Genomic DNA, 142,536 nt, shown 5'->3' on the forward strand with positions numbered 1-142,536 from the left:
GCAGGGGATCACAATCTCCTCTGGTTACCAAGGCAATTAAATCTAAGCAGTTCTACCTTCTTTTGAAATGGAATCCTCCAGATTTAGTTGACAGACACCACCCTAGGGAACTCAAGGGCTCTCTGAGAAGCTCAGGTTGCAGAGGAATGAAAAGCAAATCCTGAAAGACTTCGGTATACTTTTGTTTCAGTCTCAAACCAATGAAGCAAGTCCACACATAAAAAACAAAACCAAAAAGGCACAAGAAAAATACCCTAGCAGGAAAACAACACCAAAAAACAAGCAGCCAGAGTCACTGAGCACCTCCTGAGTACAAGGCACTGTGACAAACCTGGTTCCTTCCTTCCACTTACTGCTTACCAAGTCCCTGCACCCTGCTGAGCACTGACAAACATTGATTTGTGCTATCCTCACAACTACAGCTACCTGGAGATTCTGGTCACCATTTCGTAGATGGTATTAATCTAAGACCCAGAGATTAAGTAACTTGCCCAAGGACATCCAGCTAGAATGTGAAGGAACAAGGATGCTCTTTCCAGGCAGGTGACTTGCATTACAAATGATGAGACTGAAATGATGGCAGTTAACATTTACTGAATGCTGATATGTGCTAAGCACAGTTCTAGTTCTTTCCATGGAATACCTCAATGAAAACAATCCTATGAGGTAAGGACTCTTACTCCCATTTCACAGATGAGGAAACTGAGAGTCAGACAGGTTCTCTGGATTAGCATTGACCAGTATTAAGATTAACCAGGATTTAGTATGGCTGGGTCAGGGTTCATACTCCGGCAAAGCCCAAAGCCCATGTTCAAACCAGTACAGAAATTAGTTCACCAACTATTTACTGAGCACCTATTATGTGTCAGGCACTGTGCCAGCCTCAAAGAATACATGCCCACATGGAACTTTCAGGCTTTTTATCTAGGTGGGGGGGGGGGGGACACAAGACGAGCCATCAGCCAATCACAACACCAGGTCCCAGATGCTCTCAGCAGGTTGGCTAAGAACAGTATGTTGGGGAGTACAGGAGAGCAGCAATATACCCAGTCTTGGGGCAGGGAAGGTGTGCAAATCTAAGAACTCAAGTCTACCCTGAGACCTGAAGGGTGGGGAGAGAAAAGAGAGAAGGGTTCCAGGAAGAGCAAAACACAGGCTCTCAGGCCTGGTGGCAACTATGAGCTTTTGACAGATAATGTATAGGCTGATGCTTCTTAAAGTTTAATGTGTATTTAAATCACTTGGTGACCTTGTTAAAACGCAGATTCTGATTCAGCAGGTCTGCACGGGGCCTGAGACTCTGCATTTCTAACAAGCTCCTAGGTGATGATGACACTTTTGGTTCATGGACCATCCTATGCGTAGCAATTGTTGGGCTTTGTTCTCAGTTCAGTGAGGAGACTTTGAGAAATTTTACGTTGAAAAGGAATAAATCACATTTGCAGTTTTAAAGATCACTCTGACCACTGTGTGCGTGTGTATGGGTGCTGCGTGCAGCGCGCTTCTGCTCTGGAGACGTAGTAATGTCCAGTCCTAGATCTGACACCTCATGAGGATAAATGAAATCATCTAGCCCAGTGCAGAGGCTGACTCATGCCTATAATCCCAGCACTTTGGGAGGCAGAGGTGAATGGACTGCCTGAGCCCAGGGGTTTGAGACCAGCTTTGGCAACGTGCTGAAACCCCACCTCTACCAAAAATACAAAAAGTTAGCTGGGCGTGGTGGCATGTGCTTGTAGTCCCAGCTACTAGAGAGGCTGAGGTGGGAGAATCACCTGAGTCAGTAAGCCATGATCACACTACTGCACTCCAACCTGGGTGACAGAGTAAAACTGTGTCTCAAAAAAAAAAAAAAAAGAAAAGAGAAAGGAAGGAAGGAAAGAGAAAGGAAGAGAAAGAAAAGAAATAAAGAATGACAAAGAAAGAAAAGAAAGGAAAAGAAAAGAAAAGAGAGAATTACTTATGAATTCTTGGCCATATGTGAAGAGAAGCAGCAGCCAGGTGCAGAAGCAGAACGCCATGGCATGAGTGGTGAAACTTGAGCATACATGGAAATTACCAGAAGAGCTTACTAACACACCTGAATCTGGGGCAGGGCCTGAGAATGTGCACTTCTACCAAGTTCCCAGGAGATGCTGCTGCTCTCGAAATCACACTTTCAAAACCACTGGTGTACTGGAAGAAGCACAGGCTTTGAGGGCCATACAGGTATGACTTGAAATCCCAGACGTAGCACTTCCTAGCTGTGTGACTTTGGGTAAGTTTTTAAAACTCTTTTGAGTCTTGGTTTTTTATCTGTAAAATAGGAAAATACTACGAACCTCATGGTAGGGTGATGGTGGTAAAGATTAGTTCATAGAGCACTTGGCACATAGTAGGTGCTTGCTAAGGTAGGGTGGCCTTGTTTTGGGTTGCACAAGAAAGCAGAACCAAGGAGGACTCTGCAAGGGAGATGTAGCAGGTCCGCTCTAAGGGCTCTTCCAACAGGAGAGCCATGCAGCCAGCGAAAAGCTGTCACTGTGAGCTGAGTGACCATGGGAGGAGGTGGCAGAGGAGGTCTCTGTCCTGATGAACAGGGTGAATCAGAAGTCTCATGACCTCCCTTGAAGCTCATGAAGTTCACAATTCCCTTGGAAACATTCGACATTTTATCAACCCAAGTAACTCAAAAGTAGAACAAAACAGGGCAAAGGTCCATTCCAAGTTGGGTTTGATAGGGTCAAAAAGACAATTTTTAGGCCCAGGTATGGTGGCTCATGCCTGTAATCCCAGCACTGTGGGAGGCCGAGGTGGGTGGATCACCTGAGGTCAGGAGTTCAAGACTAGTCTGGTCAACATGGTGAAAACCCGTCTCTACTAAAAATACAAAAATTAGTTGGGTGTGGTAGTGAGCAGCTGTAATCCCAGCTACTGGGGAGGCTGAGGCAGGAAAATTGCTTGAACCTGACAGGCAGAGGTTGCAGTGAGCTGAGATCACATCATTGCACTCCAGCATGGGTGACAGAGCAAGATTTTTGTCTTAAAAAAAAAAAGTTTTTAAAAGAACTTCAGGAGTCATATAATCCAGGATTCTCTCCCCTAATTCAATGCCTTTCTTTTAACAAACGATTGTAGTCAATCTGGTATTTGTCCTTTACTTTGGGATGATTTTGAAAAGGGGCATAATGAAGGCAGACTTGTTCTACTACACATTAAAACAGAGAGCTATCCAGGCCAGGCATGGTGGCTCACGCCTGCAATCCCGGCACTTTGCTAGGAGAATCGCTTGAGGACAGACAGAAGTTTGAGAACAGCCTGGACAAAATAGTGAGACCCTGTCTACGAAATATTTAAAAATTAGTCAAGGGTAGTATAGTAGTTTGTGTATAGCCTTGTCTCATTTGTCTAAAGAAATTTTTTTTTTCTATTATTTTTTTTCTCCAGGCTTCTCCCGGTCCCTGAAGAGTCTAAATAAATTTTTAAGAACCATATACCAAAGCCAGGCAAAGATATCACAAGAAAAGGAAACTATAGACAACTATTCTGTGTTCATGACGATGATGAACAGATGAAAAAATTGTTAACAAAATGTTAGAAAATTGAATCTAGGTTTATATATCATGACCAAGTGGTGTTTATCTCAGGTTGGCTTAATATTTGAAAATCAATTAATGTAATATACCAGATAAATAGAATAAAGGACAAAAACCATATGATCGTTATAATAGATGCAGAAAAAGCCCTTGACAAAATCCAACATATTCATCATTAAAACTCTCAACAAATTAGGACTAGAAAGGAACTTCCTCAATCAGATAAAGGGCAGCTATGAAAATCCACAGCCAACATCACACTCAGTAGTGAAAAGCTGAATTATTTCCCCTAAGATCAGGAACAAGGCAAGGATGCCTACTCTTGCCATTTCCATTCAACACTATATATAAGCCAGTGCACTAAAACAAATGTATTAATAATTAAGGGCCTCCCTGAAGAAGCATAGGGGAAAAAGAATTAAAAGAAATAAGCAAAAAGTGCTTTTAATTGCAGATCACATGATCTTGTATCTAGAAAATCAGAAGGACTACATAAAACAACCACTAGATCTAATAAACAGGTTGAGCAAGGTCAGACTACAAGATCAATATATAAAAATTAATTGTATTTCTACATACTAGCAACAACAATCCAAAAATAAAACTAAAAACAAAGCTCCATTTAGTATCAAAAAGAATAAAATATTTAGGAATACATATTTTAAAAGGACTTGCATATTGAAAATTCTGAAATTGCTAAGAGAAATGAAAGAGGATAATTAGGGAGATATTCCATGTTCATAGATTTCCTGGAAGACTCAGTATTGTCAGGATGTCAATTCTCACCAGATTGATCTATAGATTCAATGCAATCCTTACCAAAATTCCAGCAGGTTTTCTGTAGAAACTGACAAGCTGATCCTAAAATTTATATAAAAATACAAAGGACCCAGAACATCTAAAACAGCCTTAAAAACATAATTGGAGGACTTACACTCATAATTTCTAAACTTATTATAAAGCTACAATATCAAGACAGTGTGGTAAGAATATGCATATAGCTCAGTGGAACAGAATTAAAAGTCTGGAAATAAATCTTCACATTTATAGTAAATTGATTTTCTTTCTTTCTTTTTTCTTTTTGAGACGGAGTTTCACTCTTATTGCCCAGGCTGAAGTGCAATGGTGCGATCTAAGCTCATGGCAACCTCTGCCTCCCAGATTCAAGCAATTATCCCACCTCACCTTCCCAAGTAGCTGGGATTATAGGCATGGGCTACCACGCCTGGTTAATAATTTTGTATTTTTAGTAGAGATGGGGTTTCTCCATGTTGGTCAGGCTGGTCTTGAACTCCCAACTTCAGGTGATCCGCCCACTTTGGCCTCCCAAAGTGCTGGGATTACAGACGTGAGCCATCATGCCTAGCTGTAAATTGATTTTCAACAACGCTGCCAAAGCAAATTCAATAGAAAAACAATAAGTCTTTTCAAAAAATAATGCTTGGACAATTGGGTAGCCATATGCACATGGAACCTCAGAACATACACCCAAAAATTAAGTCAAAATGGATCACAGAACTAAACAAGCTAAAACTAAAAAACCTCTAGACGGAAAAATAATAAATCATTGTGATCTTGGGTTATGCAAAGATGTCTTAGATACAACACCAAAACCAGAATCCATTAAAAAAAATTATTTCATAAAAATTAAAAATCTTTTACACTTCCAAAGATACCACTAAGAAAATGAAAAGATGGGCCAGAGACTAGGGGAAAATTCTTTGCAAATCACATATCTGATAAGGAATTTGTATCCAGACTATACAAAGAACACTTAAAACTTAACAAGAAAATGACAATCTAATTAAAAAATGGACAAGAGATTTGTATAGACATTCACCAAAGAAGATATATGAATGGCTAATAAGCATATGAGATATTTAATATCATTTGTCAATATGGAAATGTAAACCAAAACCACACTGGGGTACCACCACATACCCATTAGAATGGCTAAACTCAAAAACACAGACAAGTGTGGACCAGAACGTGGAGAAAACGGAAACCCTCATATATTGTTGGCAGGGATATAAAATGGTAGTCACTGATATAGTTTGGATGTTTGTCCCTTCCAAATCTCATGTTGTAACATGGTCCCTAATGTTGATGGTAGGGCCCGGTGGGAGGTATCTGGGTCACAGGGGTGGATCCCTCATGAATGGCTTGGTACTGTCCTCTCAGTATTTAGTGAGTTCTCACTGAGTTCACATGAGATCTGATTGTCTAAAAGAGCCTGGCGAACATTCACATGTGCTCATATTCTCCACTGGCCCTCCACTACCGTGTGACATGCTAGCTCCCTTCTGCCACCAGAAGCAGAGGCCAGCACTATGCTTTGTGCACAGCCTGACGAGCCTGAACCAAATAAACCTCTTTTTACTTGAGACAGGGTCTTTTTTTTTTTTTTTTTTTTTCTTTGTGAGACAGGGTCTCACCCAGGTTGAAGTGCAGTGATGCTCACTGCAATCTCAACTTCCCAGGCTCAAGTGACCTTCCCACCTCAGCCTACCAAGAAGCTGTGACTGCAGGTGTATACCACCAGGCCCAGCAAATTTTTGTACTTTTAGTAGAGACCAAGTTTCACGATGTTGCTCGGGCTGGTCTTGAACCCCTGGGCTCAAGTAATCCACCCGCCTCAGCTTCCCAAAGTGCTGGGATTTCAAGCATGAGCCACCACACCCGGCCAAATCTTTTTTCTTTATAAATTACCCAGTCTCAAGTACTCCTTTATAGCAATACAGTTTCCCAAAGTGCTGGGATCACAAGTATGAGCCACTGTGCCTGGTCCATTTTATAGCTTTTTAAAGACTGACAAATAAAAACTGAATATATTTATGGCATACAACATTAATGTTTTGATGCTTTTATGACTTTTTAATACTTTTTTCTACGTACATGGATCCCCCTTATTCAAAATAAATACATTTACGGGCGCAGTATCTCACGACTATAATCCCAGCATCCTGTGAGGCTGGGGCAGGTGGATTACTTGAGCCCAAGAGTTTGAGACCAGCCTGAGCAATATGGCAAAACCTCGTGTCTACAAAAAAATACAAAAAATTAGTGAGGAACAGTGGTGCTCGCCTGTAGTCCCAGCTACTCTGGAGGCTGAGGTGGGAGGTTTATTTGAGCTGGGGAAGCAGAGGCTGCAGTGAGCAGAGATCACGCCACTTCACTCCAGCCTGGGCAACAGAGTGAGACCTTGTCTCAAAATAATGAATAAATAAATAAAATTTTAAAAAAATACATTTAGGCTGGGTGTGGTAGCTACCATCTGTAAGTGGGAGAATCACTTGAGCCCACCAGTCTGAGGCTGCAGTTAGAGTGAGCTGTGATTCTACCACTCCACTCCAGCCTGGAGGACAGGGTGAGACCCTGTCTCTAAAAAAATTAAAAAGTTAAAAATAAAGATACCTTATTCATTTGTATTTTAAGAAGCGAAGGAAATGGGTTGCCTCTGAAAATACCTGGATGAGTTCCACTGAAGATGCGCAGAGAGTAGGATATCTAAGGTAAGAATTATGAGAGGGGGTTCTGGCACCAGGTTTGTGGGTAAGCAGACAGATCAGCAATTTTTAATCTTGGAGAGGGTGTCACAAATCCCTCTGAGAAACTTAATAAAGCTACAGATATTCCTCTCAGAAAAAATATTCCAATACACAGAGAATCAAGGACTAGAGGTTCATGGGCCTTTGGTAAAACCCTTGGATACCGTTCCAACTTTTTATGATTCTGACTTCCTCACCTTCTATATTCCTGACAGCCTGATAGAAGATATTTGGTCTGCAGTTCTTTTCTGTAAAGTAGCAGCAAAGAACCTGCTTCTTAGGAAATTCCTTTAAATCTTCTTTTACTTTTTAATTGATCACCTCATTAACTCCCATGTGAGGTTCAGTCTGAAAAGTCAATTAAATATTTAGTAATCATCTTCTGCATGTTCACTGCCATGCAAGGAGTCCTAAGAGATGTGAACCAGCCCATTCAACATCATTTTGCTTTTGCTACTTGTTTCGCAAGTCACAAGACCGCAAAGGAACAAGGTGATGGCAATCTAGAAGCCTTTTGTGCTGTAATCTAACACTCCATCACTGGCAAAGATACAGGTGACCTGGAACGTTATAAAGCTCAAGAGAACCAAGAATCAAGGTCTTTCCCTCCCTGTTGTATTCTTGGAGGTGGGGAGGGTTGGGCACTCAGAAATATCTGCCCCAAACAGCTGTCTAATGAAGGGCTGCTAGGACTAAAAAGTACCCTAACCACTCCAAATTCACCCCACCCAGTTTAAAAGGTGTGAACAATTAACATCTTCCAAAGAAAATAGGAAGTTTCTCTGAGAACTAAAAATTATTTCATTGACTCACATTTCTCTGTAACCAGAAGTCAACCTTTTCTGAAGCCCTCTGCCTTGCAATCTCCTTTCCCATAAATAGCATCAACTAGCAGCAATACATCTGGCCAATCTGAACAGCCTTTTTGGTTCCTGTTCCATGCCTTTCCTACTGCAAAAGCAGCATTTTTCTTAATAGACTACATTCTTTTTCTAAAAGACAGTCACCATTTTTTTTTTTTTTTTGAGACAAAGCCTTACTCTGCTACCTAGGCTGGAGTGCAGTGGTGGGATCTCAGCTCACTGCAACCTCCACCTCCTGGGTTCAAGTGATTCTCTTGCCTCAGCCTCCTGAGTAGCTGGGATGATAGGTGCCTGCCACCACACCCAGCAATTTTTTTTTTTGTATATTTTGTAGAGATGGGGTTTCGCCATGTTGTCCAGGCTGGTCTTGAACTTCTGACCTCAAGTGACCTGCCCACCTCAGCATCCCAAAGTGTTGGAATTATAGGTGTGAGCCACTGCACCTGGCAACAGTCACCATTTTAAGACCATGTCAATAACTGTTCCCTCAGATTAAGCAAAAAAAAAAAAAAGAGAGAGAGAGAGAGAGAGAAAGAAAAAGAAAGAAAGAAGAAAGAAAGAAAGAAGGAAGGAAAGAAAGAAAAGAAAGAAAGAAAAGAAAGAAAGAAAAAGAAAGAAAGAGAAAAGAAAAGAAAAAAGAAAAAAGGGAGCCAGCCAGCCTTTGGGCAGAGTTTGCCAACAGTTAACTGAAATCAATTACCCAATCAGTTAAAGTTTAACAAGAATCCAGCCGCATGTGAATGAAGACTAATGACAGCTAGAGACTACTTAACAAGCAGGGCCATGGAACCAAGGAACTCACAGAGCAAGGAAAAAAAAGAAAAAACCCAAAACAAAACAAAAAGCGAATTAGCCACAGGAAACTGAAAATGTAGCCTTTATTTCAGAGCCCATAGACACGTAGCTGTTGAGCAGAGACATATGGAAAACTCAAAGCTGGAATTTGGGAGTGGGGAAAAAAAGCACAGCAGGTTGCGGAAGTCCAGGTGAAACTAATAACCACCCTCAAAAAGCAAAAGGCAACCGGACTTCAAGCTTGAGGCCAGAAAGTGAAGAAATGGACTGCTCTTCTGTCCCCACCTGGGGTATTTATAAAAGAACTCCGCTAGCCCCAGCAGCAGGCTTAGATAGCTCACTTCGGGAGGACTTCAAACCTTGGAGTAAAGCTACAGAGCGCCCTCTCTGTGCTAGACACTTTCATCTCATACTTCATTTAATCATCACAACAATCCCTTGAGGAAAGTATCATCCTTGTTTAAAAATTGAGACTATGAAAAAGTTCTGGAGACAAATGGCGCTAACAGCTGCACCATCCGTGGGAATGTCCTTAATGCCACTGAACCACACACATGAAAATGCTTAAAGTGGTAGATTTTGTTATGTATATTTTACCACAATAAAAAATTTTAACATAGGGTAATTGAGGCTTAAAAGGGCAAACAGTTTTTCCTAAATCATATAACCAGTCCAAAGTCACAAAAGTAATCACAGTGTCAGAGCTGGGAGTCTAGCCCAGATTCTCAGACCAAGCATAAGATCAGGATTTCAAAACCTGGGAGGTCTGTCGGTTTAATGCAACAGGCATAGGTGAGAAACCATGTTAGGAAGGGAGAGAAGGAAGCAATGAAGAGGAATGAGATGGAGCTGAGAAGTCCTGGGTATCCCTATCCGTGCCCCATTTGGAAAACTCCAGTGTCAGCAAATGGTTCAGGGATCAAAGCAGACTTGGAGGTGGTAGGTGGCTCCTATTATTCATTTGTGGCCAGATGGCCCTGCTCATCCTGGGTCCTTCCCACCTTCTTGTCAGTCCCCAGAGATCAAAACTTAACCTTCTCCAACATTCTGTGACCTGCTTCATTAATGCCAAGATCAAAGGGAGACGTTTGTCCAAGTTGTAAAATAGAAACCAAGAGGCAATATTAATGTGATCCCGACCTCCTCTGTACTTCCTGAGGGGGATGAAGGGCATTCCTTTAAAGCGACCCCCTCAGAGAAGCACATTTAACCAAGGCCTGATGTCAGTACCTCAGCTTCAAGGACACAGTAGCTCGTGCAGAACACGAGCCATGTGGGAAACCTGAGCGATGAGACAGACGATATAACCAACACAACAGCTTGGAGAGATCACAGGGACCATCAACATGGAAAAAACAAAATAAGTCTGATTTTATAGGCACATTAGCAAAACTCACCTTAAATGCAAGTATTCTAAACTACAAAAATTTCAACTTGAAATTTAGAAATCATCAAGTCCAAACCTGAATTTCATATATGACATAGGTGGAAGGCAGACTAACAAAGCCAAAGTAATTTGCCCCAAGCCACACAATGCCTGAGTGGCAGTGCTGGGACTAAGCCCAGGCTGCTGACTCCTGCTCCACTGTTCCTTCTTCAATCAGCTGATGTCTACCTGCACATGGGGTCCAGAGGAGACAGCACCTTCCTGCATACAAGACTGATGGCAGAGTTCAGGCCTCTGGCCTTCTGTTCCAGGACTCTACCATCCAACTTGATTAGCACCATATTCCACTGTTAAAAACAGCTTTGGCTGGGCATGGTGATTCATGCCTGTAATCCCAGCACTTTGGGAGGTCAAGATGGGATGACTGCTTGAGGCCAGGAGTTCAAGACCAGCCTGAGCAACATAGCGAAACCCCATCTCTAGGAAAAATAAAATAAAAAAAATTAGCTGGATGTGGTGCTTGCCTGTAGTCCCAGCTACTCAGAAGGCTAAGGCAGGATGATTACCTGAGCCCGGGAAGTAGAAGCTGCAGTGAACTATGATCACACCACTGCACTCCAGCCTGGATGGCAGAGTGAGACCCTGTCTCAAGTACTGTAATAATAACAAACAACAAAACCAGTTTCTGTGCCTTTGACTGGGGCTCAAGGTACTACTAACATTGCCTCCATTAGCACAAAGGAAACTTGATGTCATTCATTCCGTTCCTCTGTTTCTGTACTGGATCAAACCCAAGTAGCTTCAAAGCAGTGTGAACTGACACAGCAATTACACTCCTATATACTGAAGGAAACTGAAAACATATGTTCACACAAGAACTGACACCTGAATGTTCACAGCAGAATTAAATGAAAGCAATCTCACTGTCCATCAACTGATGAATGGATAAACAAGCTGTGGTACATCCACACAAGGGAATATTCAGCCATAAAAAGGGATGCGATACTACTGATACATGATACAACATGGACAACTTTGAAAACATTATGCTAAGAAGCCAGACACAAAAGATCACATATTATAGAATTCTCTTTATACGAAATGTCCAGAATAGGCAAATCCATAGGGACAGAAGGTAAATTAGTAGTTGCCTAGGGCTGCAGGGAGGGAAGAGTAGGGAGTGGCTCTCCTTTTGGGGTGATGAAATGTTCCGAATTACACAGTGGTGACAACCATCACATTTAGCGTATGCACAACCTGTGAATACACTGAAACCCACTCAATTGTATACTTGAAAAGGGCAAATTTTATGGCATATGAATTATAGCCATAAAAAAGATTATAATAAAAACCAAAACAGTAGGAATCAATGATGTAAGAGAAGTACAGAGTTTTATTCTCCAAACTGAAGTTTCCAGACTCCTGCGACATCTAGAAATGTACTCAATGGACATTTCCCAAGTTCCAATGAAATAATATTCCCAAGAACCATTTTCCATAAAGAGTGAGACATGAGCCCGCCTCTAAATTCAGACCTAGCTAGATCAACTTTGTATCCTGTAACTTCACAGAGTACTCTAAATCTAAGGATGGAAGAAGACAGGAAAATCGAAGAGAACTTCAGTTTACACCAGCTGTCTTCTAAGTCTTGCCCTGCAGGTTCAGGAAACACCCACTATACTAACATTGTTCTGGGAAATGGCAGCCCAACCCTTGGGGAAGAAGAGCCATCCACCAAGGAAAGAGAGAAAGGAAAAAGCTCACATGCCACTTGAAATTTGCACCCACAACCCTAACTTTCAAAACAAAGGACAAACCAAAAGCCCAGTTGTTCCCACGGCCCCTGAATCCACTAGTTCAGTTCCTCTTTGGCTGTATGACTCACCTCAGAAACCCATACACTATGAAGTATATCGACCGCACCCCCCCACCATGGTTATGAAATGAGGGTGTGTATGAGGGTGTGGGGACTATTCTGACTTCCGTGTAATGACGTGCTGACACAACCAAATTCAAGTCTGTGACTCCACTTTGCCCCTTACTCACATACCCGTGTAATAAATTTGCTTTCACATCTTTTCACTATTGCACCAGAGGTGAAGTTTCTCCATATGCACCCTTTAAAAACTGACCTCTGTGGGTCACTGCGTATGCTACATACTCAGTAACGGAGTTACTTTAAATCAGTTACTGTTTTCAGTACAACACTCCCAAGTGGCACAACAAACACTAAATCATTGTACTTTCAGGGTTTTGTTGTTGGTGTTTTTATTGTTTTGTTTTGGTTTTTCTCTTGAGACACGGTCTCACTCTGTCGCCCAGGCTGGAGTGCAGTGGCACGATCTTGGCTCACTGTACCCTCTGCCTCCCGGGTTCCAGTGATTCTTGTGCCTCAGCCTCCCGAATAGCTAGGATTACAGATGTGTGCCACCACACCCGGCTAATTTTATATTTTTAGTAGAGACAGGGTTTCGTCATTTTGGCCAGGCTGGTGTTGAACTCCCAGCCTTGAGTGATCCGCCTGCTTCGGCCTCCTACAGTGCTGAGATTACAGGTGTGAGCCACTGCTCCCGGCCTGTTGTTTCTCAAGACAGCGTCTCGCTCTGTTGCCAAGGCTGGAGTGCAGCACTGTGATCAGGTCTCACTATATCCTTGGTATCAATCTCCCAGGTTCAAGTGATCCTCCCACCTTGGCTTCCCAGGTAGCTAATACTACAGGTGGACACCACCAAGCCCAGCTAATTTTTTCTTTTTGTATTTTTTTGTAAAGATAGGGTTTTGTCATTTTGCCCAGGCTGGTCTCAAACTCCTGAGCTCAAGTGACCTGCCCACTTTGGTCTCCCAGAGTGCTGGGATTACATGTGTGAGTTACCGTGCTGGGCAAAATCACTGTCCTTTCCGCTGTGCTCAGACTAAAAATCCAAACTCCTTTCCACAGCCTCTGTGCCAACTGAGAACAAGCTGGCTCCCTTCAAGTACTGTCCTGAAGGGGATAGGAAGGGGAAGCAGTCTAATACAACAGTCTAATTCAAAATGCAATCCATGGACAACACAATGTAGACTGCAGACCATCCCGATTCCAGGCATGCTTCTCAAAATAGGTACTCTTGCTTCCCTCCAGTTTTATCTCTGTATCATTCTCTCTTAGCCCAACCCTCACCATGCTTCAGCCCCTCCAGCCTTCTGTGTGTTCCTCAAAAACACCAAGCTCCCTCCCACCTCGGTCCCTTACACTTGCCATTTCCGTTGCTTCGAACATTCTTTGCCTGGCTGGTTCCTTCTTGTTAATTACGTTTCAACTCAAGTCACCTCCTCTGAGAAGACTTCTTTCTGACCACTCAATCCAAAGTAGTCACCAGTCACCCCTAATCACTATCACTTCATTTTGCTGTCTTCACAGCATTTACCAGTGACATTATTTTGTTCACGTACTTACTTGTTCACTGCCTGTCTCCTCAAATCAGAAAGGCTCCACAAGTGTAGGGACCTTGACCCTCTAATTCACAACTACACCCCCAGTTCTTGGCACAAAACAGGTACTCCAATATTTGTTGACTAAATGGATGTGTGCCACATATATGTATTGCTAGCTTATAATCTCTTAAAAAATCTCTGAACAAGGCAGGGATTTACAGTGCTGCTGTAAATACCACTTTATTCAATGTTTTCCTTATAGCAAGAGAGGGTGTGATTTCCTGTTACGTTCTTATACCATCTTTGTTCTGAATGTGGTACTGGAATATACATACATATAGGTTTCAACATACTACTGTTAGGATTTGCCCCATTCGTGGTTCAGACTGGTCCGAGACCACAGAAACCAGATAAGTCCCTAAAATCTTTTTACCTGCCCTCTGAAGTTCTAAATAAGGAATCCCTCATTCAACAAAAGATAAGTTTTCAGTCAGCTAAGAGAAGGAGGGAAAACTACAAGTCGATAATATACCCGTTTGGAGAAAACCAACATCGAATTATTTAAGCCAGGATCTTCCTTTGCTAAAGTAAAATTATTTCCTTTTCTCTTTGTCTTCCTTGTCATTCACTCCCAGGATGAAATTATCTGCTGAGGAAGCAGTCAGTATACAGGAAGATCCAGGAAAACATTCTGGACTAAGTGACTCCAATTTTAGCTCTGGTATCTTGACAAGCAGAATTTGAACTAAACTTTCGGAAGAAGGGCCAGTCCTTCAAAGATTTACTTCCAGGGTTCTGCACCAGGAGCCAGCAAGCTCTGACCCAACTTCCAAGCATGGCTCTTTTACCTCCACCCTCATCCACACATAGACTTCATCCTAACATATAGCTTCATCATAATGAGCCTTCATCCCTAACGAGCTGTGTGGCCATGTTGGTGAATGAGAAGGGGAGCAGTGAGGTGAGGCTATCGGTGTTTTTCAAAACGTAGATCACAGACCACCTCCACCATAATCACTAGAGTGCTTATAAAAGGGCAGATTCTTGGGCATCACCTAGCCCTATGGAATTAGAATCTTTGGGAGTGGGGCTGCTCAGGAAACTGCATTTTTAACACGCCTCCCCCTATACACCCCGAGATTCTTATGCACAGTAAAGTTTGAGAACCAATAGGGTAAAAGGTACCTAGGAGAGAAGCAGGGAGTTGACTGAGAAGACAGGATGGGTAGGGAAGCGTCTAGGGATGAAAGATGGGTGTGGGATAGATGAAGGCATGCTCTGGGGTAGCAGCAGTCAACAGGGGTGCGCGATGGGGACAGCTATGAGTGTAAGTGAAGACAGGACTCTGAAAAGGATGTGAGGCAGGGTTTGAGCTGGGAGGGTGGTCAGAGGAGAGGTCACATCTGCGGACCGGTTAGGATGGTGGGGAGGTGGGGAGAGCAGGGTCTGGAAGTGACGGGGAAGAGCAAGAATGAGAATAAGGGGTGCTCTTCAGAGGGGTCAGGGCTGGGAGGTGAAAACTGGAAAATGGGGCTCACAGTGGGCGGAGACCAAAAGCAGAATGGGAACTGGCGAAGGCAGCAGCCGAGGTCTCCCTCCGAAACGGCGCCTTAAACTCGGGCCCTGACAAGCCTGACTGCAGGTGCAAGGCCGGGGAGATGGATTTCAGGGGAGACAAGCCCAGTCAGAGGTAACCCTCAGGCCTGAGTCAGGGGTCCCGGAGGTGGCTCAGGGCCAGGCATGGGGTGCTGGAAGACTGGGATACCCCGGACGGCCCCGCTCCAGCTCCCGCTCCCGGAGTCTCCTTCACTCACCATCGCCGTCGCCATCTTGGATCCACGTGTCGCCGTGATGACGTCAGCGGAAGTGGTGCTGCTCATTACGGAATTTAACTCTGCAAGGTGGTCGCCTGGCTTCAACCGTTCCTGTAGTGGCAGTCGGCGGAGGGGAAAAGGAGTCTTAGCTCCTGCTCGGCAGTCTGGTCTGGGAAAGTCAGGTCGCTGATTAGGTGAAAAAACAGAAAGGTGTAACTGTGGATGCCATATTAGCTCCTGGCAGAAACTGAGCCTCCCCTACCCCGGCTGCATTGTGGGTAATAGGGGTGTGTGAAAATGCGCTCGTGCTCTCGGTGCCATCTTTGCTACTGGCAGGACGACCCATTGCCAGGGTTACCTGAGACCTTGATTTGAGGGAAAGGGTGGGCACTCGGGCTCCGAGAGCAGTCCGACTCCAAGAATAATTTGTAATTATATAGTTAATTTTTTGTTTGACTAGCCCATATCCTCTCTAGTAAACTGTAATACCTATGAAGGTAGACCCTGTTTTTTTTTTTTTTTTTTTTTTTTTTGAAGCTCGTTCTGCCTCGTTCCCATCTGTAAAATGGGAGGGGGATTTTATACCTTCATCATAGGCTTGTGATGAGGATTCAGTGACACAATATTACATAGGATGTATTCGATAAATAATTGTCAGTATATACTTAAGTATACTCCTTTGGCTTATGGTAGATGCCCAATACATAATTTTTTTAATGAATGAATGAAAAGTAGCATATTCAGTGGGGGGAGAAATCTTTGAATGTGGATGTCATGCACTAGCTTAGTGTGTGACTCGAGACAAGTCACGTAATCTTCCTAAGCCTCAGTTCCCAAATCTGTAAAGAGACTCAAAGAATCATGGTATTAAGATTAGAAAATGAACTCGAAGTTCATTTGGTCCATGTATAACACTTTAAACTGAATAGAGTACCAGTGCTATCTTAGACTGTTTCAAAAAGCTATTAAAACATGATTTTAGAATAATAATGATTAATAATAATCATCAGCATTTACTGAGCATTTGGGGTGTGCTGCAGCACTTAGCATTATGCTAAAACAGTTTAAGACTCTTTTTATCTAATTCTAGGGAGCAAGAGGCAGTTGAACTGTGATTCCCCACCAATGGGCACCACTGTGGTGGATTTTCTGCAAAGATAGCTGCCATCTAGTTCTGTCTATCCTTGCATGATGAGCATATGGTTTCTCTCCTCAAGAGATAGACCCTATTTTACCTCCTGTTGAATCTGGCTGGTCATGTCAGTTCCTTTGACCAATAAGATGTGCTACAAGTGATTTTGCAAGTACTGAGTCTAGGCCTTAAGAGGATTGAAAACGTCTGATTCTACCTTCTTGGGTATAAAGAAGTATAGCTACTCCACTGGAAAGGTACCTGGAGAGAGAGAAAGGCCCAACCAACTCCTCAAGACATTCTAGAAACTCCAGCTGAGCACTATAATATGTGATTGAAGGCATCTTGGACATTCCAGTCCCCACGGAGCTACTAGCTGAATGCAGCTACGTGAATAACCTCATGAACACCATGTGGACCAAAATAACTGCCTGGCTGAGCCCAGCTGTTGTAGATTGGGGTGGTTTATTATAGGTCATTTCAGTAATAGATTATTGAAACACACACCTATTTACTCTTGTGGCCTGCACAATCATCCTGAAGATTGGCAGTTTGGCTGTTAACCCCAAGGAGAAAGAAGCTTGAGAGACTAGGATTGATTTGCTGCAGTCTCACAGATTTTAAGACTAGATTCCAGACTTGAAACCAGTTTTCCTGGAGCTTCAATCCTGGGTGTTTCCCACCATTTCTAGCCTGAAGAAGGAAAACTGGTAAGGAGCAAAGCTCCATAAATGGTCTATTATGTTAGTATTTCCATTTTTTTTCTTCTCATGCTTTGTATTTTTCCATAAAGGACTTTCATATCCCAATCTCTTTTGGTGACATAAGCCAGAATCCTAGAACTAGACTGCCTGGGTTCAGAGCCCATCTCCACCACTAGCTCCATACATGGGCAAGTTTCTTTTTTGTTTTCTTACTTTTTTTTTTTTTTAGATGGAGTCTCACTCTGTTGCCCAGGCTACAGTGCAGTGGCATGATCTCAGCTCACTGCAACCTCTGACTCCCAGCTTCAAATGAATCTCTTGCCTCAGCCTCCTGAGTAGCATGGATTACAGGTACACACCACCAATCCTGGCTAAGTTTTTGTATTTTTAGTAGAGGTGGGGTTTTGCCATGTTGCCCAGGTTGGTCTAGAATTACTGACCTCAAGTGATCTGCCCACCTCGGCTTCCCAAGGTGCTGGGATTACAGATGTGAGCCACTGAACCCGGCCTAAATTTTCTTCGTTGTTGTAAAATATGGATAACAACATATTGACTATTTTAATGGTTCTTAAGTGCACAATTTAGTGACAGCAACTACATTCACAATGTTGTCAATCATTATCATCATCCATCTCCAAAACATTTTCATTATCCCCCAAGCCAGATATCCACATGCAAAAGAATGAAATTGGACTTTTATCTCACATCATATACAAAAATCAATTCAAAATGGTTTGAAGACTTACAAGGCCAGAAGCTGTAAAGCTACTGGAAGACATACAGAAAACCTGACATTGGCCTGGGCAATGTTTTTTTTTTTGGATATGACACCAAAAGCACAAGAAACAAAAGCCAAAATACACAGGTGGGATTGCATCAAACTAAAAAGCTCTGCACAGCAAAAGAAACAACAGAGTAAAAAGGCGAACGCCAGAACTGAAGAAAATATTTACCAATCAAATACAATCTGATAGGTGGCTAATATCCAAAATATATAAGGAGCTCAAACAACTCAATAGCAAAAAAATCCCAAATAACTAGGTTTAAAAACAGGCAAGAGATCTAAATAGGCATTTCTCAGAAGATAGACAAATGGCCAACAGGTAAATGGAAAGGTGCTCAACATCCTTAATCATCAGGGAAGTGTAAATTGAAATCACAATGAGAAATCATGTCACATCTCTTAGAACTGTTACTATCAAAAAGAAACATAACAGCAAGTATCGACAAGGATGTGGAGAAAGGGGACTCTTGTGTGCTGTTGGTAGAGTGTAAATTGTTACGGTCACTACAGAAAACAGTGTGGATGTTCATCAAGATTAAAATGAAAAATAGAACTACCATGTGATGCAGCAATCCCACTTCTGAGTGTATCCAAAAGGGAATGATATCAATGTCTGCGCCCCCAAGTTTACTGCAGCATTCTTCATCATTGCCAAGATATGGAAACACTGCAGTTCCATGCAGTGCCCTATAGAACTGGACAGTCTTCCTCTAGACTTTCACCTCAGAGGATGCTGTAATATCTATAGTTTTTGTGCTAGTCACAGTGTAACACTATAGACACTGCACACTGTTACAAATTATAGCTGTAAACTATAATTTATATTTAATATAAATATATATTTATAACTATATATTATTTCTATTTATAAATATAAAAAGTGTGTATGTTCTGGAGGAAAAGTTCCACAAAGGCAAAAGTGCCCATGAAAGTCACCATGCAGCTCTGGTTGGTAGCTTGAAACTGGCTATGGTGGGAATGTTTACATGACAAAAATCAGGAAGTGCTACCAATCAGGGCTTGAATTTTTGTTTTGCTAGCAACTTTTTTTTTCTGTAAAGGGCCAGATTAGCAAATATTTGGGGCTTTGCCAACCATATGGTTGTGTTACAACTACTCAACTCTGCCATCTTAGTGCAAAAGCATCCACAAATGCTACGTAAATAATAGACATGGCTGTGTTCCAATGAAGTGTAGTTTGCCATAGTGTGCCAAACCCTGGTCTAGACTTAAAGTGATGGAGAAAAATGCTAATATTTCAGATTAAATTTAACAGTGTGCGGTGTCTATAGCTGTTACATTGTGACTAGCACAAAAATGTGACTTTATTTGAAACTCCCTGTTGAACAAAGGATTTGCTCATATCTTTGACTAGGTCAAGTTCTGATGTATGGCTTCTTTATTTCACTTTCACCTTATTCATGAATATAACCAAAACTATCAACCCACATTCATGTTGGCACTATACTGGGAAAGGGTACGTTGTCAAGCAAGTTAGCACTGTGGGCAACTGAAGCTTAATCCCTTGGAGAAGCTCTGGGAAATGATGCAAGCCACACAACTTAGAGTTACCCCACCCGGGGGCAAGGGAGCAAGGCTATTTATACACCAACTCCCAAAAGTCTTTTGTTGAGTTCTGTTCCCAGAGGGTGTTAATTCCTTGGCACTTTCAGCCTTCTGGGAACACTGGCAGCTGGGGCTTTTTTGCAGTTTTAGGGAAAAAAATCCTCAGAAACAGTGATGCAGGATAATGGCCCCTGAAAAGTCCAGCCCACTCTAAGAGATACGAGCGGGGCACTGGCAGTGCGTGCGGCACCCTTGGAGGTGAGAGTCTAGAGGAAGATTGTCCAGGTCGATATGGTGGTTGTGCTGTAAAATGTCCCCAGGGATCCAGGTTTCATCCAGCTTTGTCATCTTTAGAGTTTATCTTCTTCAGTGTCCAAGATGGCAGCTATAGCTCCAGCCTTCACATGTACATTCTAGGCAGCAAGATAGGGGAAGAGATAAAAAATAATAGACACTACATGGAACTGCAGGTAACCCCCTTAATACACACATGTATACTATATCACACACCACCACACCTGGCTAATATAACTATACATATATCTATATCTAACCTCTATCTATCTGTCTATCATCTATCTATCTATCTATCTATCTATCTATCTATCTGTCTATCTATCATCTATCTGTCTATCTGAAGGGGCAAAGATCCTATACCACTTATCTTTTAAGAAAGGTCCCTGGACCAGGTGCGGAGGTTCATGCCTGTAATCCCAGCACTTTGTGGGGCCAAGGTGGGAGGATCGCTTGAACCTGGGAGTTTGAGACGAGCTGGCCAACATGGTGAGACACTGTCTCTACAAAAAATTTAAAAACTAGTCAAGCATGCACCTGTGGTCCCAGCTACTCAGGAGGCTGAGGCAGGAGAATCCACTGGAGCCTGGGAGTTCGAGGCTACACTGAGCCACGATTGCACCACTGCACTCCAGCCTGGGCAACAGAGTGAGACCCTGTCCCAAAACAAACAAACAAAAACAAACAAAAACAAAAAACAAAAGTTCCCTGGAAGCTGCTACACCATACTTCCACTTTCCACCTACAATTGATCAGAACTTAGTCACACTTTGCTGCAAGGGGGAGGTAGAGTGTAGCCTTCATTCTGGGTGGTCATGTGTTCCTGATAAAAATTCTGTTTCTCTAGAAGAAGGAGGAGCTCTCGTGAGATTTGGGGGGCGGCGGTGGGGGAGGAAGAAGAAGGGGGAGCAAGGCTATGGGGACAACTAGCAGTCATTGCCAGCCCCTACAGTGGAAAGGATGGGCCGAGCATGGCTGTTCATGCCTGTAATCCCAGCACTGTGGGAGGCCAAGGCAGGTGGATTGCCTGAGGTCAGGAGTTTGAGACCAGCCTGGCCAACATGGCAAAAACCTGTCTCTATTAAAAATACAAAAATTATCTGGGCGTGGTGGTGGGCACCTGTAATCCCAGCTACTTGGGAGACCGAGGCAGGAGAATCGCTTGAACCTAGGAGGCGGAGGTTGCAGTGAGCTGAGATTGTGCCACTGCACTCCAGCCTTGGGGACAAGAGAGAAATTCTGTCTCAAAAAAAAGGAAGGGATACAAATAGAGTGCAAATTAATACAGTCTTACGGTCAGAATATAATGTGAGGGGGGACAGATACATGATCAAATCAAGGGTCCAATTAGGGGAATAAGGCAGTAGCTTTCTTCCATATTATAGGGGGAGAATGAAGCAAATGCTTTATATATATTTAAACTCAAGCCACAACTAGTGGCTAGACTGAAACAAGTCATTGGTGCCTTAGAAAGGAGCATGTTACCCTTGCCTTCTTTCATCACCTTCCAGGGGAAGACAGCATGCAGAATTGGTGACACAAAATTCATCCCCCTGTTTTCGTTTGTTTAATTAATAAACTTTTTTTTCCCTGGAGACAGAATCTCACTCTTGCCTAGGCTGGGGTGCAGTGGCGTGATCACAGTGCACTAATTAATAGACTTTTTTACCCCGTAGAGACAGAGTCTCACTCTTGCCTAGGCTGGAGTGCAGTAGTGTGCTCATAGCACGTTACAGTCTGGTACTCCTGGGCTCAAGTGACACTCCCACCTCAACCTCCCAAAATACAGGGATTACAGGTGTGAGGCACTGTGCCCAGCCGACAAAATTTTAAAAGCAGTTTTAGGTATACAGAAAAATGATTAGTAAGCACAGAGTTCTCATATACCCCTTCAGCTTGCCTCCAATTTCCCCTATTATTAACATCCTGTGTTAGTGTGATACAATTGTTACAATCAATGATCCGGTGTTGATACATTATTAACTAACGTCCACACCATACATATGGGATCATTTCTCATGTTGCAACTCTGTGAGTTTGGGCAGATGTATAGTGATGTGTATATGCCATCACAGTTTCATATAGAATAGTTTCAAGGCCCTAAAAACCCTGTGTTCCACCTATTCATCTCTCCCTCCCTTCCCACACCAAACCCCTGGTAACCATCCACTTTGTTGCTGCCTCCATAGTTTTGCTTTTCCAGAATGTCATATAGTTGGAATCGTACAGTATGAAGCCTTTTCAGATTGGATTTTTTCTTAGCAATCTATATTTAAGCTTCCTGCATGTCTTTTTATGGTTTGACAACACTTTTAAAAAAACATTAATTAATTAATTAATTTATTTTTGAGATGGAGTCTCACTCTGTCAACCAGGCTGCAGTGCAATGGCACAATCTTGGCTCACCGCAACCTCTGCCTCCTGGGTTCAAGTGATTCTCCTGTCTCAGCCTCCCGAGCAGCTGAAATTACAGGCACCCACCACTGCACCCAGTATTGTATTTTTAATAGAGACAGGGTTTCGCCATGTTGGCCAAGCTGGTTTCGAACTCCTGACCTCAGGTGATAGGCCCACCTTGGCCTCCCAAAGTGCTGGGATTACAGGTGTGAGCCACTGTGCCCGGCTTTTTTTGTTGTTGTTGAGACAGGGTTTCACCATGTTGGCCAGGCTGGTCTTGAACTCCTGACCTCGTGATCTGCCCACCTTGGCCTCGCAAAGTACTAGGATTACAGGTGTGAGCCACTGCGCCCGGCGTCCGGCCTATTTTTAAATGTTCCTTTTGAGACAGAGTTTCACTCTGTCGCCCAGGCTGGAATGCAGTAGAGCAATCTCGGCTGACTACAACCTCTGCCTCCCAGGTTCAAGTGATTATCATGCCTCAAGAAGTAGCTGGGACTACGGGTGTTTGCCATGAAGCCCAGCTGATTTTTTTGTATTATTAGTAGAAATAGGGTTTCGCTGTAAGGCCGGTATCAAACTCCTGCCTCAAGTGATCCACCCTTCTCAGCCTCCCAAAGTGCTGGGATTGTAAGTGTGAGCCACTGTGCTTGGCTATTTATTTATTTATTTTGAGACAGGGTGTCATTCTGTCACCCAGGCTGGAGTGCAGTGGCACAATCACGGCTCACTGCCGCCTAGACCTCCTGGGCTCGGGCGATCCTCCTACCTCGGTCTCCTGAGTAGCTAGGACTGCAGGCACCCACCACCATGCCTGGCCAATATTTGCATTTTTTGTAGAGATGGGGTTTCACCATGTTGCCTAGGCTGGTTTCAAATTCCTGGGTTCAAGTGATCCACCTGCCTTGGCCTCCCAGAGTGTTGGGATTACAGGCATGAGCCACTGTGCCCAGACAAAATTATTTATTTAATCTCACTCTCTTGCCCAGGCTGGAGTGCAGTGGCACAGTCATGGCTCATTGCAGTCTCAATCTCCTGGGCTCAAGCGATCCTCCTGCTTCAGCATTCTGTGTAGAGCTGGGACCACAGTTGCATGCCACCGCATACATTTTAAACTCTATGTAGAGATGGGGGTTCCACTTGTTGCCCAGGCTAGTCTCAAACTTCTGGGCTCAAACAGTCCTCCCACCTTAGCCTCCCGAAGTGCTGGGATTATTTTCTTAGTGCTGAATAATATCCCGTTATATGAATATACTGAAATTTGTTTATCCATTCACCTACTGAAGGACAGCTTGATTGTTTCCAAGTTTTGGCGTTTATGAATAAAGCTGCTATAAATATCCATGTGCTTGTGTGTGTGTGTGTGTGTGTGTGTGTAGACATCAGTTTTCAACTCACATGGGAGCATGATTGCTGGATTGTGTGGTAGTATATGCTCAGTTTGGTAAATACCTTCCAAATACCTTCCAAAGTGGCTGTACCATTGTGCATTCCCACCAGCAAAGAATGAGAGTTCCTGTTTCTCCACATCCTCGTCAGCATTTGGTGTCATCAGTGTTTTGAATCTTAGCCATTTTAGCAGTTGTGGAGTGGTGTCTTATTATTTTATTTGCATTTGCCTAATAACATATGACATGGAGCATCGTTTCACATGCTTATTTGCTATCCGTATGTCTTCCTTGGTAAGGTGTCTGCTTAGATCTTTCATATTTTTTAAATTAAGTTTTTCTTTTATTGTTGGGTTTTAAAAGTTCTTCATATATTGTGGATACCAGTCCTTCATCAGGTATACCTTTTGCAAATATTTTCTCCATGCTTTGGACTCATGTTTTTTCTTTTCTCTGTCCTTCTTCCTCCCTCCCTGCCTCCCTCTCTCTCTTTCTCTCTTTCCCTCTTTCCTTCTCTCTCTTTCTTTCTCTCTTTCCCTCTTTCTTTCTCTCTTTCTTTCTGGATTCCATCTTGTTGCCCAGGCTGGAGTACAATGGTGTGATCTTGCCTCACTGCAACCTCCACCTCCTGGGTTCAAGCAATTCTCCTGCGGAGGTTCAAGCGATTCTCCTGCCTCAGCCTCCTGAGTAGCTGGGATTACAGGCACCTGCCACCACACCCAGCTAATTTTTGTATTTTTAGTTAAGACAGGATTTTGCCATGTTGGCCAGGCTGGTCTCAAACTCCTGGGCTCAAGTGATCCACCTGCCCTGACCTCCCAAAGTCCTGGAATTACAGGCGTGAGCCACCATGCTCGGCCATGTTTTTATTTTCTTAATAGTGTCTTTTGCAGAGCAGAGTTTTTAATTTTAAAGAAGTACAATTTATCTTTTTTTTTCTTTTGTGGATCATGGTTTTGGTGTTGTATCTATCCCTATGTTTTTAGCTTTTTGGTGACCAGAGAGACAAATCAGTGTTGGTGTGGGCAGTATAAATTGAAAGAGCAGGAGGGCAGGAATTGATCCCTTGACCTTGTCCATAAGCAATAGATTCCAGCTCCTGATATCATGCCTTAGTCGCTGTGGCTATCATACTTCTATGAAACAAAACAACCTCGGAATGCAAAGGCTTGTCATAATAAGCATCTATTTCTCTCTCACATGTCCACAGCTCAGATGGAGTTCAGTTGATCTAGGCTGGGCTCAGGCCTGCAGGTTCATCTAGGTCTGCTCCATCTGTCACTCATCTTCCTTGGACCATGTTCTTTTCAGGGCAAAAGGCTGGAAGGCAAGCCCAGCCCCACAAGCACATCTCAAGCCTCTGCTTGCATCACATCTGCTAACATCCCATTGGCTAAAGCAAGTATCATGGTCAAGTTCAACACTGACGGAGCAGGGAAGTGTGCTCCTCCCATTGGGTTATTATCACATATCATAAGGGCAAATTTCTATCATAAGACCCTGGGCTCTGCTTTCAGGTGCCCAAGACACAAACTAGAAAGCAAGAAAGTAATTAAATGAGCAACTAGGTAAGTTGAAACACTGCTAGATTTATTTTCCACTGTTCTTATATTCAGTTCCTAAGGTCAGAACCCCACACTACTCAGGGGTACAGAATCAAGTTCATGTAGGATTCCATGGGACCCTGGAGGGTGATGTGATATAGAACCTTCAGGGGATGCAATAATATAGAAAGGCATTGTTTGCTTTTCCCTCATTGTCCACTTCCTTTTGTCCTTCTGTATAAAAAAACTAGCTGCCAGGGACTTTCAGCTGAGGCAATATTCAAGAAGCCCCTAGCACTTCGTCTTCTCTGTTTCCTACACAGGGCTCCCACCCTTCCACTGAGAGCTTCCCTCGTAGGATACTAAACACTTCTCAGCAGCCGTATCTCCGGACCAGGATTCCTGCAACAGTAAATACCATCTCAGCAAGTATGATGGCTGCTTGGCCATGGGAAATGTTAGGTCTGGGGGATGTCCCCAGCCCTGGGGAGCTGGAAACTGACCAGCTCTTGTAGCAATGTGGCCTAACAGGAAAGTCAGGATCCCAGATCATGAGAAGCCATCCTGGAAGACCCAGCTCCTTGGAGGCAAAACCCATCCAGCATCTGGAGACCAGTGGAGAAGGCAGAGCAATGCTCCCTCTACTGAAAGATGTTCACGTCCTGACCCTCAGAGCCTGTGAAAATGTCACCTTGCATGTCAAAAGGGGCTTTGCAAAGCTGATTAGGAATCCTGAGATGAAAAGATTATTCAGAATTATCCAGGTAGATCCAAGGGGTTCTTACAAATTAAAGAGGGGAAGAAGACTCAGAGTCAGAGAAGATATGAGGACGAAAGCAAAGTTTGGAGGAATGAATGAAACGGACTGATGAGTGAAGGAATGGGAGCAGCCTCTAGAAGCTGGGAAAGGCAAGGAAACAAATTCTGCCCTAGAGGCTCCAAATGAAATGCAGCCCTGCCAACCCATTCAGTCCCTCTGACTTCTGGAGCAGTAAGATTACACATTCATCCATCCATCCATCCATTCATCCATTCATTCATTCATTTATCTATTGAGACAGAGTCTTGCTCTGTCACCCAGGCTGGAGTGCAGTGGCACAATCTCGGCTCACTGCAACCTCCACCTCCTGGGTTCAAGCAATTCTCATGCCTCAGCCTCCCTAGTAGCTGAGATTACAGGCACCTACCGTCATGCCTGGCTAATTTTTGTATTTTTAGTAAAGACTGGGTTTCAATATGTTGGCCAGGCTGGTCTCGAACTCCTGACCTCAAGTGATCCACCTGCCTCAGTCTCCCAAAGTGCTGGGATTACAGGCATTAGCCATTGTGCCCAGCCCAGTAAGGTTATACGTTTGTGTTGTCTTAAGCTACCAAATGTGTGGTAATTTGTTACAGGAGCAAGAGGAAACTAATACCAGCCAGCAACTATTTTAGGGCAGTTAGAAAATTTCACACATTGAACCCCAATTTTCTCTCCTTTCTCTCTTTCTTTCTTTTGTTTTTGAAACAGGGTCTCACTCTATCACTCAGGCTGGAGTGCAGTGGCACGATCAGAACTTACTGCGGCCTCGACCTCCTGGGCTCAAGCACTCCCGAGCAGCTCGGTCTCCCAAAGCACTAGTGTTACAAGTCAGAGCCACTGCACCCAGTCTGAACCCCACTTGCCTTTGTACTTCTGGTCCCCGGGAGAGTCCTTCACACTTTCTGACTTGTCATACAGCAAGAAGGCACATAGATATTCAGGAATTGGAAGGACAGGAAAACCAACCTTTGGGTAAAGATTTTGGCATTTATATCTTTTATTTAAATATTCATTTCACTATTTTGAAAGTTTCCCATCCAAACCACAGCTGTAACTGAAATCCAACCATTTCAGGAAACAGAAATATCAAGTTGGGGGCTTCCTGAGAATGTCAGATTATGGATTGCTAGAGTCAAAAAGAGATTTTACAGTCCGACCTACCCACTGGACGGATGAGGAAACTGTGGCTGAAGCGAGGGTGGGTGTCTGGGAGTAGGAAGGCAGCCTGGGCCCTGGTGGGTGGTGTTGGAGCCACCTTGCAGCCACCACCTGGGCCCCTGGCCCTGCCCTGGTCCTGCCCATCATGGCTGCTGTTGGTACTGGCTCTCTGTGGCCGTGTAGAAGTCATCCAGCACACTCTGGATGTATTCAAAGGTCGGCCGCTCCTCCGGACGGTTCTTCCAGCAGCGTGTCATGATGCTGTAGAGCTCCTCTGGGCAGTGCTCTGGGCGGGGCATCCGGTATCCACGCTCCAGAGCTCGGATCACTTCAGGGTTTGACATCCCTGAAAAGGAGCCATGGAATTAAAATGGAAGCAGTTGGGAAATGAGATCCCACAGGTGCCAGGCCCTGCGGCCTCGCCAGCAGCCATCACTTCCCACCTCACCTTGCAAGCTGAGCCCCTCCCACTGTGAAAGCCAGAGACTTCCTCCTCCAGCTTCACTTGCAGCTAGGACATAGGCCCGGGACATGGTTTTGGCCAATGGGAGCTGACAGGGAGGTCTCCCGGGAGAGGCCAGGAAAGGTTTTCCTCCCACTTAGAGGACAGACTTTGGAGAACAGACCCTTCGTCTCTTCCTTTGGACTCTGTGAGATACTTATGATACTTGGAGTTGCAATCACCATCTTACCACATGGAGAACATCATCACAGAGACAGGAACCCAGGGTCCTGACTCAGTCATGCTGAGCCGCTGAACTTACGAGTCACCAGTGCCAGAGCGGGAGTAATAGCTTGCTCTGTTTCAGTTACTCTTAGTCTGTCATTTTGTGGCTTGCAGCAGAACACATCCTTCTGGATTTGGCGTCTATAGTGTGTTGCCTGGTTTTGCCTAGTGCACTCTCAGGACAAAACAGTCAGGTGACCAGATTCAGTGTCACCCTATGGGTGGGACCATTTTCTTGTTCAATTTAAGTTTTAATTAGTTATTCATAAGAATAGCTATTCAGTGTCCATGATCCCCAATTTTATATTATTGGTTTCAAACTCCAAACTCGGGAGGCCCAGGTGTGTGGATCACTTGAGATCAGAAGTTCAAGACCAGCCTGGCCAACATAGTTAAACCCCCTCTCTACTAAAAATACAAAAACTAGCCACGTGTGATGGTGCACACTTGTAATCCCAGCGGCTCGGGAGGCTGAGCCAGGACAATCGCTTGAACCCAGGAGGTGGAGGTTGCAATGAGCCGAGATCATGCCAGTATACTCCAGCCTGGGCGACAGAGCAAGACTCCATCTCAAAGAAGTAAATAAATAAAAAGTAAGGTATCAGAAAATAAAGGTGACTGCAATTCTGACCTCTACTGCTGTAAATAAATGAACTCAAGTGCTTCCTTTACTTGTATGTCTCTATACTTAAGTCATCTTAAATTTAAGAGGGTTAAAATGGAGCTCTCCAATTTCTTTCTTTTTTTTTCTTTTTGAGATGGAATCTTGCTCTGTAGCCCAGGCTGGAGTGCAGTGGTGTGATCTTGGCTCACTGCAACCTCCGCCTCCTGGGTTCTGGTTCAAGCAATTCTCCTACCTCAGCCTCCCAAGTAGCTGGGATTACAGGCACAAGCCACCATGCCCAGCTAATTTTGTTTTTGTTTTTGTTTTTGTTTTAGTAGAGACAGGGTTTCACCATGTTGGCCAGTCTGGTCTTGAACTCCTGACCTTGTGATCCACCAGCCTTGGGCTCCCAAAGTGCTGGGATTATAGGCATGAGCCACTGTGCCCTGCCAGAGCTCCCCAGATTCTATCTCTAGACCATCACCCATCCTGTGGTACAAAGCCAGGGTAATCATCCTTGATTCTCTCTCCCTCACCTCCTAAGTCAACAAGTCAGATCTTTCCTTCTTTTGAAACGTAGCACCAGTTCATCAATGTATGCCTGTCACAAATCCACCACCCTATGCCTGGGCCACTGCTGTGGCCTCCTCATGGGCTGCCACCCTGTTCCCCTTCCTTCCCATTCACGCTTCACACTGAGCTAAAGCATCACTTAAAAATGGAAATCAACAGCCCAGCAACATAGCAACACCTTGTCTCTCAAACAATTAAAAAAATTAGCTGGGCGTGGTGGTGTGTGTGTGTGTGTGTGTGTGTAATCCCAGCATTTTGGGAGGCCAAGGCTGGAGGATTGTTTGAGCCTGGAAGTTTGAGACCAGGCTGGGCAACATAGTGAGACCAAGTCTTTACAAAAAATACATATAAAACAAAGAGCCAGGAATGGTGGCTTGTGCCAGTGGTCCCAGATACTCGGGAGGCTGAAGAGGGAGGATCACTTGAGCCTAGGAAGTTGAGGCTGCAGTGAGCTATGACTGCACTGCTGCACTCCAGCCTGGGCGACAGAGCGAGACCTTGTCTGAAAAAGAAAGAAAGAAAAAAAAGCGTGGAGAAAGGACAAGATCTGATTTACAGTTTGTAATTATCCTTCTGGCTGCAAGTGGAGAATAGGCTGTAGGATGAGTGGGGAGAAAGCAGTGAGACTGACGAGGAGGCCGCTGCGCCATCCATGGGAGACAATGCTGGCCTGGATGCAGTGGAGACTGCGGGGTTCGAAGTGGTGAGACTTGGGATATGTTTTGGAGTCAAGTAGCCAAAACCTTGTGACTGCTCAGATGTCATAGGGGTGAGGCCGGGCATGGTGGCTCACACCTGTAATCCCAGCACTTTGGGAGGCCGAGGCAGGTGGATCACCTGAGGTCAGGAGTTAGAGACCAGCCTGGCCAACATGGTGAAACCCTGTCTCTACTAAAAATACAAAAATTGGCTGGGCATGGTGGTGGGCACCTGTAATCCCAGTTACTCAGGAGGCTGAGGCAGGAGAATCGTTTGAACCCAGGAGGCAGAGGTTGCAGTGAGCTGAGATCGTGCCATTGCACTCTAGCCTGGGCAACAAGAGCGAGACTCTGTCTCAAAAAAAAAAAAAAAAAAAAGTAATAGGGATGAGAGAGAAGGAAGGGCCAAGGAAGCCCCCAGATTTCAAGCTTAAGACACTGAATGGGCGGCGATGCCTTTAACTAAGACGGGAAAGGTGATGGAAAGTTGTGGGTGAGGATCAAGAGCTCAATTTGAATGGGCACATTGATGAGATGAACCCATTGCCAGGCTGGGCCCTGAAAGCAGCCCCGAGCTGATGCCCCTTCCCTACCTGGGTAAGGGATCCGGCCATAGGTGACGATCTCCATCAGCAGGACACCAAAGGACCAGACGTCTGACTTGATGGTGAAGGAGCCAAAGTTGATGGCCTCAGGAGCTGTCCATTTGATGGGGAACTTGGCCCCTGTAGGGTGGAACAGACCAGAGTCAGGGGAAGGCTGGGGAGCAGTGAGGGTTGGGACTCTGCTAAGGTCGGGGACAGGCAAGGGCAACAGCTGCCAACATCTGCCCCTGCAGAACTGCAATTTCCCTGTTAGGTGGCCTCCCTGTGGAAGCAAGGGACATCCATCCTGAGGACAGATGGCCAGACAAGGAGGAGTGGGCAGGGGGATCTGGGGTGTGGCGTGGAAGTTCACTCTCTAGAGGCCTCCTCGTTGATCAGTTGATACCCCAGGAAACTACAACTCCAAAGAGTAGAATCCCAGAGGTCACAGATCTTTGGGGACAGAAGGACTTCAGGGGATCTTGAGTCCAGGTTGTAGTCAATGCCTCAGTCTTCTGACCTGGGGCAATAGGGGAAGGAGGATTCTGACTCTCAGCCCATGAGGTTCCCACCAGTCACTGTGTATTCCCTTCCCTCCTCCCACATAGTCTGATATGGGTTTAGTTAGCCTTTTCAATTTTTACCCAACAGAGTAAGGGTCTTACTCTGTTGCCCAGGCTGGAGCACAGTGGCACAATCATAGGTCACTGCAGCCTTGAACTCCTGGCCTCAAGCTATCCTCCTGCCTCAGCCTTTCAAGCAGCTGGGGCTAGAGGTGTGCACCACTATGCCCAGCTAATTTAAAAACAAAAACAAACAAACAAAATCTTGGCCAGGCACAGTGGGTCATGACAAGGCTTCCTTTTTTATAGAAAAGGAATATGAAGGGCTGGGCATGCTGGCTCTTGCCTGTAATCCCAGCACCTTGGGAGACCGAGGTGGGTGTAGTTTCAGGTACTCAGGAGGCTGAGGCTGGAGAATTGCTTGAGCCCAGGAGTCAGAGGCTGCAGTGAGCTATGATCATACTCCTCCACTACAGCCTGGGTGACAGAGCAAGCACCTGTCTCTTCAAAAAATAAATAGGCCTGGTGTGGTGGCTCATGCCTGTAATCCCAGCACTTTGGGAGGCCCAAGCAGGTGGATCACTTGAGGTCAGGAGTTTGAGACCACCCTGGCCAACATGGTGAAACCCCCTCTCTACTAGAAATAAAAACTAGCCAGGCATAATGGAGTGTGATTATGATCCCACCTGCTCAGGAGACTGAGGCAGGACAATCGCTTGAACCCAGGAGGTGGAGTTTGCAGTGAGCCGAGATCAAGCCAAAGCATTCCAGCCTGGGAAACAGAGCAAGACCCTGTCTCAAAAAAATAAATAAATAAAAATTAAGCTAGCAGAAAATAAAGGTGACTGCGATTCTGACCTCTATGCTATAAATAAATTTTGCCTGTTTCTTTCTTTAACAGCTTTATTGAGCTAGAATTCACAGACCATACATTTCACCCATTTAAAGTGCATAATTCCATGGCTTTTAGAATAGTCATGAAGTTGTGGATTTCAGAATATTTTCATCACATTTCCCTGCAAAAAACCCACAGAAGTCACTCCCCATTTCTCTCGATTCCCCACCACCAGCTGTAGGCAGCACGCATCGACTTTCTCTCTCTTTAGCTTTGTCTGTTTTGGGCTGGGCGTGGTGGCTCACGCCTGTAATCCTAGCACTTTGGGAGGCTTGAGGTCAGGAGTTTGAGCCAGCCTGGCCAACATGGTGAAACCTCGTCTCTACTAAAAATACAAAAATTAGCTAGGCATGGTGGTATGTGCCTGTAATCCCAACTACTCAGGACGTTGAGGCACAAGAATTGCTTGAACCTGGGAGGCAGAGGTTGTAGTGAGCTGAGATCATGCTAATACACTCCAACCTGGGTGACAGATCAAGAGTACGTCTCAAAAAAGAAAAAGGTGGCCTGTTCTGGACATTTCACAGAAGGGGAATTAAACAGTATGTGGTCTTCGTGTTGGCTTTCCCTTAACATGATGTTTTCAAGGGTCATCTGTGTGCTACACTGACATAGCATGTCATTCTATTTTGTGGCCAAATAATATTCCATTGTATGGATATACCACATTTTGTTTATCTGTTCATCAGTCTGTGGACATTAAGAGGGTTGTTTCCATCTTTTGGCTATTAGGAAGAATGCTTCCATGAACGTCCATATATAAGTTTTGTCTCTTTGAATTTTACAAAAATGAAACCAATTGGCATCTACTCTTTTTTGGTCTAATTTCTTTCATTTTGATATACCTGTGAGAGTTACCCATTTTGGTGCATTTAGCATTGGTTTGTGCTTTTTTTTTTTTTTTTTTGAGGTGCCAGGCTAATTTTTATATTTTTAGTAGAGACAGGGTTTCACTATGTTGGTCAGGTTAGTCTGGAACTCCTGACCTCATGATCCGCCTGCCTTGACCTCCCAAAGTGTTGGGATTACAGGCGTGAGCCACCGTGCCCAGCCTTTTTTTTTTTCTTTTAAGACAAGGTCTTGCTCTGTCCACCAGGCTGGGTACGGTGGCACAATCATGGCTTACTGCAGCCTCAACTTTCTAGACTCAAGTAATTCTCTCACCCTAACCTCCTGAGTAGCTGTGACTATAGGCATGTGCCACCATGCCTGGTGAATTTTTTAAATTTTTGCAGAGACTAGGTCTCCTGTGTTGCCCAGGCTGGTCTTGAGCTCCTGGGCTCAAGCAATCCTCCTGCCTCAGCCTCCTAAAGTGCTGGTTTTACAGGCATGAGTCACTGAGCCTGGCTGGTTTGTGCTTTTGCATCACTGCGTGGTATTATATTCTGTGAATAAACCACAATGTATACATCCATCCTCCTGCTTATGGACATTTGGATATCAGCCCTATTTTTGTCTGTTATGCACAAAGCTGCTCTTACCCTTAATTTCAACATATATTGCCTAACTCCCTCCAAAATCTATCAGTACTTCTCCATCTGATCTAAAATCTCCTTCTCAAAGTCTCTGGGTGAGACTCTGAAGTTCAGGACATTATCCAGAAGTATCCACCAAGCTCAAGAATGCACAGCTAAGACTGGGGCAGACCCTTGCATTTTGTCAATCACTCTCACACATATCAACTCAACACTCACAACCATCCAAATGGGCAACGTGGGCCTGCTTGGCAGCGTTCCCTACCTTCCCGAGCCGTGTACTCATTGTCCTCTATGATCCGGGCCAGGCCAAAGTCGGCAATCTTACACACCAGGGATGCAGAGACCAAGATGTTGGCGGCTCGGAGGTCTCGGTGGATGTAGTTCCTCTGCTCAATGAAGGCCATGCCTTCTGCAATCTGCAACCCAAACAGAGACACTTTTGTCCTCAGACCTGGCCTACGCCAAGAGGGCCCCACCCGAAAGCAGCAGAGAGGTGTTCAAGTGGAATACAATGGGACATGTCTGCACCAGCCCTCACTCTTTTGTTGGGAAGGCCCCAGGGCTCAGGCTGGCATTGAGGTTGGGGGGATCCCTAAGGCCTGGGTCACTTTGGGGGATTCTCTAGAGTTCCAAGACTTCCAGAGAGCACTTTGAAGTGTTCTCAAGGAAAAAGCAATGGGACTATTTCTCCAGGACCTATTCCTCCAGGAAAACACACACACACACACACACACACACACACACACACACACACACAGACACACAAACTCTAGGACACTATGAAGAGCTTTCATCTTCAACCCTCTTTCTGGGGACAATCTAGGCTCATGTTATATTCTGCTATACCTCTTATATCTTTCTCATGCCCCAGCCCTGGGTAGGGAAAATTCACTTATTTACTCAACAGAAATCTACTGAGTGTCTTGCGGGTGCCAGACATGTTGCTTGAACAGGTGGTGAGCCAGGCAAAACCGCTGCAGGTAGAAAGTTCCATAAAGAAAAGATTAAACAGGCCGGGCGTGGTGGCTTACACCTGTAATCCCAGCACTTTGGGAGGACGAAGTAGGTAGATCACTTGAGGCCAGGAGTTCAAGACCAGCCTGGCTAATATGGCGAAACCCTGTCTCTACTAAAAATACAAAAGGAAGATGAGCGTAGTGGTGCATGTCTCTAAGCCCAGCTGCTCAGGAGGTGGAGGCCCGAGAACTGCTTGAACCTGGGAGGCAGAGGCTGCAGTGAGCCAAGATCATGCCACTGCGGCTTGGGTGACACAGCAAGACTCTGTCTCAAAAAAGAAACAAAAGATAAAACAGGGTAACAAAATATGACCCGTAGAGGGCTTTTTCAGATTGGGTGTTCAGGGAAACCTGCTTTGAGGGGGTGAGATTTTAGCAAAGATAGGAATGATGATAATAATAAGTGTGTCACATAGGAATATTCTAGGCAGAGAGAACATCAGGTGCAAAGGTGTAGAGGTAGGAAAGAGCCTGGGTATTCATGGAACAGCACAGAGGCCAGTGTGACCAGCAGAAGATGCCACAGAGAGAGTGGGGAAAGTTGAAGCTGAAAGGGAGACCGCAATCATGAACAGCCTTGGCCAGGACAGGAGGGTGAATTTTATTCTGGGCATAATGGGGAGATATTAGAGGCCTTTGAGCAGGAGTGTGACATGTTCTGATGTACATTTAAAGATCATCATGGTTGCTGAGTGAAACAGACTACATGGAGGATTCTTATTCACACCGGGGGTCCTAGAAGTCTTTGATGAAAACACAGGGATTATATCTTACAGTCATTTTTACTTACAAGGGTTTGGACAAAAGAGGTTGAAGATGAACCCTCAGATGCCCAGAAAGCAGCACTTTTGGCTTACAAACTGGGCTACGAGCAATTTGAGGCAGGAATGATCATTCATGATCTCTGTTTTACAGACATGGAAACTCTCGTTCCAGTTCACACCACCAGAAACCTTCTGAATGTCAGGTTCAAGCCAGTCTGAGGATTCCCAATCTAGTGCTTCCTGCTGCCTCTAAATAACTCAGCACTCCAGTGCTCCAGCGGACTGCAGCTGGGTGCAGTTTGATGAAATTACTCGGGAAGCGAGAGCGCCTGACTAGACAGAACAATCAAAGCACCACCAGCTGGCCTCCCAACGTCTGAGGCAAGTGAGTGACGCACTTGCAGGGAGTGGGCAGCAGGGGGCACCCGAGGCAGGTAGAACGGATATCCAGGCTTTTTTTTTTTTTTTTTTTTTTGAGACTGGCTCTTGCTCTGTCACCTAGGTTGGAGTGCAGTGGTGGGATCACAGCTCACTGCAACCTCTGCCTCCTGGGCCCCTGTGTTACCCAGGCTGGGCTCAAACGGTCCTCTCGCCTCAGCCTCCCAAAGCGCTGGGATTACAGGCCTGAGCCGCCATGCCTAGGGGAGACCCAGACTTTTCAATAAAAGCTTGGAGGAGACTCTGATTTTGTTTGGAGTAGTAGGGGGTAGGGATGAGATACGGATGAAGTTGCCGGGAGGGAGTGAGACAGCATCTTGGTCCTGGGAGTGTGGGAAATTTATGAGTCCTTAGATGAACAGTTAACAAACATCATAGCTTGTTTACAAGATGATACTTAAACACTTAAGTGACATTTACCGTGTGCTTTGGAGGAGGCACTTTTGCTGTCAGCCCCCTTTCCACAGCTAAGAAAACTGAAGCCCAGAGAAATAGGTAAGCGGCCCCAGCTTACACAGCTTGCAAGTTGTGGAGCCCAGGCTGGAGCTCCAAAAGCGCTGCCTGGGGTCCGCGCACTTGCCTGTTACTCTGCCCAGCCTTTTTGCCTGGCTTTTCTTCTGGAACAAGCACTAATGCCAGGAGTTACCGCTGTTTGATCCCCACTGGCAGATGCTCATACTACTGATTTTCACAGGAGCTCAATGGGCCGGGGCTGACACCCCACTCAGGAGACAGGAGAGGGTTTTGGCTAAATGGCTCTGGAGCTGGATCAGCTCAGCTTGCGTGCTGCAGCTCTGTGATGTCAAGCAAATTGTGTCATCTCTCTGTACCTCACTTTCTTCTCTGTAATAGCACCTGGTTCCAAGGGGTCATGTGAAGATTAATCCCCTAAGCCTACATCAAGGGCTTAGTGGAGTGTCTGGCACATAGTGAAGTATATATTTCAATAGTGGCTCCTGGTGCTCTCAGTGGGTGCAAGTGGCACTCAGAGAGGTTAAGCTACTTGCTCGAAGCTACACAGGCAGAGCTGAGATCAGAACAAAACTCTATGTGACTCCTAAGCCCAGATGCTCGTAGTGCTGCCTCTCAAGGGTTTGCTGACTGAATGAGTAACCAGTAGGTTTATTGAGCCCAGGTGTCAGCACTGGGGGTTGATAAGGTGGTGAGATTTTATGATCCCCAGACAGGATGCCATGAGGTTGGGCATTGGAACTGGGGTTTGCTTCCAAGAGTATCAGGGTGTCATAGCATCAGACCTGGAAAGATCTGCAGAGCTCTTCAAAATGAATCCTATGGATGCTTCAAGGTTATATGGGGGCGGGGGAGACAAAAGAAAGGCCACAGATAAGCCCCCACCCTGCGTTGGTCAGAGCAGCTCTGTTTTGACTTGTTTGTATATACGCAGCTACTGCATACCAGTTGAATTGACCAACAAACCAAAAAAAAAAAAAAAAAATTCAGCCAATTACAAAATAACACCAGTAATACAGTGCCTTGACTGTTATTTAACATATTGTTTGAGCCATGTTATGTGACCTCATCTTTGTCATTTAATATGAAAATGGGCCAGTGCAGTGGCTCATGCCTGTAATCCCAGCACTCTGGGAGGAGAAGGCTGGTGGATCGCCTGAGGTCAGGAGTTTGAGTCCAGCCTGGCCAACATGGTGAAACACTGTCTCTACTAAAAATACAAAAAAAAATTAGCCAGGCATGGTGGCACGTGCCTGTAGTCCCAGCTACTCGGGAGCCTGAGACAATAATTGCTTGAACCTGGGCAGCGGAGGGTGCAGTGAGCTGAGATGGCGCCACAGCACTCCAGCCTGGGCAACGGAGTGAGACTCCACCTCAAAAACAACAACCACAACGACAACAAAACAATGAGGCCGCCCCCTTCTCTAACTGTTTTGTACAGAGCTGCTTGTCTGTACTGTTTTGCTCTGAGCTGACGCTGCACTGAGTATTTCCCCAGCAGAGGTTATCCTCATCCCATTCTAGGGATTATTACCCCAAATTATAAAATGGCCTGCAGCCTCATCCATAAAATGGGTATAATGGAAACGGTTACCTGGGATAGGATTATTGTGAGGATTAGGGTGCTAGGAGCCATGAAGGCTCAGAACAGCGCCTGGTTCCTCGTCAGCTCTGTGTAAGCATAAAATGAGTTGGGAATACTGCTCCTAGAATGACTGCTTCTCTTTTTACAACTCTTGCTGTGGTTCGTGCTGCTGCTCTTGCTGCTATACTCGTGCAGTTAGGGTTGGTACTGTTACTACGACAATTGTTACTTATTTTCGCAATGCTGCTGATACTACCACTACGTCCTCACTTCAGCTGCTGTTATTACTGCTGGTTACTCACGACTCTCAGCACTGCTTTTGCCTCCGCCCGGGCCCAAGGCCTCAGATGCTCATGCACACCTGTTTGGAGGAGGCCAGGCTGATGGGCCAAGCCCAGGCTGCAGGACAAGGAGAGGTGACTTCCTTGCTCCTATGCATCCTGGCACTGCATCCGGAGAGTCTGAGCACTGTGGGTGGTCAGTCAGCTTCATTTCACCCCAAGCTCACCCTGCCCAGTCTTGGAAAGACAGGAGGCTGTTAGGGCAATGTTGGGGCAGCATCCGGCAGCCCCCAGGGAAACTGGGACCTCCGCTACTCACCGGCTTGATGGTAGATGTGGGATCCGGCACGTACACAGGGCAGTGCGGGTTGGCGCTGGGTTCAGTTTTTGAGAATGTATTGTCTCCGGCCCGGAGGAACTTGGACTTCACGCACCCCATCCTGCAACAGACAGAAGGGAGGTGAGCCCCGGTTACCCAGAGCCCCATGCAGGGAAGTTTCTGATGCTGGCGTTCTGTGTCCCCTGCCCCCACGCTGGCTCCCACTGGCTGTCCCACTCTTAACTCCCCTGCCAGCTCCATGCACCCCCATCCTCCCCACATGGAGCCCACTCATCCTTGCCACCTCTGGGCTTCCCCATGTCCATGTGCCACAGCACTGGCCCAGAGCTGACAAGCTGTCATTGTCATGGGTACCAAGGACCAGCATGATGGGACTTTATTCAGAGGATGGCATGAGGTTAATAGAAATGTAACAGGTGGAGCTATTGGGGGGCAGAGTGGGGAGCGGGTGGTGGGCACTGCCAGCTCTCAGGGCAGAAAGCCTCACCGATCCTCGGCTCCTCCACCCCACCAGCACCTCACTGACTGCTTTCCTGCACCCTAGCAACCTCTCAGGTCCTCAACGGCAAAATGGGGACAATAATAAAATCTACGGTGGAGAAATACTCCAGCGCAGTGTCAGGCTCAGAGTAAACAGTACAGAAAAACTATAGTATCGTCAGATGATAAATTGCCATTTTTATATTAAATGATAAGACGAGGTCACATAACATGGCTCAAACAATCTAGTTTAATAATAGTCAAGGCACTGTATTCCTGGTATCATTTTATAAATGGCTTATAACTCCCTCCCTCCCTCCCTCTCTTCCTGCCTTCCTTTTCTCCTTCCCCCTCCTCCCCTTCTTCCTGTTCCTCCCCTCTCCTCCTCATTCCTCCTCCTCCTCTTCTTCTTCTTCCTCCTCCTCCTCCTCCGCCTTTCTCTCTGTCTCTCTCTGATTTATGTGATCATTCAGTCACCCATTTATACAGCCAACATTTACTGGGCATTTTCTAAACTGTGAACAAGAGAAGCAAGCTCATGCCCTCAGGAACTCAACTGCAGCTGAATGGGAGACACGGACAATAAACAGGTCAACGAACAAATAGCAGGACAAACTGAGTTAGTGAAAAGTGTGAGGACAATCGGAGAGGGTGCTATGGGGAACGACAGGTCTGGCCTCTTAGGCAGGGTGTTTGGGGAAGGCCTCTCGGAGGAGGGGATATTGAACCTCGGGTCTAAATGACACAAAGGAGCCAATCAGGGGACACTCTGAGGGGAGAGTGTTCCAGGCAGAGAGAACAGCAAACGCAAAGGCACATGCTTGGAGAGAACGTGGAGGCGCTGAAACAGGAGAGTGGCCGAAGCTCATGGGCACGGGGAGGGTGGTTGTGATGAGGTCACCACGTCTTGTAGGGCCAGTGAGGCCTTTGGATTTTATTCTAAGGATGACGGAAAGTTTCTGGCAGGAGAATGATGGGATTCAATTTGCACTTTAAATAATCCCACCGGCGGCTGAGTGAGGTGTGGACAGTAGGGAACAGGGGAGGGGACCCTGTGAGGAATCTGCTGCAATTGTTCAAGGATGAGGTGAGGGTGGCCTGGCCCAGGGGGTGGCCAGAGAGGAAGTAAGCATTGGACAGGTCTGGGGGACGTTTTGGAGGTAGAGCTTGCAGACTTTCCTGCTGTATTCAATTAATTAAAAGATGCTTTTAAAAAAATACGTTTACTCTGAGTAGACTCAAAATGTAATTGTAAAAGTGGAAGAAATGTTTCTTTTCTCAAAATGTGCACACACATTTGCTGGGAAGGCAGGCTGCGACAGCCACATAAGGAAGTGCGTGCTTTTCTCGTCTCTGCACAAGTGCCGTTGTCTCCTGAAGCAGTTAGAACTGTTACACTTATCTTGTTAAAATAAACATGTGTTTGTGATTCAAGGAAAAAAAAACCCAAATTCCTAGGCTTTGGTGAGTTGCTTTTAAAAACGAAGACAGATTCCTTTTATTTACAAGGATTTGCCTGTCCTGGTGGGAACTGGGAAAGATTTACTACCTCAAGACTTGAGCAGTTTTCGTTTTGTGTTTTGGAAATAAAGGAACACAGTCAGACTCTTGGTGTGCTGGGTCGTTCATCTGAAAAATTATCCCAATTAATCACCGATTTATAATGTACTCGCACGCACTTAAAACTGAAACCAGCATCTCTCTTTAATTTGCAATCAATGTGTATTACAGTTCTGGGAAATTAAACAGGCGTCTTGTGCGGCATGTATAACACACAATTGTATCACATTTCCTATGTTTTGGTCAGCATAAAGATGTTCTGAGAAGAGCAGTGCTGTGTGAGGTAGGGCAGCTCACTCCACCTCTCTGGGCACCCACTGATCTGCAGCCGGGAGTGTTTTGATTCTCAATCCACACACTAAGCAACTCATGTGCATCACTTACATTATCAATGTACACATTCAAGATGGCCACAGGGTCCTGGGGAGGGGTCTCGGAAGACCGTGTTCATTCACAGGCCAAGGCCGTCTCTGAGAAAGGATGGCGAGGGTTCTACCTCACAGGGTGGTGGTGAGCACTGAGTGAGTGAATGAGTGTGCAAGGCCCAGCATGCAGTAAGTGCTGCAGCCACGTTAACCACAAGCAGGTGTGGCACTGCACGGGGCATGAAGCAAGCCCAGTTTGCAATTCCTTTGGCCCACAAGCCTAGAGGTACTGCAATACTGGAGAGGCTCGCTCTTTTCAAAATAGGGAATTCCCATGAGTTCCATTTTTGCACAATAAAGCGTGATTTGCTTTCTCAGAGACAGTCTCGCTCTGTCACCCAGGCTGGAGTGCAGTGGTGCGATCATGGTTGACTGCAGTCTTGACCTCCCAGGCTCAAGTGATCCTCCCACCTCAGCCTTCTGAGTAGTTGGGATTACGGGCACAGACTACTATGCCTGGCTCATCTTTTGTTTGTTTGTTTGTTATTTATTTTTGAGACAGGGAGTCTTTCTCTGTCGCCAGGCTGGAGTGCAGTGGTGCGGTCTCAGCTCATCACAACCTCTGCCTCCTGGATTCAAGCGATTCTCCTGCCTCAGCCTCCCGAGTAGCTGGGATTACAGGTGCCCACCATTATGCCCAGCTAATTTTTGTATTTTTAGTAGAGACAGGGTTTTTACCATGTTGGCCAGGCTGGTCTAGTTCTCCTGACCTTGTGATCTGCCTGCTTCACCTCCCAAAGTGCTGGGATTACAGGCTTGAGCCACTGTGCCCGGCCTAATTTTTTTTAAATTTATTTTCTGTAGAGACAGGGGTCGGAGAAGGGGGCAGGGCTCACAATGTTGCTCAGGCTGGCCTCAAACTCCTGGCCCCAAGTGATCCTACTACTTGGCCTCCTAAAGTGCTAGGATTACAGCTATGAGGCTCCATGCCCAGCTGAAAGTGTGATTTTTCTAAAAGTGATACACTGGCAGGAGTTAAATTTGTGTAAAATGTGATTATTCCCCCTAAATCAGAGAACCACGTCTACTGCCTGGTATAAACTGGGCATTTGGAATGCCCGTTTTCATGGTCACTAGGCCCAGAAATGTCATGTGGGCCACAAATATAAGTTAAAGTTTTCTACAACCAGGTTTTTTAAAATTAAAATTTTATTTTCTACTTTCTTAAAAAAATTTCATTTTTATTTTTATTTTCCTTTTAAATTTATTTTTGTTATTATTATTATTATTATTATTTTTGACATGGAGTTTTGCTCTTGTTGCCCAGGCTGGAGTGCAATGGTGCGATCTTGGCTCACCACAACCTCCATCTCCCAGGTTCAAGCGAGTGTCCTGCCTCAGCCTCCCAAGTAGCTGGGATTACAGGCATGCGCCACCACGCCCGGCTAATTTTTGTATTTTTACTAGAGATGGGGTTTCACCATGTTAGTCAGGCTGGTCTCGAACTCCTGACTTCAGATGATCTGCCCACCTTGGCTTCCCAAAGTGCTGGGATTACAGGTGTGAGCCACCACGCCTGGCTATTTTTTATTTAAAAAAAATTTTTTACAGTCAGGTTTTTAAAAGTAAAAAACAAGTGAATTAATTTTAAGATGTATTTATGTTACCCAATATATCAAAATTATTAACATATAATAAAAATAAAAATTATTGGCCGGGCACAGTGGCTCACGCCTATAATCCCAGCACTTTGGGAGGCCAAGGTCGGCAGATTGCCTGAAGTCAGGAGTTTGAGACCAGCCTGGCCAACATGGTGAAACCCCACCTCTACTAAAAATACAAAAATTAGCTGGGCATGGTGGCGTGCACTTGTAATCCCAGCTACTCTGGGGGCTGAGGCAGAAGAATCGCTTAAACCCAGGAGGCAGAGGTTGCTGCGAGTTGAGATCGCGCCACTGTACTCCAGCCTGGGTGACAAGAGCAAAACTCTGTCTCGGAAAAAACAAAACAAAAACATTATTAATGAGATACTTTACATTTTTTTTGCACTAAGCCTTCACATCTCAGCGTGCGTTTTACTTGTAGAGCACATCTCAGCTATGACTCCATCGGTGCTCAACAGCTGTCTGTGGCTCAGAGCTGCCGCATCCAAACATGCAGAGACAGAACGTTTCCATCACTGCAGTACTGGAAAGTCTGGTGCTCATGCCTGCGTTCCTTGGTGCTTAAGCCTGGTGCCTCCTGGCACACAGTAGGAGCGTCATGCACAGTGAGTGAATGACTGCATGCCTGGGGTGCCATGCTTTATGCAGCAGGAAGTAAAGCATCTGTCAGTACCATAAGACAGAGTATTAAAAAAAAAAAAAAAAACAGAAAGTAAAAGCATCAGGACATGGTTCCTGCTCTATGACCCAGTGAGAAGGGTGATTGGACACCGAATTACATTCCGAAGCCACATACGAAGACACTATTAGGAGACACAGAAAGTAGAATGGTGGCTGCCAGGGGCTGGGGGAAGGGAGATGAGGAGTGAGTGTTCAATGAGTATAGAGTTTCAGATGAAATGAGTTATGGAGGCAGACGGTGGTGATGGTCACACAGCATTATGAACATATTGAATTCCACTGAAGTGTACATTTACAAATAATGGGGATGGTAAATTTGTTATGTGTATTTTGCCACAGTTTTAAGAATGAAAGAAAAAGAAGCTACTAGGGAGTGGTAAAGATAGTAGGGACCATGCAAAGATTGCCTAAATACTTACTGGGTGAAAAACACAAACTGAAAATGTGTACAACATGGAACCACTCTTGTAAAATGAGTTTATGTGGCTATGTGTATGTTAGTATGTTTGTATAAATAACAACCTCTTTATAATAATAATTGAGCAGCAAGATAATGAGTTGGGTTTTGAAGAAGAGGGAGGATCTGAATGGATAAAGATAAGATTCGGGGAAAGTCAAGAATATTCCAAAGAAGAACTGACTTCCAAAAGGGTTTGAGGGAGCTTATAATGTTAAACCATACACAGAGCACTGCAAGACTCAAAAAGGGTTACTCTACACCATATAGAAGGGAAAGACTATTGAACCAGAAGCCCAAGGTCAGGCTGCTACTGCCATTGAGTACTAGATTTATCTCTGAGCTTCCTAGTAGCCAAGATAAGAATGGAAACTTGTACAATGTCACCATAAGATCCCAGGAAGCACAGCAATTTGTCTGTTGACAGAAACAAATACTTTTTGAGTGCTAAATTCAAAAGAGGATTTGTATTGTGGATCCTCATAAAAAGGTCACTGGGGCCGGGAGGGGTGGCTCATGCCTGTAATCCCAGCACTTTAGGAGGCCTAGGCAGGTGGATCAGTTGAGGTCAGGAGTTTGAGACCAGCCTGGCCAATATGGTAAAACCCTGACTCTACCAAAAACATAAGAAATTAGCCAGGTATGGTGGCACACGCCTGCAATCCCAGCTACTTGGCAGGCTGAGGCAGGAGAATCTTGGTTCACTGCAACCTCTGCCTCCCAGGTTGCTACTGCACTGCAGCCTGTGCGACGGAGTGAGACTGTCACAGAAAAAAGAAAAAAAAGGTCACTGGAAGGCTCAATGGACAATTCCCCCCACTGTGATTTGTCAGCAGAATCTATAGTGCGTTGGCACGTGGTTCCCAAACAGAAGGCACCGATATTATTCGGGTGGGTTTGGGAGCAGGGGATGGGGTGAAGGTGGGGAGAGAATGATGGGAGAGGTTTATTCAGCCCAGGGCCTCTCTGCAGAGGGCCTTATGACAAAGTGGCTTGAGTGAGTTTAGAAATGCAATACAGTGCTCAGAGTGTGGCTAGCGTGAGAACCAGCAGGCTTAACCTCACACGGAAGCTGTAAGAAATGCAGAATCTCAGGCCCCACGTCCCAAATCAGAATGCGCATTTTAACAAGGTTCCCAGGTGATTCTTGTGAACATTGTAGCCCAGAAGGCTAGAGAACCTCTTTTGCTCTTGCCTCCTCAGATCTGTCCCTCTTCAGATAATAGCACCTGGATTTTCCTTTGGGGAACCAGCCTTCTCCCACTTAGTGCATGAGGTTTTGTAGGGCCCATCCCACCCTTGCCTTCAGGGATTGGCAACTTGACACAGGCCTGGCCAATCAGATAATCCGTATCCCCTGGCCCCCTGGCTACAGAGACTGGTTCAGCTATAGGCATATATGTCCTCCTCACTGAGGCAGTCTGCCCTGGTATTTTGCTAGAAAAATTAGGGGAAAAGCACTCTTTTTCTATAAGGGTTGACGGGATGTAAGAACCTGGAGTTCTTGGAAGCCATCTCAACATCATCAAGGTAAAAGCTGCTTTAGAGGGAAGCCACCAGAGAGGACAACAGAGCTGAGGAATGGAGATAAAGTAATTTCTGAAGATAAATTGAGCACCTGGATCCAGCTATGCCTGAAGCCCATACACCTCAGGATTTTTCCAGTGCATGAGCAAATAAATTCTCAATTTTGCCTAAGTCAATATGAGTTGGGTTTCTGCCATTTGAACTCAAAAAGTCTTCACTGATTCTTGCATATTCTTGGGTTACACTCTGGATTGAATGAACCAGTATCTGGGAGTGAGGACGTGGAATCTGTATTTCTAACAATTCTACAGAAAATTCATATATACACTAAAATTTGAGATCCACCAATGTAGCAGAACTTGAGAGTCAGAATACTTGAGTTTGGATCACAGTTCTGCCACTGACTGGGTATGTGACCTTGAGGAAGTCATTTGCCGTTTTTGAGAATTGTTTTTGTTTTTCCTGCTAAATAGGAGGCCTTGCTTCTCAGGCTTGGCCTGAGGTCCTATGTGACTAGGGATGTGAAGGACTTTGTAAAACTTCTGCATACGCATTTCTCATCTAATGTACTTCAGAAGCAGGCTCTGAGAGCAGAAGTAGTTTGCCTGGTCACACACCCACTCAGAACCGCTGATCCCTGGTAAAGACACTTCCTCAGGCCACTGCCAATGCTGGGAACCTGAAACCTGCTCCTCAACCTCCTTACCCTCTGCCGAGGGAAACGAGAGAAGTCAGCTTGCTTGTGCCTGGCTGCTTCCCACAGTCACCATGCTGGCTGTGGAGGCCCCAGAGACTCAGCCTGTGCTCTCAGGGTCAAGCTCAAGGAGGAGAGGCCGGGGCCTGCCTGAGCATCCATGCGGTGGGCTGCAGATGGTTTTCTGGGAGCTTCTATGCTTACACATAAGCCTGCAAGGACTGGGGGTGTGAAGCCCTGGACTGTGGTCCCATCTCTGCCATAAGCTCATTATGTGGCCCCAGGCAAGTCTCAACTTGTCTCTGAGCCTCAGTTTCTCCAAATGTGAAATGAGATGTCGGGTGAGAAGTTCTCTGGAAGGGAAGGTGCAGTTCTTTCCTGCATAGAATCCACTCAGCCTTCTAACAACAGTTCTCCAATTTTCCTTTGAAATTACTCCTCCGCCGGTCTCAGTTTGTAGATTGGGATAGAATTGACTCCAACCCCTGGCTGTAGAGGTAAGTCTGTGACCAAGTCTAGCCAATGAGAGTTGCAGTAATGGAAGCAAGAGATGGGTGGCTGGGTGCAGTGGCTCATGCCTGTAATCTCAGCACTTTGGGAGGTGGACGCAGGTGGGTCACCTGAAGTCAGGAGTTTGAGACCAGCCTGGCCAACATGGGGAAACCCCGTCTCTATTAAATATACAAAAAATTAGCCAGGCATGGTGGCGGCTGTCTGAAACCTCAGCTACTTGGGAGGCTGAGGCAGGAGAATTGCTTAGACCTGGAAGGTGGAGGTTGCAGTGAGCTGAGATTGCACCATTGCATTCCAGCCTGGACAACAGAGTGAGACTGTGTCTCAAAAAAAAAAAAAAAAAAGAGAAGCAGCAGCAGAGATGGTCATGTGATTTGATTCTGGCCAATAAGAGCCAGCTCTTGCTTTCTGGCTGGAAAAAAAAGACCTGCAGCAGCAAGACAAAGCCAAGAAATAGGGAAATACAGACTCCCAGCCTTGGGTTAAGCCTTACGTGAGGCTGGTATCTCAGGGATTTTCCAGTAACCTCCTTCTTCCGCTTTAGCCGGTTTTGAGTTGGATTTCTTCTCCCTTAAACATCACAGAGTCTTGCCACGTGCAGAGGGAATTCTTATAAGGGATTGTGATTCACACTCAAGTGTAAATGGCTAACGGCAAAGACCTCCCTGATACCAGGTTTTGCTAGAAGAGAAGTTAAGATGGTACTAGATCCATTAGTGTAGGTGAGGATGGAAGGAATACGGACCTCATTAAGCTGATGGCACCGAAGCCATGCCTTAAAAGAGCCTGGTTATAGTGGCTGGGTGCAGGGGCTCATGCCTGTAATCCCAGCACTTTGGGAGGCTAATGTGGGAGGATTTCTTTGAGCCCAGGAGTTCGAGGCCAGTCCTGACAACATAGCGAGACCCTGTCTCTACCAAAAAAATATTATCCAGGCATGGTGGCAGTGCCTGTAGCCCCAGCTACTTGGGAGACTGAAGTGGGAGGGTCATTTGAGCCTGGGAGGTTGGGGCTGCAGTGAACTGTAGTCATGCCATTGCACTCCAGCCTGGGCTACAAAGCCAGACTGCCTCAAAAAAAGGAGCTCCTGGAATCTAACAGGCCCTCCATACACATGTGTGGAATAGAATTATTACATTCTACTCTCTATGGGCCTCATCATACTTGGCTAAAGTCAACAGACCAAAATTATGAAGCCCTTTTTCAGAGAGGGAAATGGAAACCCACGGAGGAGTGGGTCCCCCAGCTAGTCAGTGGCAGGTCGAACGAGCACCCAGCTCTCCTGCCTCTCATCATCCACTGAGGTCAGCCCCAGAGGCTGTGGGCGATGAAGAGGAAGGGGAGAATGAGGAACCCAAACAGAACTGTCAAGAAGGAAGACCGCTGGGGTTTAAGGTTGTTCAGTTACGGGAACTTTCCCTTCTCAGAACAGCTTAGCCATGGGGGTGGGGAAAAAGTCTTTCTCCAACAGAAACCAATTCCTAAGCAGTCTCTTGGGGGCGCAGAGCCCAGCAGCTCCCTCTCCTTGGGTTCCCTGGCTGTCTTCTGAATGAACTGTCCTTACCCTGAGTGACTCTTGTCCCTAACAGACATTTAGGGGTCACTCCTGACTTCTTACCTCTTCCCTTTTCTGAGCGTCAGCTTCTTTTGCATAGAGCTCAAAACTTTGATTTTGCAAACAGGAAGAAACTTGGGAGATCAATGTCTTCGCTGGACAGGTGGAGTAACAGCCCCAAGAGGCTGTGTGGGCCCTGGCTCACACGATGGCCAGCAACAGAGCAACACGCTGAAGGAGAACTTGGGGCCTTTGGTCATTTGCCTGGCTCAGCCATAGGGATGGCTCTCAGATGCATGTGTTCTACTACATATTGAACTCATAGCATGTTCAAGGTTACTCTTGGGTCACTTGGTCAATTTCAGAATTCCAGAGCAACTGTGAACCTCCTTGGAATGGTTTTATCTCTAAGGCAGGCAGGAGGCAGGGCAGTTTGGAAAATATAGGATGAGATTTGAAGTCAGATAGACCTGGGTTTGAATCCTCATTCTGCCTCTTACAAATAAGTGAGCCTTTTTGTTTGTTTGAGATGGAGTCTTGTACTCTGTTGCTCAGGCTGGAGTGCAGTGGTGTGATCTCAGCTCACTGCAACCTCTGCCTCCCAGGTTCAAGTGACCGTCCTGCCTCAGCCTCCCGAGTAGCTGGCACTAAAGGTGTTGCCACCATGCCCGGCTAATTTTTGTATTTTTAGTAGAGATGGGGTGTCACCGTGTTAGCCAGGATGGTCTCGATCTCCTGACCTCGTAATCTGCACACCTCGGCCTGCCAAAGTGCTGGGATTACAGGCGTGAGCCTTTTAAAATGTAAGTCAGGTTGCATTCCTCCACTGCTCAAAACCCCCCAGGGTTTCCACCTCACTTGGAGTAAAAGCCTAAATCCCCTCCATGGTGGGAAGACCTCCATGATCTGACCCCCTCCTCAGCCTCTCAGATCTGTCTCCTTCCAACCCTCCCTTAACCATTCCACTCCAGCCACACCACCCTCCTTGCTCTTCTTCAACTCACCAACTGTGCTTCCCCCTCTGGGCCATTGCGTGTTCTGTTTCGGGAATATTCTTCACCCAGAAAACCTCCATCACTTCCTTCAATCTCTCTAATGATTGGACCTTCTCAGAGCAAGACCTACTACATATTAAACTCATATCATGTCTAGCCTGGGAACAGGCTAGACAGTGATGAGAGTTGGAGACAGAGGATCCTGTCTTCACCAGGATGATGATGGGCGCCTGTAATTCCAGCTACTCAGGAGGCTGAGGCAGGAGAATTGCTTGAACCCAGGAGGCGGAGTTTGAACCACTGCACTCCCGCCTGGGCGACAGAGTGAGACCCTGTCTCAAAACAAACAAGCAAGCAAACAAACAGAAAACCCAATAGCTATAAATGTTTAAACTGAGAGGGGCGATGTGCGTTTTGCTGGCTTCTGCTGGGAGAGGAGGAGTCTTTCCTTGGCTGCCGCTGAGTGGAAGTTCCCCCTGCAGACAGAACACAGTGGCCAGTTCACCATCAGGGCAACTTTTCACTCTAACCTGCTGCGATACTGAGGGATCAGCTGCCCTCAAACCTGTCCTCCACAAATGGAATCCTCAAAGCCACAGTAAAACATGCTCTGGTCCTTTTACATTTTTTTTTTTTTTTTTTTTATAACTGACAAAGCTCCAGGTCTCAGTTTCTTTTATTTTTTGAAGAGTATGTATTTTATTTTTAAAATGATCTTTTGTCACCTAATAAAACGTTAGTACATCCTTCTTTTTAAAAATTAAACCATTACAGTCCAGGCATGGTGGCTCACATCTGCAATACCAGCACTTTGGGAGGTCAAGGCAGGAGGATCATTTGAGCCCAGGAATTTAAGACCAGCCTGGGCAACATGGCGAGATCCTATCCCCACAAGATTTTTTTTTTAATTAGCTGGGTGTGGTGGCACATGCCTGTCGTCCCAGCTGCTGGCCTCTGCCTCTGCATTTACACACATGTATGTTGAAGCAGAGGCTGTCAGTGTCCTGCCTCTACCACTCTGCCCTTTACCATTTCCAACATTCTGGCTGGACTTTCAACTGCTGGCCCCTCCATCTCTTTGCCTGAGAGATTTCTCTGTGGCTACTGGTGCCTGCTCTGCCTGTGAGCTCGGCAAGTCAAAAGTGCTAGAGAGTTATCACATCTCCAGGAGTAGTTTTCAACCAAAGACAGGAGTGGGTAGACTAATACGCCAGTTCCCTCACCCCTGCAGCATGTTCTACCCTGGCTCCCAGAGCTCCTCAGTGGGATTGAGTTCCCGGTGCCAGCAGTGGTAACTGGACTGAGAAGACACGTTTACTGTCTGCCTTCTGTTCCCTGCCTCACTTCCTTACTCCCCTAGAAGGGTCTCTGGAATCAGCTCTCAAACAAACTGTTTGCTTTTGAAGCCTTGCCTAGGTTTGCTTCTGGAGAAACTCAAGCTAAGACATATATGCCATGATGAACTATGGAATGTGTATGTGTGTGTGTTGACATAAAAGGAACTGTGTGGCAGGAATCATGAGGTAGTATCCTTCTCAGTTCCATTTTTTGGATGTGGAAACTGAGGCTCAGAGAGGGAAGGGATTTGCCCACTGCATCACAACCTGTCTTTGGCAGCACTGGCGCTCAGACTCGGTGTCGTCTACTGTGCTCTGTCTACTGTTCTTCATTTCTCTGGTAGAGATGAAGCTGGGACTGCTGTTCTCTTGGCTGCACTTATAACTCCTGGGCCAAAGGATTTCAGGGTGATGCCTGGAACTCAGGCAGGCAGCTCGAGGGGAGAGTCAGGAGTGGATGTCCCAGTGCAGTGGCATCCAGAGGATGCAGCATGCAGGACCACAGCCACAGGCTGAGACCAGGCACATTTTACACTCAGCAGGGGCTGCTTCTGCCTCATTACCCATGCCTCTGAAAGTACCTCCAAATTCCCAGTCCTGCAGGGGAGGAAACTGGAGAAATGGGATGGGGACCCACGTGTGCTGGGGGCTTGCTTAGAAAGGCAGAAGCTGATTGCTTGATGACTTGTGGTATATAAAAAGAAAACTAAACTGAAAAAATAAAGATTTAAGAAAGGAAGATAGCAGCTAGGAGACTGTGTCACTAATGTGCTGTGTGACCTTGGAAAGGTCACCCTCTCTAGGCTTCACATTGCTTTTCTTTTCTTTTTCTTTCATGCTTTCTTTTCTGTTCACTTTAAAATCATGTTAATTTTATAAAGTTATGTGAATTTCACCTCAATTAAAATATTTCTACAAATTTCAAACTATATAAAAGATTGCTATGCTAGAAAGGTTAAACAAATTATAATACATGCAAACAGTGGAATATTATACAGCCACTAAAAATTTAAGGACATTCTAATAACCTGGAAAATGCTACAATGTAATACTAAGCAAATAAGTAGGATAAAAATAATCTATGTGCAGTATTATATGAATTACGTTAATTTAAAAGTGCATAGAAAAGACTACATAAAGATATATGAAAATATTGGTTATTGTTCCCTCAAAAGATTCATGCTTCCATTTTTTTGAACACCTACTAAGTGCCAGGGACAATGAATAAGGCAAATGAAGCTCCTTACAGCAGAGAACATGAGCCTGGAAGAAGGGCCACTAGTTTAGAGATAGCTGGGAGGTCAGCAGAACAACATTCTTCTCTATTCTCTGCCCCAGAGTCCTGGGCGACCCTTTCAGGCTTCAGTACTTCTCTCACACAAAGGGGAGGGTGACAGGTGCCCACCCTGGGGAGCCAGCCAGCCTTTTGATGTTTTCCTCAAACATTTGTACATAGGCCGAAGGCTGCACATCCAGGATACTCCCGGCAACATTGCTTGCTGTAGTGCACGCCTAGAAACAACCTGAGTATTCATCCAGAGGAATGAGAATTAATGTAGAGTGGTCACCTGCTGGGATACTCCACAGCAGCTGGAAGGAATGAATTAGGCCTCTATTTTCTATTTCTCATCCTGGATAGATTTTGACAACTTAATGATAAGAAGGGAGAAATATGCTCCTCTGCTATCCTCTTAGAATTGCAGAAAGCTCTCACAGTTAGACAGCATTTTTTTTTTTTTTTTTTTTTTTTGAGATGGAGTTTTGCTCTTCTTGCTCAGGCTGGTGCTCAGGCTGGAGTGCAATGGCGCAATCTTGGCTCACTGCAACCTCTGCTTCCCAGGTCTAAGCGATTCTACTGCCTCAGCCTCCCAAGTAGCTGGGATTATAGGCATGAGCAACTGCAAAGATAGAATTTTTAAAGTACACAAAACAGTCCTATGTGTTGTTTATATGTATACATACACATACCCACACAATTCTTTTTTTTTTTTTTTTAAACAGAGTCTCACTCTGTCACCCAGCTGGAGTGCAATGGTGTGATCTCGGCTCACTGCAACCTTTGCCTCCCAGGTTCAAGCGATTCTCTTGCCTCAGCCTCCTGAGTGGCTGGGATTACAGGTGTGTGCCACCATGCCCAGCTAATTTTTGTATTTTTAGTAGAGGCAGGCTTTCATCGTGTTGCCCAGGTTGGTCTTGAACTCCTGACCTCGTGATCCACCGGCCTCAGCCTCCCAAAGTGCTGGGATTACAGGCATGAGCCACCGTGCTTGGCCTACACAATACACTTTTAAAGGCACAACCTGGAAGGACTGTAACTCATGACAGCGTTACCCCTAGGGAGGGAGAGAAACAGGACTGAGAGCCATACGAGATGGGGAGATTTCAATTTTTTCTGTTACTTTTAATAAATTAATTTTTTTTTTTTTGAGACAGGGTCTCCCTCTGTTGCCAGGCTGGAGTGCAGTGGCAGAATCTCGGCTCCCTGCAACCTCCAACTCCCTAGTTCAAGTGATAGCAATTCTCCTGCCTCAGCCTCCCGAGTAGCTGGGACTACAGGCACATGCCACCACGCCCAGCTAATTTTGGTATTTTTAGTAGAGATGGGGTTTCACCATGTTGGCCAGGATGGTCTCGATCTCCTGACCACGTGATCTGCCTGCCTCAGCCTCCCAAAGTGCTGGGATTACAGGCATGAGCCACCATGCCTGGCCAGTAAATTAATTTTTTAAAATCGGAAGCAAAGACAACACAATGCTATTATTTGTTAATTCTGGATGGTGGATTCCTGGGATATTTAATATATTATTATCTTCACTTTTCTGTATTTTAACCTGTCAAAATACCCTTTTTGACAGGACTATAAAGAGAAAACCACAAATAAGGTAACTGATATGTATGGAGGCCTTTCTCTGTGCTGGGCATAGGCTACACCAGTGGTCCCTGGATCATCAGCATCGCCGGGGGAAGCAGGTTCTCTGTGTCCTGCACAGAGCTACTGAATCAGAAGCTCTAGGATTCAGCCCAGCAATCTGTGTTTTCACAAGCAGTCGGGGTGATGCTGATGTAGGCTAAAGTCTGAAAACGCTGGGCCATGTGTCTAGCTTGGGCAATGTTAACATACATTAAGCATGTGTACTGTCAGACAGCAATCTCAGTGCTTTCCTTCAGTACCTTTTATTTTTTTAAATAATCTCTCTCTGTTGCCCAGGGTGGAGTGCAATGGTGCAATCTTGGCTCACTGCAACCTCTGCCTCCCAGGTTCAAGCAATTCTCCTGCCTCAGCTTCCCGAGTAGTTGGGATTACAGGTGCCCGCCACCATGCCTGGCTAATTTTTGTACTTTTAGTAGAGGCAGGATTTTACCATGTTGGTCAGGCTGGTCTCAAACTCCTGACCTGAAGAGCTCCATCTGCCCCAGACTCCCAAAAGGCTGGGATTGCAGACATGGGTCACCTGGCCCGGGGTCTTCAGTACCCAATTAATCCTCTAAACAACCCTGTGAAGGAGGTGCTATTACTCTTCCCATCCTGCAGTTGTGAAAACGGAGGCAAAGAAAGGCCAAATCCTCTACCCCAGTCCCGACAGGCAGTTTGCTCCTAGAATCCCCCTCCCCTAACCACCAGCCTAGCTGTCTCTCGCACGCCCCACCTCTCGCATACTCCAGTTTCTTGCAGCCTTGCAAGAAAGACTTCATAGCCCCGTTTTACAGATGAGGAAACGAATTCGGAGGGGAGAATGACTCGTCCAACAAGGAGGAAAGTGACAGCGCACGCATGCAGTGGTCTTTGGCCAGGAGGTTTGGGGGTTTGATCTGGGCCTGCTGTGGGAGGAGGGGCAGAGAGCCGACCAGCTGCAGCCGGCCTGGGTGTGGCTCGCACGTCACGCCTCCGCCCAGCTGCCCCCTTCCCCAAGCTGGCTGCCAACCCTGCGTGACCCGGCCCCCACCGAGAACCGTAAGGGCCTTCCCCTCCCAGGCCCTGTGAAACCCCATTCCTTCCTTCTTGTTTTTTTAATTTTTTAAAAAAAAAAAATATATATATATATGTATTTCCCCGCAGAAGGGGAACCTGGACGACCCAGAGAAGTGGTGGATAAAGTCACTGCACCTGCCCGAGCGTCCCCTCCCCCGGGCATCCAGCAGTCCGCAGCAGTGCCGCCCCTCACCTGGGCACCCTCCACTCGCTGTCGACCCTTCACGCCACAGGCTACCCGCGGCTCCCCCGACGCTCCCGTCTCCCCTTGCTGCCCCCAGCCGCACCCACCTCCAGCCCTGCTCGGGACCCTAGGCTCCCTCCGCCGCCTGGGACCCCTCGAGGGCCGGGTGTCCCCGGTCCTCTGTGCGAGGCACTCACCTGGGCGCCCGCTCCCCGTCTCGCGGGCAGCCCGGATCCTCGCAGCTCGAGCGCCCCCCCAGCTCGGCAGCCCCCGGGGTTCCTGGGTGTCAGTGCCCGGAAACTGACTTTCTAGAACTAGAGGTGGGGGCGGCGCTCCGAGGGGCTTTGGTGCCGCCGGCTTTTCTCGCTCTGCACCGTCTGGGTTCCCTCCCACTCGCCTCTAAGCCTCTGATGTGCTCCCGGGCTAGGACCGGGGACGCGGTGGCGCCCGCAGGCCATCTAGGCGCCTTGGCCGCGCCCTGAGCTATGCTAACCCCGCCCCGAGTGTCCTAACGCCGCCCCGAAGACTCAGACGCCAACCCGGGATCCTAACCCTCTCCTCGAGGGTCATAACCTCCGCCTCCTGCAAGCAGGAACCCAAACCTGCCACCAAGGAAAAATTAAATTAAATCAAATTAAATTAACACCAACCATCGGAGGCTTCTAACGCGTCCACCAAGGATGCTAACCCCGACCCCCCGCTCCACTCTCCCTAACACCTCCCGCAAGGCAGGTAATCCCACTGCCCAGCGTCCTACCTCGGTCTCCAATGGATCCCAAATCCCGCCCCCAGGGATTCGAATCCTCCTGTCTAAAAACCCCAACACCTGCTAGCATGCTCCCAAGATCCTAACCCCGCTCGCCAAAGGATTTTTAACTTGCCTCCAAAGATTCTAATCCGCCCAGCGGAAGGATTCGAACTCTCTCTTCAATGGATTCTAACCATGCCTTAAAGATTGAGAACACTAACTCCAGGGCTCCTGCTCCTGCGCGATCCCAACCTCCCTCCGCCTGAGATTTTGAATCCCCAGAGGTCTATCCTGCCGATCCAAAGATTCCAACCCTGCCGTCCAGATCCTACCAAAGGATTCCTGCCACAGTCTTCAAAAATTCCAACCCCACCCTGGAAAGGTCTTACCCTACCCCGGAAATAATAATGATCCCTTTCTCCCACCCCCCAACCCCTCCCTTCTGGCCCGGCCCTCCCCAACGCCGCTGCTCGAGCCTTCCAGGCCCGTCTGTGGTCAGCGGTTTCCCTTCCTCAGGCCTGCTCCATTCAGACTCCATGCAAAGTTCCTTTCTTGAAGGAACCACCCTGGCCATGCAAAGTTCCTCGACCGAAGGAACCACCCTGGCTTCTGGGCAGCTCAGAGGACTCCCAACCTGGGGGAGGTGGTCGGGGGAAGTGAGGAGTCGGGCTGGAGGGTGACTGGGACCCTAAATGGATGAAATTGTGCCCAGCTCCAAGCAATGGCAGAACGCACCCTCTCCTGGAAAAGATAGGGGCTATCACCCTAAATTCTGTGTAACGCACCTCCAAAACATACAGGAGTCCTACTGCGTCTCTCTATTCCAGTCGCTACCAGCTGACTGGGGCCACCATCATTTCTACATTCGTTCATTCATTCTTTCATTCATAATTCGTTCAGCAATGTTGTGCTGGGGGCTGGGGAATGCAGGGCTTCTTAAACTTGGCACTGTTGACATTTGGGCCACGGGGCCTGTCCTGTGAATGATAGGATGTTTAACAGCATTCCTGGACTCTACCCGCTAGTTGCCTATAGGATCCTCCTCCCTAGTTATGACAACAAAATGTCTCCAGACATTTGTAAACCGTCCCCTGGTGGGGAAGGGGGGAAGAACCATAAATGAGAAAGACAACCGCCTTACTCTTATGTTTTTGGTATACATGCCTGTATGGGTCTCTTCCCCTCCTCTTTAGCCTACAGTGCTCAGTATTTTAAAGGGGTCTCCCATCCAAGTACTAACCAGGCCTGATCCTGCTTAGCTTCTAAGATCAGACAGGATGAGATGTGTTCAGTGTGGTATGGCATAGATAACTTTAAAAAAATAGAGATGGGGTCTTGCTATATTGCCCAGGCTAGTCTTGAACTCCGAGGCTGAAGTGAACCTACCGCCTTGGCCTCCCAAAGTGTGTTGGGATTACAGGTGCAAGCCATTGCACCCAGCCTGTATGTGCTTTCTATAAAAACAGATAATGTTTTGAATGTATGTTTAATGTTATTCATTTTTGTACATTCCCTCCTGCCACCCCATCACTGTTGTTAATATCCAGCCATGTTGCCAAAGGTAGCAGCCAAACGTGTAGTCACTGTTTACATCCTTCACATTTTCTTTATCCATTCTCCTAGTCGCGGACACCTAGATCGCACACAATTTCCCACTACTGTAAATAATGCCACAGTGGACATCCTCAAACACGTCCCTGATGGTCCTACATTAGAATTTTATAAGGACTTGCTTTGCCAAGAACGACAGATGCTTGCAGAATAGCCACCATCCCACTCTCTCTCCCATCATTTCCCCTTATCTTTACCAACCCTTGGTATTATCCACTGGTCTTAATCTGAGTTCACCAGAAGCAGCCCCCGGACATGGATTCAAGTGAAATAGTTTATTTAGGAGATGCAGAAGACACTGGTAGGGGAGGAGGTGGATGAGACAGGGAAGGGAGGAAATCGAGTTAAAATGAGAATCATGAAGCCAGTTACCATTGTGGGTAACTGGAGTGCAATTCTGCAGGGGATCTCTGGAGATATACCCACTTCAGAGTTACTCCACCTGCAGGAGAGGGAGCTGGGGCACTTACACACCAACTCCTGTCGGACACCGGATGAGGGGTACTTCAGGGGTACTGATCCTCCAGCATTTTGGCCTCCACCATTCATGCTTCAGCCACCAGAGGGTCTCCAGGAAGAGAAGTGCAGCTCTTAGTAAAGGCCCAGGGGGCATTAGAGGGTCACATTAGCATCAGCTACATCTCCTTCCAAAAGTTTGCCATTCTGATAGTAAAGAACCGCAGAGAGCTGGAACATGCTCCTGTTCATGGACGGTTCCCAAATGTTTTGCCCTTACATTAATGCTGCAATTAAAATCCTCAAAGCTTCTGTCAACTTGATTGTGGCATCATTTGATGAATAAAATCTACCATCATAAATATTCAGTTTGATGAGTTTTGGCAAATATATGTACTGGTATAACCACAACCTCAATCAAGATATAGAACATTTCTATCACCCCAAAAAGTTCCCTTAAGTCCTATTGCAGTCAGCTCCTCCCACACTTAGGTAGCCTTAGGTAACTACCGACTTGGCCATTATACGTTAGCTTTGTCTTTTCTAGAATTTCTCATAAATGCAATCATACAGTATGTTTCTTTTGTGTTTGTCTTCTTTTGTTTACATGTTGCTTTTGAGATTTTCCATGTTGTTGCATGTTCTAGGAGTTTGTTCATTTTTACTGCTGAGTAGTACTCCATAGTAGATGTACCACGATTTGTTTATCCATTTATTTGTTGAGAGACATTTGGGTTGTTTTCAATTTGAAGCTATATTCACTTACAAGTTTTTGTGTAAGCATTTTTTTTTTAAATGAAGTTTCGCTCTTGTTGCCCAGGCTGGAGTACAATGGCGTGATTTCGGCTCACCACAATCTCCACCTCTGGGGTTCAAGCGATTTTTCTGCCTCGCCTCCCAAGCAGCTTGGACCACAGCCATGTGCCGCCACACCTGGCAAATTTTGCATTTTTAGTAGAGATGGCGTTTCTCCATGTTGATTAGGCTGATCTCGAACTCCCTACCTCAGGTGATCCACCCACCTCGGCCTCCCAAAGTGCTGGGATTATAGGCATGCGCCACTGTGCCCAGCCTGTGTTAGACATATTTTTATTTCTCTTGGGTAATACTTAGGATTGGAATTGCTGAGTTATATAATAAGTGTATGTCTAACTTCGTAATAAATTGCTAAATTGTTTTTTTTTCTTTTCTTTTCTTTTTTTTTTTTTTTTTTTTGAGACAGGGTCTTGCTCTGTCATCCAGGCTGGAGTGCAATGACACAATCTTGACTCATTTTAACTCCTGCCTCCTGAACTCAAGTGATCCTTCCACCTCAGCCTCCTGAGTATCTGGGATTACAGGTACACCACCATGCCCAGCTGCCTTTGTTTTTTATAGAGATACAGTCTTACCATGTTGCACAGGCTGGTCTTGAACTCCTGGGCTCAAATCATTTGTCTACCTCAGCCTCCCGAAGTGCTGGGATTACAGGTGTGAGCCATTGCACCTGGCCTTTAAATTGGTTTTTAAAGTGATGACACCGTTTTGCATTCCCACCGGTAAGTTATGATTTCCAGTTGCTCCACATACTTGCCAACATTTGGCTTTGTCATTCTTTTCAATTAAAAAAAGTTCCCATCTAACTCATATTTGCATCAAATAACATTTATAAAATTACAAATTGTGTTCTAAAACACCTCCTTCCCAGTAGTTGTGGGAGGCAAACATTTCATCTACTCAATTATTCTCTGGTTTGTTGTCATGGAGACTATAGCTGACCATAAAAGTAGCACTAAGGGCTGGCACAGTGGCTCATGCCTGTAATCCCAGCACTTTGGGAGGCCGAGGTGGGCAGAACACCTGAGGTCGGGAGTTTGAGACCAAACCGGCCAACATGGTGAAACCCCGCCTCTACTAAAATTACAAAAATTAGCTGGGCGTGGTAGCAGGTGTCTGTAATCCCAGCTACTCCGGAGGCTGAGGCAGCAGAACTGCTTGAACCTGGGAGGTGGAGGTTGCAATCAGCCAAGATTGTACCACTGCAATCTTGGCCCACTCCAGCCTGGGCAACAAAGCAAAATGCCTTCTCAAAAAAAAAAAAAAAAAGGTGCTAAATGCTCTGTCGTTGGAGTCAGACTAGAGTTCAAACCCTGATACTGCCGTTACCAACTGGGTAATATTGTGCAAAGAAGCGACTTGACTGTCAGCCCTTGGAGTCTCAGTTTCCTCATCTGTCAAGTGGGAATAACACTACCACTTACCTCAATGGGTCATTTTGAGAATAAAATGTCAGTGCTTAGGTATGCTGTATATAGATTGTTAATTTCGTCAGTACAGCCTAATCATTAAGATTTCAAACTGCTGTTTAGGCACTGATTCAAGCATAATTTGGAAATGACCTTTGTTCCACTCTGCCTTGTTCCAAAGAGAAAAGAAAGAGCATATGACTTTAAAAAGGAGATACTGCCCTGTGGGTAGTGGACCCTTTTGAATATGGAATAAAAGGAACTCTGGAATGAGGGTGGACTTTGCTGGTGACTGAAGTCCGGAGAACCCAGTGTGTCCTGGGGCAGGAAGCCAATTCTGGATCACGAGTAACTGGACCCAGATTCTAGGGCTCCTTCCACCTCTAGATGTGTAGCCTTGAGCAAGCCATTCAATGTCAATTGAATGATTCAATTGGTCAACAAACATAATAATAGGCACATACTGGGTGATGAGTCTTGAGTTGAGTGTTAGGGAACACAACAGAAAATGAGGCAGCTGAAATCCCTGGTCTCATGGAGTTTTCCACTTACTGGAGGGCATTCGACAGATGGTTGCACCAATAAGGGCAGGTTAGAATTGGAACAAGCACTATCAGGGGGTGGGGCTCTGCACTGGGGGTTAACAGGGGAAGGTAAGGAAGGCTCCCCAGAGCAGGCAATATCTTTTTTTTTTTTTTTTTTTTTTTTTGAGATAGAGTCTTGCTCTGTCACCCAGGCTGGAAAGCAGTGGCGTGATCTCGGCTCACTGCAACCTCCACCTCCCAGGTTCAAATGATTCTCCTGCCTCAGCCTCCCAAGGAGCTAAGATTACAGGCACGTGCCACCATGCCTGGCTAATTTTTGTATTTTTAGTAGAGACGGGGTTTCATTGTGTTGGCCAGGCTGATCTTGAACTCCTGACTTCAGGGGCTCCACCTGTCTCGGCCTCCCAAAGTGCTGGGATTATAGGCATGAGCCACTGTGCTCAGCCAATAAATTCTTATTGTCTTAAGCCTTTAAACTTTGGGGTAGTTTGTTATACAATGTTGATAACTAATGCAATATGCAAAGACCTCAAGGAAAGTAGGTGCTTTGTGTGTCTGAAGAACCCCATTGTGTCTAGCAGAGGAGGGAGGTCCAAGGTGAGGTCCTTAAAATTGGCCAGGCCACTGAGGACCTTGTAGGCCTCTGTGAGGAGCATAGGTTTTATTCTAACATCCATGGGAAGCCATTGGATGGTTATAAACAGGGGAGTGGCATGATCATTCATTCACTCAACAAATACTTATGGAGCACCTACTATGTGCCATGTGCTATTTTTGATGCTGAGGATAGAGTGATAAACAAAATTAATTCCTTCCTGCCTGCTTAGATTTTACATTCTGGAGGGGAAGATGGATAATAAACAGATACTGAAAATTCATTCCGTGTTTCGGAGTAATATGGGTTATAAGAAAACTAGGGAGGGCAAGTCTGGTGTGGTGGCTCATGCCTATAATCCCAACACTTTGGGAGGCCGAGGCAGGCAGATCATGTGAGTTCGAGAGTTTGAGATCAGCCTGACCAACATGCAGAAACCCTGTCTCTACTAAAAATACAAAATTAGCCGGGTTTGGTGGTGCATGCCCGTAATCCCGGCTACTCGGGAGGATGAGATGGAGAATTGCTTGAACCTGGGAGGTGGAGTTTGCAGTGAGCTGAGACTGCACCATTGCATTCCAGCCTGGGCGACAAAAGCAAAGCTCCATATAAAAAAATGAAACAAACAAAAACACAATTGTATCTCTGTACACTAGTAATAAACAATCTGAACATGAAATTAAGAAAACAATTTCATTTATAATATCACCAAAAGAATAAAATACTTAGGAATAAATTTAACAAAAGGAGTACAATATACTTTGAAAGCAAGAGAACATTCTTGAAAGAAATTTAAGACCTAAATAAAATCATCCTATGGGTTGGGAAAGACATCTCGTGTTCACGGACTGGAAAACCTAATATTGTTAAAATGATAGTACTCCCGAAATTGATCAACACAATCCCTGTCAAAACCCCAGTTGCCTTTTTTTTTTTTTTTTTGGCAGAAATAAACAAGTTGGTCCTAAAATTCATATGGAATGCAAGGAACCTAGACCAGCCAAAATAATCTTGAAAAGAACATCAAAACCGAAGAACTCACATTTCCTGATTTCCAAAACTTACTACAAAGCTACAGTAATCAAGACAGTGTGGTATCGGCATAAGAATAGAAATATAGGTCAACGGGACAGAATTGAGACTTGAGAAATGAACCCTCACATTTACGGCCAATCGATTTTCAACAAGAGTGCCAAAACAAGTCAATAGTGGAAAAAATAGTATTTTCATCAAATGGTGCTGGACCAACTCAATATTCATTCCTGTGCCAAAGAATGAAGTTGGATCCCAAAATGAATCATAAATCTAAGTGTATGAACTAAAACTGTAAACTCTTTTTTGTGTTTTTGAGATGGGGTTTCACTTTGTCACTCAGATTGGAGTGCAGTGGCACGATCTTGGCCACTACAACTTCCACCTCCCAGGCTCAAGCCTCCTGAGCAGTTGGAATCACAGGCACACACCACCACAGTGGCTAATTTTTTGTATTTTTGGTAGAGAAGGGGTTTTGCTATGTTGCCCAGGCTGTAAAACTCTTAGAAAAAAAATAGAAGTAAATCTTCATGACCTTGGGCTAGGTAAATTCTTCTTAGATGTGACACAAGTGACAAAATAAAAAATTGATAAATTGGACTTCATTGAAATTAAGAACTTGTGCTGCAAGTGATACTACCATGAAAGTGAAAAGACAGCCCACAGAGTGAGAGGAAATATTCGCAAATCACAGATCTGGAAAGGGACTGGGGTCCTGAATATATAAATAGGATGGCTCAATAATTAAAAAAAAATGTAATTTAAAAGTGGGCAAGAGATCTGAATAGATATTTATCCAAAGAAGCTATACAAATGGCCAATAAGCACAAGAAAAGGTGCTTAATATCATTAGTTATGAGAAAAATGCAAATCAACTCCACAATGAGATTCCACTTCACATCCATTAGAATGGCTGTAATTTAAAAAGATGAATAATAACAACTGTTGGTGAGAATATGGAGAGATTCCACCTCATACAATGATGGTGGAAATGTAAAAGGAGCAGCTGCTTTGGGAAGCAGCCTGGCAATTCCTCAAGAAGTTAGACATAGAATCACCATATGACCCAGCAATCCCACGCCCAGGTATATATCCAAGAAAATTGAAAACTTGTCTATACAAGGATCTGCACATAAAATCTTCATAGCAGCATTATTCACAACAGCCAAAAGGTGGAAACAACTTCAATGTCCATCAATGGATAAATGTGGCATATCCAAACAATGAAACATTTGGCAATAAGGAGGTATGAAGTACAGATACAGGCTATGATATGGTGGACCTTGAAAACCTTATGCTAAATGAAAGAAGCTGATCACAAAATACCACGTTATAAAATCCAATTTATATGAAACTTCCAGAATAGGCAAATCTATAGAAACAGAAAGGAGGGGCCAGGCGCAGTGGCTCATACCTGTAATCCCAGCACTTTGGGATGCCAAGGTGGATGGATCATGAGGTCAGCAGTTCGAGACCAGCCTGGCCAATATGGTGAAACCCCGTAATTGTTTAGTAGTAATTTTTAGTAGTAATTTTTTCTACTGAAAATACAAAAATTAGCTGGGCGTCGTGGTGCTAGCCCGTAGTCCTAGCTACTCAGGAGGCTGAAACAGAAGAATCACTTGAACCCAGGAGGCAGAGGTTGCAGTGAGCTGAGATCATGCCACTATACTCTAGCCTGGGTGACAGAGCAAGACTCCATCTCAAAAAAGAAAGAGAGAGAGAGAGAGAGAGAGAGAGAGAAAGGAAGGAAGGAAGGAAGGAAGGGAGGGAGGGAGGGAGGGAGGGAGGGAGGGAGAGAAAAGAGGTTGGGCATGGTGACACATGCCTGTAGTCCCAGCCACTCTGGAGGCTGAGATGGAGGGTCACTTGAGCCCAGGAGTTCAAGACCAACCTGGGCATCATGCTGAGACCTGCCCCCCCCTTCTCTACTTAAAAAAAAAGAAAAAGAAAAAGCAAGGAGATTACTGGTTGTGTTGGGCTGGGGGTTGAGGAGAAATAAGAGGTGACTGCTAACAGGTATGGTGTGTTTTTGGTGGGTGGGTAATGAAAATGTTCGAAAATTGATGGTGGTGATGGTTGCACAACACTGAATATACTAAAAACCATTGCATTGTAAAGCTTCAACAGGTGAATTATATAGTATGTAAATTCCTAATTCAATAAAAATGCTTTTTACAAAAGAAGGAGGAAGCCCCTTATGTATTAATAGAGAACAATGCAAAAATATAGCTGTAAATAGGGGGGAAAATGGAGGCGTCTAACAGCTTCTATTGTATTTCACTATTTGTGCAGAACAACAGAACAAACATGCTAGCATATGCCTGGACCAAGTCCAGAAGGGCACACAGCAAACAGCCCCAGTGGTTCCTTCCAGGGAAGGGAACTGGATAGTATCTTTTGTACTCTTGAATGTTGAACTACTTGAATATATTAGCTATTCAAAATAAAACAAAGTCAATTGAAAATACTATCAGAGACTTCGTGGATGAGATAGAATTGATGCTGGCTAGGATTTTTTGGGGATGAAGAGTCAAGAAAGGTGTTCTGGGTGTGCACTTGACTGTGGGGCCAGGGGCGGAAGAGTGTGGGAGCAAAGGATAGAGGCTGGACTGACTGCCTCTCACTAGCTGTGAATTTGGGGAGGTCCTCTCTGCCCGTTTCCTCCCCTGCATAATTGAATAAGAGTACCTCCTGCACCAAGTGGTTGCCCTCACTTCCATTATCTCATTTTCTGTCTTATAAGTAGGGATGACTATAAACGGGTTGCTCAGAGAGGTGAAGATGCTTGCCTGAGGTCATACAGCCAACAAGGGCCGGAGCTGGGATTTGAAGAACCCACATGGATGTGCCTCCAGTGTGCCTCTGACAGCTGTGTTTGTAACCATTACAGAAAATGCAGTAATTGTGCCCAGGAAGTTGAGGAGTATATAGAGAGATGCAGAGTGCAGGAAGGGACCCAGGGCTCCGTCCTGGAAGGAGGTCAGGAGCTAGAACACAATGTAAGCTTTGCTTTATAGGGGGTCAGAGGTTGAGTCCTTCAAAAATGTATTTTCCTATTTCCAGAGGGCATTTGCATTTCATATTTCAGATTCTTTGGGACCACTGTTGATTGTTCTATATTCAAAACATGTTGAGGGATGGGAGAGAGAGCATAATTATTATTTCCCCTTTTATTTGCAAAGTAGCCAACGTTTATTTCATAGCCACACCCTCCCAGGCAGGAGCTCACTGCTCCCCAGCCTTTTCCAAAAGGGGGCAAATGAAAATCAGAGAAACTCCCCACAGCCCCTAGGAGGCCCCTGACCCTCAGAAAGCTCCTCCATCCTCCAATCTTCTTTAACTCCCACTCAGCCTTATTTTTCTCCAGAGAATTTGTCGCCACCAAGCACTATGGTCCATATTTGTATGTTCACCTGCTATTGATTCTCTATTTCCTCCACTATGTTGCAAGTTTCATGCAGATACTATTCACATGCCCATTTTACAGAGGAAAAGTGAAGCTCAGAGTTTAGGCACAGCGAGTGAGTGACAGTGCCAGTGCTGGCATCCAAACCCTTCATTCTTTGATTAATTCCATTAATATGTATTAAGGGCCTACCATGTGCGTTTCCGCTGAGGTCTGGGAGCACAAAAATAGACAAGAGGGCTTTGGCCCTCAAGCAACTTTCAATCTAATTATGGAGACAATCATTTAACCAATAACTTAGATACAGAGTGGCAAATTCTACTAGAGAGGGAGAGAGATACACCCATGATATTGTGGGACCAGGTAGAAAGGACACTGAGTGCAGCCTGGACTGCAGCAAGGACTTCTTGAAAAAGGTGAAATGGGCTGGGCGTGGCTCATCCCTGTAATCCCAGAACTTTGGGAGGCTGAAGTGGGCAGATCACCTGAGGTCAAGAGTTTGAGACCAGCCGGGCCAACATGGTGAAATCCCATTTCTACTAAAAATACAAAAATTAGCCAGGCGTGATGGTGGGCACCTGTAGTCCCAGCTACTCAGGAGGCTGAGGCAGAATTGCTTGAACCCTGGAGGCAGAGGTTGCAATAAGCTGAGATTGCGCCACTGCACTCCAGCCTGGGCAATGGAGTGAGATCCTGTCCTGAGGTCGGGAGTTCAAGACCAGCCTGACCAACATGGTGAAACCCCGTCTTTAAAAAAGATTAAAAAAAAAAAATTTTTTTTATTTTAAAAATTAAGAAAAAAAAAGAGAAAAAAAGTCATATGAGTTGAGGTTTAAAGGGTGCCAGGGGAAGATCAGGGCAAAGGGTGTTCGAGACAGAAGGGACAACCTGACAAAGGCTTGAGCGGGAAACAGCCTGGCCTGTTTGAGGAACTGCAAACACTTCCATGTTGTCGGTGCCTGAAGCCCCAGGCAGAGAGTAGAGACTGCCTTTGGAAGAGGAGGCCAGAGGAGGCAGCAGCTGCTGGTAGGCACTGGGGCTAACTCATGTGGGACTCGGGCAAGACTGCGCAGGGCTGGCCTATGGGTGCCTTCCAAGCTTTCCTATCCCAAGTACCATCCTAGAGGCAGCCGACCTCCTGCTCAGGGGCAGGGTGAGACTGGGTGGGGACAGCTGGTGGTGCTGGGGGACTCCATGAAATTGTTTATCTGCCCCCAGCTGCATGGCCACCCCCAGCTGATGGGGTCCCCCCAGGGGGTTTGGGGGACTGTTCAGTTTCACAACACTCCTCTCCTCTTCCCCCAGTGTCTCTGGAGGCTAAGAAAAGAGGAAGTGCTTTGCGGACTTCCTCCTGGGTCTGGGTGCACCCAAGCCCAGGCTGGTCTTCTCCCAGGGTCAGGGCTGGACCTGCCTACTGCATTCTGCCGGGGGGGAAAAGCAAAGGACCTGGGTGTGGCCCTGCCCCTCATTCAGTGGTGGACATGCTCAACAGGGTGTGCCAGGCCTGGGACTAGGAGAGTGGGTTGGAGTCTCAGCTTTTTTTTTTTTTTTTTTTTTTTTTTTGAGACGGAGTTTCGCTCTTGGTACCCAGGCTGGAGTGCAATGGCGCGATCTCGGCTCACTGCAACCTTCGCCTCCTGGGTTCAGGCAATTCTCCTGCCTCAGCCTCCTGAGTAGCTGGGATTACAGGCACGCGCCACCACGCCCAGCTAATGTTTTGTATTTTTAGTAGAGACGGGGTTTCACCCTGTTGACCAGGATGGTCTCAATCTCTTGACCTCGTGATCCACCCACCTCGGCCTCCCAAAGTGCTGGGATTACAGGCTTGAGCCACCGCGCCCGACTGGAGTCTCGGCTTTCTAACTTTCCGTGTGTGCCTGCCAAAGTTTCTCTCTTCTCTGAGCCTGTTATCTCAAAGAGGAAGGCACATCCTTACTCAGCAATTTGAAACTGGGGTGATGTGCATGAATTCACATGGAGAGATCCCCAAGACATTCTTTCAGAATCACAGAGAGAGTACGTTCCTTTTTAAAATAATAACATGGTTTTGTGTTTTCCTATACATGTATGTAAATGCATAGAGAAAAGTCTGGAAACTAAACAGCAACAAGAAACAGGTCGTCACTGAAGAGGAAAGGAACACTGATGTTGCTGGTGGTGCAGGGGTCTTTTTCTATGTTTTTTTTTTTGTTTGTTTGTTTTGTTTTTTTCAGAAGGAGTCTCGCTCTGTTGCCCAGGCTGGAATCTAGTGGTGTGATCTTGGCTCACTGCAACCTCTGCCTCCTGGGTTCAAGTAATTCTCCTGCCTCAGCCTCCTGAGCAGCTGGGATCACAGGCACGTGCCACCACACCTGGCTAATGTTTGTATTTTTCAGTAGAGATGGGGTTTCACCATGTTGGCCAGGCTGGTCTCGGACTCCTGACCTCATGATCCACCTACCTCAGTCTCCCAAAGTGCTGGGATTCCAGGTGTGAGCCACTGTGCCTGACTGGTCTTTTTTTTAAATTTAAGTTCTGGGACACGTGCAGAACGTGCAGGTTTGTTACATAGGTATACATGCTCCATGCTGGTTTGCTGCACCTGTCAACCGTTGTCTAGGTTTAAGCCCTACATGTATGAGGTATTTGTCCTAATGCTCTCCCTCCCCTTGCCCCCAACCCCCAACAGGTCCCAGTGTGTGATGTTCCCCTCCCTATTTTTTTCTTTTTTAACTAGATTGCATTTGTTTTTATTTATGGAATTAAAATAATGATAATAAATGAGGGAATTGGTGTATATGGTTATCAAGGTTTCCTTCTTCTGGACACTTATTATGAAAATGTCCAAATATACAGCAAATTCGAAGGACTTTTACAACAAAATACATACTCTCATCACCTATATTCTACTACTCACGTTTTATTTGCTTTAACCATGTTTGTCCACCTATCTGTCCATCAATTCATCTTTTAAAATGCATTTAAAAAAATTACCTCAGCACACATATTACTGATGAGTTCAATTTCAATATTTGTTTATAGTAGTTTTCTTTTAATGTAAATTTACAGGCAAAGGGCAAAAGAATAAGTGTTCTTTTGCTAAGTTTTTACAAATGCATATATATCTGTGTAACTTAAACCCCATTAAGAGATACATTTTTATCACTCTAGAAAGTTCCCTCTTGACCCACTATATAATATATACACATTTTTTTTTTTTTTTTTTTGATGACCAGGTCTCACTATGTTGCCCAGGCTGGCCTTGAATTCCTGGTTTCAGGTGATCCTCCCACCTCAGCCTCCCAAGTAGCTGGGACCATAGGCCTCTATGGTATATTTTAATTGCTGACATCCTATGGGTCAACACTCAGCAGAGAGCTCAATAATGTTGGTTGAAGGAAGGACTGAGTCTAGGAATGAATGTGCAGGTGGCTTCTCACCTAAGGACAGCACCATGTCTTTTTCTTTTGCAATCCCCATGGAATTGGTACACATCAAATGCTTAATAAAGACTTGTTGATTGTGGCTGGGCAGGGTGGCTCTCACCTGTAATACTAGTACTTTGGGAGTCTGAGGTGGAAGGATTGCTTGAGCCCAGGAGTTTGAGGCGAGCCTACGCAGCAAAGTGAGAGCCCATTTGTACCAAAAAAAAAAAAAAAATTATCCAGGCATGGTGGTACATTTTTCTAGCTACATGGGAGGCTGAGGCAGGAGGATTGCTTGAGCCCAGGAGGTCAAGGTAACAGTGGGCTGTGTTCACCCCACTGCACTCCAGCCTGGATGACAGCACAAGGTGGTCTCAAAACAAAACAAAACAACAAAAACAAAACAACAGCAACAAAATAAACCTGCGCTGATTGCGTTAGTTATAGACCGCCATGTAACAGATGACTCAAAATTTAGCAACTTAAAATTGTATAAACATACAGAAGGAGCAGGACTGAGATTTCAAAAATTATAACTATTTAAAAAATAGAAACAGGGTCTTAGTATGTTGCCCAGGCTGGTCTCGAACTCCTGGCCTCAGGCAATTCTCCCACCTTAGCCTCCCAAATTGCTGGGATTACAAGTGTGAGCCGCTGCACCTGGCCAACATTTATTATCTCACAGTTTCTGTAGGTCAGAAACGTGGAAGTAGCTTAGCTTAGTGGTTTTGGCTTGGGATCTCTTATGAGGCTGAAGTCAACATGTCAGCCTGGTGAGACGTCATCGGAAGGCTGGACTGGGGCTTGGAAACTATCTGTTTCCAAGATAGTTCACTCACATGGCTGTTGGCAGGAGGCTCTCAGCTGGGTGCTGTGCTGAGCTCCAGGGAGTGTAGGAATGAGTCAGAACCAGCCTCCCCTTCCAAGATTTCTCTCTCTCTCTCTCTCTCTCTCTCTCTCTCTCTCTCTCTCTGTGTGTGTGTGTGCGTGTGTGCGTGTGTGTGTTGGGAGTAGGGGTGGGGCTGGAGAGGTCAGACAGATATGGAAACAGATGGTGTCTATAGAGTTCAGTAAATACCACAATACTGGAATAGTGGTTTTTAAAAAAATTGCTTTGCTGTAATTCATATTCATGACATAACATTTAAGACACATCATGTAGAGAAAGTCTCCTTCCCTCCTTATTTTGCAGCCACACCCCTCCAGCTCAGAAGCACAACCATAACTTGTTTTGTGTACCTTCCAGAGCTATTGTACACCATAAGACATTTCCCACCTTCTTAAACAAACAAACAAAAAAAACCCAGCACTATTCAAAATGCATTCTTCTGTATTTTGCCTTTTTTTCCCCACTTACTCTATCTCAGAAATAATTCTGTATCAGTACATAGGGCAACCTTGTTCTTATTTACGGCTGCATGGTATTCTATTGTCTGCAAGAGCCACAGTTCATTTAACCAGAGCCCTATCACTGAACATTTGGTTTATTTCCAAACTCTTGTTATTAGAGACAAAGCAGCAGTGATTTTCCCTGCACTTTCATTTCCACTCACGTGGGCATAAATGTCGGAGAAATTCTTGGCAGTGGAATTGTTGCATCAAAGGGCTCATGCATCTAAAATCCTGGTAGATATTGCTCAGTGGGGTTTATACCAACTCGCTCTCCCACCGGGAATGTGTGAGAGTGCCTGTTTCCTCACACCTACACCCACATCGTGAGTGATCACACTTTCCACACTCTGCCAATCCCTTAATTGAAAAATGGTTGCTCGGTGTCATGTTAATCTGCATTATGCTATTATGAGTGAGGCTGAACATCTTGTCATGCCTTTTAGAGTCGTTTGTACTTTCTGTGAACTGTCTGTATAAATAATTTGCCAATTTTTCTATTAGGCTGTTGGTCTTATTTGCTTGGAGGTCTTTACACATCAAATGCACTATCCCTTTGTCTCCACGATAGACTTCAAAAATATTTTTTTGAGAACAGGCTGCTGTTAGATACAAATGAAAAGTTTCTGCAGATAACATCATTTTCTGCACATTGTTGCAGGGCTGCGCAGTGGCTGAGGCATCAGGAATACTGTGCAGGGCTCTTAAAGGTGAGGTTAGAAGCCAGATGGAGAACCCTGGGAGTGGGAGGACAAGGAGGTGGATGTCAGCTCTTACGATGGATGGAAGGGGCTGCCACAAGAGACAGTGAACTCTCCAGTGCAGGAAGTGGGCAGACAGGGTGGCCTGGCTTTAAGATCCCTCTGCCCCCTACCCTGAAATACCTGAGGATAAACAAGTCAAGTGGGAGGACCCACCAAGAGGGCCATCAATTTCTGGCCATGTAGGCCTGATTGGGTGGTTACTGCATCTGGAAGCTCCTAGTAACTAATTTCTTTCTTCCTTCCTTCCCTCCTTCCCTCCTTCCTTCCTTTCCTTCTTTCTTTCCTTCTTTCTTGAGATGGAGTCTCACTCTGTCGCCCAGGCTGGAGTACAACGGCACGATCTTGGCTCACTGCAACCTCTGTCTCCCAGCTTCAAGCAATTCTCCTGCCTCAGCCTCCCGAGTAGCTGGGATTACAGGCACACGCCACCACGCTCAGCTAATTTTTGTATTTTTAGTAGAGACGGGGTTTTTACTATGTTGGTCAGCCTGGTCTTGAACTCCTGACCTTGGCCACCTCGGCCTCCCAAAGTGCTGGGATTACAGGCTTGGGAGAATGGCTTGAGCTGAAGAGTTGGAAGCTGCAGTGAGCTATGATTGTGCCACTGCACTCCAGCCCAGGTGACTCAGACAACAAACATTAGATCACCTCCCATTGCCTACGCCTCCTAGCCTGCCCTTCAAGGGCTTCTAATCCACCCACTTTTCTGGTTTCCTCTCCTGCCACTCCTGCCCACCCACCTTCTCTCCCACCTCCCACTCTCCATGTTCCTCCAGCAATCTAACCGTCACTTTTTGAGCACTTTCTACGTGTACTTTTACGTGAACTATCTTGTTTAAGACTCCTAACAATCTATGGGGTCTACGAGGGTGAGGCTATTATCAACCCCACTTGACAGATGAGGAAACCAAGACCCAGGGATATTTTAGGGGCTTTCCCAAGGTCATCCAACAAGCAGATGGCAGAGTTCAGATTCAAAACCCTCTGACTCTCTGTCCAGGAAGCCTAAGTGCTTCACTACTGCTAAGCGGTTGCCAGTCCTGGAGCGCGCCATGCTCCTTCAAGCTTGCCTGCCTTTGCTCATGCTGGGTCCCCATCTGGAGGGCTCTCCTTTCTATTGTCCACTCGCCAAAAACCTTGTCCTTCAAGCTCTCACTCATGGGTCGCCTCCCCTGTGAGGCCTTTTCCAGCTTCCCCAGAAAGAGCTGGCGTCTCACTTGTTGACTTTACAATTGAGAACTTTGTGCTCTGATTATCTGGGACCTTTCTTCCCCATCAGTGTGCCCCTCAGTGGGCAGGCTGTGCCGTATCTCTCTCTAGTGTCTTGTGTAATGCCTGGCACAGGGTGAGTGCCCTCTAAATGCTGACAATGACCCCAGGACTCCTTCTCCCTGGTACATAGTTGGGAAGGACTTCTGGCAGTTGCCAGTGGAAGTCAGGAGGGGTAGGAAGTTTCAGGGCCCCACCCTGGAAGAGGCATCCATCTAGGGGCAGCTGTAGACAATTTTACCACTTGCCTTTGGGCCAAGACCGTCCCCAGGGGATCCAGCTGGTGGGGAAGTTCCATACTTGCACTACCCCTGGAAGTCCTTGGGAACCAGCTATCCCAGCCCTGGGGTGGGGGGTTTCCCCTCTTGTGATGTCAGGAACTGAACCAAGAAGGGAAGCAATTCTTGTCAGGGTCTCTGGATGCTACAGGAGGAAGTGTGGCCAGAGTCTCCATGCTCAGTGTCTGGGCTGCCCCAGCCAGTGCCCTTTGGACCCCAGGAACAAAGGGGTTAGGCAGTTTTCGTAAGAAGGTAGTTCCGGGGTGGGTGGGGACTTCCTTGGGGTGTGAGGGAAATTGCCCCATCCCCGGAGCTGTGGGGTAAGAACTGTCTGTCCCAGTGCCTCTCAGCACCCCTGTCACTGTGCTCTGGCTAGGAATTTGGGCAGTTTTTGAGCTTTTCTTGCAAAGCCCCAAGGCCTTTAAGGGGGACTCCTATATCTTTGGCCCCTGTCCCTACCCAACCAACTTCTCTTTCTCTGTCTGCCTCGCTCAGGAACTTACTAAGGTTCCCTGAAGCCTCAGGTCCAAATGCCTCAGGCTATGGCCACTTCATCCCAAAGTCTCAGAGACAGGACAGTAGAGGGGCTAGGGTTTTGAGCTCTGGGTGAGCCAGACATGAGTCCAAAGCCCAGCTCATTGTGTGACCTTGGGGTATTCACCTCTTGAGCTCCAGTTCCTTCATCCATAAAATGAAAATAAATAAAATTGACAACCTCAAAATTAAGGAATGGCTCAATAGAATGAATTTGCTCAGTGGAAGCCATCACAGATCAGTCATTCTCAGAGTGGTCTGTAGATCATCAGCATCACCTGGGTACTTGTTAGAAATGCAAAGTATTGGCCAGGGACGATGGCTCATGCCTGTAATTCCAGCACTTTGGGTGGTCGAGGAGGATGGATCACCTGAGGTCAGGAGTTCAAGACCAGCCTGGCCAACACGGTGAAACCCCATCTCTACTGAAAATACAAAAATTAGCCAGGCATGGTGGCACATGCCTATAATCCCAGCTACTCAGGAGGCTGAGGCACAGAGGTTGCAGTAAGTCCAGATCGCGCCACTGCACTCCAGCCTGGGTGACAGAGCGAGGTTGTCTCAAAAAAAAAAAAAAAAAAAAATCAGGAAAACATTAGAGTAAAAGAAGCAATAGAATGAAACTCTTATATAATACCGTTTAGGTAAACACACACACAAAGCACTGTGTAGGTTAGGCCCAGGGACATATATCAGCACGTACGGTGAGGTGCTCATGGTAAAGAGGGAGAAGGAGTGTGGGGAACACGTGGATTGGGAGAGGGATAAAATGAAACATCGGAAGGGCCCTGCACGGACCAGCGATGATGGGATGATCATTGACCACAAACCAAGTCTGAATCACGGAACTCTTTGGACCGGGAGTCCTAAGAATATTACTTGAAAATTGCTAACAGTACCTATTTTATGGTGGGTACCATGCGTCTGGCCATGGAAGGCTTTGCAAGGTTTCACAAACACATTTTGGCTCTCCTATGTGAGTGCCTCCTCTCAGACCTCATTCCTTTCAGCTTTCCAGCCTTTACTCAGGCTGTTCTGAGTGCTGTCCTTATCCTGACTTCTCTACCTCTCCAACCTTGCCTTCACCTTTCTTTGACTACCCCAGACTCCCAGATGGCTGCCTATGGAGTCTTGGCTATTTCTTGCGTGTGATTGAGCACAGAGCTAGGCTGTAATAAGGGCCCAAGAGGAGAAATCCTGCTTCTTCATCCCAAACAGTGAGCTCCCCTGAGGGTCTTCTGAATATCTCACCCCCACCTCAATTGGGGTAAGATGCACCCAGGCATCTTTTTTTTGCTCATTACTATGCAAGAAAGGTAAACAGAGCCACAAAATGTTTGATGTGGAGAGGAACAACATTTATTGAGCACTTATGTGCTAGACCCAGCTCTAAGGTCTTAGCTCTCAGTAATCCCCATGGCCACGGGTTAGGTAGATGGGGCTGAACTCACTGGACAGATGGAGGGACACAGAGGTTCAGACACGAACCAGATAGAGGCCCCAGGTCGGCCTAGCTCCAAATCCCAGAGCTGAACAAACAACTTGTTCAGAGTCTTAAGGCCAGAAAGGGGTCCAGATCACCCCACTGAGTCAGCCTGGGTAGAGAATACCATCTACTCCACACTGACTGTACAGGTCAGGCATCAGGGGACGGGGGACCCTGACATTTACAGCCTGAAAAAGACCTTCCACGCTATTTAATACGGTCAGTTTGAGGTCATATAAGGAGAATTAGGAGTTTCCCTCAAGCCTCTTCCTCTCTTTTTGAACCGGTTTTCCAATCTGTAAAATAGGACAGAGTTCCGGAAATTCTTTTCTCAGTCTGCCAGCAGGTGGAGCCCACTCTTCAGGCCTTCCTCAGCTTCCAGAAAGTTGCGGCGTTCCGGGGAGGAGGGTGTGTTGTGGGGCCAAGCGCTCTGGGCTCCTGGGACAAAGCAGGATCGCTGCTCAGCCCCAGCCCGGCAGAGCAGCCCGGGAGCCCCGGGTGGCTGCCTGGACTTTAGGGCCCGGCTTCGTTCGCCCCCTGCAGGACACTCTCGGTACTGCAGGGCGCCAGGCCCCGAGGGCAGGGACCAAGACCCTGGAGTGAAGATGCCCCCGTCCCCGCCAGGTGTGATGAGAGGGCCCTGGGGATAGGGGCCCCCGGGATAGGGTCCCCCAGGTAAGGCTGAGACTCAGTTGGGCTGCAGGGCCGCATCATCCTCAGGGGCAGTGGCTACAGGTAGTTGTCTTCAGCAGCGGCGTCCTCGCCCCTGGGCTCATCCTCATCCTCGTCGTCGTCGGGGGCCAGCGCCTCGATGTCGTGCGTGATGTCGGCCAGCAGCCGGTGGAAGGCCTGTGCCTCCGGCCGCTGGGCCGCGCCGTCGTAGCTGCGCACCGCGGAGGCCGATGTGGAGCTCATGCTGCGCTTGATGCGGCCGAAGCTGTCAGTGAGGATGCCGCCCTCGCGGATGCCCACACCCTCCAAGAAGCCCTCGAAGTAGCCGATGTCCTGGTCCGGGATGAAGGGCCGCATCCCTGCGAGCCGAGGGGCGGGGTGAGTCCTGGGGGCACAGCCCCTTTCCCTCCTACAGGGGAAGCGTCCTCTCTGCAGATCTGGGTTCAAATCCCTGCTGTCACTCACTGGCTGTGTGGCCTTCCCAAGGTCCTTAACTCTCCAAGCCAGTGAATAACGACACAGCGCTCAGCACACAGTGAATGCTCACTACATTCTAGGTTACCGTACTTTATATTATTATAACCACCGCCTCCTAGGTTCAAGTGGTTCTCATGCCTCAGCCTCTCAAGTAGCTTGGATTATAGGTGCACACCACCACGCCCTGCTAATTTTTGTGTTTTTCGTGGAGACAAGGTTTGACCAGGCTGGGCTTGAACTCCTGACCTCAAGTGATCCCCCAGCCTCAGCCTCCCAAAGTGCTGGGATTGCAGGTGTGAGCCACCTCTCCAGGCTTATTTTTGTTTTTATTATTAGTACCATCATTGTATTCCTATTTATTTATTTTTGAGACAGAGTCTCACTGTGTTGCCCAGGCTGGAGTGCAATGGCGCGATCTCAGCTCACTGCAACCTCCATCTCCCAGGTTCAAGCCATTCTCCTGCCTCAGCTTCCCAAGTAGCTGGGACTGCAGGCACTCATCACCACGCCTGGCTAATTTTTGTATTTTTAGTAGAGACGGGGGTTTCGCTATGTTAGCCAGGCTGGTCTTGAACTCCTAACCTCGTGATCCACCTGCCTCAGACTCCCAAAGTGCTGGGATTACAGGTGTGAGCCTCTGTGCCTGGCCAGTCCCATTGATTAATTATATTGAACTTCATTTTCCTCATCTGAGACATTGAGATCGTTGCACCTGTTTTCTGGGTAGGGATGTGAGGATTAAATAGCGAGGTACTCAGCACACACTGAGCACGCTGTAAACAGTTTGTTTTACTTCCGTCTCTATTTACTAGCTATGTGACCTCAGTCCTTTGCTTCTGAGTCTCACTTTCCTCACCTGCTGCAAAATGGGGACCAATAATGGTATCTACTTCTCAGAATTGGGGGCAACCAATAAGATGATGCTTGGCACATGGTAACTGCCAAGCACCTCAGTTTATTCGTATTATTCCTCATGTTATTATTAGTCCTCCTTACTAGCTGTGTGACCTTGGACACGTTCCTTAGCCTTTCTGAGCCTCAGCTTCCATATGGGGCAAGATGGGAAGAATCAGTCCATCTCCCAGCTTTGCTGTGAAGATGAAATGACCACACCACTGCTTAGTTCTTCTTATGAACAGTGTCTCCCAGCTCTGACAAATTCTTTCCCTACTCTACACATTGAGCTCCTCATCTGCCCTTCAAATCTCATGATTTGGGCTTGATCAGAGGCTGAAGGATAAGAAAACACTCGCAGTGCAGTGCCTGACTGGGATGGCATGGGCCAAGCGGGGGCCCTAGCTGACCTCTGGGGTGCGGCGGGGGCTCACCGAGGAGGAGGAACTTGCGCCGGTCTCCGTAGAGCTTCAGCAGGCCTGCGCAATAGTCCTGGATGGACAGCCCCAGCCGGTACTCCCGCAGCAGCAGTGCAAACTGCTGGATCTCGAGCGGCCCCAGCTTACTCCGCAACTATGTGGGGGACACCATTCGAGATCAATCCCAGGGAGCAACCTCACCCAACCCCTGCCCAAAAGGCCCACAGCCTTCGCTAAGGGCATGTTTGGCTCGGCTCTCCTCTGAAAACCCTCCCATGGGCTACTCCGGGGACATCCAGACCCCATAGGCTACATCTAAGAATAGGATGTGGACTCAAGCTGCCTGAGTGCAAATCTTGACCCCTTCACTGGATCAGCTCTGTGATCTTGGGTAGGTGACAACCTCCACGATGCTTGCTTTTCTCATCTGCAAAGTGAGGATAATGATGGCACCTTCCTCTTGGGGTTGTTGAAAAGATTAAAAGAAATGATGCATGAAGGTGCTTAGAATGGTGCCTGGTATACAGAAGGCACTCAATTAATGCCAGCTGACATTGGTTAAGGTCTTTCACAAGTGGGCCTCAGTTTACTCTCCTAACCTCAGCTCCTGCCCTGAGCTCTGATTCGGTTACATCCAGGATGATGTGCAGTTCCCAAAATGTTTACTCCAGGCTCCAGGCTTTTGCTTGTGCCGTTCCCGCCGCCTGCCCCAGCTCACCGTCACCAAGTAATCCTGTAACTGCTCGAAGCCCAGGCCACTGTGGTCGCTGCCGCTGCAGTGGGAGCCATGGAAAGAAGGTGTGGACGTGCCACTGTAACATGCTTCAAAGGTGTCCTGGGAGCCATTGCTGCAGGCATGGGAAGAAAGGGGCCTTCATTCACCTCCCTCCAGTTCCTCGCTCTCAGGCAGGCTGAAGGTGGCAGGGCTCAGCTGCTGATGCTCTGAGGCCACATCCTAGACTACACGCTGGCTTCCAAGGCCTCGAGTACCCTGGCCCTGGCAGCTCTCAAGCCTCATCTCACTGTGCTTGCCTCTGCTCTTTGTGCCCCCACCCATCTTCTCTTCTTCTATCTCCTCACCTCTGGGAGTTTGCACCTGCTGTCCCCTCTGCCTGGCATGCCTCTTTTCCCCTCCCTTTTGTTCAGCTAACTCTTCCCATGATCTTAAATGTCATCTCCTTAGGAGAGTGTTCCCTAATTCCCCTAGGTTGGGTTAGAACCTCTGCCGAACGTGCCCCCTCATTCGTGACATGCATGGCCTTTCCAGGTCCCCTCAAGCATCCTCTGTGACCACTCTCTCCCTCACACCCTCTGCCACAGCTACAGTGGCCACCTGCTGCTCCTCAAACCCACTAAGCTCTATCCTGTTTTCCTGTTCAGAAGTCTTTTTTAATTTTTTTTTTTGAGACAGAGTCTTGCTTTGTCACTGAGGCTGGAGTGCAGTGCTGAGATCTCAGCTCACTGCAGCCTCCGCCTCCCAGATTCAAATGATTTTCATGCCTCAGCCTCCCGAGTGGCTGGGACTACAGGCATGTACCACCATGACTGGCTATTTTTTTTATTTTTAGTAGGGCGGGGTTTCACCATGTTGCCCAGGTCCTCTGGAACTCCTCACCTCAAGCAGTCTGCCCACCTCAGCCTCCCAAAGTGCTGGGATTACAGGGGTGAGCCACCATGCCAGGCCAATTCAGAATTCTGACATTTGCTGTTCCCTCTACCTGGAACACTCTTCCCCCTTTCATCTTCCAGGCCTCAGTTCATGTGCCGTCGCCTCCGAGAGGCCCTCCTGACTCCCCAGCTGAGTTGGGGTCCCCCTCAGCCTCTCTTATAGCGCCCTGAGCCTCCCTTTAGTGCTTATTACCGTTAGTGATTGTTACTGTTAAATGGTGATTTCATTGCCTCCCATGCTAGATCGTAAATGTGATGAGACGGGGGACCTTGGTTTTCTTCATTTGCTGAACACCTACTATGTGCCAGGCCCAGGTTTTGTCCCCTGTCTTTCGTCCCTCTGTATCCCCAGCACACAGCACAGTGTCTGGCACATAGAAGGTACTCAAGAAATATTGCTCAATAAAAACTCAACCTTGGGCTCCTGCCTCCTTGTCTCTAAATTATTCCAGAACCATCCTCCATTGTTACCTACAAAGAAGCAGTGTAGCTTTGTGGTTAAGGGACTGGACTGCGGAGCCAGCCTTCTTGTGTTCAAATCCCAGACCTACAACTTACTAGCCGTTTGACTTTGAGAAAGCTAAACTTTATTTCTCAGTTTTTCCATCTGTAAAACGGGATAATAATAATTGGTGTCATCATGAGAATGAGAGGAGTTAATATTTGTAAAACATTTAGAATCATGGACTACAAGCCATAAATAAACAGTAGCTGCTGTAATGTTGCTATGTCGATGAAAAAAATAACGTGCTTTATAGAATAGCCCTTAGAACACAGCAAGCTCAATGTTCAAACACCATTATTACTTGCTCTCTCCAGTAGATATCTGGTTGTTTAAACACTCGCCTAAGGGCACACAGTATGAGGAAGGCAAATCTATCGCCACTAAAAAGGAAAAAAACAGTAAGGCAGGTATCACTGGCAGAGACTGCCACATGCCAAACCCAAGCCCTTAGTGACATGACTAGGTGATCAACTCATACCAGGCTACCCAGGACTTTCTTGGTTTTAGCGCCGAAAATCCCATATCCTGGGAAACCTCTCATTCCTGAGCAAACTGGGATGGCTGGTCACCCTAAACAGAACCCTGGGTAATGTTCCCAACTGAATTGTTTAAAATTTTGTTTATTAATTAATTTTTTTTTTTTTTTTTGAGACAGAGTCTCACTCTATCGCCAGGCTGGAGTGCAGTGGTGCAATCCCAGCTCACTGCAACTTCCGTTTTCCAGTTTCAAGCAATTCTCTTGCCTCAGCCTCCTGAGTAGCTGGGACTACAGGCACTCATGCCATGCCCAGCTAATTTTTTGTAATTTTAGTAGAGACAGGATTTCACCATGTTGGCCAGGATGGTCTCTAACTCTTGACCTCATGATCCGCCCACCTCTGTCTCCCGAAATGTTGGGATTATAGGCGTGAGCCTATTTGTTTGTTTGTTTATTTAAATAGAGACAGGGTCTCCCTATGTTGCCCAGCTGGTCTCAAACTTGTGGGCTCAAGTGATCCTCCTGCCTTGGCCTCCCAAAGTGTTAGGATTACAGGCATGAGCCACTGCTACTGGCCTGAAAATTTTTTAAAATTAATTATTTATTTGAGACTTGGTTATGAGACTGGCTAAATTTTTGTATTTTTGGTGGAGATGGGATTGCACCATGTTGCCCAGGGTGGTCTGGAATTCCTGGGCTCAAGCAATCCACCTGCCTCAGCCTCCCAAAGTGTTGGGATTACAGGTCTGAGCCATCATATCCAGCCTGAAATACATGTATATTTTTAATCCTAAATTTTCCACCTTTGCTTGCAGCTAGTGATGGCTATGTGACCAAGTCCTGCCTATGAGATATAAGCAGAAGTCATCAGGTGGGAATCTGGCAAAACTCTTTAAAGAGGCTCCTGGCATGCTACTGTGATGGCTGGAGCTACAACCACCATCTTGGTCCATGAGGTGACCTTGAGGATTGTTGCAAGTCCTGAAGAGGGTAGGGGAGGAAAGAGAAGCCCGAACTCCTAACAACCATGAAACGTTGAATTGCTCTATTTTATGTCAGATATAAGAAAAAAAGTTCTATTTTGTTTAAGATACTCTTTTTGGGGTTTTCTATTACATGAAACCAAAATCAAAATAAACCAAAATTATTTTTTGGCCTTTAGCTATGATTTTGGTCTCTGCAGGCCACTATGCCTGGATGGCTGGGAGAGAACCACACAGGCCTGTGTAGACTGGGTCTGAGTTCTGGTGTCTCCTGGGTCTCTCAGAGGTCTGGATCCTGTGAGTTTCCAGAGTCAGAGAGCTCAGTTTACCTCCCCCTCTTAGTGCCCAGTGTCTCAGCACACATCAAGGTTGAGTCACCTTCTCCTACCCTGTCGAGACTAGTGACCCTGTGTGTGCAGGGGTAGGGGAGCAGGGTGGAGTCCCTGACACAGGCAGTACTCACAAGGAGCTGCAGCAGCTGAAGTCGGCATCATAGGCGTACGTCCCATCTGTGCGGCAGCTCTCACCTGGCACCAGCAGACAGAGGCAATGTCAGAGGCAGCAAAGCAGGGATCGGCATCCCCTCCTCCCTGAGGCCCCACCCTCAGTCTCAGTCCGGTCCTGCCTCTGACACCAACACACAGCAGACCCTGGGGAACTCCCCTCTCCTCTCCTGATCCTCCACTTCCCCGACATGGGGACAATACCACCTCCCTGCCTTCCTCATGGGGCCTTGGGAACAGCAGATAAGGAAACATGTGAGACAATATTTTGTCAACTGTGGGTTTCAGGCAAGAAAAAAAAAGTGTCAGCTGAATGCAGTGGCTCACGCCTGTAATCCCAGCACTTTGAGAGGCCGAGGCCGGAGGATTGCTTGAGCCCAGGAGTTCATGACCAGCCTGGATAACATAAAGAGACCTCATTTCTACAACAACAAAAAAATTAGCTGGATGTGGTTGTGCATGCCTGTGGTCCCAGCTACTTGGGAGGCTGACACTGGAGGATTATTTGGGCCTGGGATGTCACAGCTGCAGTGAGCTGTGATTGCACCACTGCAGTCCCAGCTGGGTGACAGAGCAAGACCCTGTCTCAGAAAAAAAAAAAAAAGAAAGCTGTGAAGAAAACTCTCAGAGCAAAGAAACACCATGTACGAAGAACATGCTCTCCTCCTGGTCCTGTTGTTTCATTTGTCTGGTTATTAGACTCACCCTTTCTAATCACTCAGTGTTGCTTCCTTACCCTCCAGATAGGGCCAGTTCCTCATTATACATTCTCCTAGCACAGTCTGTGGTTATGTATTTATCTATTTTGAGACAGAATTTTGGTTCTTGTTGCTCAGGCTGGAGAGCAGCACTTGATCTTGGCTCATTACAAACTCTGCCTCCCAGGTTTGATGGATTCCCTCCTGCCTCAGCCTCCCGAGTAGCTGGGATTACAGGCACCTGCCACCACACCCAGCTTATTGTTGTATTTTTAGTAGAGATGGGGTTTCACCATTTGGCCAGGCTGGTCTTAAACTCCTGACCTCAGGTGATCCACCTGCCTTCACCTCCCCATGTGCTGGGATTACAGGCATAAGCCACTGCACCTGGCCTGTGGTTATATATTTATTTGTGTCCTTATTTAATTACTGTCAGCCTGCCTCCACTAAGTAAACTTCATGAACACAGGGCCACCTTTGGTTTTGCTCACCAGAATAACATAGTGGTTAGCACCGGATCTGACATAGTAGGTGCTCAATAAATATTTGCTAAATGAATGAATTTGTTGGAATATTTGTTGAATTATCTCATTTATTTGCCCATCAACCTTGTGAGAGTTGAACTAACCCAGCTTCCCAACAAGCACAGCTCCGACAGATGGGAGGGTCTTTGGAAGAAAAGAGCCAGCACTCTGTTGCTGGGACCATGCTGTGGGAGAGAGTCGCTGTGGGAATTCACCCACTGGCCTGAAGGCAGCACGGGGAGTGAGGTTGTTGCTGATAGAGCTTCAGAATCAGACAGACCCAGGTTTGAATCCTGCCTCTGCCACTTACCAGCTGTGTGACCTTGAGTAATGTATTGACTACTCTGAGCCTTAATGTCCTCATCTGTAAAACTGGAATCCTAAGGCCTCAGAGAGTTCTTTCATTCATTCAAAAAATACTTCGTGTCTGATGTACCCAGTCTCATGGTAGCCACGGGGGATACAGTGACAGAGAACAGGCAAGGTTGCTATGAGGACATGGCACATTGGTACTGTGCTTGGCACACAATTGGTGCTCAACAAATGCCTCTATTAGTCTCATTCTCATTCTAGTCCTTGAGTGTATCCAAGGACCCATCTGGAAACCTTGGTTTTGCCTTAGGGTCCTAGTGGGACCACTGGCTCAGGAAATAGACAAAACATGTGCTTAGGTTTCTGCAATACAGGGGCACAAAAACAAAAGGGAGAGAGAAGAGTTCAACTCTAGGGGGCTTGTTCTGAATTTGGCAGCCCAAACATCTTTGAAGAAGCTAAGTTTGAGATCGTCATGAAAATGGACATTTCACCTACAAATGGGGGACACACTATAATTATGGCAGAGATCAGGAACCCTAAAGGCCTTCACCAGCCCCGAGTTCTGGCCATCTTCCCTCTGGCCTTTTTGGGATGTTTCACAGGAGAGGAGGTCAGGAGTTCTGGTACTCACTGCGGCTGCAAAGCCACGGCCGTTCAGGTGTGGATGTGTAGTGGTAGCCAGCCCGGTCCACGCACTCAATACTCTGGTCCCCGTAGATGATCTGGAAGACTTGACAGATGAGTGCGCAGGACTCCTCTGCAGCGTCCTGGCCCAGGGAGGAGGAGAGAGAGTTCAGGCCCTCACCAACCACCAGGATGTTACCCTGCTTCCTAAAACAGCGTGAAGATGTGCACAAAGATACACACGTGTAGAGCCCTTTAAATTGGCTCTCAAGACTTTTTCCATCAAAATTATATGGCTACTCTCTGGATCGTGAGACCCCTTTATAGAATTCAGTGACACATCTGACTCTTGTGCCATGAAAAATGTACCCCAGATTTCTAGAGGATTCATCAGCCTTCTTGATGCCCATCTAAGATAAATCCTGATTTAGTTTAATGTATAGGTATGGAAACTGAGACCCAGAGAGAAGAAGTGATTAGTCAGGATTAGAACCCAGTTATCCTAATGCCTAGTGGGAGAAGGGATGATTAAACGTATCAAAATTTTAGGCTCAATATAGTTACTAATACTGGAAGCCATATTTAGATATGAACTTCCTGGCATTCAGTGTGAAAATGGAAGCAGAGGCCGGATGCAGTGGCTCACACCTGTAATCCCAGCACTTTGGGAGGCCGAGGCAGACACATCATGAGGTCAGGAATTCGAGACCAGCTCGGCCAACATGGTGAAACCCTGTCTCTACTAAAAACACAAAAATTATCCGGGCGTGGTGGCACACGCCTGTAATCCCAGCTACTCAGGAGGCTGAGGCAAGAGAATGGCTTGAGCCTGGGAGGCAGAGGTTATGGAAAGCCAAGATCACACCATTGCACTACAGCCTGGGCAACAAGAGCAAAACTCTGTCTAAAAAAAAAAAAAAAGAAAATGAAAGCAGGATACATACAATTCAGTCTCTTATAGAAGGAATTTAAGTTCTTGGCTAAAACTTTTTTGAGACTGCAGATCTGAAGAGGAATTTAGCTCCTTAATTTACCTCTTTACACCTTAGGACACATAGAAAGGCAGTAACTGATGAAGATACTGTCTTCATGAAGCTTTTCTCTATGTTGTGTCTCTAAAAAGGCCCAAGATAATGGATGGTTGGATGCAAAAAATAAAAATAAAAAAGCCCAAAGTATAAATTAAAATGTAACTCAGGATAGGCATTTTGGGATAGTGGGTGTGTCCTAATCATTAAACCAGGACTGATCCTTACCATAAACCTACAACATGGACAGGGCAAAGAGGATTCTTATTTTACAGTCAAAGATGCTGAGACTTAGAGTGGGTAAGTGAATTGCCTAGGCTCACACAGCAGGTTCATGGCATTAGTTAGCACCAGCATCCAAGGTTCTTTGACTCTAACTCCTATACCCTCCTTGGGACCAGGATCACTCAGATAAGAAGCCAGACACTTGGACATCCCTGAAAAGCAATTTTTTTTTGAGATAGAGTCACACTCCAGTCGCCCAGTGGCATAATCATGGCTCACTACAGCCTCGACTTCCTGAGCTCAGGTGATCCTCCCACCTCAGCCTCCTGAGTAGCGACGGCACACACTGCCATGCCCAGCTAATTTTTTGTAACTTTAGTGGAGATGGGGTTTTGCCATGTTGCCAAGGCTGGTCTGGAACTCCTGGGCCCTAGTGATCTGCCTGCCTCAGCCTCCCAAAGTGTTAGGATTACATTTATTTACTCACTCCACAAATTCCCATTTAGTCCTATTGTGTGACCGGCACTGGGCCGGGTTTAGTATCCCAAAGCCCTCACAGTCCAGTGGGATGAACAGGGCACACTGTTGGCTTTGTCTGGAATCCTATTTCCAGCCACAGAGGAAGTAGGCATAGTGGCCGGAGTACAAATGGCCTTGTAAGCAACTGTAAGGATGTTAGCTTTTACCTGGAGTGAAATGGGAAGCCACTGGAAGATGTAGAGTAGTGACATGATGTGACTTACATGCTAACAGAACCACTCTGTGTGGGGGAGGAGACTGCCAGCAAGGGCTGAACCAGTTAGAGGGTGACCACACGATTCAGGTGAAAGAAAATGAGGCATGGACCTGGGTGGGTACATGGGAGGATGGGGAGAAGTAAATGGGTTTTGATTATGTTTTCATTGTTGTTGTTTTGAGACAGAGTCTCGCTCTGTCACTGAGGCTGGAGTGCAGTGGCTTCATCTCGGTTCACTGCAACCTCCACTTCCTGGGTTCAAGTGATTCTCATGCCTCAGCCTCCTGAGTAGCTGAGATTACAGGCACCTGCCACCACACCTGGATAATTTTTGTATTTTTAGCAGAGGTGGGGTTTCACCATGTTGGCCAGGCTGGTCTTGAACTCCTGACCTCAGGTGATCCACCAGCCTCAGCCTCCCAAAGTGCTGGGATTACAAGCCTGGTTATGTTTTAAAAATAAGAGCCAACAAAATTGATTGACAGAGTGGATATGGGGCATGTGTGAGAAAGACACCGTGAGAGCCATCCAAGGGCCACTGCAAGGTTTTGGCCTGAGCAATGTAAGGATGCAGCTGCTATTCATTGTGACAGGGAAACCAAGGGAGTAGCAGGCTTGGGGGAGGAGATTGGAGCTCAGCTTTGGATGTGTTGGGTTTGAAACAGTTGTCAGACCTTCAGATAGAGAGACTGCATTGAGATTTGGTGGGAAATAAAACCTGAGGAATGTTCAGTGTTCCAAAAGCCGTGAGACGAGAGATCACCTGGAAATGGGTAGATGTAGGATAGATGGAGGAGGGAAGAGGATCGAGGGCCCGAAGTCTGGGGCACTCCAACTTCTGGAGAGAAGAGGAGGAACCAGCTTGGTAGGAGAAAAGCCTGGAGAAGGTGGAGAGCTGGAAGCCAAGTGAGGAAGTGTTTCAAGGGGAGAGAGACAGCTGTGGTGTCTGAGTTTACTGGTGATTAATGCCTTGCCCTTTAGACAGGAACTATGTTTCATTCACCACTGTTTTTATACAGAGGGATTTGGTGGTCCAAGATCAGAGGAAAAGCTTAGAATGCTCAGAACTTGAAGGTGTCTGCTAGACTGTGAGCTCCCTGAGGGAGGACACCAGATGTCTTTTCACGTCTGTATCCATAGAACCTAGCCCATTGCCTAGCACAGAGCTGGCACTCAATAAACATGGTTGGATGAATAAAAGCAAGGGGGAATGTAGAGGATGGGGGAAGAAAAGGGGAAGACGGAGGGGGAAGGAAGAACGGCAAGAAGGCTTCTGCCTTGGCTGACCACCTTAGTTATCAAGAGTGCTGACTCTGCACTTCCTGGATTTGAATCTTAAAACCACCTAGCGCTTCCCGTGTGACCTCGCCTATGTTACTTCACCTATGGGTCTCGGTTTCCTTCTCTATAGAATGGTGATACAGTCGTTGTAATATTTGCCTCCAGAGGTTGCTGTGAGAATTAAATGAGTCGCTGCTGCCCTGTGTCTGCCATGAGCGGGCCCTCGATTCATGCTGGTGATTCGTGTCCTCGTGAATGTTACCGTGGTGGGGACAACACTGACAACGTTGAAGAAGGAACGCGGCTGGAGATGAGATCTACTTTGTTTTGGCCACTGTGAGAGTTCGTTCCATTGAGGGAGCCAGGAGGAGGCACCCCGGAGGTGCCCAGGTCCGGAGTTTAGGAGCCACCAGGTGGGGTGGGTGCAGGGAAAAGGCAGGGGCAGAACCCAGGAACCTGGTGGGTGGGGCGGGGGCAGGGTGGGGGGAAGCCGGGCTTTGGGCGCGGGCTGCCCTCGGGCTCACCCTGTTGGCCACAGCCAAGATGACCAGGTTGCAGTAGGCGTCGGGGCTGGGGTCCTGCGGGTCGAGCGGGTTGGGGCCGGGGTGTCGCCGCTCCCAGCTGCCGCCGCCGCCGCCGCCCGCCTGCCTCCGCTCCCAGCTGCCGCCCGGCTTGCCCGCGCCGCCGCCGCCGCCACCGCCTCCGCCTGCGTGCCGCCGCTCCCAGCTGCCGCTGAACGTCTGCCGCCGCTCCCAGCTGCCCGACGCCCGCGCCCCGGCTCGCTGGCGCTCCAGGCTGCCACCGCCGCCTCCCCCGGCCCGGGCCTCCGCGGCGCCCCCGCCCCACCCCATCCGCCAGTCCAGGCTGCAGATGGTGTGGCGCCGCTCCGCGGTGCCCACCCGCCGCTTCTCGGGCGCCGCGCCTGGCGGGCCGGGGTCGCGTCCTGCGCCGCCGGGGCTGGCGTCCACGCCGGCCGGCACCGGGTCCACACCCAGACCTAGGAGAGCCCAGGGGGCCGTCAGCCTCGGGGATCGGGGCTCAGAGACCCCCTCTGAGGCCGGCTGGAGCACCCCGCGGTTCTGGGGCCCCACCGCCGCCTGGCCCCCGGCTTTAACTTAGCGCGTTCCCCGTCCACTCCGCTTCCACACTTTCGGGCCCGCCTCGGCCTTAGTCTCCACCCCTAGGCTCCGGGTGGTGTGGCCAGGTGGCTTCCACGCTCCCCACGCCGCCCGCGCCCCTGGCCTCAGACCTGCCCTCTGAGCTGAGGGTGGTGATCAGGCTGTCCTCTCCCTAGGGAGCCTTAACTGGGGACCAGTCCCGGGTTTCAGGGACCGGCCCTTTGGATTCCGACCCTCCGCCTCCCCTCAGCCCCGCCCCCGGACTCAGGCCCCGCCCCCAGCCCCAGGGTCCACCCTAGCCTCTGAGCCAGGTGGTAACTGCGGGCCTAGTCCTGACCTTGGGTCTTGGGCTTCTTCACCCTTTCCGTGCTCCACCACCTGGCCTTGGTGTAGTGGCTCAGGTCACCCACCTTCATCCTCAAACTCAGGCCCGGTGTGCTTGCCCAGGGCCTCTTTGGCCTGCCGCGAGTCTCAGCGTAGTATGGACAGGCCTTTTCCATCGCCCCCGCCCCCGCCGCAGGTCCAGCTCCTCGCCCCGCAAACCTTCTGCCCCTGCCCCGCCCCCGCCCGCCGCACCGGTCTTGAGCACTAGCAGGTGCAGCGCGTCGTCCTGCAGGTAGGAGGCGGCGGCGATCTCGTGCGTAGGGATGCGCAGGATGAGCTCTTCATTGTCGCGCCAGGTGAGCAGCAGGCAGCGGGCAGACAGGCTCAGGATGCTGTCCTGCTCCGCCGTGGTCTTCAGCGGCAGCTCCTTCAGCTGCTGCAGGGAGGGGCAGATCTCGAGTTCCCGGGGTCCGCAGGGAGAAGAGGGAGAAGGGGACAAGATCCTGCCCTCTTCCCTCCCCAGAGTCTCACCCTGGCGGTGTCTAACAGCTGCAGGAGCTCGTCCCGACTGGAGGGGTTCAGTGAGGAAGTCACCCAGGTAAGGTGGCCCAGGAACTGGATGGAAATCGGAGTGAGAGGGACACAGAGAGGTCACCCTGAAGCCTTGAAGAACCCTGGCCTGCTCACTGATGCAGTGCGGATAGACTGAGATAGAAATACCCAAATTAATAAAACCTGGTAATAACTTTTACTGAGCCCATAAGAGAAGCCAGGCACAGTTCTGAGCGCTCTCTGTGTATTCGGTCATTCATCTTTTCTAAGGGTGAGAAAAACCAAGGCAGCGTATGGCTGACTAAACAACTTGCCCAGGATTTGATAGCTAGAGAGGATCAAACCAGGCTCCACCTGCCAGAGCCACACTCTCAGCTACTGGCTTATATTGCCTTAGCACATAGTTATCTAGCTATAAGATTCCACAGGGAAGCAAAAGTCATTATAATAGCTTGAAAAAACTGACCACCTGTGAATTTCCTCTAGCCTGCATGGCTCTCTCCACCCCAAGAGTCATTGTCAAACAAATTGCAAATCAGAAGTCAAATGGAAAAGGAAAATGTTGGATTGAATTAGTATATCGTCAGAAAAAAAATGATGAAATGAAATCAATAAAATTTTCATTCACTCTTAGTTATAGCCTAATGTTAGCACTTAAATATATTCAATATAATAATTAACTTTTTTTTGGAGATAGACTCTCACTCTGTCACCCAGGCTGGAGTGCAGGGGCAAAATCTCAGCTCACTGCAAGCTCCACCTCCCAGGTTCAGGTGATTCTCCTCCCTCAGCCTCCTGAGTAGATGGAATTACAGGCACAAGCCACCATGCCCGGCGAATTTTTGTATTTTTAGTAGAGAAAGGTTTCACCATGTTGGCCAGGCTGGTCTCAAACTCCTGGCCTCAAGTAATACACTTGCCTCAGCCCCCCAAAGTGCTGGGATTGAGCGGGTTGGGCCGGGGTGGCGTCACTCCCAGCCAACTTTTAAAATATTATTTTTAGTTGTATTCTTCTAGGTGAATCCACCAATCAAACCTTTTCTCTTCTTTAAATCTGTAGGAAATTTCAGTCCCCAATTTTTAAGTGGATTTATTTGTTTTCCCTCCATATCGGTTTGCCAGATAAAATATAGGATGCCAGTTAAATTTGAACTTCAAATCAATAATTTCTAAGTTTTTTCTTTTTAGTATTTTTAGTCCCTTGCAATATTTTGGACATATTTATGCTAAGAAAGTATTCATTGCTTATCTGAAATTCAGATTTTACTAGGTGGCTTGTTGTTTGCTAATTTGGAAAACCCTACCCCCATATCAATCATTGCCTCTTCACGGTGTTCATGAAATAGAAGTATAGCTCCTGGCTAGGCACAGTGGCTCACACCTGTAATCCTAGCACTTTGGGAGGTCAAGGGGGGAGGATCAGCTGAGGTCAGGTGTTCGAGACCAGCCTGACCAACATGGTGAAGCCCCATTTCCATTAAAAATACAAAAAAATTAGCTGGATGTGGTAATGTGCATCTGTGGTCCGGCTGCTCAGGAGGCCTGAGGCAGGAGAATCGCTTGAACCTGGGAGGCAGAGGTTACAGTGAGCTGAGATCGTGCCACTGCATTCCAGCCTGGGTAACAGAACAAGATTTCATTTCCAAAAAAAAAAAAAAAAAGAAAAACAATAGAGACAGAGAAGTACAGCTCCTAAGTGGTGGAAGTCCTTTGTGCCTTGCTGTTAATCTGGCTACTGTCTGAGTAACAGCAAAGTCTTTGCAGTAAAATCTCATGGGAAATGTGAAAGTCAATCAAAATAGAGTCACTTGTGTTAAAAGCCCTGACAAATAGAAGGGAGGATTCCCATGCATGAAGGCCTGATAACAAGAACTATCAAAAAGACTGGAAAAACTACAACTTTGCACAAAGGCCATCGCAACCTTACACACACACACACACACACCCCCCACACAGATTCCTGCAAGGACAGCAACAGCTTGTCCAACTGGGAAATGGCGCTGCCCTTGTTATTGATCCTTGCAGCCAGGGATAATTATCTCAAAACAATTATGTAATCCTCCTTACTTTTTCTTTAAAAATCTTTGCCTTCCTTTACCTCCTGCGTACACACAGTTTACCATGCCACCCATATTCCCATTGCAATGCCTATTCCTGAGTAAACACTTTCTTTTAGTGAGTCTCCCCTTCTGTTATTTCAATTGACAAAGATAGGGCTTTTCTGTGCACAGAACACTCTCCTATCCACTCTCCCCTGGGGATGGGAACATGGAGGATACTCAGCAGATGGAAGTCACTTGCTGAGGTCATGAACCCAGGCCTCTTTCCCAGGAGCCGAAACTTCCCCTGTATGAGACAGGGCTGATCAGAACTTGGTGTCAAGGAGAGGGGAGGGTCTCCTCACCCCAAGGTTTTTCTCACCCCTTCTCATCCTGCACGTACCTTGACCTCTTTCTCCAGATAGTCACACAGCAGAATCTGGGGGTCGATGAGGTAGTCGGGGGGATAAAGGGGCATTGAGTGCAAGGGCCGGCGGCTCACGCTGCTCCTGCAGGCTGCTCGGCGCCCGGCCTTGGGGAACACCAGCCTTCGGATGGGTGATACAAAGCCCTGGGGAGGAGACGAGGAATGAGAGTGCTAACAGTGGCTGCTTTTATTGAGCACTTATTATACTCGTTTTAACTTACATTACCTCTCACTAAAACTCTGCAGAAGGGGTACCTCTGTAAGTTTCATTTTACAGATGGAGAAACTGAGTCCTAGAGAGGACCTAGCTGCTAAAGTCACCAGCTAGTAGTGGTGGAACCAACAGTTCACCTTGGGCGTTCTGGGTCCCAAAACCTTCTTTCTGAACACCCAGGTGAGAGTGTAGCTCCTGCCAACCAGGTTTGAGGAATGAGTCTAGGCTGGGGCAAATGCAGAAAAATATTGGGATTCAAGGCCGGGCGTGGTGGCTCACGCCTGTAATCCCAGCACTTTGGGAGGCTGAGGCGGATGGATCACTTGAGGTCAGGAGTTGGACACCAGCCTGGCCAACATGGTGAAACTCATCTCTACTAAAAATAAAAAAATTAGCCAGGCATTGTGGCAGGAGCCTGTAATGCCAGCTACTCGAGAGGCTGAGGCAGGAGAGTCACTTGAACCCAGGAGGCAGAGGCAGAGGGGTGTGTGTGTGTGTGTATGTATAATATATATTAGGATTCAATATTTCTTATGCTATTCTCTGTGCTTTCCTAAAAGTTAGAAATCATTAATAAGTACATTTAAGTAGAATTCAGGGACACCTGCATAACAATGGCCTGGATCAAGGTTAAAAGTGCAAATTCTGGGGCTCAGCCCAGACGAACCATCTGAATCTCAAAAGAAAGTTTGAGTTCCATCTAGAACAGCATTTTTCAATATGAGATTCCTGGACCAGTAGCAGCAACATCACCACCTAGGAAGTGAGAGAAATGCAGATTCTCGAGCCCCATCCCGGACCCACTGAATCAGAAACTCTGGGAGCAGGGCCCAACAAGCTCTCCAGGTGCTTCTGATGCAAGCTCAAGTGTGGGACTGCACTTCAGAGCAGTCGCTCCCAACCCTGGCTATCCTTTAGAACTCCCTGGGGAAGGCCAGGTGCAGTGGCTCACGCCTGTAATCCTAGCACTTTGGGAGGCTGAGGACGGAGGAGAGCTGTGAGCCCAGGAGTTCGAGACCAGCCTTGGCAACATGGTGAAACCGTCTCTACAAAAAATATACCAGCCGGACACGGTAGCTCATGCCTGTAATCCCAGCACTTTGGGAGGCAGAGGCGGGCGGATTATGAGGTCAGGAGTTCGAGACCAGCTTGACCAACATGCCGAAACCCTGTCTCTACTAGAAATATAAAGATTAGCTGGGTGTGGTGGCGTATGCCTGTAATGTCAGCTACTCAGGAGGCTGAGGCAGGACAGTCGCTTGAACCTGCGAGGCAGAGGTTGTGGTCAGCCAAGATCGTGCCACTGCACTCCAGCCTGGGAGACAGAGCAAGACTCCACCTCAAAAAAAAAAAAAAAAAAAAATTAGCCAGGTGTGGTGTGGTGGTACGACCCTGTAATCCCAGCTGCTTGGGAGGCTAACGTGGGAGGATCACCTGAGCCTGGGAGGTCGAGGCTGCTGTGAGCTGAGATTGCAACACTCAGCTCAATGATTATGCCACTCAGTGGCACAATCATAGCTCACTGCAGCCTCAATCTCTTAGGCTCAAGCAATCCCTCTGCCTCAGCCTTCCAAGTAGTTGGGACTACAGGTGTGTGCCACCATGCCCTGCTAATTTTAAAAATTTTTAGTAGAGATGAGGTCTCACTGTGTTGCCTAGGCTGGTCTTGAACTCCTGAGCTCAAATGATTCTCCTACCTTGGGCTCCCAAAGTGCTGGGATTACAGGTGTGAGCCATTGGGCTTAATAGACTTAATCTTAAATTCATTAAGTTTTTTAAAGCCTCCTTAGGTAATTTCAAAAGGCAGCTCAACTGAAAACCGCTGAGTCAATGTGTGGTGTCAACCCTCCTCTCCCCACCCCCGCCCATAAGGAGCTCACATTCTTGTTCGGGTAAACAGAACACAAGTCCACAAATACATCTGTTCATTTACTCATTCATTCAGTAAACATTTATTCACACCTGTATGGCTGGACTCTGTGCTGGGTGCTAAGGATTCACTGGCGACCTGGACCCCATCCTTGCCTCTAGGGCTTGTGAGAAATGACCTAGACTCATGAGTTTCCAACTTTATGTGCCCTCGAGTTTTGATTCAGTAGGGTTAGGTTGGGGCCTGAGACTCTGCATTTCTACCAGACTCCCATCTGGTGCTGATGTTACTGGTCTGTGCGCCACACTTTGAGTAGCCAGGATCTAAACAGGTGATTCTCAAAGCGTAGCCCCATAACCATCAGCATAACCTGTTGGCCTGTTAGAATTGCAAATTCTTTCTGACTCAGGCGATCCTCCCACCTCTGCCTCACAGTAGCTGGGACCACAGGCATGCACCACGACGACACCTAGCTAATATACATATTTTTAAGAGATGAGGTCTCACTCTGTTGCCCAGTCTGGTCTTGAACTCCTAGGCTCATGCAATCCTCCTGCCTCAGCCTCCCAAAGTGTTGTGATTACAGGCATGAGCCACTGTGCCTGGCCAGAAATGCAATTCCTTGAACCCCACCCCAGACCTATTGGCCCAGAAACTGGGGGTAAAACCCAGTGATCTGTTTTAACAAGCCCTCAGGTGATTCTAATGGGTGCTCAACTTAGATTAGAAGCAATATTATAGAGCCTGGATGGGGTATGTAGAAACTGAGGAATGAGAGGAAGCTATCTGGGAGAAAACATGCCAGGCAGAGGGCACAGCATACGCAGAATTCTGGGTGCCTCAAAGGCTGGTTGAGGGTAAGCCTGGAGAAGCCATGTGCAGTCAGCCTGAGTGGCTAGATTATGAGATGAACACATAGAGGCCTTGAATGCCAGCTATGGAGCTGGGACTTTGTCTTGCATATGTGTGTGTGGTGGGGATGGGGTGGCATTGGTATTTTTGTCGGTGGCCCTGAATGGCTCAGCTCTGCCCACCTATCCAGTCCCATTTGTCTCACTCTTGTCCCCTGGGCCCCCACTACACAGTCCTCCTTCAGTCCCTCCAGCTTGCTATATTCCTTCCCACTGTGGGGCTTTTGCATATGCTGTTCCTCTGCCCCAAACACTCTTCCCTACCCACTTTCCTTCCACCCATCAGCTCTCGACTCAAACTGACCAGTCTAGGGCTGGGTACCCTAATATTCTGTCCTTCAGCACTGAGTATAGACCTTCTGTAAATTTTTATTTATTTATTTTGAGACAGAGTCTCATTCTGTCACCCAGGCTGGAGTGCAGTGGCATGATCTCAGCTCACTGCAACCTCTGCCTCCTGGATTCAAGTGATTCTCCTGCCTCAACCTCCTGAGTAGCTGGCCATGTGGGCCAGGCTGGTCTCGAACCCCTGACTTCAGGTGATCTGCCTGCCTCGGCCTCCCAAAGTGCGGGGATTACAGGCATGAGCCACTGCATCCAGCCCTCCTATGCAATTTTCCATTAATTTGTTCATTGCCTTTTAAAAACTGAAGGGCTTGGTGCATAATAGGCACTCAATAAATATCTGTTAAAAGAACAAACCAAGAGAAAACATGCACCTATGTGTTGACTCCCTTCTGAGCCCTCTGTGGTTCATGTGGGCACCTTTCACAACAGCCCAGACCCACATTTCTGGTGGAGAGGGGAGAGGGGAGTGTGGAAATGGGGGTGAGATAGAAGTTTAAATAAGAATGGTTCCCTGAACTCCAAAGACAACCAGGTGAGACACCCGGGGAACCATACCAGAAATCTTTTCAGAGTCAGAAGGGGTGAGGATCTGGGGGTGGGGGAATGGCTCCTGGCTGACGCCTTACACATAGGCCCTTGGATAAAGGTGGGGAGGAGCAGGGAAGCAGGCGGAAGTCTCAAGCCTAGGTAGGTGACCTCCTATCAGAATTGCCCCAGCTGGGTCCTTCTGTCTGGGATTGTGGTGAGCAGGAGAATGGATCTGCTGAGTGTCTGTCTGAGAGGCTGCAGGAGGGAGCCACCAGAAATAGCGGGGAAGCAGGTGTGGAGAATCTCCCAAAGTAAGTCTGTCTGGCCAGGTTTCCTGGGAGGGTCCCTGTCTGTCCATTTTAGGGATGCCAGAGCCCACTGAGAGTAGAGAAATAGGGAGTTTAGAGCCTGAAGTTCTGGCTGCCCAAGAGTGGGAATGAAGTTACCTCCAAATGAGAAGAAAGGTCCCCCTTATGCCCCTCACTACCAATCCCTCGCCCACCCCAGTCTGCCCCCTTCCCCAGCTTTGGGGACATTCCTTTCCCTGCGTCCCTCCCAACCTCCCACCTACCTTCTTCCCTTTCTTGACTTCATATTCCATGGTGAAGTGTCCCCTCTACTCCTGCCACCCTCCTGGCCATCCCCTCCAACCCCCACCTCAGTTCCTTTGTTCTTTTTCCTGCCTAGTCGGAAACTCCACCAGCCCTGGAGTTCCTGCCCCTCCCATCAGATGGGGAGGGCGGGGGTGGGGGGCGGTGGCATGGAGGACACAGCCTTGGGACCCTGCAGCTGAAGGGTGGAAGTCCAGGCACAGCTGACCTGGGGTGGGAGGCTCAAGGCCTCTAGCCAGAAGGCATGTTACTGGGGGAGCTTGGGAACTGGCCAAGGCTGGAGAAGGGCCCCCCAAATTTGAAGTCCTAATTTGGAAAATTCCAAGCTCCAGCCCTACTTCTGCCACTGACCTTGTTGTGTGACCTTGGCAAGGCAAGTCAGCTCCCCCTTTCACAGCCGGTTTCCCCCTCCCCTCTATAAATTGGGAGTAAACATTTTCTCCCTCCCTAGGCTGCTGTTGTGAGAAATGAAAGAGTGAGTGGAAAGCGCCTTATAAACTATAGAATACTGTAGCCGAGCAAGTTATGATTAAAAAAAAAAATCATTACTATTAAGTGAGGCAGTATGCCTGGGCTCTGAAGACAGGGTGCTTGAGTTTGAATCCTAGCTTTGGCACTTACTAGGGTTATGACCTTTGGGAAGTCTCTTAACCACCAGAGCCTCAGTTTTCCCATCTTTAAAATGAGTATAATACTAGTTTAACCTCATAGTGAATCTGGAAGGATTAAATGCACCTAGAAGAACTTCTGGCACATATTAAGTACTCAGTAAGGCCAGGCATGGTGGCTCACGCCTGTAATCCCAGCATTTAGGGAGGCCAAGGCAGGTGGATCACCTGAGGTCAGGAGTTCAAGATCAGCCTGGTCAACATGGTGAAACGCCGTCTCTACTAAAAATACAAAAACTAGCTGGGCATGGTAGCACATGCCTGTAATCCCAGCTCTTCAGGAGGCTGAGGCAGGAGAATCACTTGAACCTGGGAGGTGGAGATTGTGGTGAGCTGAGATTGCGCCACTGCACTACAGTCTGGGTGACAGAGCAAGACTCTGTCTCAAAAAATATAAAAAATAAGTGCTCAGTAAATGTTAACTTTTTACCTGCCTAGTGGTTGTCAACTTAAAGAACAAACAGAGGCTCTCTAAAAGAAAAGATATTTCACTTAGGAACATTGTAGTGAGAATTACACATGCTATAGTAAACAATGTGCATTCTCAGGGAGGTGAAGGAAGACAAAGATTTTTAAAGCAAAAAAAAATAAGGATTACGTTATTGTTTTTGAAATAATTATCCTTGGCTACAAAGATCAATAGCAAGAGTGATGTTAGTCTAAAGTTGGACAGCAGTTGCTGGGCAGATGTCCTTGCAGAAGTATTTTTTGTGCAAGGTTTCGATGGCCTTTGTGCAAGGTTGTGATTTTTGTAGTCTTTTTTGTTATCAGTCTCTGTTACCTGTTTTGTTATCAGTCTTATTTGTTATACAAGCATGAAACCCCTCTATGGCCTTCCCCAGCTCTATTTGTCAAGATTTTCCTAACATTAGTGATTCCATTTTTATTCTGACCACTTTCACAGGGACTTGAGCTGTTTTACTCTCTTGGGAGTGTATTAGGGAAGCAAGGTCCCTTTGTGGCTCTGTGCTGAACACTTTACATATTTTAACTCACTCCTTGAAGTGCTGAGTACCATGATTGTACCCATTATACAGATTTTTTTTTTTTTTTTTTTGAGACAGAGTTTTGCTCTTGTTACCCAGGCTGGAGTGCAGTGGCGCAATCTCGGCTCACCGCAACCTCCACCTCCTGGGTTCAAGCAAATCTCCTGCCTCAGCTTCCTGTGTAGCTGGGACTACCGGCACGCACCACCATGCCCTGCTAATTTATGGATTTTTAGCAGAGACGGGGTTTCACCATGTTGACCAGAATGGTCTCGATCTCTTGAGCTTGTGATCCACTCGCCTCGGCCTCCCAAAGTCATGGGATTATAGGCGTGAGCCACCGCGCCCGGCCCAGATTTTCTTTTCTTTGAGATGGATTTTCACTCTTGTTGCCCAGGCTGGAGTGCAATGGCAACATCTCAGCTCACTGCAACCTCCACCTCCCAGGTTCAAGTGATTCTCCTGCCTCAGCCTCCCAAGTAGTTGGGATTACAGGCGTGCACCACCATGCCCAGCTAATTTTTAGTAGAGATGGGGTTTCACCATGTTGGTCAGGCTGGTCTCGAACTCCTGACCTCAGATGATCTGCCTTCCTCGGCCCCCCAAAGTACTGGAATTACAGGTGTGAGCCACCACACCCAGGTATTATACAGATTTTTAAAAGTGACGCTGAAGTGTAGAGCCTGGTTCAACAGGAGGACCTGGAATTTCTGGCTGGCCTGGAGCTGAGCCTAGCGTTCCTTACCTCTAGGACCAATGCATTCTGTAGGCCCCACCTATGCATTCTGCATGCCCCATTTAGGACAGATGGAAAAGTTCTAGGTGGCCCATCCATACCTTGCCATGACACCTGGGTTCTGGAGACCTAAGCTCTGGAACTGATTTGCTGTATATGTCCTGGTCCAGGTTGCTTATTGTAAATTCTCTTGGCCTCAGCGTTCTTGTCTTTCCAATGGGAACAATAATTCCCTAAAGCCCTGCTCTGCTCGTCAGAGCTGTGGCCAGAAAGTCACAGGCCATGGAAGGGAGAGAAGTTGGAAACTGTAAAGCACAGGTACCAGTGCATTAGATTCTACTGAAAGGCTTTTTCTGAAAGCCTGGTGTGAGGGCCAGAGCTCCTCACTGCCTCTCCGTGTGAAAGCTATAGGAGACTCCTAGCCACTAGCCCTTCCACTTCCTCCCCCTCCCTTGGAGGGGAAATAGCCCAGGCTGCTTAGAGCTGACTCTCACAGCCGCTCCCTCTCCTGCATCCTGCCGGTTACCTCCCAGCAGCAGGAAGTGAGATCTCCACTCAGCCTGCCAGGCGAACAGGAAGAGGCCAGGGCGTGCTAGCCAATTCCTGACTCTGCTCTGGACATGAAAGCTCCAAGTTAACCCCTTGAGCCAGCCCAGAATTCCTACCCTTGGAGCAGGAGCAGGGCATGAAAGGTGAAGTCTCTTGCTCTGGGATCTCCATGACTGGCTTTTGCAAGCCTTTACCTCTCTCTGGGCCTCAACTTCCTTGTCCATAAAATGGGAGCTTATGTTATTCCTGGACTAGCTCCAAACATCACTGAACTGCTGGGAATCTCAAATAGGACAATAAGTGTTTTGAATGCCACTAAAATTAGAAAACAGTCTCTGTATTCCCTGAAGTGCTCCCTGCAGAGCCATAAGAGACGAAGTGCTTAGTAAAGGTCAGCAGAAGTGGTTGGAGATGGTGGACGTAGGTTGAGACATCTATGACCTTGAACACATGACCTCATCTCTTACAGCCTCAGAGCCCTCATGTGTCAAAAGCAGGATAATGGCGGTACCTGCCTTGGAAGGCTGCTGCAGGGATTGAATGGGAACAGAAATGCACAATGATAATATATTATTAAAATTAGCTTGTGAATCAAAGAAGAGATGAGCAAAACGAAGCCCCTGCTCTCAAAGACTTAATGATTGTGGCAGATAGGATTCAGCTCTTTGGAGCCACCTCCAGTCGATTGGCAGGGGCTGCCTGGAGGGCTGCATAGAGGATTATAAAAACCGGATCTACTCCCAGTGGGAAGAAGGGATTGATTATCAATGCCTGCCACAGGCAGGAGTGGGGAAAGTAGCAGCAGGTGGTCAGTGCACACGCTGACCGTGATCTGGTTAGAGACAAAGACACACAAGCCAAGAACTCTGATAACAGGCCAGCAACTTGTTTGGGGAAGGCAGAATCAGGAGCCATTCCCCGAGCTGGTGGCATTCAAGCCAAACCTTGAAGGGTGAATGGAAGGAAGGTTACCCTGGGCAGAGGGAACAGCTTGAGCAAACATAGCGCCAGCATTCTGGCTGCAAGAAACAGACAACCCTGCCAAGGTAAAGCTTAGACAAGAAGGAAAATTTATTCTCTCTTAAAACAAGTCCAATAATGAGTGTTTTCAGGTTATTTGAGCAGCCCAGCACTGGCATCAAATTCCTTTATATTTTCTACTTTGCTGGTGTTATTGTGTCCCTCCAATTTATTTGTTGAAGCCCTAACCCCGAGTACCTCAGAATGTAACAGTATTTGAAGATAGGATGGGTTTTTTTTGAGACAGAGTCTTGCTCTGTCACCCAGGCTGGAGTGCAGTGATGTAATCTCGGCTCACTACAACCTCCATCTCCCGGGTTCGAGCGATTATCCTGCCTCAGCCTCCCAAGTAGCTGGGACTACAGGCGCATGCCACCACACCTGGCTAAATTTTTAGTAGAGACAGTGTTTCACCGTGTTAGCCAGGATGGTGTCGATCTCCTGACCTTATGATCCGCCCACCTTGGTCTCCCAAAGTGCTGGGATTACAGGCATGAGCCACCACAGCCAGCCTTGAAGACAGGGTCTTTAAAGAAGTGATGAAGTTAAAACAAGGTAATTAGGATGCGCCTTAATCCAATCCCCCTGGTGTCCTTATAAGAAGAGGAAATTTGGACACACAGAATAGCAGGGTCACTTGTGCACAGGGAAAGGCCATGTGAGGACACGGTGGGAAGACGGCTGTCTGCAGGACATGGAGAGAGCCCTCAGGAGAAACTGTCAGAGGCATTTGAACTAGAGCAACTCCATCTTGAATACAAGCTCGGTAGAATCAGGCTGAGACCTACTGGGCTACGTTTCCAGACAGTTAAGACATTCTAAGTCACAGGATGAGACAGGAGGTCAGCACAAGGTACAGGTCATAAAGACCTTGCTGATAAAACAGTTGCAGTAAAGTAGCCAGCTAAATCCCACCAAAACCAAGATGGCCATGAGACTGACCTCTGTTGTCCTCACTGCTATGCTCCCACCAGTGCCATGACAGTTTACAAATGCCATGGCCACATCAGGAAGCTACCCTATATGGTCTAAAAAGGGGAGGCATGAATAATCCTCCCTTGTTTAGCATATCATCAAGAAATAACCATAAAAATGGGCAACCAGCAGCCCTCGGGGCTGCTCTGTATGTAGAGTAGTCCTTTATTCCTCTACTTTCTTAATAAACTTGCTTTCACTTTACTGTATGGACTCACCCTGAAGTTTTTCTTGTGTGAGATACAAGAACCCTCTTGGGGTCTGGATCAGGACCGTTTTCGTATAACAAAATCAACTCTGCCAATGGCTTGATCTTGGACTTCCAGCCTCTAGAACGGTCAGGAAATAGATTTCTTTTGTTTAAGCCGGCCGGTCTGTGGTATTTTGTTATGGCAGCCGGAGCAGACTCACACAGCTGGCAAGATGGCTGCAGCGGCCTTGGGAGTGGCACATGATGCCATCCCAGGATAAGACCAAGTGTTTCCCCTTCTTGTGTGTCTATTTTTTTTTTTTTTTTTTTTTTGAGACGGAGTTTCACTCATGTTACCCAGGCTGGAGTGCAATGGCGCGATCTCGGCTCACCGCAACCTCCGCCTCCTGGGTTCAGGCAATTCTCCTGCCTCAGCCTCCTGAGTAGCTGGGATTACAGGCACGCACCACCATGCCCAGCTAATTTTTTGTATTTTTAGTAGAGACGGGGTTTCACCATGTTGACCAGGATGGTCTCGATCTCTTGACCTCATGATCCACCCGCCTTTGCCTCCCAAAGTGCTGGGATTACAGGCTTGAGCCACCGCGCCCGGCCGACTTGTGTGTCTTTTTTTGTGGAGAAACATCTTTCCCAGAAACCTTCAGAAGACTTCCCTTAAAAAACTAGGGGCCAGATGCATTCACCATGCATTTGGCTGTGTCAAAGACAGAATAACAGTGACCTCAACAGGAGAGTTTTTCTCTTCTCATAACAGTCAAGGGCAGGTATGGCAACTCCCTGGGTCCCAGACCTTGATGTCTCCTATTCTATTGCTCCACCAAGCACTGGTTCTGCTATCAACTGCAAGATGGCTCTCTCCACCCAGCTGCCGTCCAGCCAGCAGGGTCAACAAAGCCGAGAACATGATCTGTCTCTTTAAAGTGATGTAAGTAGTACAAATTTCTTCTTGGCCAGAACTTGGTTCAAAGCTGAGCCTAGCTGCAAAGGAGGCTGGGAAATGTAGTCTTTTATTCTGAGTGGCTATGTGCCTAGCTAAAAACTCTCTATAGAAAAGGAGGATCATGGATACTGGGGGACACTTAGCAGTCCCTACCTTACCAGAATTGGGCCACATGCCCCCATCCCCATCAATTCCTTTTAAGGGGAATTATCTTAGACCAATGGTCCTCAAACATGGGCATACATCAGAATCACCCAGATGGCTTGCCAAACAAATTACTATGCCCCATCCACACGGTGGCTGATTTAGTAAGTCTGAGGCCTGAGAATCTGTATTTATAATGAGTTCCTTGGTGCTACTAGCCTGGAGACCACAGTTTGGGAACCACTGTCTTTGGTCAACCATGATTTGCCTCCTGGGGCCAGGTCAGGGTTAAATTCCCTGGGCACTTTGGAGGGGGACCCTTGGGAAACCGGGGTTTCACCTGCATGAAAGCATGGTGAGAAAGCCTGTTGATGGCAATCAGGAGAGTCTCATGGAAACAGGAAGATGGGTGGTTTGGAGAGGCTACGGGGGCCAGGTGGGCTACGTCAGAGATGAGACTCCAGGTGTTGCAGGCCCAGTTTCTAAAAAGCCAGAGTCTGGCAGTAGAGTTTGACCTTTATCATGAAGGCACTGGGGAGCCACGGGATGTTCTAAAGCAAGGAAATGCCATGATCAGATTTGTGGAGGGTACATTAAAGTAGTGGTCCTTGGCTGGGTACAGTGGCTCATGTCTGTAATCCCACCACTTTGGGAGGCTGAGGCTGGAAGATTGCTTGAGGCTATGAGTTCGAGACCAGCCTGGGCAACATAGGGAGACCCTCATTTCTATAACAATGTTTTTAAAATTAGCTGGGCATGGTGGTGTGTGCCTGCAGTCCCAGCTACTCTGGAGGCTGAGGCGAAAGGATTGCTTGGGCCTGGGAGTTCAAGGCTGCAGTGAGCTATGATTGCATCACTGCACTCCAGCCTGGGTGACAGAGTGAGACTCTGTCTCTGAAAAAAAAAAAAGAAAAAGGTCCTCAAGGTCAGGTCCTCAGACCTGCTTGCACCAGAATGCAGGATTTCCAGGCATGTTCTTTAAGCATGCCTGAAGAACTTTAAAAATGCAGATTTCCAGGCATGGGAAATGTACTCCCTGGTTATGGAGACAGAAATATGTGTTGGAAACATACCCTGTCTTCCCCAAGTGACTCTGATGCACTTTGAAGTTTGAGAACCGCTGGATTAGGATGGAAGCCCTGGAGAGAGAGGCCATTTTAGAGGCAATACCTGCTAGGATAGGATGTAATCTCCTTGAGGGCAGGGACCTTGCCTGTTTTATATCTTTCTTGTTCACTGTGCCTAGAACTGTCTGTCACAGAGTAGGTTCTCAGTAAGTATTTGTTGTAGTGGAGTTAGGAACTTCAGTTGAGGTCCTGATTTTGTCATAGACTCATTCTGTGATCTCTAACAAGTATCTCCACCCTTTGTCTTTTTTTTTTTTTCCTTATCTGTAAAATGAGTTTGGAGATAATGTGTAGAGCATTTGGCCTTAGGATTCTTTCTGGTTGATTGATTGAGATGCTGTCCATTAAACAGGAAGCATTGTATAATGTCCCACCCTCTCCCAGCCAAAGGCCTTTCTCTCTTAAGCCACGGAGATTGTGGCAGGTGATACCCTGCCCATCCCTCCTTCCTCTTCTCCTTCCCCTGGCCCAGAACAGCCAAAACAATGGGACACAAGCAGCACGTACTGAAATGACTTTTAATATCTCATGTCGCAGCAAAATTAAAAATATACAAAAAGTTTGTGGTGTACAAAAGAGTCTCAACAAAGGGGCCCCAGCTTGGAGGGCCCCTCCCCCTCCTGGGGGAAGCATGAGGGCAAGTGGGGTCTGGGGGATGGGGGATGGCACAGATGTAGTAAATACCAGGAGGTGGGACCAGAAATAGGAAACAGAAGTGGACAGGGGTGAGGGTCCATTAGGGAGGAAGAGAGGACAGGGAGGGGAAGAATCACTCAGAATTGTGCTGACAGAGGGAGATTAGCCCCTCAGGCATGGCTAGTGATTCCTGGAGTTCCAGGGACATGGAGGGGAGGACCAGGGCTGGGGGTATTCTGGTATTCTGGCGGGACCCTCAAAGGAACTGGATTCCGGTCTCACCTTGCCACCAGCTCGCTGTGTGACCTTGGGCTGGCCACCTCCCGTCTCTGGGCCTGCCCCTTCAGTAAAATAGGATGCTGGATGTCTAAACCATTGAGTCCTAACATGGGGTGCAGACCCTGAGGGCCTGTGAAGGCAGAAATGGGTGCCCAAGAGTGCTTTTGAGAATTTTGTATTAAGCAACCCAATAGAATACAAATATTCCCCCACCTTCAAGCTCTAGAAGCTGACTTGAGGCCTTGGAGGCATTTATCTGCAATCAGAAGCTCAGCTTGAGTTAATTTAATATGGGAAAATGAATTCTTCTTCAAGAAATGAGGCTGGTTTGGGAGAAAAATCTCCCAAATTACAGGATTCTCAGGGAAGAAAATAATGAGGGAGCTCTGGGAACAGTTCAGATCCCTTCCAGCTATTTCATGACAGGTTCGGAAAGCCAGTGGGACTGGGGGCTATGTTTATATGAGGCCCCTCCAAGTTCAGTGGTTTAGCCCAATGGAGACCAGGCAGAAAAGGGTCAGATTCGGTCTGGAGGGATTTGGGTGAGACAGAGATGGAGGAACCACCTTTCCCCTCTGGCGCCTTCTGTACCCCCTCTTTGTCCCAGGGTACCCCCCATTCTGAGATTATTGCAAATGCCCCTGGGCCCCCACCCCTTCGGCCTGGCCGGGGAGTGCTCTTGCCGTGGCTATGCATAGAATAAAGGCTAGGGTTGCTGAGGAGAGGGTGGCCTCCTCCTCCAGAGAAGGGAAGGGTGGCAGAAGCCAAGCACAGGGGGTAACCTCTCTGTCCCCTGGAGAGTTTTCTGTCTCCAGAAACCAGGCCAGGCCTGGACAGGGCTTTTCTTTTCTACTCCCACATCTCCCGCTTCAGAGTTCTTCCTCCCCATGCCTCTACCGGCAGCAGCCAAGGACCCAGAAATGTCCTAGCCTCTCCCCAACCAGAATGGCACATTGCAGCCCCTTTCCTCCCCAGCCCCAGGGTCTCAGAAGCCTCTGTGGTTGGGAAGGGGGACTCGAACCTCTACCCGACTACTACCCATGGCACCCACTTGGTGCCTTCTGTCCCTTGGTGCTTGGCACCCACTCTGTCCCTTCCACTGTGACATCACAAAGCACTTGAATACAGAAACTGACAGCTTCACTCACCAACCTCTACTGCGGGCCCCAACACAGCTTGAACTGGGAGGGAGGCAGGAGTCAAAGGTGGCAGGGGCCAGCACAGAATGGGGCAGTTGGGTCCTGGCTTTCAGGCCACATCCTGCGCCTGGACTCCCTTGCAGCCCAATGTAGGTTCCTCCTAACCAGGGGCCCCCAAGCTGTAGAAGATTCCAGCAGCCCCTAACCCCCTGAGGCACTGGAGGGGCCTGTAGCCCTTATCAGATGATGATTCCCAAACCAGGGACCCTGTGGACCCCGAGACTTCCCTTTTTAGCTGAGAGGGTAGTGGGCTGAGTTCTCAGATAGCCAGGAGGTAAGGATTTAGAGGTGGAGTAGCAAAGTCTCAGAGGGAGCCACGACCTCTGTCCCTGACTTCCCCTGAGGGGTTTCCAGACTCTGCAGGATGCTCCAGAACCTTCTCAACATTTTGAACCATAAGTCTCAAACTGGTGGCACGTGGGCCAGCAATATGAGTGGGCGGCAGTTTCCCAAAAATGTAAATGTTAGTGCCTACAGGCAGGGGAGATACTTACTCTCCTGTTTGCCAGAGTCCCCACCATTACCTATTGTTTCCATTACTCTTATTTTCATTATCTCGAGGCATTTGAGTTTGCATCCCATGTACCCCTTGTCCCAGAAAACCTTCTTCCCACTGTTTGAAACTTCTGTGGACTCCAGGCCCAGATGAATTCCAAGGAAAGAGCCTGCAAAATTCGAGTACTTAGGAGGGTGTTGGCTGCAAGCGAGACCTTCCCTGGATCTTCCCAGACCCCTCAGCCTTTCCCAGAGACCTGGACTTTCCCCAGGCTTCGCCTTCCCTGCCCTCTGCCTTCCCCAGCTCTCATGGGTGACATGCCTCTGTGGGACACAGGTGTAGCAGGGAGCTGGCTGGGGGTAAGGCAGATTTGGGGAGACACAAGAATGGGCAAATGAGAGGAGGGTATCAAGCAAGGCCCCCTTGTTAGGGAGCCCTCTGTGGGGGGGGTGGGGAGGTCTGCGCTGTTCAGCTGGGGTGACAGTTACAAGGCACATGGTGCATCAGTGCCAGGAGGAGCCGTGATGGGGTGTTGGGCCTGCAGAGGTTTGGGGAACACAATAGTCTGGGGGCCAGTTCTAAGAAAACAGGGAGATAGAAGTCTGCCCTGGAAATGGGGACACTGGTCTCCTGGGATTAGAGGTACTGAGGGCAGGGCCTGCCATATTTGGTACCCAGAGCATCCTGTTCTCTTCTATTCCTGGCAAAATTAAGATGCACCCAAGTATCTCTCGTCCCCCGGGAAATCCTAACTGCCACTGACATCCTGTGTGACCTTTGTTGAGTCCTTGGTCCTCTCTGGGTCTCACTTTCTCCTGTCTAACAGATGTGGAGGGTAGGTGGTTTAAGGGACCCTAAGGGACCCTCAGGGACCCTCTGGGCTGCAAGGACCCTGTAGGGATTCTGGGAAGGACTGAGCATCCAGACTGGGCTGGGGGACAGGGAACAGGAGGCAGAGGACCAGGGGGTCAGTTCTGCCAGGGGAGAGACTGGCTGAGGTAGATTGTGTCACAGAAAGAAAAACAAAACAACAGCTCTAAGGGGATGGACCCTCCCTCATCTGGCTCCTCTATCCCAGTGGAGCAGGAGGCCTCAGGCCTGGTCCTGAGCTCCTGGGTGGGGACTCAGTCACTAAAGTGCTGAGACTCTTCTGAGGGTGAGAAGCAGGAGAAGGTGCCTGCTGCCCTCTCCCTGATCCCTTTGCCATTTCTGTGCCCAGATGTCCCTGCAGACAGAGGCCCCGAGGGAAGAGTGTGTGGGATTGAGAAGAGGTGGGGAGTGGGGGTGGAGTGAAATCCAAAAATGTGGCTGCGGCTCCCCTGCGAGCCCCAGACCATACCAAGCCCTGCCAGCACATCCCTGCCCCTTGGGAGCCTCCTGGAGTAGTAAAAGACCCCAGCTAGGTCCTCTAGAATTTCCTCTAGAATGCAGCAGCCAGATGGGCCATTCTAGGACACTGGGGAGGAGAATAGCTTGCCAAGGGTGACCCTCATGCCACCTCTCTGGGCCTCAGTTTCCTCATCTGTAAGATGGGTTGATAATACCTCTCTTGTAGGGATGTTGTGAGCAGCAGAGAGTGTAAGTGAAACCACATGGGGTAAAAATTCCCGGCACAAAGTTGGCCCTGGAGAAACAGTCTGTTTCTGAGTATGGGTCTGCATCCTCAAAGCTCCTGTCTCACAAAGGCTTTTTGTGTGAATTCAGCCTCCAAAGATGGATTTGGGCAGAGGACAAGCAGGATGGATGAATACAGGGGACCGTGCCTGGGTCAGCCTTGGGCTTCTCCCACCACCCATCACCCTTGAGGCCTGGTTCCTGAGGGCGCTTAGCAGCAGAAAGAAGGAAAAGCATTCTTGCTATGTTGGCAGGACTGATGCACACACCATCTCTGCCTGTGTGCTGGCAGGAGGGTGACTTGTATCACAGTTGTTGTGCTTGTGTATATGTGGGCAATCTGGTCCTCTCTGCCTTTGGGGTCACCCTGCATCCCCAGTAATTCATCGTTGCCCATCACCTTTGGATGGGGCAGCCCAGAGTCTGGGGCCTTGACAGATTGGCTGACACTGTGGGTCTCAGTTTCCCATTTGTAACCCAAGAGAGGCTGAACCAGGGAGGGCTAAGCACCCCTCTAATTTGCATAGTTAGGATTCTCATGGTCCACCTCACTCCAGGATCAGGTTTGCAGCTGTCCTTAACATCCCCTGCCATCCTCTCCCACTGAATGCACCTTAGTTGCTGTGGGGAGTGTGTGTGTGTGTGTGTGTGTGTGTGTGTGTGTGTGTGTGTGAGTGAGAGATGGGGTTCCCAGCTCTGCTAGAGGCTCTGTCCCCTCACTCCATGAAACTGCCTACTTCCTCCCTCCCATACGCCCCCTCAATCCAGGACTGGCTGTCCTAGGTGGGAGGAGGGGCCCTGGGTGAGTCCCCTGGGCACCTAGGATGTTGAAGATATTCAGGCCATGGGAATAGACCACAGGTCCTGGGGAGTCATCAGATCTAAGGCAAAACAAGTCAGTTTCCCAGATGCCGCCCCAGGGAGCCCCATTTGCAGGGTGGCTGAGAGCCAGGATTCATGTCACGTCCCAGAGCTATTTTTTTCCAGCTGGGAACCAGTTGGCAGCTGAAATGTCTCAGGGGTTCTGAGGACAATTTCCTTTTAGAAAGATAGCTGTGGACCAAGGTAAAGGCGCCTAGAGCTCCCATGAGCCTCAGAAGTCCAGAATCGGAGCACCCATTCCTAGAAAATTCCATTCACACTGGGTTCTAGAACCCTTCCCCCCCACCACCATGGCAGGTGCTAGAATTCCCCACAGCAGAGCAGCAGGGCTCGTGTCCTCCCTCCTTACAGCAGAATACACAGATCAGAGCAGCTCCCTGGGACATTTGATTAGACTAGCACTCTAGAACTCAATCTAGAACTAAGCGTGCTTCTGGATCAGTTCCTCTGATAAATGTGCTAAAACCTCACCTGCACTTGAGCCCAGGGATCTTCCCAGGCATCTTATCTGCTGTGTTGAAGACCTGCATCTAGAAGCCATATTCCAGGTGCTCATCTAGAACAAAGAATGGCTCCTTGAAACATTTCACCCAAGGTGTGTGGAACCTCATCCTTCACAGAGCCCGCAACAAGAGACATGTCCTGAGGAGTTCATTCTTATTTGCTATGTTCTGGATTGCAGGTTCCCCTCCCCCAAGCCTTCTACCCCTCCATGCTTCTGCCAGCCTAGACCCCCACAGTTCTTTCTCCTATCCATCTCTAGCACTGCCAGCCCCCCACCCCAACACCCTGCCCCACCCCAGTTCCCTCCTTCAGCTCCCTCTTGCCCTGGCTCCAGGCCTCAGACCCTCCAGGACCCATGCCATCCCTGTCCACACGATGCTCCAACCTCACCCCATCCCTTCCACGGCCTCCTCCATCCTTCTCCGAGGTGTCCTCCCACGACAGAGGCAGCCCACTCCTCACAACCCCTGAGGAGCACAGGGTCTGGGTCATGGACCCCAGACAGTGCCCTTTGTCTGGCAGGTCCAGCAGGGGTGACACATGGGCAACGCCAGGCAGGGGAGAGGTGTGGAGGCCCCACAAAAGCAGGGCAGCTCGAGAAATGTAGCACCAGATGATTCCCTGGGCCCCGGGTCAGGGGAATCTAGGGAATGGGCCACAAGGCTGAAAATGGGGCCCAGGACTGGGGCCTCCGCAAGGCTGCCCCTTCCCCTGGAAGAACCCAAGAGTGGGGCCATTCTACCCTTGGACCAATCGATCCACTCCCCCTTAGCCTGGTGGCCCTGAAATTCTGGGCTCAACACTGGCTGATGTGGGATCAGCCAAGCCTGTCCCTTTTGTGCAGGGACACTGTGGCCTACACTGTGGTCTCATACTCCAGAAGCTCCTGGGAGGTCCCCACACTCCGATACTGCAACCGGGGTGTGGTAGGCGAGGAGTACTCCAGTGCCAGGATGGTCTTCCGGAGCCTGCGGTCAATAAAATGGGCATCCCACGCCGGGTACTTCTTGCGAGGCAAGTCAATCCGGATGACAGGCGTCTCTGTCCGCAAGGTGCGGGCCACTGGTGTGGGAGGCAAGCCAGGCCGAACCTGGAAGACAGGTGGTGTGGGGGTCCCCGCACGCTCCCCCCCGGAGGCCCCATCCCACTCGGCACCTGTCGTCCTCGGCAGGGACCTGGGGGGACTCGTGATGGCGTCAGCAGGTGGGCCACAGGGCTCGGAGGCCTCACGGAAGATGCAGCCAGGCGTCTGGGGACCCAGCATGGGCCCGTTGGGGTGCAGGAGACAGTAGTAGACACACATGAAGAATATGCCCAGGGCAAAGCTGGAAGCCACCACGCAGACCATGATGAGCGAGTGGAAGTCGGTGGAGAAGTTGCGGCTGGAGTACCAGAAGCCGGTGAGCACGGCGTTCTCCAGCAGGACGATGCAGTGGTAGAGGGTCATGCGGCGGCGGCTGCGGCCCTCCTTGACGTTGAACCAGCAGAAGATGTAGATGATACCCACCACCATGTTGTAGATGATCTCCTCCCACTTGGACATGCAGAAGTCTGTCTCCCCTTGGATGACCCAGAAGGTCATGACGCACCAGTGGGCCACGATGAAGATGCCAAAGTAGAGCTTGTAGACGCTGGCGAAGAGCGCAAAGGCCAGGCTGCGGGCGGCAATGGTGAACAGGTGCCACAGCACCTGGGCCACGGCGCCCTTGTAGGACAGCGGCCGCTTGTCATCCCGCGAGTCCCGCAGCACCTTCTGGTAGGAGGCCAGCGTCCAGGCCAGAGACACGAGGGAGGCGGAGGTGGACAGGGCTGTGGAGACAGGGCAGGGGTGGTGTGGGCTGGGTTAGGGGCGGGCTCAGGTTGGGGGTCTAGGGAGGGAGGGAGGGGTCTGGGGACGGGGGGAGGGGTCTGGGTCAGGGAAGGGTCTGTGGATCAGCAGGAGAGTGGGGAAGGTCTGGGAGGTGGGGAGCTTCAAGAGCAATGATGAGGTGTGGTGAGGGTGCACAGGACTGGGTACTTCAGGGTGGGAGCATAAAGGGGGTGAAGATGGGGGATTGGTCTCCATCTAGGATTCTGGTGTGGGGCTGTCAGGGTTCAGGGGCTTGGTGGGATGGTGGAAAATGAGGGTCCAGGATTCTGGGAGTGGAAGGGGGGAGTGAAGAGGAGGTCATGCTTAGGGTGTGGAGCAGCCAGGAGGGGCCATTAGACGTCATGGGCCATCAGGAGGAGGCCGGGCATGTAGAGGAATACCTAGAGCTGAGCAGAGCTGAGGGGCGGGGTTGCAGAGACCCAAGGGGAGAAGCGCTATGATTGGGACCCAGTATCTGGGCAAGGGATACCCAGAGCCCTGAGGGGTGGTGATAGTCTTTTGGGACACTGAGGATGGGTTGGGCAGGGACTGGGTGGGAAGAACATAGGGTGCTTCGGGGAGACAGAGGGATGTGGTTTTTCTCTGACATTGAGGGGCTTGGCCTGGTCTGTCATGGAAGGGGCAGGGTGGGAAATTAACAGGACCTGTAGGGAGGAGAAGGGGATGGGTGCCAGGAGTAGGCCTGGGAGGGCCCTCTGGGGCCCCCCAGTGAAGAGGTCGACTCTCTGGAAACTGATGGTGAAGGTCAGGTCTGTGAGGCAGGCGGGGTCCTCCAGTTGATGCAGGCTGGGATCACGTTGGGGAATGAAGGGGGCAGAGGATTCCCCAGAGGGTCTGAGGTGTTTGGATGGGAAATGGGGTTTGGTTAGCTCTGGCAACGAGAAAGGGACAAGGGCGGGAGCACCCAGGGGGGCCGATGGGTGGCGAGGGAGTGGAGGGGCCGTGTCCCTCCTCACTCCGAGGGTAAGTGGGCCGTCGAAGGGGATGCAGGGGTCTCCAGAGGCCTGGAGGGTGGTGAGGGTAGAAGGGGCGGGCCTCCCTAAATCCTGACTGAGCCCTGAGCTGGGTGGGGAAGCGCACAGAACATCCCCAGGGAGCCTGAAGCAGGAAGAAAGGCCCGGTGGGGCGGTCCCAGGCGCGGAGGGTGAAGGGGCGGGCTCACCCGGCAGCAGGTCGGGCGCGCCCCCGCGTTGCACGAGCAGGCTGAGCTGCAGCACGAGCTGCGGCGCGCTGCGCAGGAAGGTCTCCAGCAGGCGCAGCATGCTCACGTCGGCGCTCTCGAACAGCATCCGCCAGTAGAAGTGGCGCCGCAGCTGCTCCCCGCGCCAGCGGCTCTGCAGCCCCAGGTACAGGGCGCGCAGGTACCTGCGGGAAGGACGCGGTGCTCAGGCTCCCGCGCGCTGGTTCCGCTCGCTCCGTCCCACCCGCCCGAGCCGCCCGCAGGCGCAGGGGGGCAAGTCACTCCCTCCGCTGAGCCTGTTTCCTCAGCTGTGAAATGGGCATTTCGAAAGGATCCCTTTATGGGGCTGCCGTTGAGGAGCACTGAATGGAGGACTCATTAGCTTAGAGAGAGAGGACTGGCACTAAGTCAAGCCTTTAACGCAGCAGCAGCATCACCATTGTTCCTATAACGGGTTGGAGCGTGCTTTCTTTGCAGGGTTACTGACACCTTAAAGTGCCCTGAGCTTACAATAGCCATGTTACCCGTCCTTTATTTTGTTTTATTTTAGAAATGGGGTCATTCTAAATTCCAGTCACCCAGGCTGGAAGGCAGTAGTGTGATCTTAGCTCATTGCAACTTCAAACTCCTGGGCTCAAGGAATCTTCCCGACTCAGCCTCCTGAGTAGCTGTATAGGCATGTACCACTACACCAAGCTAATTTTTAAATTATTTTCTGGCTATATTGCCCACGCTGGTCTGGAACTCCTGGCCTCGCCTCAAGCGATCATCCTGCCTCGGCCTCCCAGGGTGGTGGGATTATAGGCATGAGCCACCACACACGACGCACAATCCCCATTTTGTAGATGAGCAAACTGAGACCCAGAGAGAGATGTCATTTATCCAAGGTCACACAGCTAGGAAGCAGTAGAACCAGGATTCAAACCCAGTCATTCTGGCTTCAGGGCCAGCACTCTAACCATTAGGCAACACTGCCTCCGACTGCAAACCATAAAAAGTTTTGCTCACATAGGTTCCTTTCGGGAACAGTCCCTACTGCCTGTTGCCAGCTCCAGTTCTGTTGCCACCGGCGGCTCCCTGGCCTGTTCCCCAACCTCACCTCTTGGTGCCCAGCTCTCGCCCCAGGGTGTAGGGAAGGTGCTCACAGACGCTTTTCCTTGGCATTTGAAACTGCGGCTTCCTCTCATGCCACTTTCCCCAACAAACAACATGTCTCTTCATGGCCACTCTGCACCGGTCACAGATGCCAGAGCTCACAGTGTTCTCCCTCCTCGCTGAGGTTTTGTACCTATTGTTTTCTCTCCCTGAAACACCCTGACCTGTCCCCTAACCCCATCCCGGCCCCAAACCAGGACTCTTGCTTTTCTTCCAAGGCTCAGCTTTTAAATACAATTTTGTCCATAAAGCTTGCACTGACCACCTTCCACCTTGGGTAGGGGCCTCTTCCAGGCTTCCATCTAATCTAGCTAGCACTTGTCACAGTGGGTTGTAACTGCCTGGTTATGTGCGCCTCTCCCCCATGCTGTGAGTACCTGGAGAATGACTAGGTTGGCTTGCTAACTGCTGGGTCCTCAGTTCTTAGCACACAGTAGGTGCTTAATCCATGTGGGCTGAATGAATGAAAGTGTGCATGACTGCAGGCTTGTTGAACTGAATGGAACTCTAGTAACCCTATAGAGGGTATAGAAGGGACTCTGAAGTCCTGAGATCAATCCCTGACTTGGCTTCTAATTTACTGTGTTATCTTGAGCAAGACCCTCTCTGAGCCCTAGTTAATATTACCTCCCAAAGTGGCGATGAGGATCAAATGAATGAAAAGAAACTGCACGCTATAAAGTTCAGTGCCCGTGTAGGGTGAGAGGGGACCTATCCACACAGATCTCTGGGTCTGATTTATCCTTCTGCCCTGTTTCCTTGCCCAGAAGCTCCATTCATGCAGCCACAGACCCTGCCACCTTCCTAGTGCCCTCCCCAGATCCCCAAACTCTCTGATTCACAGGGGCAGGCACGCCCTTTTTTTTTTTTTGAGATGGAGTCTTGCTCTGTCACCCAGGCTGGAGTACAGTGGCGCGGTCTTGGCTCACTCTGAGATCCCAGGGATCTCTGCCTCTGCCTCCCAGGTTCAAGCAATTCTCCTGCCTCAGCTTCCCAAGTAGCTGGGACTACAGGTGTGCACCACCATGCCCAGCTAATTTTTGTATTTTTAGTAGAGATGTGGTTTCACCATACTGGCCAGGCTGGTCTTGAACTCCGGACCTCATGATCCGCCCGCCTTGGCCTCCCAAAGTGCTGAGATTACAGGCGTGAGTCACCATGCCGGGCCAAACACACCCTTTGCTGCAAACCAGAGGGCTCCTCCAAAAGTGGCCTTCCCAGGAAATGGGGGTGGGGTGTGTGTAGGGGGAAACCTTTACATAGAATCTGTGACCCCACTTCCTGGATCTGAAACTGGGGAGCCAGGGATTTGGGGTCTATTCCCAGGGTGAAGTGCTGGTACTTCCAGGATGTTGTTTGGGAGCCATGGGACTCACTCTATTCACAGCCCAAGGGAGGAAATCACAGTGCTCCCTGGATGTGGGGCCAGCTGATACCCAGTTTCCTCAAATGAGTATACTGGTCTTACCAGCTGTGTGGCCCTCTCTGGGCCTCAGTTTCTCCCTCTGCCAATGAAAGGGATGGATTTGATAACTCTGAAGATTTTTTCAGAGTGAATATTCTGGAACTATCTCTGCAAAATGTGGCCAGAAACATCCTGTTTAGGACCCTCTTCCCCATCCCTGGGTCATCCTGGCGTGTCTATGGTGTAAACACACCGTCAACATAACAAATGACAGGACTGGCAGCCAGGATGGGAAGGGGGCTGCTCCCTCAGGAGCCGACTCAGGAAATGCAAAGTCCCCTCTCTCCAACTGTCCTATGCCATGTTGGAATTCCTTCAGCCATTTCCAGACTGGAGCATCTATACCATGGCTCACACACTTCCCAGGACAGGGACCTCAGCTTCTGAGCAGCTCCAGGGCTGGCTTGTGTTTCTTCTGATGAGCAGAAATTTGTCTCCCCGTATCTTCCATTTTCTGGACTCCTGCTTACCCCACACATAAGGATCCCTGCAGCCAGAATGATTCATTCATGTAGCAGGTGGATTTTGACCACCTGCTCTGTGCCAGGCTGTGTGCCCGTATGTATCTCCCAGTCCCATGGAAGACAGACAAGATAGGAGGTGAAATAATGCTACAACATGCCTTGGAGCGAAGAAACATTTGATCTCAGTTTTAAAGCATGGATTGGCATTTGAAGGCACACAGAGATGGAAAGGCATTCCAGGTGGAAGAATCAGCGGAAGCAAAGGCTTAAAGGCCTGAAAGAATTTGGCCTTTTAAGGGAATGGCCAGAGGTTTGGTGGGCCTGGACGGGGGCCGGGGGGGGGGGGAGGTGGTTTAATGGGCAGGGGCATAAGAAGACTAGAATTGTGAAGGTCATCAAATTCCGGACTGAAAAGTTCCGATTTTATTCTGTATCTGAATGCCATCCCAGAATCAGGGGTGATGTGCTTGGCACAGTGACTTAGAGAGCTTGCTGTGGAGGCTGGCTTGGAGGAAAGCCAGGATTACAGGGCTGAGCTAAGGCAGGGGAGAGAGGAGGGGCAGAGAGAGATCTGGAGGTGGCCAGAGGTGGGGGCTGGGGGAAAAACCAAGATGACCCCTAGAACTTCTGAGGGCCTAGAACACAGGCTGTCTTTCCTAGCTGCCATCCCCCCTGCCATCACATTCCCTTCCCCTTCCTGGGGCTCTGGCTTTGACTAGGAAGGAGAGACCAGCTGGTCCAATGTGAAGGGGCCTGGGGAGTTGGGGGAGGGTGACACCCTGGAAGTTTCTCTCAGGCTGGAAGACCATCTGTTTCCGGGCCCGGGTCAGCATGAGAGAGGCCCTGGCCCCCAGCCAGCATCCATCACCACCTGACGGGTGGCCTACCCACCTCCCTGCCCACTCCTGCCCCTCCTCTGCCAGCTCCCAGCTAACCACAGACAAAGGGCTCACATAGCCCAGGGCCACTGTGGGCAGGAGCAGGGATGGGGGAAGAGAAGAGAGGAGGCCTCTGAGTCCCAGGAACGTGGGGTCAGCGGGGACTGTGGAAAGAGCACGCTGTCGTCTGGGGATAAAAGGCCTGGGTCCTGCCTCACTCTGCCCCTTTTGGCAACAGGACCAAAACTGTGGCCGTTCTTTCCAGCCGGCGTGAAAAGCTCACTGCCAAGGGCCTGTGAGATTTTCATGGGCCTAGGAAAATGTTTGAAGCCTGAAAAAAGAAATTGGCTCCAAAACACAGGGAAAAACTACAGAATCAAAATTAATAAATGTTTAATTAAATGTCTGCAAAACAGAACATGATGTCAGCCAGTCAACTACAATTTGGCTTTTATCTGGTCATATATAATTTACATGAGATGTTTGATGTAGCTGCATTTTAATATGCTTCATAGATGAGGGGCCCACAAAGGTCTTAAAACAGTCCTGCCCAGGACATGCAACCTCATTTCCCTGGCCCTCAGTTTCCCCTTCTCTAAAATGGGGCTGGCACTTGCCATTCTGCCTACGACAGAGCCACTGAGGTAAGGATGAGGGAGGAAAGGTAGCAATGGCTGGCGTGTGCCTTTGATTCCCAGCCCTGTCCCTGACGTGCTGTGTGACCTTGGGCAGTCTCTCCGCTTCTTTGAGCCTTGTTTTCCTCCTTGTTGTGAGCATTAAATGAGTGATGGTGCAGGGTGCGGTGGCTCACACCTGTAATCTCAGCAGTTTGAGAGGCCTAGGTGGGTGGATCTCTTGAATCCAGGAGTTTGAGACCAGCCTGGGCAACATAGTGAATCCCTGTACACACACACACACGCACACAGACACACAGAGGCAATGAATTTAAAAATAGTTTATAAGCTCTAAAGGGTGTTCACAGAGAGGGTAGCATACACTGGGTAGAGTCCTCTGGCTCCTCCTCACTACCAAGCAACCTCTCTTGAAAACTCCTCCAGGAAGTCCACCCTATCTCACATCCCACTCTATTTGAAATGAAGTTGAAAGAAGCCGATCTTCACCCAAGAGAAGAACACCCCATCTCAGGGAATGGAATCCAGATTGGGGGATTGGGGGTGGTGTACATCAGATCTTCTCCAAAATGTATCCCCAGGGCAGGTGTGGTGGCCCATGCCTGGAATCCCAAACATTTTGGGAGGCCAAGGCAGGAGGATCACTTGAGCCCAGGGGTTCAAGACGAGCCTTGGCATCATAGAGAAAACCCCATCTCTACAAAAAAATTAAAAATTGGCCAAGTTTGGTGGTGCGTGCCTGTAGTCCTAGCTACTCAGGAAGCTGAGGCAGGAGGATCACTTGATTCCAGGAGTTCGAGGCTGCAGTCAGCCATGACTGCACCACTGCACTCCAGGCTGGATGACAGAGTGAGACCCTGTCTCTAAAAAATAACAATGAAGTCCCCAGTCTGTCCATGTCTCCTCTGCTACCACCTGTGCAGGCCACAGTCATCTTGCCTGGGTGACCACGTCAGCCTTCTGTGTGGGCTGCCCGCATGCACTCCTGCCTCCCTACAGTCCATTCTCCACATGGCAACCAGCGGGGTATTTTTAAAACCTGTCAGATCATGTCATTCCCCTTCGCAAAGCCTTCCAAGGGCCTCCCATCACACTTGGAATAAAACCCACGCTTCTCCCCTTGGCGTGCAGGCCCTAAACCATCTGGCCCTGCCTGTTTCTCTCACCTCATCTCAAACCACTGTCCCACTTGTTCCTGACACTCCAGATGCGCTGGGGGTTCCTAAAACCCAGCCAGACTTGTCCCTGGCTCGGGACGTCTGCTCTTGCTCTCCCTGGAACACCCCTTTCCCAGATCCTCCCGTGGCTGGCTCCTCGTCAGCTCACACCTTCTCAGAGAGGCCTCCCCGGCCACCGTTGCCAACTCACGCTATCTACCACACCCCCCGTCTTATCTGCTTCTTAACCTACACTATGAAAACCATTTATTTATTATTTTCCATTCTCCCACTGTGAATCCATGAGGACAGGGACCTTGTCTGTCTTGGTCACCCCGTGTCCCCAGCATCAGTGCCTGTAGAATAGGCACTGATGCATTATAGAGGGGGCATTGACTATTTGCTGAATGAATAAATGTGAGTATATGTGTGTATCTCCCTCCTGACCTTACAGGGCTCTGGGGTTTCTCTGCTTGATTTTGCAAAGAGCTAGGACACCCCACAGGCTCCTTCTGCCCTTGATGACTCATTCTTGTCCTTCTTCCAGCAGGGAGCCCTCCCTGATGCCCCTCTAGCCCAGTTAGGCCTCGCTTTCTCTAACAGCTCTCAGACTTGAACTGCATGAGGCCTGGAGTGGGTCAGACACCGCAGTCAGTGCTGTTAACCTAACAGGCAACTTCTGCTGTCCCCATTTTATAGATGAGGAAACAGAGGCCCTCAGTCTGTTTGGGATCTAATTTACTGATCCCCAGTCTTGTGCTCAGAGAAGCAGCTTGTCCAGGAAGAAACGGGCAGAGCAGATGAGTGTAAATTGCTGGGGGTGGGAGTGGGAGCAAAAAAGCTACGCCTGTCGAGGAGAGCAGAGGTAGAGGACCCAAAAACCTGTCTCTTCTGAACCCCACTACCTCCTTGAACAGGTAGCAGGGTTGAGAAATGAATAGGGGCTCATTCTCTTCTCTCCAGGCCCATCCAACCCTCCCCACAGGAACTTTCCACTGTCCCCTAGTCCCCCCAGAGTTTGGGGGCTGCTCTCTAATGGGCAGGAAGGGAAAAGGGCAAAGGGATCCCATGTTCTTGAGAAGCCAGCAAGCTTCTGGCAGCATCTGTGTCACCCCATCTCTCTCCAGTTCTTTGCTCCTGAGTCACCCCAAGTCTCTGATTCTAGGTTAGAGTTCCTGGCCTGCGCCTCAGTACATTCAGACAGTCAAACCTGGGTCCAAGCCTGGACCCATCACTTTGACCTCAGATCCTGAGTCATTGTCTCTGTCTGTGGCTCAGATCAGGCTACTGTGTCTGTCCCTTGAGTGCAGGGCCAGCCTATTTATCATTCCTGTATTTCTGTCCAGAATCTGTCAGTCAGTCAGTCTCACCCTGGGATCCTGGCTCAGTCCCTGGCTCAGTTCCAGAATCCTGGAATCCTGTCCCTTGGACTGTGGGTCACATAGGCTCTCAGATACTATGTCCTGTTGGTCTGACCCTGTGATCCTGGGTCAGCCTGTCTGTTTGAACTTAGAGGCCAGGAGCTCCAGTCTCTGTGCCCTGGATGCCAGACACCCTGTCTGTCCTGTGAATACGAGGTCTGTTTTGCTGTCTGTGTCTTGGATGCTGGATATTCTTGGAAGTCTGTCTGTGTCTTGGATGCTGGGTCAGCTTGGTGATCTGTCTGTCTGTCTGTGTCTTAGACGCTGGGTTGACTTGATCGTCTGTCTCTTGATACTGGGTCTGTTTGGCGGTCTGTCTGTCTGTGTCTTGGATGCTGAATCTGTTTGGTGGTCTGTCTGTCTGTGTCTTGGATGCTGGATCTGTTTGGTGGTCTGTCTGTCTGTGTCTTGGATGCTGGATCTGTTTGGTGGTCTGTCTGTCTGTCTCTTGGATGCTGGGTCTGTTTGGTTGTCTGTCTGTCTGTGTCGTGGATGCTGGATCTGTTTGGTGGCCTGTCTGTCTGTCTCTTGGATGCTGGATCTGTTTGGTGGTCTGTCTGTGTCTTGGATGCTGGATCTGTTTGGTGGTCTGTCTGTGTCTTGGATGTTGGATCTGTTTGGTGGTCTGTCTGTCTGTGTCTTGGATACTGGATCTGTTTGGTGGTCTGTCTGTCTGTGTCTTGGATACTGGATCTGTTTGGTGGTCTGTCTGTCTGTGTCTTGGATGCTGGATCTGTTTGGTGGTCTCTCTGTGTCTTGGATACTGGATCTGTTTGGTGGTCTGTCTCTGTGTCTTGGATGTTGGATCTGTTTGGTGGTCTGTCTGTGTCTTGGATGCTGGATCTGCTTGGTGGTCTGTCTGTGTCTTGGGTCTGCTTGGTGGTCTGTCTACCTGTGGTCTGCTTGGTGGTCTGCCTGTCTGTGTCTTGGATGCTGGATCTGCTTGGTGGTCTGTCTGTAGTCTGGTGGTCTGTCTGTGTCTTGTCTGTCTGTGGTCTGTTTGGTGGTCTGTCTGTCTGTGTCTTTCAGTCCCTCAGCTGCTTGGTCCATCTGCTGATTTGCTGCTCAGCCTGTGGCTTGGCGTGACTTCCAGTTTTCCGGCCGCCCTCCCCTTCCTGCTCCTCCTCTCCCTGACTCTGGGTCTCTCTCTGTCTGTCTGTGTCTCTCACATCCTCAGCTCCTCCATCTGTCGGTCTCTGCATTTCCGAGTGTGTGTTCTCGCCCCTCCCCACTCCCCCTCACAGCTCTGGGCCAAACACACAGCAGCTTCCAGCGGCTCCCCCGCTGCCTCTCTATCCAGGAACCACCCTCATGCTGGCTAGCTCCCTGGTCTCAATGTGATGCAGGCCAGGGTCTGCAGACCCCTTCAGAGTGAACAGGACAGAGTTGGGAGGCAGACATGAAAGGCAGGGCTGATATACAGGGGCAGGACATCCCCCCCAGCTGAGCCCACAGCTAGTGTGTAGGTCTGCAGGGGGACAGTGTGCAGGGGTTACTAATCAGGATAACAGCTCACATTTACTGAGTCCCAACTGGATGACAGGTTGTGCTGAGACTTTTATACATATGAACATGTCCATCCCTCTTAACAAATCTTTGAAGTGGGTACTGCCATTATCCTTATTTCATGGATGAGAAACAGACCTAGAAAGGGACCAGAACTTGTCCAAAGTCACACAGTAAGTTAGTGCCAGATCTCAGACTCGGCCCCGGCTCTTCATGGCCTCCTGAGCCAGAGTGGGATGAGGAAGGACATGTCTCATTCCATGACATTCCCCTGCCGCCTCGGCTGCCTACGGTGACAGCTTCCTTCACATGGAGGGTGTGCAGTACGGCCACCCGGGAGGACCTTGGTAAGACCCCAGTAAGACATGATGGACCCCAGGCTTCACTTGAGATTATGTGGGTTTACAGAAAACTGGGAGAGGGGCAAAATAGTAAGTGGAGATTTTCCCAGGTGATTCCGGGAAAGCCCACCTCCTCAGCTGGCCTCAATCTTCCTCTATAAAATAGGCCTAAGTAACTGATTCTTATCATACCAAGGAATGTTCATCAAGCTCCTCCCCACCCATCCAAATCTGATAACATTAGCGCTCCACAGCTATGTCCTGAACCCAAGTCCTTTTCTCTACCACAGTGTCACCACCCTGGGCCAAGCCACCCCATTCCAGCAGCCTCCCTGGGATGCTCGCTCCCATCCTTGCCCTCTTCAAGTCTGGTCTTCACACAACAACAGGGGGATCTTGTAAACTCCCAGGTCAGCTCAGGCCACTCCCTACTACTTGTTTTTTTGAAATGGAGTCTCACTCTGTCACCCAGGCTGGAGTGCAGTGGCATGATCTCGGCTCACTGCAACTTCCACCTCCCAGCTTCAGGCAATTCTCGTGCCTCAGCCTCCTGAGTAGTTGGGATTACAGGTGTGCACCACCATGCCCATCTAAATTTTGTATTTTTAGTAGAAACGGGGTTTCACCATGTTGGCAAGGCTGGTCTCAAACTCCTAACCTCAGGTGGTCCGTCTACCTCAGCCTCCCAAAGTGCATGAGCTACCACACCTGCCCCCCACTACTTTTAAAATAAACTCCTCACCATGACCTTTGAAACCCAGGAGGACACAGCCTTTGTCCCTCTCAAGGACCCTCTCCTGCCACCCTCCTCCTCTCCCTCAGCTCTTGTTCCTGAACACACCAAGCTCACTCCAAGCCCAGAGCCTCTGCCTGGAAAGGTCCTCACTAATACCTGTCAAACTCTAATTCTCCCATCTCAGCTCAGTGTCACTTCCTCAGAGAGCTTTCCCAGCTGCCCCCCTCACCACTGCCTGCAACCCCACAAAGCACTTCTGCAGCCCCTCTGGTCACTTTCTGTCATGTTACCCTGATTTTTAGGTAACACATATCACAACCTGAAACCATCTCATTTACTTGTTTACATATTTGTGCCTGTCTTTCCCCCAGCACTGCAGGCTCCATGAGCGTGGGAACCACATCCGTCGTGTCCTTTGCTACATGCCCAGTGCCTGGCACATCGTTAATGCACAGTCATTTGTGGAGTGAGTGGATGAATGAAGAGAGTGAGTATACTTTTTTTTTTTTAAGTGGAGTTTCACTATTGCCCAGGATGGAGTGCAATGGCATGATCTTGTTTCCTTGCAACCTCCACCTCCTGGGTTCAAGCGATTCTCCTGCCTCAGCCTCCCAAGTAGCTGGAATTATAGGCATGTACTACCACACCCAGCTAATTTTGTATTTTTAGTAGAGATTGGGTTTCACCATGTTGGTCAGGCTGGTCTCAAACTCCTGACCTCAGGTGATCCACCCACCTTGGCCTCCCAAAGTGCTGGGATTACAGGCATGAGCCACTGCACCCTACCCAGAGTGAATATACTTTATAAACTCTGCTTTGTAAACTCCTTAAGTAAAAGTGGCCAAGAACAAAGGGAAAGAACCCAGGTGAGAGAGTCAGGGAGGCCTGGGCTCAGATCCTAGCTCCATCTCTCACTGACTGTGTAGCCCCAGGCAAGTTGCCTCCCCTCTCTGGACCCATCAGCCCAATACCTGTTTACAGGGTAGCTGTGAAATCAGAAAGTAGTAATGTGTCTAAAACTCCCAGCTCAGTGCTGGGCACTGCATCAATGGAAGGTTTCAAGGAGCTTTTTGAATAAGAGGCTGCATCAGTAAGAAGGAAGTCTGGTTTCTGGCACAGCTGAGACACACTGCTAGGTTGGCTTTCCCCCTGGTGCTCGTTGAATCTGTCCCCAGGGGACACTGGGTCAGAAAAGCACTTTTGGGACAGGTTCTTTGGGACAGGGCAAGTATTCTTTGGGGTCTCTGCCTGCTCCCTAGAAAATAACTACCACTTCATCAAATGCCTTTTATATGTACTTTGCTAAAATCCTCACTGCAGCCCTGTGAGGTTCGTGGATATAATCCCCATTTGCCAGATGAGGAAACTTAGTGCCAGAAAAGGAAAGGTTCATTTAACATTTATTCACCGAGCAATTTTTTTTTTTTAAAGTCTCTCTCTGTTGCCTGGGCTGGAGTGTAGTGGCTCGCTCAATCTGGCTCACTGCAACATCCGCCTCCCGATTCAAGTGATTCTCCTGCCTCAGCCTCCCGAGTAGCTGGCATCACAGGCGTGTGCCCCTACGCACGGCTAATTTTTGTATTTTTAGTAGGCTGGTCTTGAATTCCTAACCTCAGGTGATCTGCCCACCTCAGCCTCCCAAAGTGCTGGGATTACAGGTGTGAGCCACCGTGCCCAGCCCATCAAGCACTTTTGAGTACCTGCTGTGTACCCAAAGCTGTGCTATAATGGCTGGTGGACGTAATGGTGTGCAAGACAAGACCTAGCCCAACAGTGGAACTCAGTCTAAAGAGGACCTGAAGATTAACTAAATCATTATGTAAACATATAATGACAAGCATGTTCCATGGGCTCCCGACATGCTCCCAGCTGGGGTCCATGCTTCAGCACTGAGAATGGCAGTGCTATGGGGGAATGGCTGGGTCCAGCTTGGAAAGGGTGTGGCAGTCAGGGAAGGCTTTCTAGAGAAAGTGACTACTGAGCCATGATCTGAAGCAGACATAGGAGTTAACCAGGTAAAGGAGTGGGGGAAGGGAATCTCCAGCCGAGGAAACAACATAGGCAAAGTCCTGAGATGGGAGGGAGCGGTAAGTGGCCAGAATGACTGCTGTCAGAGAAGAAGGGAAAGAAAGCACAAGATGAAGTGGAGACATGAACCATGGTGAAGCATTTGATCTTTATCTTTTTTTTTTTTTTTTTTTTTGAGAAAAGTCTTGCTCTGTCACCTAGGCTGGAGTACAGTGGCATGATCTCAGCTCATTGCAACCTCCACCTCCCAGGTTCAAGTGATCCTCCTGCCTCAGCCCCCCAAGGAGCTGGGATTACAGTCATGCAGCACCATACCTGGCTAATTTTTATATTTTTAGTAGAGATGGGGTTTTGCCATGTTGGCCAGGCTGGTCTTGAACTCCTGACCTCTGGTGATCCATCCGCCTCAGCCTCCCAAAGTGCTGGGATTACTGGCATGAGCCACTGCGCCCAGCTGGTCTTTATTTTTTTGTTGTTGTTTTGAGACAAGGTCTTGCTGTGTTACCCAGGTTGAAGTGCAGTGGCGCCATCTCAGCTCACTGCAACCTCTGTCCCCTAACCCGCGGGTTCAAGTGGTTCTCCTGCCTCAGGGGCATCCCAAGTAGCTGGGACTACAGGCGTAGGCAACCACATCCAGCTGATTTTTGTATTTTTTTGTAGGGACAGGGTTTCAACATGTTGACCGGGCTGGTCTCAAACGCCTGACCTCAAGTGATATACCTGCCTCAGTCGTCCAAAGTACTGAGATTACAGGGATGAGCCACCATGCCCGGCCTTTTTTTTTTTTTTTTTTTTTTTTGACAGGATCTTGCTCTATAGCCCAGGCTGGAGTGCAGTGATGCAAGCATAGCTCGCTGCAGCCTCGACCTTCTGGGCTCAAGCAATCCTCCAACCTCAGCCCCCCGAGTAGCTGGGACCCTAGGCATATGCCACCATGCCAGGAACATCTTTAAAATTTTTAGTAGAGATGGGGTCTATGTTGCCCAGGCTGGTCTGAAATTCCCAAGCTCAGGCAGTTCTCCCCCTCTGCCTCCCAAAGTGCTGACATTACAGGTGTGAACCACCACACCCAGCCTGGTCTTTATCTTAAGAGTGATGGAGAGCCACAGGAAGGTTTTAAACAGGGAAATGACAGGATTAGATACCATGTCTGCATGTTAAAGGAAGCAGGAAGCATTCTGGCTGTGGGGAACAGATTACAGGAGGACAAGGGTGAAGACAGGAGACCAGTTGCCAGGTGAGAGGTAAGGATGGCCCAGACAAAAGGGAATAGATTCCAGAGCCATTAGAGAAATGACTTGCCCAAGGTCACACAGCCAGAAAGCATCAGAGTTGCATCCCAAACCAGGGCTGGCTGACTCCCTCATTTCACCATGGGGCATGGATCCATCTGAGCCAGGCCCTGGGAACCCAAATCTTCTCTATGAGTTCTCCAGGTGACATTGGGTTCCCAGCTATACAGCCTCCTCACCTGCAATGAAGCCCCAGAAGCTTTTGCGGGGGGTGGGGATGGGGGAGGGGATGGCCCTGAGGCCCCCCTCCCCATATACTTACCCCTTAATGTTGGGGTAAGAATTACCCTGCAAGAATACAAAATAGGACCTTCCTGGGGTTGTCAGCCAAATGAGTCATAAATGTCAGTAAAGAATGTGATTTTACACGTTTGCCTCCCATTTCATGTGGTGCTGGGTGCTGGAACTGGGCTGTCTCCCTCCTCCTTAGCAGCACCCTACAGAGTCACAGCACCTCTTTTTTTTTTTTTCCTGGGCTAAAGCCAAACATTTCCCAGCCACTAATTTTAGGCCCTAACTGAGAAGCTGAGACCCTCTCCCATCCCACTCACCCTCATCAGCTCCCAGCCAGCATCCCTCTTTTTGCCCAGCAGAAGAATGGGCAGCCCCTCTCTAGCAAAGCTTTGGGACTAGGCTCTGGCCTTTCACATCCCTCACTGTATGAGTGTAGCCAGCTCTCCTTCACTCTCTGGATCTCAGTTTCCCCATCTGTGAAATGGGTTGATGATGCCAGACACGGCTCACACTTGTAATCCCAGCCCTTTGGGAGCCCGATGCGGGCAGATCACAAGGTCAACAGATTGAGACCATCCTGGCCAACGTGGTGAAACCCCATCTCCACTAAAAATACAAAAATTACCTGAGCATGGTGGCACTCAACTGTAGTCTCAGTTACTTGGGAGGCTGAGGCAGGAGAATTGCTTGAACCTAGGAGGCAGAGGTCGCAGTGAGCTGAGATTGCGCCACTGCACTAAAGAAAGAAATGGGTTGGTGAAATGGGTGCAGAGCAGAGACTAAGACTCAGGACCCCATACTCTAGGCCCAGACCCTTTGTTCCCCTTTCACTCTTTGCTTGATGTCCTCGTGTGGAGTTGACATGTCATAAGCCAATGGTGAAGGGTGTTAGATTCCAGTCTCCTGATGGCATCTAAAGCTATCACAGGACCAAGGCAGGGAGAAAGCATCCCTTCTATCTGCCCCTAGTCTGGGTGTGAGATTCTACATGGTAGTCAGGGTCTCAAACGCCAATGCTCAAAGGGGTTCAGATGCTATCATTATGAGGGACTGGGAAACTCTGTGGCCTGTCTACAGAGGCAGCTGCCTGTCAGTTCCAGCCAGTTGATGCCCTGGGAGAATATGAGCCCAGCATGGCTGGAGTTTCAATTTTTCAAGAATAGGTGGATATTAGGATATTTATTCAATAAGAAAAGGGAAAAATGTCAATTTGGAAATGTTCACAACAAATTAAAGAAATACCATATGAATTTTTAAGAAATTAGGTGGGTGTGGTGGCTCATGCCTGTGATCCCAGCACTTTGGGAGGCTGAGGTGGGAGGATCCCTTGAGCCCAAGAGTTCAGGGCTTCGGTGAGCCACGATCGTGCCACTGCACTCTTGCCTGGGTGGCAGAGTGAAACCCTGTCTCTCTCTCTCTCTAAAAAAAGAAATTATAATTCCTTGTTGTAGGTGTGATAGCAGTATTACATATTTTAACGAAAAAATTTTCTTTTTCTTTGAGACAGAATCTCGCTCTGTTGCCCAGACTGGAGTGCAGTGGTGTGATCTTGTCTCACCGCAACCTCCGCCTGCCAGGTTCAAGCAATTCTCTTGCCTCAACCTCCTGAGTAGCTGGGACTACTGGCAAGCGCCCCCATGCCATGCTAAGTTTTGTATTTTTAGTAGAATTGGGGTTTCACCATGTTGGCCAGGCTGATCTTGAACTCCTGACCTCAAGTGATCTGCCCACCTCAGCCTCCCAAAGTGCTGGGATTATAGGCATGAGCCACCACGCCCGACCATTTAGCGATGTTTTTGAAGTCTACCTTTTTAGAGTTGCCCGAGATTTGCTTGAAAATTACACAGAAGGGAAGGAAATGGGGTGGGGCCTGCAACTATGCTCTCCAACACCTAGATGTTCAACACGTGCCATGTGTGGTTATTTAGATTTAGATTAATTAAAAGTAAATGGAGTTTAAAATTTAGTTCCTCAGTCATACTGGCCACATGCCAAGTGCTGTATAGCTGTGTGTGGCCAGTGGCTACTACATTGGATAGTGCAGATATAGGACATTTTCGTGACTACAGAAAGTTCTATCGGATGGTGCTGCCCTAGATAAAACAAGGTTGGTCAGGAGTCAATAATTGTTGAAGAGGGATGATGGGGGATCATTATCCTATTCCCCCAACTTTTGTGTGTGTTTAAATTTTTCTCTAATAAAAGGTTTTAATAAAAAGTAGGAGAAGAACTGGCACACACTTGCAATCCCAGCACTTTGGGAGGCCAAGGTGGGAGGATCCCTTGAGTCCAGGAGTTCAAGACTAACCTGGGCAATATAGTAAGACCCTGTCTCTACAAATTTTTTTTAAAAAATTAGCTGGGCATGGCGGTGTGCACCTGTAATCCTAGCTACTTGGGAGGCTAAGGCAGGAGAACACTTGAACCTAGGAGGCAGAGGCTACGGTGAGCTGAAATGCCACTGCACTTCAGCCTGGGCAACAGAGTGTGACCATCTCAAAAAGAAAAAAAAGTTGGAGAAAAAAATCCTTTGTGGACCAAACCAACACTCTTGAGGCTGGACTTGCCCGTAGGACACTGATTTGCAACCTGTAGCCTGCTGGCTAAACACTGGGGAAGCGAGCATCATAAAGTCCCAAGGTTAGAGCTACAGATGCTTAGAACTAAGGGGCTTTAGAGATCATCTAGTTTATCCTCCAAACTGAAGCAGGAGTCCCTGCTACGGCTTCCCTGCCAAAGTTAGCCACTTCCATCTGGATACTTCTGGTGATGTGGAGTTCACACCCTCAGGAATAGCCTGATTGACAGTGTGTTCTTGCTTCTATTCCAAAGACTGTGCCTCCCTTTACTTTGAGTTCGCATCTGTTCTCACACTATCTCTGGAGCCGTAGAACAACTCTCCTTCCTCGATAGGGGGTCAGTGGGTGAGAGTTAGGAGCCCTTATGCCCATGTCCTAACCCCATCTTGTTACTAAACAAGTAGGATGGGCTGGTACTTGGGCCAATAATAATGGTCATCCTAGCGGATGTTTTCTGGACATATGCTACGTGCCAAGCCCTGTGCATTTACATTATCTCAAGACATCCTTATAAGAACCTTAAGATGTAGATACGATCACTATCCCCATTTCACAGCGAGATGGGAGCTGTGGCTGGTGGAGCAACTTCCCCAGGGTTACCCAACTAGGATGTCACGGCGCCGTGGTCTGCACCGAGGCCCCAAGCTCTCAGCTACTCTGCTCTCTTGTCCGAGTCCCAGGAAAACTCAACCAGAATTCTGGTTACTTTACAGATGGAGTAACTGAACCCTAGGTAGTGGAGTGACTTGTCCAAGATTCTGATCTCAAAGGTTCAATCCACTTCACACCAACATTTATGGAATACCTACTGCATACAAGGAATTTGACTTCCACCATCTTCTAAGTCAGCCTCATTCTGGGAACCCAACCCCGGGTTGTTCTTACTACTTCCTCTTTCCTTAGCCTTAGGCTATTGACAATTTTTTTGTTTTTTTGAGATGGAGTCTTGCTCTGTCACCCAGGCTGGAGTGCAATGGCGCAATCTCAGCTCACTGCAACCTCCACCTCCCAGGTTCAAACGATTCTCCTGCCTCAGCCTTCTGAGTAGCGGGGATTACAGGTGCCCACCACCATGCCCGACTAATTTTTGTAGTTTTAGTAGAGACGGGGTTTCACCATGTTGGCCAAGCTGGTCTCAAACTCCTGACTTCATGATCCACCTGCCTCGGCCTCCCAAAGTGCTGAGGTTTCTTTGGCTGGCTGTTGACAGTTTTAAAGGCTGCGGACATAGGCCTAACAGACCTCAGTTCTATGTCCACAACTGCAGAAAGCTCCCACACTCAGCGCCCTGCACTTCACCCACAGACCCAAAACCCGCTTCAGCTGGCTTCATGTTGCAAGAACACACCATGGACCTCACCAGAGCTGGCTGGGTGCAAGACCACCAACAGTAAGAGAGGGTCTACTCTGGACTAGTCACCATGGGAGAGAAAAAGAAAAAGGGACAAGGCCTCGACTCCCCAGCTGTTTGTGATCCAGTGGGAAAGCCAGCCAGGTGGGCAGGTGATCACAACAAAATGTGATCGGTGCTGTGGGGTAAAGAGGAATGAGTAATTGCACCTGGGGAGGAAGTCTGAGAGGAAGAACCTAGAATGTTAACAGTGGGGACTTTATATTAAAATACACATTTAAAAATACTTTTCTGGCTGGGCACGGTGGCTCACGCGTATAATCCCAGCACTTTGGGAGCCTAAGGCAGGCAGATCACCTGAGGTCAGGAGTTTGAGACCAGCCTGGCCAATATGGCAAAATCCTGTTTCTACTAAAAATACAAAATACAACAATTAGCTGGGCGTGGGGGCGGGCGCCTGTAGCTACTCAGGAGGCTGGGGCATGAGAATCGTTTAAACCAGGGAGGCAGAGGTTGTAGTGAGCCGAGATCAAGCCACTGCACTCCAGCCTGGACAACAGAGTGAGACTGTGTCTCAAGAAAGTAAAAATAAAAATACTTTTCTGATATTGTTTCTTCTGCTTCTCTAAACAATACATGCTTGATTGTAAGAATACACTTAACTAGCAGAAGGCAGTATTGGTGGTTCCACATGTGGGTTTGGGAGCCTAACCTCAAGGCTTCAAACCCTAGTTTTGCTCCTTATGAATTGGAAGGCCACTCTTCTCTGTCCCTCAATTTCAACATCTGTAAAATGGGGCCAATAATGCTAGCAAACACGAACTGAGCACCACTATGTGCTGAGTACTTTGCAGAGCACATATATATTAATAGAATCAGCCTTCACAGTGGAGATCTGAGTAGGGATTGTTACTATCCCCATTTCACAGATGAGAAAACTGAGGTCCAGAAAGGTTAAATGCCTTGCTCAAAGCCACACAGACAGGGCTTTGGCTCTACAGCTCTTCTTCTTCATCCTCGCACTCCCTACCTGGCAGGATTGTCATGAGAAATGATCAAATCTAAGTCCCAATAAACAGTAAGTATACTAATTTGCAAGAACACCGGAGTTTTTAAAAACAGGTGAATGTATACATGCTTTTTTTTTTTTAGCTAATTAAAAGCCAGAGGTAAAATCTTCAAGTAATGCAAGAAATATCTATTTAGTAAGTAGAAGTCTCCCCTGACCCCACCTCTTCTACCCCAAGAGACAATGAGCATTATATTTTTATGCCTTTTCTATGTTGCCTGAGGTTTCAACAAGAATGTATAGCTTTTTGATCAACAGACAAAACAGCCAAACATTTTCCACTTCAGAACAAAAACAATGACTTTTGCCAGGCTCAGGGAGTGGGAGGTGGGGTCTGAGGGGCGGAGGGTAGCATGTGTGGGATTTGTTCAGAGAAAGCTTCTTAGAAGAGGTGGCATTTGAGCTCAGCCTGCAAGGATGTGCAGAACTTCACTGGGAGGAGAACGGAAACTGGTGTTGGGTGTTGCTGGAGGAAGGACTGCAGGCAGTGGAGAGCAAGGGGGCGGGGAGCAGGTTGTCAAGTGTAGAGCAGGGAGGAAAGACAAAAGGTCAGGGGTCAAAGGGCCTCAAAGTCAGGCTAAAGCAGAGGGACTTGCTCTAGGGACAGAGAGGAACCATCGCTCTGCCTGCAGGTGGAGGCGGGATTGGGGGTTGGGGGTGACAACCGGAGGCTGACTGGATTTCCCAGGGGAGGAATTTGGATGCCCTAACAAAGGCAGGGTGGTGAACAGAGAGGCCAGAGAAGATCCCAACCATCCTCCCTCCTCTCCCCAGGGACCTGCGCCCCAGCTGCTGGGTTCAAAGCCATTTCCTGGCAGCCCTCCGCCCTCCCACTCCCCAGAGCTTCTCCTGTGTGGTCTTTATAGATCAAACAGGGGACGCGGGGCCCAACCGCCGCCGCTGTGTCTGTTAGAAGTAGCTCTAATGGCCCACAGCAGCTGGATGGGCAAGAGAAGGAGGCAGGGTTAGGGGTGAAGAGTCTCCTGGAGAGGGGTCTCCCAGGAGGTGGGTGGTGAGGCCCAAACTGGAACAACCCTACAAAGGCAGACCAGGGAGGAACCTCATCGATGGTCACTGAGTTCAGGCAACTGTAAACAAGCTTCAGCTGTAGAACTGATTATTCAAAACAACATCTTAGACATGTAACCAACACATTATAAAAGAGACATTCAGGGATACTGGGTTAAAATGATGGAGACAGGGCTGTAAAACACAGTTTGAAAACTATGGAATCCAACCCCTGACCTGACAACAGCTAATGATAATTGTTGGGCACTTCATATGTTCCAGGCATTGTGCTGAACACTAAACATTATTTAATTTTCTACTACCCCAAGCTCCATGAGATAGGTACTATTATTAGAGTGTCCATTTTGCAGATGAGAAAATCAAGGCACAGACAAGTCATGCCACTTGTCCCAAATCACAGTAAGTGGCAGATGCAGGATATGGCTGATTCCAGAGAGTGGGTTCCAAACCGCTAACTCTGTCCCCAGTGGAGAGACTGAAGATCAAAGAAGGAAAGAGGTCCTATTAGCTCAGCCTGAAGCAGACCCCACCCCTGTTGCTATTAGCTTGATCCGGTTTTCATTGTCTTCCCCCTGCATCTTTGTAGCAGCCTCCTCATGGATCTCCAGGCTTGCTCTGCCTCCCTCCAGTCTATTCTCCACCCAGCAGCCAGAGTGGACATTGCAAAATGTAAGTCAAGATCCTGTTCCTTCTCTGGCCAAATTCTCCTGGGCTCCCCATGTCATGAAGAGTACAAGCCCTAGTCCTCACCATGGCCTCTGAAGCCCTGCATGACCTCGCCCCTGCCAGTCTGTCCACCAGCATCTCCAAACATGCTCCCCTCGCTCTGTTTCTGCCACACAGGCCTTCTCTTTGCCCATCCTCTTCCCTTTGCCTGCAAAACCCTTCCCAAGACCTCTACACAGCTCATCCTCACCTCATGCAGCCCTCAGCCCATATTCCACCTCCTTGGAGAGGCCCACCCCAACCACCCTATCTAAAAGAGCCACACCTCCTCCCTGGCATTCCAATAGCTCCCTGCCCTGCTTCATTTTTTTCCCCATAGCACTTATCGCCATCTGACCCAGGTGTTATATATCACATATAACATATATTGTAGTTTATTTGTTTATTGGCTCCTCCTTTAGGCTATTGAGCTCCAAGAGGGCAAGGACTTTGTCTCGTTCACTACTCGATTCCCAGCACTTAGAACAGTGCCTAGTATACAGCAGGTGCTTCATACATGTCTGCTGAATGAATGACTGCAGATTAAATGAATGGCTGCCATGTAAATATGGCTTCAAGGGACTTCTGGGCCCCCTTGCTGTCCTGCCACGTGCTCAGTGAACAAATCTTTGTTCCACAGGGAGCAAAGCCCAGGCCGATGGTACTAATCATTACCAGCAGTTTCTGAGCATTTAACGATGGAACAAGCCCCTTGCTGAACCCTTACACGTTATCTCATTAAACCTTGAAACAACCCAAGAGGCAGGTGGTTACAATTATGGCTCCTAGTTTACAACGGGTGAAAGATTATTTGGCTTGTCAAGGTCACATATAAGAAGTAGTAGAGTCTGGATTTAAACTGAGGACATTTGAATCTAAAGTCCGTGCTCTCAACCATTATGCCAAGAATATAGTTTCCCGGAGGGGAGATCCAGAGGCTGACGTTCACTTCCAGTAGGTCACTAACTCATTCCAGAACTTCTCTGTTGTGCAGGGCTTCTTAGGTGACACAGAGTGCAGTGTCAGGGCCTAGGCATAGAGAGGGCATTAGAGGGAGGGCCCCCAAATCCCAATTGCCTAATTTTTTCCCCATTTGGGGTTCCCAGATCCTGAGAGCCTGGCAGGAATCCCATGTCAGATCATCTCCCACTAATTGGCTTAGCAAACCATGCTTATCTGGGCAAAGCTGGGGCCCAATGAGTTCAAGATTAGGAAAAGCAGGATCCATGGCTTACTGCTCTGCTGCCTACAGGGTTGGAGGGGGCAGGGTTAGGACTTTAATTGGCTTAAGAGCCCTGGGCAGTTTAACAGCTCAGGGAGTTGAAAGGGCGAGGAGGGATGAAGACTCAGGTTGGTGTCCAGGCCACAGCCAACTTGGTGCCCCACCAAAGGATCTGTTTGCTGTTCTCTCAGAGGTTCAATCTATGTGTACACAAAGACATTGTTTTGGGATATCCCAGAGTAGCCATTGTGTGATATAAAAGACAGAGCTGGTTTGGGACTGATCACTTTTCCTCACTTCCTCAGTGGGTGATTTTTGGACAAAGTTACTTGACTTCTCTGAGTCTCACTTATCTGATAAATGGGTATATCAATAATCACCAGGCAGAACGTTTCAGAGTAACATGAGATCACATGCCTGAAACACTTACATGGGGCCTGCGGGGACATGGTAGGTGTGCAGTGTCTGTGAACACTTTCTCCTCCTCACTCTCTTCAGAGCTTCATTTTATGTTTAAAATAATAATAAAATCTTCAGTGTGAAAAGGCCATATCAATTTGAAGAGCTAAACCAGAGGTTACAAAAAAGACAGGCTAATAAATGTGTTTCCTTTGGTTGACACTATTTTTAAAAATCTTAATTAGTAGCTGAATTTTGGAGTGTTCACTGAAAAATCCCAATTTCCCATTTCTCTTGAGAAATCAAGACTAGGTCCACGATTTCTAATGGCATGTTCAGCTGGAGCTTCCCTTTGCCTCAGACACTACTTGCCCTCAAATGTCCTCTTGCCTGACACCCCTCATACCTATGGTATGTTACCTGCCTGGATCCTCAAAGCATTTGAATTTTTAATTCAGCATTTTACAAGCCTAAGAAGTTGAAAAATATCTTCATGATTATAATTATTTTATTCAGAGTTGAGGGAATGGGATTAGGAGACGAATGATTGCCTAGCCTCCTAGGTGTGATTCTGGAAGGCTCAATCACACATCTCCCTCATTACCCCAGGCCCCACCACTTAGAACATCTGTGGGAACATCTCACGTGGTAAGCAAACATGCTGGGCCAACATTGCTTAATTTCTAGGAATGCCAGCCCCTGCAGCTTCTCTATACCTTCTCTGGATTTTCCTCCCATTTATCCAGGCCCTCAGCCATTTTAGAATCCAAAGCTTTTGGGGCAAGGGTCCTGAGGCTTTTGCTTTGACAATAGATCCAGAGTCAGAATTTCAGGAATGGGAAGCTCTTACGGTCATCACATCAAATCTCATTTCACATACAGAGAAACTGAGACCCAAAGGTGGAAAGAGCCTTGCCCAAGGTCACCTAGCAAACTGTAGTTACAAACCAGGATAAAGATGTCAGCCTCCTGACCAGACCACCCCCCAGTTCAGCCCCTTCCCGAGAATACGCACTGTTCCCATCCTCATCCACACAGTTCAACTCTCTGCCCCTCTTTTCACATTCCTATCTCAGTGCAACAGAAGCCCTGACTTTCTATCATCCTGGAATCTTGGAATCTCAAATTCATACTTCTTTAAGCTTGAGGGTCACTTTAGTGGCAGAATTGCAAGGTGGATAAACTGAACTCAGGCTTTGAAGGCAGAGAGCCTAGAGTCTCAGCTTTTTGAGATACTAGCTGTGTGACCTTGGACAAGGATGCCCCCTCTCTGAGCCTCCATTCCCTCATCTGTCAAGTAGAAATTATAATGCTAACCACATGACAGGATGATTAGAAGGGGTACAGGAGATAAAGCAGGTAAAAAGGCAACCAGTAGGCTTGGCACAAAGTGAGTATTTAATAAAATAATTGTTATAGAACTGTAAATTAGGGCTTTCATGTCTAAGTGAAATAGTACAGATACGATCAAAGGAAAGGATGAATAAATTAGAGCACATAGACTCTTTCTAAATTATTACAGGCTTGATACTGCTAGATCCAGTTTTTTTAAAGGGAAGCAACAACTCTGGTTTTTTTTAAAATACTATACAAGCCACACAAAACACTTCCATAAGCCACATTCAACCCAAGAGCTATTAGATTGTTATCCCTACAAACTCATCTGATCCCAGCTCCCTCATTTTGCAAACGGGGGATAGTAGAAATAGCTAGCCCTTTTATCCATATCCAAGAAACCTCAGACCTGAGGGGATCCTTAGCAATTCTAGCTACTCCCCTGAAGCCCCATACCCGTGGCCGTTTTTGCCCTATTTGAGGGAAACTCAGTTTACTCTTAACAAAGAGGAGAAATATTAGTTTCTTGTAAGTGGATTCTGAATGGGGGAATAGCCAGTGGTCGAGGGGCATCTGGCCCACTTTGGGCTGAAGGAAAAGGGGGGATGAAGCTTGGCTACCAAGAATAGGAAGTTACCATTTCAGAATCTAAAAATATCTTTCACCATCTGTCCACTCGGGCACAGAATGATAAATGCAGATTAGTTCCTGGATGTAGACATGAATATTTTTATGTGTCACACTAATAATAATAACACCACCTTGTGAGGATAGAGCTCCGCCCCCCCTTGTCCCCCAGGGTAAGCTAAGAGGAATATACACACCATCTTGGCAGGAATAGATAGGGAAACAAAGGCAGAGAGATTTGACAACACAACAAGAGTGACACAGCAAGTAAGCAGCTGGGACAAACCCTGGGAGTCCTGTTTTCAACCCTCAGCCCCAAACTGGATCTTCTGAGTTAGGCAGAATGTGTTAACAAGTAGCAGAATAAATATAACCACAGTAATAATCACCCTTTATATCACTAGAGTGACTTTTTCCATGCTTTCCCCACACTCTTAAAATGTTACAGTCTGCAGGGCCCTCATACAGACCTCTCACCTGACCATCCCAACAGGTAAGAATAATGCAATGATAAGACAATGAGATAAGAGCAGTAGGGATTCTCCCTTATTTCACAGACAAGGAAACTGAGGCTTGAAAGGAGGAGAGCGGCTTGCCTAGGATCATATAGTAAGCAAGTTCATTCTGTCAGAGCACAGAAGGGCCTAAGCTACTAAATAGCAATTCAGATTCAAGAGGAGCCCTAGGCTTAGAATTCCCCCTCTTTCCAGTTAACTCAGCACAGCAGGCACCCTTAGTCCTGGCAGAGGAAGAAGACTGAAAGTGGGCAGCTTGAACAAAGCCTCAGTTTTGCCTTACCATTTTGGAATTAAAGGGCAGCCAGTGGCCATCTAATCTCAGATTCAATATTCCAAATACCCTTGGCCCTGTTGGAAGGGGAGGACTCTTAGTGGGGGTAGAGGGGGCCAAAGGAAGTACAAGGAGCCTGAGGGCTCCCCAGTTGGGTCCAGCATATCTTTTTCCAAAAAGTCCAAGAAGTTTAGGCGGGATATTCAGTTAGCTGTCTCAAATTCTGTGACTCTCTTTGGAGGTTGTGAATGAGCTGCCATTCTGAACAGAGGATCTTTGAGATCAGGAAAGGACTTCTGAGCTCTTTCCTGAGCCCGGGCTTGGCACTCAGACAGAGTGTGGTGGGTTAGGGCAGGAGGGGGCCCTGTGGTTCTGTTTCAAGTTTCACACTTATCCTCATGAGCCCCAGGTCCTCCCCACTCACACACACCCCTAAGGATCTCTTTCTCTCCTTTCTTACCCCATCCTCTCCCCTCTCAAAGTCCAAGTCAAAGGGGATGGCACTGGGGTTGGGCAGGGCTTGGGGGCAGAGGTCAGGAGAAGCCCACTGACAGGAAATTAGAGCTGCAATGGGGTGGGGCGTGGCGAAGGTCAGGACAGGAGGGTAGCCTGGAAAGGTCAGATCAGGGCTGGGATGGCAGGTAGCCCCTGGTCACCCCCACCCCTCGGGCTCAGCTCCCTCCACCTGCGCTTCTCCTACCTCCAGACCTGGCCGAGCTGCAGAAGGTGGACGAGGGTCTGCAGCAGCCAGACGCAGAGGCGGCAGCAGCGGCGGCGGTAGTCGCTGGCGGAGGAGGGAGCAGGCTGGGGACTCGGCTCGGGGCTGTCTTCTTTGGTCCTGAGGGCGCTGGCGCTGTCCTTGGTGCTGATGGCGGCTCCGCCGGCGACGCTGTCCTTGGTGCTGACGGCGGGTCCCGGGGCCCCAGCGGGCTCCGAGTAGTCGTAGACGAACCAGCGGAAGCTCAGCAGCTGCACGACCAGCGAGGGCAGGAGCACGAACAGCAAGGTGAGGCTGAAGAAGGTGCGTTGACCCTGCAGGTAGTAGGAGGCCGCCAGCCACAGGTCGGTGGCGCCGTCGGAGAAGAACACGAGCAGCGCGCACAGCACCCAGCAGCAGTCCCGCAGTTCGTAGCGCGGCCCTGGACCGCCCGCCCCGACGCCCCCCCGGCGTCCCGGCCGGCACCGCCGCCTCCCCGCGGCCGCCAGTACTGCCCCGGGCTCCGCCGGCCGCCCCCTCCGGGCCCGGGCCGGCCGAGGCCGCCGCTCCATCCGACTTCGCGGCCATGTTGGCGGAGCGGGAGGCGGGGAGCGACTTCCGGGCGGCGGAGGGGGTGCGGCGTAGGGAGGACCCTGCGCGGGCGGCTCCTCTTCCTCCTTCTCCTCTTCTTCCTCCTCCCCTCCAATTCAATTATTCATTCTCTTCGGCGCCGCCCCGCCCCGCCCCCACCCGCCTGAGCTGCGGCCGGACAGGGGCAGCCCCCGGGAATGGGGGCACAGGGGAGGAGGAGCGCATCTCAGGTCACCCTTTCCCTCCTTCCTCGGAGGCTCGGGGCTCCAACCCCATGCTTTCTGTCTCTCATCTCACCCCGGGCTGCACTTCCTTCTTTTTTCCTTATTGCCTCCCCCTTCCCATCCTCTCCACTTCGTTTTTCTCCTGTGTTCACCTCCAGTGGCCTGGGTCTGATGGGGGGTGGGTGTGAGTGGGTGGGGGACTTGGAATAAAGGACCTGGGGGACTTGGGCGGGCCCCCCAGTAACCCTTTAGCAGTCATTCCATGCTAATGCTCCTTTCCAGTTTCCTGAGTCTTCACATATTGTTCCATCCCCCCTCCTTTGATCTTTAGAGGTCCCCTTTTCTTATTTTGAAGCTGAGAAGGCTGCAGCTCTGAGTTACTGTCTCTTCCTTACTCTCTCTTTTGCCTCCCTCCGGGACTGCCTTCATCTGGCTACAGCCCTAGTAGAGTAGCAGCGGGAGGGAAGGGGACAACAACCAACATGAGAGGAAATGGATGGGAGGAAACACCGGGTGGACGAAAGAGCAAGTGCAAAGGCCTGGAAGCCCGAGATTGGAGGGCATGTCTTCAAGCAAGTCTGGATCTCAGATCCTGGGGAGTAGAGAGATGGGGAAGATGGGGCTGGAGAGTTCTGAGGATGAGATGCTAAGGGGCCAGAAGGTGGCCTTTATCCAGCAGGCAATGGGAACGACTGCAGAATTTGAGCAGGGGAGTTATATGGTCACATCAGGATTTAGAAAGAAGACTCAGCTGCTAGAGTAGAGAATGATCACAGGGAAGCAGGCTGGGGCCGGTGAAACCAGGAGATTAGAGCAGTAATCTATGAGAGGGGATGGGGTTCCCACACATCCTGGCTACCCCCAGCTCATCTCCCACCTCCACCTTTGATCAGATTGGATCGACCTAGGCATTTACTATACACTCATGAAGTAGTGTCTCTTTGCCTGGCACTGTCCAAAACACTACAATTACTAACTCATTTTACCCTCGCAATTTGTGAGCTAGCTCCCTTTTTTCCTCCCGTTTTACAGATGCGGAAACTGTAACAGAAAAATTAATTAATTTGTTCAGGGTCAGCTAGTAGAAGCTAGAGCCAAATTCATGCCCATTATCTGACTCCAGAATAGGCTTTGCTACCCTTCAAGGGGAGGAAGAAAGAAGGGGCAAAGGGTAGGGGGTGAAGAAGGAGGAGCTGAGGAAGGGAAGTGGGAGGAACAACCTGCCTCAGAGTGGCAGCGAAGAGAGGATGAAGGGAGACAGCTGCCCTGGGTCAGGCAGAAGCAGCCATCTGCAGTCCTGCAGCCTGGCATCCTTTTCATGCCCAGGGACTGTTTTGGTCTCAGCAAAGCTTAGGAGGTTGGGGTACCAGCTGTTGCCCAAGGTTGAAAACAGAAGGGAAAGAGTTAAGCATTAAGGGAGTTTTGCAGGATGGATTCAAGGCTGATAGTCCCCTATTGACAGGCTTGTTTAGTGAGCAAGAGTGTTTGTGGGTCGGGCTGGACGGTCTGAATCCCAGTGTAATTTAGAAAGGAATATCTCTGCTTTTTCTTTCTCTCCAACAACCCTAGGCAGGGATAATGAAGTGCACAGAGCGCTGGATGGTGGCGGGAGAGGAGAAACTCTGGCCCCCGCCACCCTGAGAGTCTTCAGTCAGTTCTTGTATGTGTCTGGATTTCTTCCTTTACACTGGTGTCTGGGTAGGGTATGGCAAAGTTAGAATCCCACTTTTGGGCCCCATCATCTATTTTCTTCACCACCAAATCTTCTAGTGCCCAGTGCTATGCTGGCCACTCAATAGGTATTCTACAAAAATCATTAAGTGAATGAATGAATGAATGAATAAGTGAGTGAGTGATCATCCCTATAAATAGATTCTAAGGCTGAGCATGGTGGCTCATGCCTGTAGCCCAGCACTTTAGGAAGCGGAGGTGGATGGATTGCTCAAGCCCAGGAGTTTGAGACAAGCCTGGGTAACATGACCCCATTTCTACAAAAAATACAAAAATTAGCCAAGTGTGATGGCATGCACCTGTAGTCCCAGCTACCTGGGAGGCTGAAATGGGAGGATCACTGAAGCCCATGAAGTTGAGGCTATAGTGAGCCATGATCATGTCTGTGCACTCCAGTCTGAGTGACAGAGTGAGACATCATCTAAAAAAAGAAAAAAAAAAAGGAATAGATATCCCTATTTTATAAACAAGGTAACTTATTCAGACAAGAGCAGTGACTTATTAATTTTTTATTTCTTTTAGACAGAGTCTCGCTCTGTCACCAGGCTGGAGTGCAGTGGCATGATCTTGGCTCACTGCAACCTCCGCCTCCTGGGTTCAAGTGATTCTCCTGCCTCAGCCTCCCGAGTAGCTGGGACTACAGGCGTGTGCCACCACGCCCAGCTAATTTTTGTATTTTTAGTAAAGACAGGGTTTTACCATGTTGGCCAGGATGGTCTCCATCTCTTGACCTTGTGATCCGCCCACCTCAGCCTCCCGAAGAGCTGGGATTATAGGCATGAGACACTGTGCCTGGTGACTTATGGAATTATTAAGCCCTTCTGAGTGTCAGGAGATGTGCTAAAAACATAACTAATATCATCACATATTATCCTCAAACCAGCCATTTTTTCAGGTAGAAACTGAAATTCAGGGAGGTACTGTCACAAGGCCATTTGTTGGGAAGTAGCAGAGTTGGCATTCAAGAACTCTATGCTAAAAGTTCAGGCAACTGGAGGGAGTGACAAGGAGAAGGATTTGAAGTGTGGACTGTCAGGGGTATTGTATAGAGGACTGTACCCTGAAGGAGTTAGGACTGGTGTGTTCCAAATGGCCCACCAGTTCAGAGATTCAGACTAAAACCAATAGGGGTACACAGAGGTGATGTTCCAGTGGTGGGGGCCAGGGTGGGATCAGCTTGGGCAAGGGCTCTGCAATAGGATGGAGTGAGGCAAGTTCAAGGGCTGAAAAGAGGCTGAGTCTGTCTGGTGTGGTGGGAGAAGGCGGCCACAGCTGGTCAGAACTGGAAAGGTCCTTTGGGATTTCATCCAACTGTCCAAGTCCCTCTCTCATTTTATAGGCAGGGACTCTGAGGCCCAGAAAGAAGTCCCATATTTAGCAAGTGGCAGGAGCCAATCTGGGAGCCTTTCCCTAGTCCCCCAGATCTCTGAACTTTGTTGGGAATCACTATTGTTGCCCAGGCTGGAGTGCAGTGGTGTGACCATAGCTCACTGTAACCCTCAAACTCTTGGATTCTCCCACCTCAGCCTCCTGAGTAGCTGGGACTACAGGCACACATTCCATGTCCAGCTGGTCTTTAACATTTTTGTAAAGACGAATTTCACTTTGTTGCCCCATCTGGTCTCAAACTCCTGAGCTCAAGCAATCCTCCTGCCTCAGCCTCCCAAAGTGCTAGGATTACAGGCATGAACCACTGTGCCTGGCTGGGAATCACTTTTACAAACACCCCTCATCATGTTTCCTTGCTTAGCCTTGCTTCGGGATCCTGCTGAGGGCTCAGCTCTTGCCTACTGCACCCTCTGCTTGAATCACCTCCTAATAATTTTCCTTTAGCTTCAACTAAAACATTTGCACCTGTGCAAACTATGCATGAAAACAGTGATACAGCATTGTTTATAAAAGCAAATAGTGGGAATGACCCAAATGCCCATCAGTGGGAGAGCAGCTAAATAAATCATGAGACTTCTGACAATGGGATGGCGTGTAGCAGCAAGCTCTCTATGTTTCTGATACAGAAAGGCCTCCTTGGGGAAAAGCAAGGGAGAGAACAGGGGATGAAGCTAGGTGAAAGGGGGAAAAATAATCTATAGTTTTATGTGTTTATATATGCATAAAGAAAATGGAAATTTCCATAAGAAAATAAAGAGATGACTGAAGGGGGATCTGGGGAGAAGGGCAGGCAAGGAGGAAAGGGAGGCTTCATGATATATGCCAATTTATGATTTCTTTTTGGAATCATGTGCTTGTATTTACTCGTTAATAAAATAAAATAACAATAGGGACAGCTGCTACTCAGCTCCTGCTGGGTGTTGTAATTGGGAATGGGTGGTCAGTCTGGTCAGATTTTTTAATTATTCAAGAGAAGCCAGAAATCTGGATTTTACTATAAAGTTTCTTGATTTTTAAGCATTGGCTCCAACTTTTCTCAAACACTTTTCAGGCCAAATAAAAAAGTTAGCAGGTTAGGCTCAGCCTGAGGGTTACCAGCTTTCAGCCTCAGCCCTAATAGCTTCCGGGAGTCCTTAGCACCTCAAGTTAATGTCCCCCTGTGGGCAGCTACAGGACTGAAAAGCGCCTTGCCCTGCCCATCTTTTGCCACCCTCCAACCCCTGCCCCTTGGAGCTGTGACATGTGGGGCTTTTAACTCAAGATCTGGAAGGCAGAGCAGGGTTACAAACTCTTAGATAATTCCCTCCCTGAGGGCCCTGCAGGCATCAAGGCCCAGCTGCTCCTGCTACCCACCCATCTGTCCCTGAGAGGTGGGGACAGGAGTGGGCTGGCAGGGAGGGGGTGGGCAGGAGTCCCCGATCTGAGCCTCAGATCACCAGTTCTGTTCAGACCCAGAACCCAAGGGAGAAACCTGGGGATTACGAGAAAAGAAAAACAGTGTGGCTGGCTCACCTAGTTGATATGTTCTGAGGTCATTCACCAAATTACCAAATCCTAAAGCTGCAAAGGCTCTAAAGGAACATCTTGTTCAATTCCCGTATTGGACAGATGGGGACACCAATCTCTTCTCCCCACAACACTGCCCCAGGCTTGTTACCTCTTTCCAGGACAACTGGACTGTCCCTGACTCCTCACTGGGTTCCCTGCAGCCCCTCTTTCCTCTCCTCATGTTCAATATCCACCTTCAGCCAGACAGGCCTTTTAAAAAGGGACATCGCATCAGGTCCCATATCTGCTTAGAACCTCCAACTGCTTCCTGCCTCACTTTGAACCAGAGTCCTCAGCCCTGCGTACCTTCTCTCTCCTGGCCACCTCTGACCTCATCTCCCACTGTCTTTCACTTGGTCACTCTGTTCCAGCCACACTGGCTCCTTTAACAAGTCAATCTTCTGCCTTCCATGGGGCTTTTGTTCCTGCTGTGCTCCCAGTTATTCACAAGGCTCCATCTTTCTCCTCTCTAAAATGTTGCCTCTTTAGAGGGATTTTTCTCCATCATTTCTCCTACTCCCTGATGCTCTCTATCCCTTCACCTGCCTTATTTTTTATTCATAGCATTGACCACTACCTGATATTATAATACATATTTATTTGTTTCTTGCCTAGAATGTAAGTTCCATGAAGGCAGCAGTTGTGCCTATCTTGTTCATCACTGTATCCTCAGCGCTTAGTGGAGCTCAGCATATAGCAGATGCTCAGCATGACAGAAAAGGGCACAGCTCTACAATTCAGGTGATAGCCAGGGCTGGTTCTGCCATTACCTGCATAGGTCACCTTGAGCAAGTCACCTCACCTCTGTAGGCCTCAGTTTCCTCATTCAGAAAAAAAGGGAATCACTAAGACCTCTTCAACTCAACAATCCTAGGATGTCTTCTTCATTCCAATGCCTCTTTCTTCCCCATAGAGTCAGAAAGTCCTTTCAATAAACAAAATTTTGTTTTTTTTGAGACGGAGTTTCGCTCTTGTTGCCCAAGCTGGAGTGCAATGAGGCCATCTTGGCTCACCGCAAACTCCACCTCCTGGATTCAAGTGATTCTCC

At 48.2% G+C, this 142,536-nt stretch overlaps 4 protein-coding genes and 1 pseudogene across 9 annotated transcripts in view; all 5 read right to left on the minus strand.

The window, feature by feature from the left end:
- TM9SF4 (transmembrane 9 superfamily member 4) overlaps positions 1-15,637 on the minus strand; it is a 53,867-nt gene extending 38,230 nt beyond the window's left edge. For 2 of the 6 annotated variants that reach the window (XM_032295279.1, XM_032295281.1), the window contains exon 1: positions 15,394-15,637. In XM_032295279.1, the coding sequence (XP_032151170.1) occupies positions 15,394-15,459 (66 nt within the window). In that variant the 5' untranslated portion in view covers positions 15,460-15,637. Of the gene's footprint in view, positions 1-7,317; positions 7,458-15,117 lie in introns of those variants that run through there. The other 4 variants (XM_032295282.1, XM_032295283.1, XM_032295284.1 and 1 more) reach the window with 4 other exon arrangements.
- Positions 15,638-26,975: 11,338 nt separating this feature from the next.
- On the minus strand, positions 26,976-34,311 carry HCK (HCK proto-oncogene, Src family tyrosine kinase). Its single transcript, XM_032295291.1, has 3 exons — positions 33,547-34,311; positions 30,358-30,489; positions 26,976-27,508 (listed from the first exon to the last, which is right to left on the minus strand). The coding sequence occupies exons 1-3, from the start codon at positions 33,686-33,688 to the stop codon at positions 27,306-27,308; spliced, it is 477 nt and encodes a 158-aa protein (XP_032151182.1). The 5' UTR covers positions 33,689-34,311; the 3' UTR covers positions 26,976-27,305.
- A 3,751-nt stretch (positions 34,312-38,062) lies between these two features.
- On the minus strand, positions 38,063-57,228 carry LOC116562603 (annotated as a pseudogene).
- Positions 57,229-73,044: 15,816 nt separating this feature from the next.
- Positions 73,045-95,618, minus strand: CCM2L (CCM2 like scaffold protein). The gene is made up of 10 exons (XM_032295293.1): positions 94,839-95,618; positions 90,373-90,540; positions 87,910-87,993; positions 87,631-87,814; positions 86,461-86,933; positions 82,674-82,809; positions 80,466-80,529; positions 77,087-77,216; positions 76,384-76,522; positions 73,045-74,937 (listed from the first exon to the last, which is right to left on the minus strand). The coding sequence occupies exons 1-10, from the start codon at positions 94,866-94,868 to the stop codon at positions 74,636-74,638; spliced, it is 1,710 nt and encodes a 569-aa protein (XP_032151184.1). The 5' UTR covers positions 94,869-95,618; the 3' UTR covers positions 73,045-74,635.
- A 7,116-nt stretch (positions 95,619-102,734) lies between these two features.
- Positions 102,735-136,615, minus strand: XKR7 (XK related 7). The gene is given in 4 exon segments (XM_032295292.1): positions 102,735-109,653; positions 110,877-111,079; positions 136,009-136,472; positions 136,474-136,615. Coding segments are annotated over 4 exon segments (1,740 nt in total). The 5' UTR covers positions 136,594-136,615; the 3' UTR covers positions 102,735-108,700.
- Between the last annotated feature and the right edge of the window lie 5,921 nt (positions 136,616-142,536).

This window comes from Sapajus apella, unplaced genomic scaffold, assembly GCF_009761245.1.
Source record: "Sapajus apella isolate SASKATOON/1434 unplaced genomic scaffold, GSC_monkey_1.0 scaffold33, whole genome shotgun sequence".
Classification (NCBI taxonomy): domain Eukaryota; kingdom Metazoa; phylum Chordata; class Mammalia; order Primates; family Cebidae; genus Sapajus; species Sapajus apella.

Excerpts from the sequence above, each read along its gene's own strand:
- HCK (XM_032295291.1), bottom strand. The coding sequence starts at position 33,688 with ATGGCCTTCATTGAGCAGAGGAACTACATCCACCGAGACCTCCGAGCC. Across the intron at positions 30,490-33,546 it reads TGAGTACACGGCTCGGGAAG|GGGCCAAGTTCCCCATCAAA; the intron begins GTAGGGAACGCT and ends TCCACCCTACAG. Across the intron at positions 27,509-30,357 it reads TGGCCGGATCCCTTACCCAG|GGATGTCAAACCCTGAAGTG; the intron begins GTAGGGAAGGGG and ends GCTCCTTTTCAG.
- CCM2L (XM_032295293.1), bottom strand. The coding sequence starts at position 94,868 with ATGGAATATGAAGTCAAGAAAGGGAAGAAG. Across the intron at positions 86,934-87,630 it reads CCTGCTAGTGCTCAAGACCG|GTCTGGGTGTGGACCCGGTG; the intron begins GTGCGGCGGGCG and ends GGGCTCTCCTAG. Across the intron at positions 74,938-76,383 it reads GCGCAAGTTCCTCCTCCTCG|GGATGCGGCCCTTCATCCCG; the intron begins GTGAGCCCCCGC and ends CTCGGCTCGCAG.